Below are 117,617 nucleotides of genomic sequence, written 5' to 3' on the forward strand. Positions count from 1 at the left end.
GCGTATGCTCAGGCCATTGTACAAGCTGACCTTAACGGTTGCCCGAGTGAAGCCACTCCTGGGAGGACAGAGAGGTCCAGCTCTGATGGGATGTCCATTAGGTTTGTTAGGTTCTGGCCCAGCATGTCAAACCGCTTAATGTGGAGGATCAGAACTCTGTTCCAAAAGGAAAAATCATATAAGAACTGTACGAGTTCACTGCTTTTAAACTCATTGTTTCTGGCCATTTACATAAAGCGAGACTCAACGTGAAGAACTCCACCACTTCAGATGCTTTGGTGGCTTGACCACATTCACATTTGAACTCCAAAACCGTTGACTGAAAAAAGTTTTCACTGAGAGTGACAATGGTTAGGATGGCTCCCTAACTTAACAAACTGGTAAAAAAAATTGTCCTGTAGGGGTGTGTGAGGTGACAGACCTTGAAGTAACTGTGTTGGGTGTGAGTCAATGTAGAGGTGATTAAAGTCCTCCACTCTGGAGCTCTGCAGTCCACAGCTTTCAAACACACACACCAAAAATGGAGAGATTACAACCTTCACACATGAATAACCCACATTATCCCATACTAAGTGTGTGCATACTTTCTGTAAATGCAGATGTAACCCAGGTTAGGCTACTGGGGCTGACACCCCTTGGACATACTGCTCCAAGTGGTTGTTTGGAGGTTGTGGAATCCTGGTTGGTTGGTTGACATGGGATATGAAAATATTAATAAATAATAATATAATTAGTTAATTAGGAATTAAAAATGGGTATTTAATTTAATAATATTAGAGTTAAAATTATAATTTATAAATTATAATTAATAAATTAGTAGAAATAAATATTTTAAAATAATAATTATTATATTTAAGCTCAAACGGCAGCAATAGGACCGCTCCTGCGGCAAAAACTGACCAGTAAAAACCCTGAAGTAGCTGGGTAATAGAACCGCTAAACCCGACACTACTTAGCCAATGAAAACTCTTAACAGCCACTGCGCAAAAAACCAACCAATCAGCATTTGGGTTAGCTAGTCCAGCGCGTCTTGCGTGAACGACGATCGCAAATCTGAGCCGTTCGGATCGCGAATCAGGCAGAACGAGAAATTGAATGAGTACTTTGTGACTGGATTATCGACGCGGTGAGCTGAGTTTCGGCGCCCAATTACTGAACTCCGGATCCGATTTGGTGAGTTAAGTTATGCTCTCCTAAAGGCTGACGCGTTGGGTTGGTTTTGTGTGCATTGGTAATACGTTTTATAGATACATATATAATCCGTGTATCATTCGTTCATTTGATATTCAACTGAAAATCAAAATCGGAAAATAAAAAAAACAATTCAATATTTTGTTTTTCGTTTTGAAAATGAAAACAAAAAAACAAACCAGGCTTGTATTTTTCAGTTTTTTATTTGATTATCCAAACAAAAATAGCTAAATTAAAAATCGGATTCGGAGCCGAACTTCATTTAGATTTTTTAACTTGACCCATTTGTGTGCCCCGGAAGTTACTGATATGTTTGTTCTTCGTGGTCTTCGTTTGCACGGGGGTGCACTGCAGTACTGGTTCTACTCTGATTGTAGCCTAGACATTGGAACATGGTCTATATTGGTATAGACAACCTATTTGAAGGTGGTCAGACGCATGCAGAGATTTCGTGCACGTTGCAGCAAATGGGTATCCAGTGATGATAGTGGTCCGGTGTTAATATTTGTCGTGTTTTGTAGTGCTCGTTTACTTTAGTCTCTGCCGTGTTTTCTGTGCCTTGTATTACTTCAGCATTCATACTTATAATATAAACGCGTTTTCCTTTCATAATCGCTGTGGTCCTTTATATTCCTTCGTGAGTGTTTCTGTGAAGTGTGTTCTCGGTATGCCTCGTAAGTCGCGCACTCTCCGTGTGGGCGCGGTTCACTTAGAGGTAGGGTGACCAGATGTCCTCTTTTTCCCGGACATGTCCTACTTTTGAGACCTAAAAAATGTCCGGGGGGAATTTCAAAATCGTCCGGGATTTTGTTTGACTGCCTCAAACAGAATACATGTACAGTGCAAAAGTGTTTACAAGCGAAAGCACGTGTGCCTGCACGAAAGTGTACGTTTACGGAGGAGTTAAGAGAAAAAACGTTCGACACACACACCATCCACCTAAATCATTCACCGATACACCGATGACCCCCACCCAGCACAAAAGGTGTCCTCCTTTTCAGAAACCCAACTCTGGTCACCCTACTTAGAGGAGACTAGCTCCGTTAATGTGCCAGCCCTTCATCTCGATTGTGTCCAACCCACCACGTTACACAGATATTGGTATATTATTTATTTCAGTAATTCCATTCAAAAGGTGAAACTTGTATATTATACTAATTTGTTGCACGCAGACTGATATATTTAAGAAAATTTGAATATTGTGAAAAGGTTCAATATTGAAGACAATATTAAATAGCTAAATAATGAACTAAAAGTGGTCTCTCAGTCTAGTTCTGTATGCTACACAGTCATGGGGAAGAAAAACAAGTAGTTTTATATTAAGTGCATCCTAAACAACAACCTACAACTCTTACATGGGTATTTACATGTGCTGTTCATAAAATAAGAATATTATGAAAAGCTATTGAAATAATTAGATAAAAACTCACCATAACTATTAGGTAAGAGTTAGAAATACCCATATCTGAGTTGTAGGTTGCTGGTCATCATGGGCTTAATGTAATACAACTTGTTTGGTGCTGTTCTGATGGACCGTTTAAAAGCTATTGAAATTAAAAGATAAAAACTCACCACCACTATTAAGTAAGAGGTAGAAATACCCATATCTGACTTATAGGTTGTTGCTTAGGATTGCACTTAATATATAAGAGCTTGTTTTATGATCTTATGATGCACCATTTAAAAGCTATCGACATAATTAGACAAAAACTGACCACCACAAATTGGTGCATAAATATAAATTTGCCATATTTTGACAATTGTGATTTTTTTTCACCGCGATCGAAATTTGTCCTCCACTTTTTACCCATCTGTGCAGTTAGAACACACACACACACACACACAAACACACACACACACACACACTAGTGATTACTAGGGGGCTGTGGTGCACACGTGCCCAGAGCAGTGGGCAGCCCGGTGCCCGGGGAGCAGTTGGGGTTAGGTGCCTTGCTCAAGGGCACCTCAGTCATGGCCTCAAGCCTGGGAATCAAACCCAGGACCCTCCGGTCACAAGACCAGTTCCCTACAATCAGATCATGACTGCCCGTTGTATTACAAGTTGTATTACACAAAGTGCATCCTAAATAACAACTATATAAAAGTTGTAGATTGGTATTTAGGATGCACTTTGTGTAATACAACTTGTTTGGTGGTCTTATGATGGATCATTGAAAATATATTAAAATTATTGAAAAAAAAAAACAGAGCGCGCAGTGCTCTGGGGCCTTTACTACCGCCACTTGCGTCCGTGTTAACCGTGTTAATGTAAATTGTAGACGGTGCCTTATAATTATACCTACCTCAGCTAGTGAGATAAACATTGATATAAAACCTAGAAATTAAATGAAACCTCTGATTAATAATCTAAATAGAACTTAAGATATCAACTTTGTTACCCCTGAGGACTGAGTACTAAATATTTAATTCTGGAAACACCATAAACTCTACCATTGGGTATTGATTAATATTTTGTGTATAACAATAGAGAAACTAAACCTTGAATATACTGTGTGTGAACATTGTTAATGTGTTTTTATTTTTCTCACCTGATTTTCCCCATTGCACATTGATACCCCTGTTTTAAGGTATTTAATATATTTATTGCAATTTATCTCATCGTATTTTGTGTCTTTATTATCCTTGCCTCCAGAGCGAACCTAACTGGTCCATCATTTATCATTGTATTTTAATATTGAAAAATTCTAGTAGCCACCCCCAGGGGGCGCTACACACACTTTGAAGAAAATCATGTTAAGACCAGCTGATTTACAAGAAGGAGATGTGGGGATATAGCACAGAATTACCTGCTGCAGGTGCGCATGGATTTGAGGTGAAACTCAAAATTTGCCACAGGGCAGATGTAAGAGAAGGAGGAAACCCTGAGTGTCTCTCCCTCCTCCTTCAGCTGAAGCAAACACATCATCAGGAACTCATGAGCAGAGGCGGACGAAGTACTCAATTTCATTACTTGAGTCAAAGTACAGATACCACTGGTCAAATGCTACTCCGATACAAGTGAAAGTTGCATGTTCAAAATTTTACTTAAGTGAAAGTACTGAAGTACTTGCTTTTAAAAATACTTAAGTATTAAAGTACACCTTCCGTCACATTTGTAAAAAAGTTATAGTTTAAAAGTATTATACATCCTACCAAATCCTCTTTGGGCATAATAATCATACAGTCTTTGATAATAATCCATAAGGCATATTCCAATGATGTACATCATTCAGGTAGTGGTAGCAGAAAAGTTTAACCTACACTTTAGTTTAAGGAACAAAAACATTTTCTAAAACCACAATTCACTGATTAGCCTAGCCTAACCTGTTTAAGCAAATTATGTTACCATATTAAAAGTCAATAATAAAATGACGGTTTTCTCTCTTTGCTAGTTAGGCATTCAGTCATCCAATACAACATTATGCTACAGTCAATATAAACAAAGACAAAGTAAAATTAGCAGTGTGGCATCTTGGTAGTCTAACCTTGCTACAACCTTTTGCAGTAGCTATGGCTAAAGCCCACCAACTCCATGCCACCCAACATGCTAACAAACTCTTTTCAAACTAGAAATCACAGCCACATTAGAATTATTGACATTAATTCTACACTGACATTCGAATGGAAACATTATTTGACAAGATTCGATTAACCCACACGGTTTCCCTTATTGATGTTTCCGTAGTTTGAATTACTTGGCAATATAATGTTAACATTATTTATAGTGATCCTAGCAGACCTAGCAGTGGAGTGAGCAGGCAAAGTCATTTCACTAGCCTTACAGCAAAGCTCCTCTGACTACATAGTTACTTAACAAAACATTTAGGCTGCATACCGTAATATACTTCCTAGGTGGGACGGTGAATTTTTGTATGCAGTGATATAGTTTGTTTTTGGCAAACAAAGCATGCATTTAAAACGATAGGAATGATTCATCCGTTCAGAAAACTGGAACATTTTGTCGAGATACAGCCATGGGTGCAAAAGAGCATGCCAGGGTTGCCAGCTCTCACGCATTGAGCGCGAGACACACGCATTTGACCGTTTTCACACGCTCTCACGCCACAGTTCCGATATCTCACGCCGAAAAAAAATCTAGTTTATTTACCTCTGATCTATATCTATCAACCACCGGCGATCGCGATATAATACTTAATTTGTGTCCATTTTTCACCGCCCCGGTAACGTTCGCCACCCCCCGTTCAACAATTTACACTCGCCACCAAGTCCAGGTTCAAATCTCCCTCCAAGCGATCTTGAAAAGTTGGCAACCCTGGCATGCTCCATCACCGCCGTCTCGTTCATGTTGCTGTTATTTAGGAAAATAACGACTAGCGACACCGAACTTGATTTTACACCTCACAGACACATCCTTGATTGCTGATAGGCTGTCACCTGTGAAAATACTATCGGGGGAGGAGAGGAGAGTTGTGTGTGGAAGTAACGAGTAACGAGAGCTGGACAGAAATGTAGTGGAGTGATAAGTACTGTATTTGTTATTCAACTGTAGTGAAGTGAAAGTCATAAGTATTTTTTAAAAAATCAACTTAAGTAAAGTACAAATACTCAAGAACTGTACTTAAGTACAGTACTTAAGTAAATGTACTTCGTTACTGCCCACCTCTGCTCATGAGCATCCTGTGGAAGACAGTACATCAGAAGGGCATTGCTCCTGGACTTCAGCAGCAGCAGACTGAGATAACAAAGAAGGTTGTGTGCAGTTCCTGCAGGCTACTGCATGTGGTTCTGATGTGTTCTGAATGGCTCAGAGGGTTGTTTAGCTGAACCTGTTGGTAGTCCTCTCCAAACACAGGTCATCTGACTGAAATACAGGCATTCAGGGCTCTCAGGAGCTTCTTCTTCTGTGAAGAGCTACGACTAGTGAGCTTGCCTTGCTGCAAATCTGCAAAACACACAGTAACAGGGAGACCAAAGTGGTTTATTTCTCTCAGCATCACAACACCTCCCTAAGCACTCATATTTGAACAGTTCATTTAGACATGTGAATCCTCTGTTCCTGATCTGGTACCTGAGCATCTGGCAGCTGGATGGATCCGTCCAGCTGGAGCACTGAGCTCTGATGGGGCTCCAGAAGCAGGAGAGACTCAGTAGACACTGCAGAGTGGAGTTCTGGAGGCGTGAAGGGGAACTGCAGGTGTTCACAATACACACCTTGACTAGCTAGCCAGGTATTTTAAAATGAAATGACATGTGAAATGTGCACACATTTCATTTCATTTTAAAATACCTGGCTAGCTAGTCAAGGTGTGTATTGTGAACACCTGCAGTCCCCCTTCCCCTAATAGTTTTAGTAAACTATTCAGTAATGTGTTGTCTATAATTTGTAATTTGCCCAGCTATATTTGATGTATTATGCATTGATGCATTTAAAGCAAACTTGAAATATAGTAATATAATTTACCCAGCTACATAAAAAACGTATATGTTATGTTGTGCATTTGTAGCACACTTGTACTTATTTAAAACCTAGTTATTTTTAAATAATTTTTTTTAATGAGAATTTCCACCAGGGAAATTTTAGTAAGCACCAAAGCAAACTGTCTATAAGAAACTATTTCTACTTTCTTTTATTTCCCCTCTCTTGAAGCTACATTTTATTTATTTGTAATAATTTAGGCTATGTGTTTCCAGTGTAATATTCCTCCCTCTATAGTTTGTGTAACGCTTTGCGCGCTGCGGAACTAGGAGGCGGACACAAACGCTGAGGAGAGCGAGATTTATTGAAGGGAATTCTTAATACTCACTACGCAGACACAACAACAGAGATCGCAACGGGAATAAGACAACCTGAACAGACTGAGCTAAAGAACATGCATGAATGAACAGTGAACTGATCACTGACCAAAAAAAAAAATTATAGATTTTTTAAATTTACTTTTCAGATGTTCTCTTTAAATAATGACTGCATGCGTGAATGAAGGAAATAAAAAGTTGCAAAGCTGGCTTGTAAGAAAATATAAAAATAACAATAAAAACGTCTGAGCAAATTAGCCTTAAATAAAATGACAATTTTATGTCATTTATGTATTATGGATCATTTTAGTCCAATACTCTGCAACAGGTCATTATTTTGCTAGCATTTGCTTTTCCTTACGTTGCTAAGTGTTTCTGCATGTCATGGAGAAAAACATGTTTTGATATGAAGGTAGATCGCCAAGGTGAAACTCCAAACAAAATATCTAAAATCCCTCAGTCGTTTACCGACCCCCAAAGAGACAAGAGACTTTTGCATTTGCTCTGGAAAGAAATCAACAAACGAATATATCTTCTACAAATTAATATTAATTAATATCTTCTCCAAATTAATATTTTCAAAAAATATATATCTCCATATTTTCAACGTATTATTATCTCGAATTAATATATTTAACGAATTAATTAACGAGTTAATATCTGGAATTAACATATTTAATCTGTTTAAAATGAGGTTTTCCCTGCCTTTCACTGGGCTGCGACCAGTGGTCCTTTGTGCCACTGGAGTTTCGGCCGTTGCCTTACGCGGTGAAGTTAGTTTCAAGTTGGATATTGGATATTCAAGCTCCGCGGAGATTGCGGCATCTACTTCACGGTTGTTCCGAATCTATGGGGTCAAAAAAGGGTCATAAAGATTTTGCATTTGTAAAACAATAGTCACAAATGTACTGAAACTTGCAACTGCGTTTAAACAACTACATGCACGTAAAATCTAACTACATGCATGTAAAATCTATCTCCACAAATGAACTGGGATGTGCTAATGTGGAAAAACATTTCAAATATATAAAAAAATATATATTTTTTAATTTGTAGAATAAAATGCATTTGTAAATCCAATGTTGTGAATGTGTGAATCATATGGAATTTGTGAGGTTATAAATGTGACAGTGAGCATTTTTCAGTGTGGAGGTAAAAATTCTCGCATTCACCTTCTCTGCTGCAGTTGCGAATCTCTTGCTGCAGTTGTGAATTTTGACCCTGTTTTGACGTCTAATTATTGGACCAATAGGAAAGCTTTAGTTGGACCAATCAGATTGCGAGGTTGTTTAACAATCATTGTTTAACTGATTTGGTTCTGTCACTCAACTTCGGCGCGCTGTTGGAACACGCCTCCCAATCTCTGTCATGGCGCTTCCAGGCACAAGCACAGACACAATGGAGAGTCAGGTAAGGAGCAATGCTAGATCATGTTTCTTTAGCAAAAAGTTCGTTTTAAAGAAGATAACAGCCAGGCTCTATGCAGTGGTTTTATTTATACTACTGACTGTTGTGCTAGCTTTGGATAACTGTAGCCAATTAATTAACCGTCGTTAGCTAGCTAGATAAACAGCCTGCAGCAGCAGGGAACATAGCAAGAAAGGTGCATCCCGTTTGTTTTGCTCTATAATTTCCCCCCCGTTTTTATATCAATGCAGCACAATTATCTTGTGTAATGGCAGACAGACTGTATCTTTTGATTCCTTTTGGTTCTGCAGCCTAGCTAACTAGCTAGTTAACTAACACAGGCATTTGCTGAGCTTCGGTCAGTTAATGCAGTAGAAAAAAACACCATAGGACACTAGTTAGCCAGTATATCAGAACACACAAAAATGGTACAGTACCTCTTGCTTTACTAGTAGTTTTTAATTGTGTCAGTCTTCAACATTCAACATTGCCCTAATTAGCTGTCATTTATTTTTTATTTTTTGTAATACTATCTAGTGAGTTTTTTGCTTAAAACTGTTCATATGATTCCATTTCATAAGTGCAGGCAGTGATCCTTTTCACATTTGTTTTAAAAGTCATCACAGCACAAGTGCAGTAATGCAGTACTCAGTAAGTTACCACTAGGAATGGTTGTACTAAAGTGCTCATATTTGCCAGGTAGAGGGATCAGCAGCCTGTTTGGGGCTGATGGAGTTGTGCCTTCACAATGTGCTGTGTACCCTATGACTTTGATACCAGTTACCACTGTTATTTACAAATAGTTTTGTTTTTTATGTGTCTGATTAATTTGAGTTAAAAAACAGTACACTACATTGGATTTAGCCATGGATGTTTAAGCTGAAGGATGTTTTAATAGACAAATATCATGATCTCGTTCCCAGGTGATGATCGGAAGAGAAGTCTTGCTAAGACTACAGGCGAGGTTGGAGCAGGCCCTTCAGAGGCAACCTCTGGATCTAGACTATTTAGAATTTGTGTGTGTCAGTGAGATGACACTCATAAGATCACTGGCTCCTCATGTCACATTCCCCCAAGAGGTACGTAAAATGTAATAAAGTTGCACTAGGTTGAAGATCTTTGGACTGACCACCTGCCCATAGGAATTAGAGATGGTTTTCTTTTTGGAATCAACCTCATTAAAATGGTGTGGAACTCAGAGCTCCTGCTGAGAGTCTGTGAATTCCTATAGCTACAGAACTGCACTGTGGAAGCAGTGTTCAGACTGCAGGGAAATTGAAATTGTAAAACACATCTGTACAAATCCAATTCTAATCTGGATTCAATTCAGATATGCCCAGAATCGGATTTTGGCTAGCAGTCTGAACATGGTGTAAGCACAACCTAAAAGTGCTTATACATAGCTGATTGATCTGTACATCTCTGATAAGAAATACATGCCTTTGTACTTTGTACTTTTATAGTTAATTTTAATGTTGTATTGATGTTTCATGAGGGTTCTACAATAAGTGTGTTCATTACAGATATTGTGAATATTTCCAAAAGGTACTTGAAGGGCTTCAGAATCTGATTACACTCATCAGCACTGAGCTGGATCAAAGAAGAACCACCATTTTGGTTGATGCAGTTGGTGGTGCAAGAGGACGTCCAAAGCTCTGTGTTTCCAAAGACCACCTTGAGCACCTTTTAGAAATGGGTTTGGCTGTCCCAAATATATGTAAATTAATTGGGGTGTCGCAGAAGACGATTCGTCGTCGTATGACTGAATGGAACCTTTCTGTGAGAGACTCCTACAGCCAAGTATCTGATGAGGAGCTGGACAGCTTGGTACTTGCTGTCAAAAAAGATTCACCAAATTTAGGTACATTTAAACTCCTGTCACTTTGTTTTATTAATTATTCAGCTTTATCAGGGTTTTCCAAAGGGCTGCGGTTCAAAATGGCAGTGTTACAATGTTACACTTTCTCTTACAATATTGTTTGGTGATTGTCACTTTATCTTAGGTCACAGGATGGTTAAAGGCCACTTGAAGGCCTTGGGTTACAAAGTCCAGTGGACAAGAGTCTGGGACTCGATGCATCGCGTAGATTCAGTTGGGATACTTGAAAGACTGGCAAGTGTTGGATGCGTTGTAAGAAGAACCTACAGCGTCCCCAGTCCTCTTTGTCTTGTGCATGTGGACACCAATCACAAGTTAATTAGGTAAGGAAATGGTCCCCCTTTTCAAAATTCAGCTGTATTTCAGTTAATTATGTGTAAGTCATTATAAAGAAACTTAAAAACATCAACTTCTTTGTGTTGGTGATTGAAGCAAGTCTGCAACACACACAGTAAACTGCACTGAATGATGTTTAAGATGGTTGTCATGCTGCCATGTTTGTATGACGTACGTTACTCAATACTGTACTCAGAGTGTTATGACTCCAGAAACCTGACCATTTCCACAGAAATTACCCATACACATTCTTTTTTTTATGAAATTGTACAACCAGTCACTGTGGTTCACATAATAATTGGTCATACATAGTTCATGCTGTACTTCCATATATAAAAGTGTGTTGATGTTTAACGTGAGCAGTGTCATTAACACTGCCACTTTTATTGTGCAGATATGGCATTGTTTTGTTTGGAGGGATTGACGGGTTTTCAAGAAAGGTAACGTACCACATACTTGTTTTAAATATGTACAGATAATTGTTCAGTGTACTTCACTAGCACTGTGTACTGTATTTTGATAATCCTTAGTTCACCTTGGTCTTCAGTCTACAACTGTGTGTCTAGATTGTCTACTTGCAGGCAGCAAACAACAATAAGGCAACCACAGCCTTCAACTTTTTTCTTGGTTCTGTGAGGGAGCATGGTTTGCCATCAAGGTAGTAGCTATTTTTGTTTTATTTTTATTTTTGTATATACACGTGATTGATTAATCAATCAATCAATCAAAGTTTATTTGTATAGTGCTTTTAACACTAGAAGCGCCAAAGCTCCGGTCATTTGACCGCTGTGACGTCTACTAGAAGCGCCGCCTCTGGTCGACCTAATTATACCTAGAAGCGCCGAGCACCGGTCACTTGACCGCAGCAGCACAAAAAATAATAATATCTTTGCACTGGATCCAATTTCAGAACCCTCCTTTCATGACTTTTCCCAGAATTGTCCTTTTAATAAACTAGTATTTTTACATTGTTAAAAGAAACCCTGCACATGCTAGTTTCAATCGATTTCGCTCGTATCTCTGTAATATTGTCGTCGTCGCCTACACTTCAAGACTGTGATTCTCTTTTCTGCCAGCGGGTGTCGCAAAGATTCGTATGTCATTTAATATTTAGTATAACTAAATAAAGATCAATAGTTTTCAAAACTAAATTATTCAAAGTTCAAACTGATTATTGTGTAAAGACAAAACGGAATTCGTCCGTTGAACGAAAGTGAAAGTGTTTCACTTTCCAAAGTCTTAAAATATATACTTTATTTATTAATATTATTTAATATATACTATATATAAGTTTACATCAATGGTTTTCAAACCGTGAGAGCGTCTTGCTTTGCCTAATAAATGCTTTAGTAGTTTGCAGGAATTCTGCGAATGGTAATTAGCCTACTTATCAAGTCAATATCTCAAATAAATGATCTCTCGGGTATAATCCCTCTTCGCCAGGGCTAGCTGTTAGATACATACATTATGTATGGCTGCTTTTGACACACTGGCATTACAAAAGAATTAAGCAGAATGCAAGTTACGTATGTAAATGCATACCTTTGCGAGCGAAACTGAGATGATGGCATGGGCGGTGCTGTTATGAACACTTTATTCACAATAGCATTCATGAGGCAACGTGAGCTATAAATTCGTCGGGACGCGGCTACACAGTTTGAGTGAAAACTCTGCTTGGGCGATCGAACAGCAACACAGTTTGCTTGAAAGCTCGGTTTTGGCGTTTGAACAGCAACATAGTTTGCGTGACTCCTCGGTTTGGGCGTTTGAACAGCAACACAGTTTGCTTGAAAGCTCGGTTTGGGCGATCGAACAGCAACACAAATGTGCAAAGACTGCACCTAAGCTGTGTTTTGAATGTTGAGTTGTGTGAAGCTGACACACAAATCAAAACAAAGGGAACTTAATTTGAGGTGGTGAACGAAACTTATGCAATATACGCTAAAGAGAGACGGGATGCACCCGTTGTTGGCCTGTAGCTGTGTTCTACAACCTCCAAAACCTGGCTGTAATTAATAAATATTGTTCAAACAGTGCATGAACATTAACCACAGCGGTGGAGGTTTATTCTCAAGTTCACAATTCACTACATAAATGGAACTTAATTTGAGGTGGTGAACGAAACTTATGCAATATACGCTAAAGAGAGACGGGATGCACCCGTTGTTGGCCTGTAGCTGTGTTCTACAACCTCCAAAACCTGGCTGTAATTAATAAATATTGTTCAAACAGTGCATGAACATTAACCACAGCGGCGGAGGTTTATTCTCAAGTTCACAATTCACTACATAAATGGAACTTAATTTGAGGTGGGGAACGAAACTTATGCAATATACGATACATGTAAATCACCGAATGGTGATAACGCTCGGTGATAACACGGTCGTTAGGACGTGGGATCACACATCGGCTATTCACCGATCAAACACCTCATTTGAAACGGCAACACAATACGGCAAGATAAAAAAGTGAACATTAGAGAGGACAGAGGCAACTATATTCGTGAAGCCATCCGTATCATTTTAATAATTTTGCGTTTTGTTACGCAAAGGTACATAGCCTACCTTTTATAATGATATTTTTGTAATTATTTTGCCTATTTATGCTTTTTGTTCTTTGTCTAACACAAAACATTATAGACATTTATTTGTAGATTTGTTATGTTCACCATAGCCTACAATTCACTAACATACACAACTTTTAGACATTAAAACTTGAAATGGCGTAACATTGAGTATACAAACAAACTTGCTTTAGCTCGGTCTACGGGCTTCACTTTGCTACTCTGAGTATCGAACAAGCTTTTTGTGGATGTGGGGGTGGAAGGCTGCAGCGCAGTCTGTTTCATTAGCAAGACAAAAGACGTGAACGCTTCACAGTGGGGGTGCGGGCCAGTGGGTTAGTGGTGTGGCGAACGAACATGATAATATAGTGACATATATGCCAACAGAATAACACACAGACAAATAAGCAAACTATTACACTAACCAAGCAAACTATTACACTAACCAAGAAACAAAACTGAAACTATATTTTGCATTTACGTTTTCGCACAAACCAGGAAATGCTATATGAAACTAAACAAAACTGACAATGGGAAAGCTACTGAGAACAAGGTCACAAGGCACTGATTCTAAAAGGTTTAGTCACATTAATTTGTTAACATATTGACGTTACTTGCAAATGTCACCATTACGAATATTTTGTTTGGGCGGCTCATTCTTCCTTTTGTGCAAAACGCCATCTAGCGTTAATTATGTGTCAGTACCAGCTCCCCTGTGTAAAGACTCAGCGGTCTTTTGACCGCCCGAGGCGCGCTTTAAGTAGGTGAAAACAACACGGCGCTAGTAGGAGGTGGTGAAATCGGTCAGATGACCGGCCCTCCGCGCTTCTAGGTATAAGTATGTAAATGAGGCGCGGCGCTTCTAGTGTTAACAACTCAAGTTGTCGCAAAGCAGCTTTACAGGGTTTACAAGGTTAATACTATGGGTCCAGAACCCTAATGAGCAAGCCATGTGTTAATTTGCATGTGTGTAAGAAAAATGTGAATCTTTAATTCATAATTATAGTACTTAATTATGTGTGTTGTGTCTGAGAAAGGGTGAGAGGAGACCAAGGTTCTGAGAATGTAGATATCGCACGCTACATGTTTGAGACTCGTGGCTGTGGCAGAGGCAGTTTCATTGCTGGAAAAAGCGTTCATAATCAAAGGTAACTTGCAGTTTGCTGTCAATCAGCTGTCAGTCACTTTCAGATATTTCTTCACAATAATTCTGTTCATGAGAATACAGTGCCTTTGTTGATGCTGGTGTTACAATTACCCCTGCACTCTCTCCTGGCAGAATAGAACGGCTTTGGCGGGACGTGTGGAACAGTGTGACCAGTATCTACTATGATTTACTCCATTTTCTCGAAGAGGAAGGTGTCCTGGACTTGGCCAACAGTGTACATCTCTTCTGTGTCCAGTATGTTTTCATACCACGAATCCAGGATGACCTTGATGCATTTAGAGCGGGATGGAATGACCACTCACTACGCACTGAACACAATCTTACCCCAAACCAACTGTGGGAAATTGGTCTAATCCAAAGTCCTGATGACCATCCTGACTCTGTTGAGGTTTGTGGATTTTCTCCATTGTTGGTGATTTTATCATAGTAAAATTATTTTAAGTAAACACTTTTTTAAACATGTCTATAGTTAAATCCAAATGTTTTAATTTCAGGATTTCAACTACTTGCCTTTCGAAGACACAGATGTGGATCAAATAGGAATTCAGGTTCCTGAACTGGTGTGTCCTTTGCCCATTGAACACTTAGAAATGCTCAGAGAGCTATTTGATCCTGTTGCCCATTCAGCATGCTTTGGGGAGGATATTTACAGGGCAGTGGTACAGTATGTTGAAGGTGTGATTGAATCAAGTCGTTAGATATTTACAGGGCAGTGGTACAGTATGTTGAAGGTGTGACTGAATCAAGTTGTTAGTCCCTTGCATTAACAGACTTGCAGCCCATTTTATGATGTGTTTAAATTTATTTTTAACATTTCTTTACACACTTAATCGCACTTGATGGATCTTTGATCTTTAACTGAAGCAGCTGTTTTGAAGAGAAAAATGAATAGAAAATAAAATGTGCATTTGAAACAACGCATAATGTCTATTTATTCAATAAAAGTATAAAAAATATATATTATTTTACTGCAACAATGTTCCTTTGAACAGCTATGTTATTATCGTAACAGCCGAAAGATTGTAGGGCAGGAGAATACACTGCTCACCTATGTGTAACTAGCTCTGTGAACAAACATATAACTGGCAAAATGAACACAAGGCTGTGGATAATCTTCAAAACAGTTTAAACCAAGCCAAAGCCTGTGTCACAGGTTGCTACACATGAATTTAGATCTCGACTGAAATCTTTAAAGTTAGTGTAGTGGCCTGGTAGGCGGAGGGACTTGAAACATGTAGATGCCTTTGGGAGACTGCCCTGAACTATCTCCAATTGCATGTCAGAAGATGGGACCTCCCATCCGGTCCAAAACTGGACAAGGCCCTTCAGAGATGATTGAGAAGCTGCAAAAAACGAGAAAAGAAACAGTGCAGTGTTCCTTTAATAATGTATAATGCTGCCATCAAGTCGTGCTGGAAATATTGTATTTGCGAGATGTGCGCACATGAACGCCTCCACAAACTTTACAAGTGGGCACTCAGATTTTAAGATAAGCCCTGAGTTTCCCAATTGGGGGCGTGTCAGTAACTAGGTAAACACTGAGATTAGTAGCAATAGTTCTAAGCTGTACATGTTGTTCTTGAGTTTATTTTTGAGGGAAACATGCACTAATCTTATTAAGGAATAGTAATGAAGCTAATTAGAAGGACCCAAAAAGTGTTGCATCATGCACATATATTGATTTTACACACGGATATTTTTAAACAGTTTTTTAAACAACTTGCTTCACATATATATTGGTGGCTTTTTTGTTTTATCACCTGTTGCGATAAACTCGCGAAGATATCCAGCTATGCGGCACCTGGTTTCAACTGGGTAATCTTCATCCTCCTCATCCGTCTTTTCCAGAGGCCACAATATCTGGTCAAGGACCATCTATTAGAGACACAACACAAATATTTAATGTGGGGTGGGAATAGAGGATTTCACATCATATAAATAATAAATAAATATGAAACACTCGACACAAACCCTATGATTTAATCTTTCAGTAAAAAAAAAAAAAACTTTGAATTTATGATCATAGGATTTGTGTCAAGTGTTTCATATTGTTACCATAGGTACAATTTAAGGTACTGTTATTTGTCACTTATACAGAAAAAAATATTTCTCACATGAGGCTTGATTTCAACGTCTCTCTCACGGGGGAACATAAGAGGAATTACATCCTTCCTTTCTGTAAGTAACTGCCAAACACAGGTCTCCTTCAGGCCCCGTCTGAACTGCTTGATCTGTTTTTCTGTTCTTCCCAGGACCTGAGAGGGGAGGAGGGGAGGGGACAGAATTCAGCTTAGCGAGGTGTTTGCCAAATATTGCTGACCTGTCATATGAATATTCAAACATCACAGATACAACTATAAATGTTCATTACAGCATGGTGAAGAAGACGGTTGAAGAGCCATTTGCGGTTGTCAGAGGTCACCCCTGGGAGATCCCACATGTCTGCTAGAATCCAGACTGCATCTTTTTCTTCCTCACTTAGGTCTTTGTTACCATCTAACTTTAGAAAGAATACACAACTCAATTATTTTTAGTCATTACTAACAATCATTCCATGTGATATAATAAACAAAAGATTAATGTCCTTCAACATACCAGCTGAATAATTTGACGACGCTCAAGGTCAGGACAGTCCTCAACTGTGATGGTGGTCATATCTGGAGAGGCCCCAAACAGCACATCAACAACTGCTTCACTTATTCCAGCCAGAGCGGGACCACCATGCAGGAATGAGTGTCCCACCATTCGGCCAGCAATAAGGAAAAGATCACTATCTAGAAGAATTTGTGATGTGCAAGGCACAAGGTGATCTGGCTGCCCCTCAAAGAGAAGCATGACATCCGTGTTTCCTGTATGGACCGGATCACATCATAATGTTTACACATAATCCTCACATATTACAGTATGGCCACCAGAATAAAAATGGAAACAAGCATCACATACCATAATTCAATCGAAAGCCATGCTGTAGGGTATTCATGGTCAAGCTTATAAAATGTCGGTTCACACCATCTCCAACGGCAGCGTCCCCTGCAAATCAAATTGTAAGTATATATTAATGCTTTTATACACACATTCCTTACATGGGTGTGTGGGGTGCTACAGAGAACCCTAAAAGGTTCTTACAGCTGTCCTCACTAGAACTTAAACCAGTCCACAGGGCCAGACATTTTTTAGCTTAAAACATGAGCTGTTTAGGACCTGTTTACACCTGGGACATTTGAAACAACATTATTGAAACAATGTTATTTGTCATAACAGCAATTACACACAACAGAAACAGAGTTTACCTCTCAATGTGCAGTGGAGAGGGCTTACCCAGTTCACTTTTAGAGCCTTGTAAAATGTCAAAATTGACCTTTCTCTATCCAGCACACTGTCACCAAGATCAAGGATAGCAGTAAGTGGACTGGATCTTTCATACTGTTGGAGAATTTGTCTTCGAAAGAGTAGGGCTGCACCCTGTGGGTCTTCTCCCTTTTTCCAGGCTGGTGTAGTGGTAAAGGCAGTGAAAGAAAGACAAAGAAAACATTACATAGTATATATAATTTAAGTAACATTTAAAGTTTATAGCTGATATTCTACTGTGGCATTACAACTAGCAAGATTTTAGTTATACTCAACATAACTAAGCATGTTTACGTTGTGAAGGAGTAAAAGTTCTAAAAAAGAAAAGATGTAGCAAGAATGCCAATACTTGCCAGTTCTTGCAATTTCACACAACTTCTAATAAATTACATTTATGATATGAGCTCCTACCATTATTGTCTGTAACAATACTTGTAACTGTGGAGTTACTGCTCGTCTCTTGATTCTGATGGGGTACTGCTGTTGCTTCGTCCACGTCATGGTCAGCTGAAGAAGATGGCCTCTCATTGTCAAAGCTTGAAGGGAATTAGCATTTTGACAATATAGAAGACATGTTTGACATTACTAATGTAAAGAGTATTTATGTTTTAAAGCATATGTAAAACAAATACCTTTCCCCACATGAACTGGCATGAGCAAACAATATATCTGGTGGAAACTGAACTCCACAAACAGGACAGGTATCCTAAGAAAAACAATTACTTGTTCATACGCAACAATAAAATGAACTGCCAGCTGCAAAAGACTTAACTTATTATGTATTTGTATATAAAAGTTATAAAAGTACTGTGGTCAAAGTATTGTAAGTAACATTATCTACCAACCATGGGTTTACATTCAGTCAGGTAAACATCTGGACACTCTGTTGAGCGATCTTCCGGTTCTTGACACTCTTGGATTTCTTCATTTTCAGACTCAGACCCCTGATTCAATTTAAGTAATAGAACAATATAAAATTTCACATGTATTCTCAGTGCTTTTCCTTGGCTATGAGATTTTTAAATATTGTTCTCTTTAATATACTTACACCACAATTTTGAATATGTGTAACTAGCAACTGCAATGGCATAGTGGTCCCACATCTTTTGCATTCAGACTTTGGCATTTTAGAAAACTCCCAAGCATCGTGTGGCAGAGGAGCTGTGTCAAGGCGCTCCTGAAGAGGCATTATGTAAAGCACATGTTTTCCGTTGTTGGAACTTGTTTTCAGCATTTTTGCTGTGTAGCCTTGAGATCCCTGTGTCAGTACTGACAGAGTCCTTTGTCCATTACCACCTTCAATATAAGAAAAGAATACTTGGTTAATCCATTATTTTGGTATTATTACTTATTTTGTGTACATACTAGTTAGGGAAACGTTATCTGAATATGTTCTGCTTGTGTAACACCAATATTTCCATCAATCTACAGAACAGATAAAAAAGTTTCATTAAGCAGCTTAAACACCTGTCTAATGCACAAACTATTGCAGTGCATTGTTTTAGTTCTACTGCAGTGTTATTAAAACTACTGCATGCAATTGTGGAGAGATAAGATGGCAAGATATAGCTAAAGCTTTCCATTTAAAGTCTCTCTCTTCTAAACTTATAAAATACATTGTTATAGAACTTTCTGCAGCAATTTCAAGTGAATTCAATAAATTGTAACTTATTAAAATACCTGCAATTTCATACCTGTGGCCTTATAAAGGAGCCAGCCTCCTGTAAGGTTCATCATTTTAGGGTATTCGTTGTGCAGTGTTCTGGTAATCTGCAATTGTCAAACAAAAACTGTTTTTTTTATGTTTTTTTTTTATTTTTTTATGTAAAAATTATGTTTTATGAAAAATAAGACTACTTAACACAAAAGTAGTCAGGTATTAGTTACATGGCCATATTCAAAATACCTGCAAATACATATTGTACCAGAATGAACTCTATACTGCAACCTATTCTGCACAGCACTACATAGTAGCACTACACAAAATGCACAGTTTGGTTCACACGTTGGTATGAACATAAAAAAAGAAAAGCTTCCTTTTGTTCATTTATTTTAAACAGGGTTGTGCAACTTACAAAATGTTCCATGCACTGTTATATATGCCCCCTGGTAATTAATACAGCCTGTACTGCATTAAGCACTGAAATGTATATGAAACTGAAATGTTTTTGACATTTTTATTTAGTCTGGAATGCAGCTCTTATGTTTACTCTTGTAAAATACAATACAAAAAGTTGTGTCTAATAAGAAAAGTGCATTTGCTGAGGAAAATTCAACTGTAGGTGTGTTACTAATAGACATCTATAATAATACAAGTCAAGAGCACAAACATTTGCTCTCTATTCCTTTCTATGGGAAACAATATCATTTAATCACAATTGTTAGAAAAACTGATCAAAAAGCTGTATACATTGCCTACTGCAATCACACCAACCAAAAATAAAATAAATTGATAGATGCTTTGTAATCATAAATTAATCATTCTGTAACCAACCTCATCATGATCAGCACTGTCAGGTATCGTTATTGTCCGTCTTCCCAGTCCTGCTTGTAATAATTTCAGTTCGTTTTTAGGAGTTTTGGTGGAATTTTCAGCCAAAAGGCAGAAATGAAATTCCAGATGTTTGACCGCTGGAAGCACAACACTTTGGACTGGCCTCTTTCCTCTGTTTCTTCTCCCATTAAACATAACTGGGAAAGATCTGTTACGAACAAACAAAATGAATTTAATCAATCATTATTAGACATGATTAATTTAACAAAGCAAGGTGCTACATATACTCTGAATAGCAACACTAAAGTGCAAATACCAAGTCCATGAAATTATATGTAACATGCTGAAAAAAGAAAAAGCACTGATTAAGTAAATTCTGTTTCTTTCTTGTTATACATTCATTTTTCTAAACTGCCTGCAGCACATAATAAAAATGTTGGGCCAGGACCATGTTAACAACATTGTTAAATCATGTTTTACATCGCATTTATTTGTTTGCAGATTTCACAAATTAACATTTCCACAGATGTGCAACTTGTCCATATTGTATGAAGGTATGGATGGTCATGTTGTTATTTTACCCATTTTGAATAGATATTCTCCAGTGGAAGATTAATATAGTCAAAGACGATGCATAATCTTTGTCCGGAAACCTGCTCTATGACGCAGTATTAACTTGACCTGCATTTGCGGTTGCAGTGACAAATATTGTTTGAAAGAAATGAAATTCCAGAAATGAAATTCCAGATGTTTGACCGCTGGAAGCACAACACTTTGGACTGGCCTCTTTCCTCTGTTTCTTCTCCCATTAAACATAACTGGGAAAGATCTGTTACGAACAAACAAAATGAATTTAATCAATCATTATTAGACATGATTAATTTAACAAAGCAAGGTGCTACATATACTCTGAATAGCAACACTAAAGTGCAAATACCAAGTCCATGAAATTATATGTAACATGCTGAAAAAAGAAAAAGCACTGATTAAGTAAATTCTGTTTCTTTCTTGTTATACATTCATTTTTCTAAACTGCCTGCAGCACATAATAAAAATGTTGGGCCAGGACCATGTTAACAACATTGTTAAATCATGTTTTACATCGCATTTATTTGTTTGCAGATTTCACAAATTAACATTTCCACAGATGTGCAACTTGTCCATATTGTATGAAGGTATGGATGGTCATGTTGTTATTTTACCCATTTTGAATAGATATTCTCCAGTGGAAGATTAATATAGTCAAAGACGATGCATAATCTTTGTCCGGAAACCTGCTCTATGACGCAGTATTAACTTGACCTGCATTTGCGGTTGCAGTGACAAATATTGTTTAGAGACAACAGTTATTCCTAACAGTATTCCCAGGCCCACAGAAATGCATTGCCACCCAATGATGCAAGCTTAACAATATTCAGTAATGATTTTCCGCCTTACCCCTACAGGCACACAAATTTCCTTAACCATTCAATTAGGGGTGTGCCATATCGTATCATACACAATAATATTGCCAACATTTTTGAATATCGTGAATGAAATTATAACCTGAAATATCGTGCCATATCGCCCATCCCTAATTATCACATCAGGGTATTACTTTTTTTTTACTGTTTTTAGCAAAAGAAAAATTCCAACTTTTCTCATTTCTCATTATATATCTACTAGAGACAGATTTTATCTGTCCAGTATCATTCATTCTGAATCATTGACTTCTGTTACAATCTGATGAAAATTCTTGTATTTTTAAATATCTCAGTTAGGGTGTGCCATATCATACTGTATGCAATAATAAAATGTAATTTTCATTTTGTTGCAGTAGTGTATTCTCAAAATATTTTTTTATCAATGTTTTGTCATATCGCCAAGAGTATCACGAAAATACCATGAAATATCATGAAATTATTGTATTGAATATAGAGATTTAATTACCGTTCCATATCACGCTGAACACTGGATGTGGACGCAGGACGTGGAGTAGTACTTGGACCCTGCACTCCTGAGTGGGCATTTGACACCAGGCTGACAAAACTCCGGACTGCTCTTTCAATCATGGAGTTCTGTTCATGTGTACCAAAAACACAATATTAAACTAACTAGCAATGCCAATATTACAACACTTAAGTAAAAGCACATTTCAAATAATTGCAGGGGATCATCCTATAAATGAGTAATTTCATACATTTTCTGAATTTCCTGAAGTCAGTTAATTAAAAGATATGTTGATCATGCTAACTACTAGTAAAGCAAGAGGTGCTGTACAATTATTGTGTGTTCTGATATACTGGCTAACTAGTGTCCTATGGAGTTTTTTTCTACTGCATTAACTGACCGAAGCTCAGCAAATGCCTGTGTTAGTTAACTAGCTAGTTAGCTAGGCTGCAGAACCAAAAGGAATCAAAAGATACAGTCTGTCTGCCATTACACAAGATAATTGTGCTGCATTGATATAAAAACGGGGGGAAACTATGGAGCAAAACAAACGGGATGCACTTTTCTTGCTATGTTCCCTGCTGCTGCAGGCTGTTTATCTAGCTAGCTAACGACGGTTAATTAATTGGCTACAGTTATCCAAAGCTAGCACAACAGTCAGTAGTATAAATAAAACCACTGCACAGAGCCTGGCTGTTATCTTCTTTAAAACGAACTTTTTGCTAAAGAAACATGATCTAGCATTGCTCCTTACCTGACTCTCCATTGTGTCCGTGCTTGTGCCTGGAAGCGCCATGACAGAGATTGGGAGGCGTGTTCCAACAGCGCGCCGAAGTTGAGTGACAGAACCAAATCAGTGTTATGATTGGTTAAACAACCTCGCAATCTGATTGGTCCAACTAAAGCTTTCCTATTGGTCCAATAATTAGACTCAAAACAGGGTCAAAATTCGCAACTGCAGCAAGAGATTCGCAACTGCAGCAGAGAAGGTGAATGCGAGAATTTTTACCTCCACACTGAAAAATGCTCACTGTCACATTTATAACCTCACAAATTCCATATGATTCACACATTCACAACATTGGATTTACAAATGCATTTTATTCTACAAATTAAAAATATATATATTTTTTTATATATTTGAAATGTTTTTCCACATTAGCACATCCCAGTTCATTTGTGGAGATAGATTTTACATGCATGTAGTTAGATTTTACGTGCATGTAGTTGTTTAAACGCAGTTGCAAGTTTCAGTACATTTGTGACTATTGTTTTACAAATGCAAAATCTTTATGACCCTTTTTTGACCCCATACGAATCAGGCACTATGAACTCGGCCAGACACTCTCTGTCGCTCCCTCCTCTCACGCGCGGAGGTTCACTTAGGGACCATCAATAAATTTCCCAACTAGAAACTCTTGAGAAACCAAAATAATTATAAATCATTGTCTTATGACCACCTGAGTGGAAAATGATATCAAATCATGCCAAAAAGATTACATCAGTGAGGCACACTTATTTAAATGCCATTTTAGGCTTTTTTCTATTTTTAGCAATTTTTTATTTGAAAATATCGCAATTTATCTTCAATAACTTCAAGGTCATGTGACCCACTGACTCAAAATTGGACTGAAAATATTCTGCTACACTGGACAGATGAGGCACACTCATTTATATTGCCATTTTAGGCTTTTTTCAATTTTTAGCAATTTTTTATATGGAAATATCACGATTTTTCTTCAATAGCTTTCAGGTCATGTGACCCACTGACTCAAAATTGGACTGAAAATATTCTGCTACACTGGACAGATGAGGCACACTCATTTATATTGCTATTTTAGGCTTTTTTTCCATTTTTAGCTATTTTTTATATGGAAATATCACGATTTGGCTTCAATAGCTTTCAGGTCATGTGACCCACTGACTCAAAATTGGATTGAAGCTATTCTGCTACACTGGACAGATGAGGCACACTCACTTATATTCCATTTTAGGCTTTTTTTCATTTTTAGTAATTTTTTATATGGAAAAATAGTGATTTTCCTTCAATAGCTTCCAGGTCATTTGACCCACCGACTCAAAATTAGACTGAAAATATTCTGCTACACTGGACAGATGAGGCACACTAATTTATATTGCCATTTTAGGCTTTTTTTCCATTTTTAGATATTTTTATATGGAAATATCATGATTTTTCTTCAATAGCTTCAAGGTCATGTGAACCACTGACTCAAAATTGGACTGAAAATATTCTGCTACACTGGACAGATGAGGCACACTCAATTATATGGCATTTTAGGCTTTTTTCCATTTTTACCAATTTTTATATATGGAAATATCGCGATTTTTCTTCAGAATATTTTTCTGGTCAGTGCTTCCTCCTTTCTGATGTTCTGCCCGTGATTTTCTGATGTTGCCATTTTTGTTCCTTTTCTGTTTTTGGATCTCTGGATTTTTTTTTTTTTTTTACCTTTTTTGCCTGTTTTTTTTTTTACTCCATCTTTGCTCTGCCCCATTATAATCTGCACATGGATCCCAATATGTCTTGTGATTCTGACTCGAGATTGCCACGTTCAGTGGGTGTAAGCAGGAAAATGCAGAGTACGAAAACTCTTGGTAAAAAGAAAGTAACCTCAACTGACATAGCACAAAAACACACTTGCCTATACCCTTTATTCGTTATGTTAAAGATGCTTCGTTCAAACTCCCTCTGCTTATGGTGTCTGCATTTGAGTCGCCACTTTGAAAACCTGACGTGTGTGACAAAATGACAAATATGTTGAAAATACTAAATAAATGTTTGGCTCCACTCACTACTAAAGTAACTACTTAAAGCTAGTTATTATAGTATTATGTTACTTTATACTTTATAACACACTTGGATGAAGGGGTCTTTTTGACCTATGTGTGTATTTTCCATGTACTAATATAAAAATGTACTAATATAAAAACTTTGTTTTTCATAAAGTATTAAAGTAAAAATAAATATAATGATGAGCAGATGGGCAGCATGGTGGTGTGGTGGTTAGCACTTTCGCCTCACAGCAGAGCAGTCTAGGTTTGATTCTCAGTCTGGGCCGCTCTGTGTGGAGTTTGCATGTTCTCCCTGTGCCTGTGTGGGTTTACTTGGGGTACTCCGCCTGTTGCCCCCAACTAGTGTGGTATTAAGTGGTTTGGATAATAGATGGATGGATACTGGTCAGCAGTAATCAAAAACAAGATATCTAATGAATGCTTTGAATATTCAGTGATAAAATGGATAGATTTCAAAAGACAGAAAAAAGCCCTGCCAGCATTAAATAACTGGAAATGAAGATGTGTCATTTTAGATACATTAGGGTCATGTTGTGCATTAGTTGGGGTGCACATATGTTGTGCATTGAGTGGATGTTCTGGCGAACAGAGTTCGGTAACCTAGTTACCTGTATAACTAACGTTAGTATCTTGCTCACATTAGATATCTGGCTGTGTGCATTAAGTCAAAGTGAAATTTATTTGTACAGCGCTTTTTACAACAATCAGTGACACACACCAGCTGTCACATACATCTAATTTTAAGTGGTCGCTTTGGAGAACTGAGAAGATAAGATTGCTTTACAATTGCAAAGTTTAGACCAGGGTATAGTAGGCCTATAGTATAGTATAGTATAGTATACATTGCCATCTTCCGGTGAAATATAAAATGCTGCTAAGCTCACGTTCTGCACGTTGTGAAATCCTGCACTTTTTCCGGGCATATTAATTCTGTGAGTTTCATGAAGCACTGTTTTATCAAATCACCGTCTAAGAACGGTTTGCCGTGCTGGGCTATAAGTTTAGTGACTTCATAACTTCACAAACGTGGCGTTTTCCTGTATTTTGTTAGTACGTAAAAAACTGTTGTTGATCTTGCAGGCTAGCTGCCATTTGCTAGACATTCTGTGTTCGTTCGGTACTGGTGTAGACATGTAGAACTGATATTTGGTCTCATAATGCCGACGGACATTTATACTCTTTCATCACAGCGACAGCTTCATTGCAACTTTCCGTTTATTTCTTTTCCACCGTGTTTGAAAACTTCTACATTCATATTTAGATATTTTTCAGATTTCTGAGGACGCGCGAAATATTTTTTTTCTTTGCTTAATTTTGTTTAGTGGAGAAGCACCTTTTCCATGACTGGCTCCATCTAGTGTTGAAACTGAGAAGAGACGGATGCTGAACCTGACTGAGTACAACTTTGGTTTGGAGTACATCTTGATGAATTGTGATAGCTGTAATTATCCCAGAGGCGCACAGCTTCACCCTTAACTGTGTTCTGAAAATCTGTACTACCTATCGAATGTCCTACCTAGGACTACTACGCATGCGCACGATTCTTTCACGTCAGTGTTTAGCGTAGCCCATAATCTTCCGCAGCCAGCTGTTTTTTCTCTTGTATTAACGGTGAGATTTGCCCATTTATCGTATTTAATCATATTGCAACGTAAATCAGATTTTCAGAACACCGTTATGTGACCTAAACATTTAATCCAGAATGACTTCATAGATTTGCAGGATTTTCTTGCAGTTCTGTCCAGGGGCGAGGCTAGGGTATTTTTAGTGGTGCTAGAGCACCACCGTGAAGTTGCTCAGCACCCCCTGGCTCAACACATTTTTTAAATATTATATTATGCAAAAAACTTGCTCTGCACCTGCGCAATACTTTGGTATTGTGCCTCTGTGAGCACTGGGGGCTGGGCACCCCTAAAGACTAGGGCTGCACGATTAATCGTATTTTTATCGTTATCGCGATGTGAAGTTTCACGATAAACACATCGAAAGAGCCACGATAACTCCTTGAATAACAGCAAACTCAAATTGCATTATCCTCGTCCAGCAATAGAGGGAGCTATTCGCGCTGCAGACTATGATCACGTGACGTAAGTAGGCAAGAGGCAGAGTGAGGCAGAGTTGCCAGGTTCGCGGTTTTCACGCCAAATTGGGCTTGTTTGAAAATCCAGCTGCGGGTAAAAATTCTGGGGCCGCGGGGTGCGGTTTTTTGGGCTACTTTTGAGTTGGGCTACTGCGGAAGTTACAAGTCAACACTAAGAATCGATCGCGATATAATACTTTATTTGTATCCAGTTCACACTCGCAACACCCCCCCCCTCCGCCGACAACTTACACTCGCAGATTTTGTGCGGAAAACTTTTGTAGGACCTGGCAACCCTGGAGTGAGGTGAACACGCTCATCAGACACGCGATTTGGTTTAAGCCTGGTTGGCGAAAATAACGTAATCGCGGTGGCTTCGCCCGTGTGCAATTGCCTCGCACGCTGTCGATTCACGAGGTCGTGCACCTCTCGAATTTTGTAAGTTCGCGCGCGCCGCGTCTCGGTGCAATGAGAACAGTCATGTTTGCAGGGTTCATTCACCTATACAAGGTGGAATTCAAGCACTTGTACGTCACTTTCAAGGTCCATTTCAATAATTCCCAGCACGTTATTGAATTAAATATTTATACATATACTGAAATAATTCGCTTTTTTATCACATTATTTAATGTTATTATTTATTTAAAGTTCGCGCGCGCCGCGTCTCGGCACAATGAGAACAGTCATGTTTGCAGGGTTCATACACCTATACAAGGTGGAATTCAAGCACTTGTACGTCACTTTCAAGGTCCATTTCAATAATTCCCAGCACGTTATTGAATTAAATATTTATACATATACTCTAAATGATTCGAAATAATTCGCTTTTTTATCACATTATTTAATGGATATTTATTTTCAAAACGCCCAAACTTAAAGTCTTCACGTTCTCTCATGTTTCGTCCTGGAATTACAAGAGGCTCATATTTGTTAACGTAATACAAGAGAATTGTTCAGTCAGACAGATATTTGTTGTGAAACGAAGTAGTTACAATTTCAAGCCTTTTCAAATACTTTAGCCTAAATTCCAGCACTTTTCAAACATGAAACACAAAGCAACATTAATATTGGTCAGGTAAAAGTTCATTCCCCTGTATTTGAGGGGTGTTTTTTTTTTATACTACTAGGCCTACATATCGTTTCGGACAACACTGCAAAGAATGTGACACGGCAAGATTAAACGCTTCCGCCGTTCGCGGAGGTTAACGAGGTGTGCGGAGTCGCTCACTCCTGAAAGTATAAACCTAGATTGAATCTATTGTTGAATAAACCTGCAAAATATTTGGAATTATTCTGGATTCATTACACAGTAAAAAACAAAACAAATTAACGTGCTGCTGTTCAGAGAGACACTACATTTCTGTATTTTAATCTTAATTTATCGTGGTTCACATCGATATCGGGATATCCAACAATGTTATCGCACATCGCAATTCTAGTCCATATTGTGCACCCCTACTAAAGACCAGATCCTAAAATCGCCCCTGGTTCTGTCTTTGGAATTATCTGTTTTTAACAATACCTGCCTTCACCACCAGATTCCACATAGAAGATGGCTTTGACCTTTTAGTGGTTTACTGCAAGATTTTATCCTAATGCCTACATATCAAAGATCTTTTAACTTTACCTTCAATGTGCAACTGTCATTACGGTCTGATCCTCTGATTTCTGCAAAACTGCCGACAATGTCTAATGTAGAAAGATTCTAGATACAAACAAAATGAATAATGAAGCAAAATTAAACCTTCACTCTATCACACACCTGTTCTAAATCAAATGGAATCTAAGAGTACCAATTCACCAATGGCCAAAGACTCTACCAATCCTCAAATATCAAGGTTAAGACTACTGTAATTGACCCCAAAACGAAAGTAACCACATGGACTGTGTCACTCTACAGCCCTTGACACCCCCCCCCCCCCCTTTGGGCCAAGGACGGATTAAGGATAGTCTTAATCCTACACCCCCCCCCGCACCACCCCTCCCCAAAAACATACATAAATTAATACATTAAACAACCTGTCACTAACTAACCCTAACTCAAGAGTCTATTTTATATAAGTTTCTTTCTACTCTTCTTTCTTGCAAAGTCATCCACTAATTCATCAAAATTAAGCTGTCTGACCAAATCTGATTCAATGGTCAGAAGTGACAGTGAGTTCAGGCGGTTTTGGTGCGTCCTAATCCTGAGTTCATTCTTAATACGAGCCAGTTAGGAGAATGAACGCTCTCCTTCACAATTTATGATAGGCACAGTCAAAAAAAGTCTAAGTGCTATGTAGACATTTGGAAAGGTTGACTGTAAATTCAAATTTATCATGGTTTTGAGCATTTTACTAGGATGTTTTTCTTTTTCTGTTATGAATGATTTGTATTGTATCAATTCATCAGCCAAGCTCATGTTCAGATCTGAAGGATATGCTGCAGCAAGTGAGTTAGCCTTTAAAGTGAGCTCACTGTTGGACATATTGTCAGGCATGAAAAGAACATCAAATAGCTCAGTTAAGTGTGTGTATGCATTCAAACGGTGAATCAGACATAATTTTGCGCTTCTTTGTACGCTGGAGGTCATGCCTGTACTCTTGGGAGACAGCAGTAATGACATTTAAAGCTGCTCCTTCAAACACCTCAAAGTTATCTCACTGTGCTGCCACAAAGTCTTGTAAAGACAAGAGAAGTTGTGTAGCTGTACATATGTCAATATCATGCTTCTGCAGCTGCAGGTTTGTGGCTTGGAACCTCTGTAGTATTGTGTGCCAGGAGTATGCCATGAAGGCCATCTCCAACTTGTCCAATTTGTCACAGAGTGCAGAGGCTTCACATCGAGTTACACATTTCTCCTCCATATCTTTAGACATATCATTCAATGCCTCTCTCAGTTGTGCATATTTCCAAAGAGCCAGTGCCGGCCCTGACCAATGTGGTGCCCTAGGCGAGATTTTGGTTGGTGCCCCCTGCATCATCAATCATTTTGTTGATTGTGTCACTATTAAAGAAACAAATAAAAAGCAAATTACTTAAATATTACCATATAACAAGCAATAAATATAAAGGTGTTGCACAAAAAATATTTTAAAACTATTTTACATAACGTAGTGCAGAGAACAACTTTTAAATATAAATAAATAAAAAACAACAACTACCACCAGTGCAAATCAGGGCAATTTGCCTCCTGCAACATTATTATTTCAAAAGTGCATCTGCAATGAACAGAGGAGCATATGTGTGTTTTAATACATATTTATTTTAAAATTTGCTGATCTAAGCTATCATAGCACCTACTAGGATTGGGAAATATGATGACAGTGGCGGTTTTCACTAAGATCATACAGAGGGGGAAAAAGCCACAATGACGAATGAGTGTTAGTTGTGAGTCAAGCAAGCTGGTTTCAAAGAAAAACTCAACAGCTACAGATTGGCAACATTTTGGATTTGTTTCAAATAAAAATGAGAGACCATTGGCGCACGCCCCCGTGATTCTAATTCGATAATATGATTGGTTGATAAAACTGCCAATCTATAATAAAAGCTCTCAATGTAAAAGGTCCTTTCTATCTTTTACCTAGAAACAACTGTGTGAAATATTCTGATTGGTTGATTTTTTATTTCACCGCTGAGGTTTTTTTCCAGCACGAAAGTACGAAAAGTGGATTTAAAAGCCGATTTATAGGAAAAATACAAATTATTGGTGAAGCGTTATTAATATATATTACATATAATAGATAAAGCATCCTTTTTAAGATCAATTAACCTTCAGAGAATGCGTTGAAGTCCCTGACGGTTCGCCAATGGTATAGTGTTAATTCACCACATATTACCATTATATTACCTGTTTTTTGCCACCTTTCTTCCTCCACTTTTCTCTTTTTACTACCCTGGGCACCAGAGGACTTCTGCCTTTTTGACATCTTTACGGGGAGATGTCACTCACTCTGTGGTGTTGTCTTTTTCCCCCACAGAGAAACAGTAACGAGGTGCGCAGAGCGCGGGTTGGCGCGTGGGTGATAGGTGTCGTGTGTTGTTATTATAAGAATTATTAATTTGACTAATATTATTAAACAATGAAATTATGATTATGTGGACTTTGCTTGTTTTCACATTTATTAATTATTCATTTGTAAAAAAAAAAAAAACGCATGCACGCGAGCGCCCCGGACAGACGGCGCCCCTAGCATTTGCCTATGTCGCCTAATGGAAGGGCCGGCCCTGCAAAGAGCCTTAGTTGACTCAGCTCCTGCGCTCCATCGAGTACCTGACAGTGATTTCAGTGTGAGTTTGATATCAGTATCACGGAAAACCTTTCCCCACCTGTGTGTAGATGATGCACAAAATGTGTACATTGCCTGTACAAAGTCAAAAAAAATGTCCAGCTTCTGGGCTACTCTCAACAGCATTGACACCAACTAAATTCAGTGAATGTGCTGCACAGGGGACATAACAAATCAAAGGGTTTCTTTGTTTAAGATGAGTTTGGACTCCATTGTACTTTCCCGACATGTTACTTGCATTATCATATGACTGGCCCCTACAGTTGGATAAGTCTAGGCCAGGGGTCGGGAACCTATGGCTCGCGAGCCAGATGTGGCTCTTTTGATGGCTGCATATGGCTCGGAGACAATTTTTCACTAAAACTAATAATGCTAAAATATAAACGTATTTCAATCCATTAATTTCTTGCCGCTCACATTTGCGGGTGGCAATCACTTCTGCAGTCATTTAAAGTGCGCGTTGGAGATTTTCGTGTGTGTACTTGTCTTTTTAAATTTATCACCCATCCATACGAGTGTGCAGTGGACAACGCTGATCTAAGTTACATCCCCGGTGTCTCAGAGATTTTTCTGGATCGCGGACCAGTTGATTGTCCAAACCTGGAACGCGCTTCCCATCATACACACACTGCAGCGTGTGAGTGTTGCTGTACTGACAATGTTTGGCTCTACGTATGCATGTGAGCAGCGGATGGAAGTCTCAACGCCTGCATGAAGCTTAACCTCGCCACGTATCAACCAGACTACCAACCATCAGCAAAACCATTAGTTGCATTAGTCATTGTTAACAGCTTAACAACGTTATTAAAAAAAGAATTCCGAGACCTATTATACTTTAAAAGGGTTGGTCTTTTATTTTTTTAAACATATTGCAGGGTTGCATTGAGCGTGCGACACACGCATTTGACCGTCTTCACACGCCACACATCCGATTTCTCACACCGAAACAAAATCTAGTTGATTTACCTCTGATCCATATCTATGACTCAATGGGTTACTAGTTCGCTCTGGCGCCACCCACTGACGAACTGACGATCGATCGATTGCGATATGCGATATAATACTTAATTCGTGTTGTGTCCCCCCCCCCCGTCTACAACATACGTTCGCAAGTTGGCAACCCTGATATTGTATGGCTCTCATGGAATTACATTTTTAAATATGTAGCGTTCATGGCTCTCTCGGTCAAAAAGGTTCCCGACCCCTGGTCTAGGCCCAGATTCTCCAACATAGCAACGACACACTCTGCCAAACTGTCCCCACTATGGTTTTCAATAGGCTCAAAAGCTAGAAAACGCTCAACTACATGTCCGTCATTATTAACAAACCTGAAAATAAAGTAAGTTGGTCCACATGAGCAAGGTCTGGAGTGGAGTCAACTATAACAGAGAAGTATTTTGATTCTTTGATCTCATTAACAATTGCCTGCTTTGTTCTCTGTCCCATCAAATGGATAAATTCTTCACACACTGTTTATGATAAGTAGGACACAGAACCTTTTCCCTTACCTCCAAACCTTTGGAGGTGCTCAGCTAGGAATGGGTCAAATTTGGCTAAGAGTTCTATGATGCCCAAAAAATTACCATTGTGGGCTGATCCTAATAGCTCATCATCTCCCCTGAAAGCAAGTCCTCTCTCTCCCAAAAATTGGATGACTGCAACAACTCTTTTGTAAACTTCCCGCCAGTATTGTCTTTCTGTGTCAATTTGTTTGACAATATCAGAATCAATTGTTGCTGTGCCTCTGGAGTGATTATATAATGCTAGCATGCAAGCCCTAGGCTCCACACTCCCCTCATGCTCACCAATCCGCTCTGAATGTTTCCAGTCAGAAAATCCATGAACAAAAGTTTTGTGCTTACTGGAAAACAGTTTGCAAGCAAAACAATACACACAGCCAGTTGAAGGAGAGTAAAGTAGCCACTGCCTAGTCACAGTTTGCCCGTTGGGTAGAGAGCAACTGAGTAGAGCATTTGTAAAGCTCCTACTGGTACCCCCAATGCCTCTATCCCTGACTGAGGCTGGGTACTCTACTAACAAGAATCGACTTGGCTTGGTCGGTAATGGTACAGGGCCATAAAGCAGGGTCGTTGACCGTTTCACACCAGGAGTTGGGGTGTCAGGGCTGGCTCGGATGCCACACCATCTACCTCCACAAGGGGCACCCGAGTCAGTCCTAGACTTCAACGACGCAATCAGCAATGATCCGTCTCACCTGTTGCCATGACTTCTTAAGGAAGCTTGTGGAGACGGATCATTGCTGATTTGTTTTGGTTATGCCTTTGCGGTCTCAGCCTCTCTCTGCTTTCTCTATTGCAGCGTTTGCGTCTATAGGTGTCTCGTCACCTACCTCTCCTTTCTATTTTCCCTGTCCTTTTTCAAGTATCTATCTCCTGCGTCGCTCCCTGACCTCCCTCAAGTTTTCCCCAACCTGTTTCCCTTCCTATCCCGTTGCTGTTTGTTTGGGAAGGGTTTTTTGTTTGAGCAGTGTTTATTGCTTACAGCCAGCTACTTCCCTTGGCGTCTTTAGTTTCCTTTGTTTCTTTTTGCGCGCTGAGATTTCCGCGTCTCCTTAGGTTCTGAGGTTAGGATTATCCTTTAGGTTCTGTCGTATTGTGGCACTTGGTTCCACCTCTCCCTTGCTCTCTAACGCGGTGTGTAGTCCCTACCCACCGACGTTACATGGGGTCCTTGCCCTCCTCATTTTGAAAAACATTAAGTAAGGGCCTGAAATTGTAGGTCCCTAGAAAGTCAAGGAGCCATGGTAAACGACTTCTATGGAAGTCAAGGGCCTCATAGCAGGGGCCCTCGTGATCAAGGGCCCTCTAATGGTATGCCCTGCTCTTCTCTAGGGCCCCCTGGTAGGGGCTCTCATAACCAGGGTCCTCTAAAAATATGCCCTCCTCTTTCCTAGGACCCCTAATAGCCAGAAGTTGAAGTCAGAGCAGTGCCACAACGCCTCAGCCATTTTCCTAAGGGGCCCAAAAGCATGGCTAAGGCCCCCAAGAGGCCCTGGGGTCAAAGTCCCTAATAGTCAGAGGATCCTTAAAATGGAGGGCCCTCGGAAATAAAAATATATTGTACCATAAATGTTGATAGGCATTGCAAAAAGTTTTCGGCCAGGGGCCCCCCGGGGCCCCCTGACTTCAAGGGCCCCTGGGCGCCGGCCCCACTGGCCCGGTCAGTAATCCAGCCATGCTTTGGGCGTGTGTTTATGTCGTCTAGTCTAGTCGTCTGCGCCTGTGGATCTTCGTGGGTGTGGGTGTGTCCGAGCGTGTTCATTGGTCTCACCTGTGGTTCGGCCCGTGATCACGTGGGGTTTATGTGATTTGTCTATTTAATGTGCGTTCGCGCAGTGTCCCGTGCTTGTCTTTGTTAGAGTTCTACACGTGCTGTTATGTGTTACTGTTCTACGTGCGCTGTCTGCGCTTATTTGTATAAAATAAAAGTAACGTTATTGTGTTTGAGACTGGACTCGTGCCTCGTCCTTCTCCCAGTGCCTCAGCGTTAGACTGGTTATAGCAATAGAAGTTTGATAAGATTCTGCAAATCTCTTCTTAATGTTTATTTGCAACTCAAACATTGTTATTATTGCTGTACAGAGGTACAGTAAGACAACAGGCAATCCACCACATATAGTACATTATGGGTGAAGAGGGAATATGGACATTATGGGTATTATTAGGATTAATGTACTTTGGAAAGCAAGTACACACAATGCCAGATTCAACAGTAAATAAATGCAGTGTGACCAATATCCAAGGCTATACATTACAAGGTTTAAGGTCTAAGTAAATGTACTCTGTACAATCCCAAGCCACTGCACAAGTTAACACCTTGTTCATTTTGCCAGCAAAACATAATCATATAATAGATTTTGTATAGGATATATGAATAAGGCAGCTGATATTTATTTATACAGTAAATATATACTGATGGCCCTTACATAGTTTGTATTATTATTTGATTTAAAACACAATGACAGAAAGGCAAAATCTTCAAATGATGTACAGATGTACAAAATAATGGAAAGAACACATGACAAAATATTTAAAAGTAAATAAAATAGTTACAAATGCAAGCATATGGGTGATAGTTTTGAAAATGAAGCCATTATGTTTCAGCTATGAAACAGAATCAGTACTTTTATATGAGAATTTTCAAAACAATTTAAGGTTACACGACAACATCTGAGTTGAAAAATGACCAAATAGTTTGTGCTCACATTGTTGATGCAATAATGGCCAAATTAATTAGTGAAGTAAGAGGATAAATTTTCAGAAATCATGGCATCAGATGGAAAGTGTAGACAAACCACAAAAGTTGAAGCTAGCTGGGATAGACGACGACTTAAGGGGATGAAAGTACATTGTAGAAGTATAGACTTGGATAGTACAGATCTGGTGCAGCACCCCTTTGATCCAATTAGATCCTATCCAATTCAAATTAATGCATAAATAAATAAAAATATTTTTGAGCTTTGAAACATCATGACGACCAACCTGTTCTTGTCCTTATGTCAGATGATTGCTGTATGTGGCTGTGTAATGGCCAAGGAATATAAGGCTATTTTGTAAGATCAGATCAAACACCACACCTTCAAAATGTATAGATATTATTCCAGAAACACAGCAGGAAGAAATTCAAAAGTGATTTTTTTGAATCACTGTGATCTTCTGTGATCAGAAGCAAAGCACTTTGTAAGTCGCTCTGGATAAGAGCGTCTGCTAAATGCCGTAAATGTAAATTTCATGATCATCAGAATGAAATAAAGTGCCTTCCATTGCCTTGCTAATCATGAGTTCTAAACATTAATGTAAACCAACTGATCAACATGACTAAATGGTCCTCATTGGTCCAATCTCAGCACAACTGGGCACAGAGGAGAATTCTAAGAAGGACTGAAGCTATTCTGAAGGCAGAGGCTAGGGTTAGCATGCATGGAACAAACAGAAATATGACACAGCACACTGTCACTTGTTAAAGGCCTCACAAATAATTTTTAATGAATTCCAGTGCTGAAGCTTGTGATATTGAACTGTTCAAATCCCAACAAAAAAAATACACCATCACATTGTCACAACCTGTCAGTGGCATTTCTCAGTGGTGGAGGCGGTTTATTCTGTTGGAATGGCAAACTTACTTCTTACATCTAATTTATTGAAAGATACAATGAGAACCACAAGCTAAAGTGCATTTGACAAAATGCAAAGGATGGGAGAAGGACTACTTTAACATAATTGCATTATGTAAGTACAAAGATAAATGGTGCTCGTCATTCTGCAGTTAACATCAGGAAAAAACAAATACTACTAAGATCTATAACTCCTCACTCTCATACAGAGGGGCGGTGTGATGAGGGATACTCTCAGAGCCCAGGGAGGAGAGCTGGCTAATGGTGGAGAGCATCTTCAGCGGCTTGGCTGGAGGTGCTGTCTTGTTCAACCGAGCTGAAATAGAAAAACATTGCCAGATAGGGTGGTTGGGAAGAAATTTGCCAGTGGGTATATAACATGTGGCTACAACATGTGAGTTTATCATTAATGAAACATGTAAATGTAATTGTGCCATATTTTGTCAATTGTGATTTTTTATACCCCAATCGAAATTTGTCCTCCGCTTTTAACCCATCTGTGCAGTTCACACACACACACACACACACACACACACACACACACACCCACACCAGTGATTACTAGGGGGCTGTGGAGCACACGTGCCCAGAGCGGTGGGCAGCCCTAGCCCGGCGTCCGGGGAGCAGTTGGGGTTAGGTGCCTTGCTCAAGGGCACCTCAGTCATGGCCTCAGGTCTGGGAATCGAACCCATGACCCTCTGGTCACAAGACCAGTTCCCTACCTCCAGTCCATGACTGCCCCACAAAACATAACATTTATTATGTACATATGTAATGCAATAAATTGAGCTTCAACGAAATTTGTTTTTCCAAAATTATGTACCTTTGTAATATCAAATCACAAATCACACCGCCACCACTCCAGACCCAATCAGGGAGGGGTTCAGCTCATATATGGGTTTAGCTCATTCAACACATAGATGTTAACATGGCAACACTCTGACAACAATAATTAGAGAGGTACATAAAATAAGTGATGTGAATGATAAATAATTCTAATCTGTGCATGTTGTTGCGCTTAGATCCTTTTTCACCTTAGTGCAGCACGTCCGTTTGATGCAAAAAAGATAACCAGTCTTGTCTTTAACCTTTTATTAAAAGCAAATAAAAATACAGAGCGCTCTGGAGAGAATACACAAAAGCCTTACTACTCTACTCTGTAGCTTTGTGTGCAGGTCTCTCAAACACATACTTTTCCACCTGTACTTTATAGTATGATCTGGGTATAAGCCCCCACCTTTGCTACTCTGCGAGTCTGAAAACTTGTCTGCCTAATTCTCAAAATTGACTACCTGTCAGCCACTCTTCACACCTCGGGGTCACAGACGTCGGATACATACATTTCTTGTCTAGAACTAAATGCGATGATTCCAGCCTTCCATTTCCAAATGTCAACTCTGTTTGTAAATGCAATAAAGCATCCTGTTATTGCAACTTAGAATATGCTTTGTTGGCTCTTTTAGAGTGTCTGTAAGACACTTTTGATACTAAGCAGACAAACAGTTTGATTGATACTGTAAATATAAAGATATTAAAATAAGCTTAATAAGTTTAAATTAATTTTAATTATTTAATAAAATAAGTTTAATTAATACTGTAATGCTAATAAATTTTAAATATAATTTCCAACAGTGTACTTATATACATGTGTTCTCTATGTAATTCTTATTACACAGCTGGCACACGACCGACCTTCAACGTTAAAATGTGGTTGAAATATGGTTTAAATACGGTCTGTTGTTGTTTCAACGTTGAAACAACGGTTAATGTTAAATGACTGCGCAAACGTTGAACTATTAATGGTGAATCAACGTAATATCTTCAACCTGCCTTTGTATTTCAAGTTCAAAAAACACAATACAATAAAAAAGTACAAACAACTCTTTGGCACTGGATGAGGGTTTTGAAAGAAGTATTTATTATTATTATTATTATTATTATTATTATTAATATTTTTATTTATTGATAGATTTATTCACATGCACACACACACACACTCACACTGTTACAGCCATTTTGCATACATTTATTATTTATTATTAGTTCATTTAATTTTGTGTCAAATGCAGAAATGTGTTATGCTTTGTGATATTGAATTTTGTCCTTTTATTTTTCTTTTGGATAATGAAGCACTTGAGTTTTTGGTCAAGAGGGGAAATGTTATTGGATGGTTTGGGGAAAGGGGAAAAGAGGGGAGCTTGGTAAAACACACTTTTTGACCACGCTTTAATTTTCTCAATTTCATTATATGCAGTTGTTAAGAATTATGGATCATGGATTAAATCAACTAAACATTTCACTTTTACAATAAATAAGTTTTAAATGTAACGGAATCAGAGAGTGTGCGTTGATCATGCCGGGCTTCTCAGCTTTGAACAAATGGACAGAACACGCACTTTTGTCATGCGCAAGATCACACACACACTCACACGCACTTTTTTTCACACACGAGCACGCTCACACACACGCACTCTTTTTTTCACACACACGTGCACGCTCACACACGCACAATCACACATGCACTTTTTTTTTCTTTTTTCACACAAGCACGATCACACACACTCTCACACGCACTTTTTTTTTCACACACACGCACGCTCACACATGCACACTTTTTTTCACACACGCACTTTTTTTCCCTTTTTTCCCCACACACGTGCACGCTCACACACGCAACTGGTACAAACAAATTACCCTCAGGTGAGATGGATCGCGGGCTCCGCCCACCTGAGGGACGAACATAACAACAGGACAACTGCCACTGTAGGCTGTAGCACTTTTTTTTTACACACGCGCACTCTTTTTTTTCCCCACACACGTGCACGCTCACACACGCGCAACTGGGACAAACAAATGACCCTCAGGTGAGATGGATCGCAGGCTCCGCCCACCTGAGGGACGAACACAACACAACAACAGGACAACTGCCGCTGTAGGCTGTAGCAATTATTTTTCCCACACACATGCACTCTTTTTTTCACACACATGCACACTCACACTTGCACTCTCACACGCGTACTTTATTTATTTCACACACGCGCATGCTCACACACGCACAATCACACATGCACTTTTTTTTCTTTTTTCACACAAGCACGATCACACACTCTCACACGCACTTTTTTTTCACACACACGCACGCTCACACACGCACACTCACACATGCACACTTTTTTTCACACACGCACGATCACGCACTTTTTTTCCCTTTTTTCCCCACACACATGCAAGCTCACACACGCGCAACTGGTACAAACAAATGACCCTCAGGTGAGATGGATCGCGGGCTCCGCCCACCTGAGGGACGAACACAACACAACAGGACAACTGCCGCTGTAGGCTGTAGCGCTTTTTTTTTTTTTACACACGCGCTCTTTTTTTTCCCCACACACATGCAAGCTCACACACGCGCAACTGGGACAAACAAATGACCCTCAGGTGAGATGGATCGCGGGCTCCGCCCACCTGAGGGACAAACACAACATGACAGGACAACTACCGCTGTAGGCTGTAGCAATTTTTTTTCCCACACACATGCACTCTTTTTTTCACACACATACACGCTCACACTTGCACTCTCACACGCGTACTTTATTTATTTCACACACGCGCATGCTCACACACGCACAATCACACATGCACTTTTTTCACACAAGCACGATCACACACACTCTCACACGCACTTTTTTTTTTCACACACACGCACGCTCACACGCACACTCACACATGCACACTTTTTTTCACACACGCACGATCACACGCACTTTTTTTCCCTTTTTCCCCACACACGTGCACGCTCACACACGCGCAACTGGTACAAACAAATGACCCTCAGGTGAGATGGATCGCGGGCTCCGCCCACCTGAGGGACGAACACAACACAACAGGACAACTGCCGCTGTAGGCTGTAGCACTTTTTTTTTTTACACACGCGCTCTTTTTTTTTCCCCACACACATGCAAGCTCACACACGCGCAACTGGTACAAACAAATGACACTCAGGTGAGATGGATTGCGGGCTCCGCCCACCTGAGGGACGAACATAACAGGACAACTGCCGCTGTAGGCTGTAGCACTTTTTTTTTTACACACGCGAATAATACAAAACAAAGCAGCAAGAATTACATTAAAATGTCCATATAGAACAAGCACTAATAAAATGCATGAAAAACTTGAATGGTTAAAGGTTGAAGACAGGTGCAAGATGACCCTTGTAAGATTAGTTAAAAACATATATGAACAAAAACATCCAGTGGAGCTCTATGGTCAAATGGAGCGTGTAAAAGAAAGAGAAATCAATTCCACAAGATATACAACAAAAAACTATTTCAAATTACCTAGAGCAAAAACTAATTATATGTGCCGAACTGTAATTTATAGAGCTATGAAGGAGTGGAACTCATTGCCAGTTTCATTACTTAAAATAGAGGGCAAATTTATGTTTAAAAAACAAATTAAGAAACATTATTTAACAAATAATATAAATTAATGGAATTAAGTTAAATTGTCTTTTTTAGTTTAAACTTCTTTTTTATGTTACTGCTGTATTTATTTATAAGCGGATTTATTTTTTATTTTTTTTACTTATTCAGTTGTTGATATTGTTGATAATGTCATTATGGTGATGGTGAGAATGATAATGGCAATAATGGTAACGATTATTATTATTGTTCTTATTATTATGGTTATTATTATTATTGTTAGTATTAATTTTTAATTTTAATTTTATGATTGTTGTTATTGTTATTAAGTTGGCTTGTATTGTTAGTGTGGTTTGTCTTTTTGGACCCCAGGAAGAATAGCAGCTCTGAGATAGCAGCTAATGGGGATCCTAATAATAAAACTAAAACACGCGCACTCTTTTTTTTTCCCCACACACGTGCACGCTCACACACGCGCAACTGGTACAAACAAATGACCCTCAGGTGAGATGGATCACGGGCTCCGCCCACCTGAGGGACGAACATAACAGGACAACTGCCGCTGTAGGCTGTAGCGCTTTTTTTTACACACGCGCACTCTTTTTTTTTTTTCCACACACGTGCACCCTCACACACGCGCAACTGGTACAAACAAATGACCCTCAGGTGAGATGGATCGCGGGCTCCGCCCACCTGAGGGACGAACACAACACAACAACAGGACAACTGCCAATGTCGGCTGTAGCACTTTTTTTTTACACACGCGCACTCTTTTTTTTCCCCACACACGTGCACGCTCACACACGCGCAACTGGGACAAACAAATGACCCTCAGGTGAGATGGATCGCAGGCTCCGCCCACCTGAGGGATGAACATAACAGGACAACTGCCGCTGTAGGCTGTAGCACTTTTTTTTACACATGCGCACTCTTTTTTTTTTTCCACACACGTGCACGCTCACACACGCGCAACTGGTACAAACAAATGACCCTCAGGTGAGATGGATCGCAGGCTCCACCCACCTGAGGGACGAACACAACACAACAACAGGACAACTGCCGCTGTAGTCTGTAGCAATTTTTTTTACACACGCGCACTCTTTTTTTCCCCCACACACGTGCACGCTCACACACGCGCAACTGGTACAAACAAATGATCCTCAGGTGAGATGGATCGCGGGCTCCGCCCACCTGAGGGACGAACACAACACAACAACAGGACAACTGCCGCTGTAGGCTGTAGCAATTTTTTTTTCCCCCACACACGTGCACACTCACACACGCACAACTGGTACAAACAAATGACCCTCAGGTGAGATGGATCGCGGGCTCCGCCCACCTGAGGGACGAACACAACACAACAGGACAACTGCCGCTGTAGGCTGTAGCGCTTTTTTTTTTACACACGCGCACTCTTTTTTTTTCCACACACGTGCACGCTCACACACGCGCAACTGGTACAAACAAATGACCCTCAGGTGAGATGGATCGCGGGCTCCACCCACCTGAGGGACGAACACAACACAACAACAGGACAACTGCCGCTGTAGTCTGTAGCAATTTTTTTTACACACGCGCACTCTTTTTTTCCCCCACACACGTGCACGCTCACACGCGCAACTGGTACAAACAAATGACCCTCAGGTGAGATGGATCGCGGGCTCCGCCCACCTGAGGCACGAACACAACACAACAACAGGACAACTGCCGCTATAGGCTGTAGCACTTTTTTTTCACACACGCGCACTCCTTTGTTCACACACGTGCACTCTTTTTTCCCCACACACGATCGCACGCACACTCACTATTTTTTTCACACGCGCACGCTCACACACGCGCACTTTTTTTCACACACATGCACGCTCACACGCGCACTCTTTTTTGACACATGTGCACGCTCACCTCACACGCGCACTCTCATACGCTCACTCTTTTTTCACACACGCGCACAAGACAAATATAGACAAACAAATGACCCTCAGGTGAGATGGATCGCGGGCTCCACCCACCTGAGGGACGAACACAACACAACAACAGGACAATTGCCACTGTAGATGGAGGCGACCAGTAGGGGGCCCGCCATACCGTGACAGTCCCCCCCACCAAGGCGCACTCCCCTCCACCGGGTGTGCGGAACACAGTGGCAGCACACAAAACAAAGGGGGAGGGCGGGGACAAGGCAGGGACCTGCTCCCTGCAGTCCAGTAGCTGTAACACAAACACACAGAGTAGCTCCTCCTCACTGGGCAGGGACAAGGCAGAGACCTGCTTCCTGCAGTCCTGGAGCTGTAACACAAACACACAGAGTAGCTCCTCCTCACTGGGCGGGGACAAGGCAGAGACCTGCTTCCTGCAGTCCTGGAGCTGTAACACAAACACACAAATAGGTTAGCTCCCCCTCATTGGGCGTGGCCCTGGACCGACTGGGCCATCAATGAGATGACAACCACGCCCCAGTTGGTCACAGGGCCATCACACCCTAGCGGGCCTCTGACCGCTGAGCCCCCCATGGTGTGTGGATGGAGTGCAACCTGCTCCCCACTCGTCCGTGGTGCCTGAGTGCGCAGGGTGCCTCCCTGGGGCGAGGCTACTCCACCCAGTAACCGCTCCCGGCTACCTTACCTCTCGGAGCTGACCCCTGCCTTTTGCTAGGGGTCACCCCAGTCTCCTGGGTGAAAGATACTAGCCGACATCCATCTAGACAGCTCTAAATGACTAGTTCAGAATACTGCTTAACAATAATGTCGAATTAAGATTATAGGAGGGTACACAAATCTACAGTGGTAGACCGTTACCGACAGCACTGTAAATTTAAAGGATTTATAATTATAGATGTATGGTTATCAGTGAATGTTCCTCCACGCCATCAGCATAATTTAAACCTCTGCGAGCGAGTGGTATCGCATTTGTAGTATTTGTGCAAATGTAGATAGTTTAGCTTTGTAATGTTTGAAAAACAGTAGGCCTGTCCTTAATATCAGAAATGTCTTTAGCTGATATTTTTATCTGGTGTTTTTTTGCCGGATGCTTTGGGTTTTGTCTTTGTATCCCACTGCTATAATGAATCAACAACTTATTTCCATGTCATAAATATATATGGAGTGCTTCCACGCAACACTACACATATAACAGCCCATAATCACAGGTAAAGTCATGCAGGCATTCCTCTCAAACACCCCAAGCTTTGTGATGTAGTCATATGCAAATCATATGCAAATTTAACAATGCACTATTCTATAACGTTCTAGTTTTTAAATTAAGAATTACAAAATAAAATAGCAACCAATGACATGTTAGTCAAGGATTATTAGGAATGGAAAAACAGTCTTACCTTACACAGTGCCCTCACTGATCTGGGTCTTTAACAATATCAGCCTCTTCAGGTCCTGTATGAAAGCAGAAGGGAATGAGGCTCGGTGAATCAGGCCAGGTGTCTCCTGGGAGAATCGCCCCAGGAGCATCAAAGTCACACAGGGCTGCTGGCAGTACACTTAAGTTTCTCTCAGGATGATGAGGAGTTGATAAGAAATGTACTTAAGTTGTTATTCAACCTTTCAGCAGCATTTCAGTGTTCTCAGTAATTAAAGGGTATTCATTTAAAACACAAACCTCAGAAGCAGTGAGCGATTGGCAGTTGAGCAGCTGTCTAATGAGGTTGTCAAGCTCTATGTACTTTATCAGCTTTTCATCTCTCTGCCAAAGCTCTTTCTTAAGAAGATCCAGCCTGGATGAGAAAAAGTGCATGTTTATCAGTAAAAAAAACTCACAAGATGGGAAGAAGATAACCGTCACCATCTTCAGTATTAAGAAAAGAGGAAACTGTTTCAGTGTTGTAACCTTCGGTGCATGGACGTTGTTGTGGCAACAGCACTTGCTCTGGCACCCTCCTCTTCATTCAACCGACAGAGCAGCTCTTTCTTGTTAAGGAGCAGAGCCTCGTTCTCAGTCTGCACCATCTTCACCATGTCACTCTCCTGGAGAGAAACACCTACAACCTCAGTATTTCAGTATCTTCACCATGTCACTCTCCTGGAGAGAAACACCCACAACCTCAGTATCTCAGTATCTTCACCATGTCACTCTCCTGGAGAGAAACACCCTCAACCTCAGTATTTCAGTATCTTCACCATGTCACTCTCCTGGAGAGAAACACCCTCAACCTCAGTATCTTCACCATGTCACTCTCCTGGAGAGAAACACCCACAACCTCAGTATTTCAGTATCTTCACCATGTCACTCTCCTGGAGAGAAACACCCTCAACCTCAGTATCTCAGTATCTTCACCATGTCACTCTCCTGGAGAGAAACACCCTCAACCTCAGTATCTCAGTATCTTCGCCATGTCACTCTCTTGGAGAGAAACAACCTGAACCTCAATATCTCAGTATCTGACTATCCTCAGATGCGCTTTACCCTCTGAAGACGCATGCTGAGGATCTCCAGCTCCCTCTGCTGCTCCACGATCTTCTCGTCTCGCCAGGCCGTCTCCCTGAGATACACCTCTTTGGCCTTGCAAAGTCTCTCTCTGTGCCGTAGCTTCCTGTCATGCTGCTTGCTGGAGACACATTGAATCAGTTTAGAAATGGAGAAGGAATAAGTACTTTTCTAAGCATGTTTAAAATGGCAGCGTGAAACCAGCATGCGTAGTGCTTTCAAATGGAGAATTTCGTACGTATGATGGTTAGGCGTCTGTCTACCTGATCTGAAAGGACAAGTTAACATCGGCTTCCTGGAGCTGCGTGTGGACTTTCTCATAGTCCTGCTGGCTGAGGGTCAGTTTCTCCTTATTTATTGAAAATAAAACACAGAGTGCTTTCTTAGAACAGCCTTCATGCTTAGCTATACGACAGCTATAAAACAGCTATATTGTGTATGATACAGCTATATGTATGAGGGAGCTCTGTCTGACACTGACTGTTTTATGTGGTGGGTTAGTGGTCATGTATGGAGACTGCAGGGTTAGGGTTAGATTAACCTAACCCTGGCCCTAACCATGCAGAGACCTGTGTGAAAGAATCACCTTAGTTATCTCCAGGTCTTGGACCTGCCGAGCAAGCTCCGCCTTGGCCTGACTCAGCTGAGCGTTATTGGCCAGCAGTGACTCCACCTCCAGCCGCAGCTCCTCCTCCCTCACTGCTAAGCGCTTCCTGTATGACATTAAGAAGCAAAAAAAAGGTTTCAGAGAGGGCGGAGCCTATCACACATCACCTTGCTAATATTGTAGAGCCTAGCCACTTTGATCTGAACCGCATAACAAATTCCTTATGTTTCTTACAACTATGTCATAAATCATATCTTTTTACTGTAATTGTCTGTGGAGTTCACTAGTCTGTGGAGTGCACTAGTCTAGTGGATGGCAGCTCTCAGTACCACTGCTGTTGGGAGTTCTCCACTTGATTCTTCAAGGTGGACATCTCAGCCACCATGTCCCTAAGCTCCAGCTCCAGGTTGTTGGTGTGTTTGCTGTGAGTCTTCTCTGCATTTAGCTGCTGGGTGTCGTAAAGGACAGGTGTAAGGGTCAGGTGTAAAGACCAGGTGTAAGGGACAGGTGTAAAGAAGGGACAGGTGTAAGGGTCCAGTGTAAAGGACATGTGTAAAGGACATGTGTAAAGGCCAGGTGTAAAGGCCAGGTGTAAAGGCCAGGTGTAAAGGCCAGGTGTAAGGCACTCTGTCATCTACATTCCATGTTCACATTCCACACTGTGAACATTAAGACACTTGGCAAACAGGCTTTACCTCTCTCACCACAGGTTCCACCTGCTCGTGCTGGAACAGGTACTGGTCCTGCTCCTGAGGCTGGCACGTCTCCAGGTCTTGCTCTAGGACGTTGATGCTGCTGTGATGTTGGCTGTTCCTCTCACTCTGAGCAAGCAGCTGTTCGTCACTGTTCATGAGGAGATCACGAGTCCTCTTGAGCTCCTCATTTAGCCTCTTGCACCATGTCCAGGAGTCCTGCAGCTGAGTCAAAGTGAACATGTTACACGTGCTTCCAACAACCCTGTTTAAGATAACCATGCATTTCCACTCTGTGCATTTGTGGTCTGTTACTACATGTTAGCCTGAAGCCCGTGCTCACCTTGGCCTGCTCAGCCAAGTGTTGTTGTTTGGCCTGCTCTTTCTCTTCATGAAGTGTGGTCCTGACCCAGTCCAGTTCAGTGGTCAGAGACTCCAGCTAAGAATGTCACAAGGCCAGAGGATTAGTCAAAAAGCGTAGCTAAGAGTCAAAGAGTTCCACAAACATCAGAGCGACTCGTCTCCCCTCCATACCAGCTGCAGGTGCTGCGCACACTTCCTGTCCTGTCTCTGAGATTTCTCAACATTGACTTCATCAATTTCTTCCAGGAGATCTATCTGTGAATGCACAGCAGACAGCATTTTGCTTTGATCATCTGGTAGACCTATACTACCCTCACCAGGATTACAACCATCTAACCCTCACCATCTAACCTTCACCCTAACCCTCTGGTGACTCTCACCTGCTTCTGAAGGTGCTGGATTTCAGCCTCATGGTCGCAATTTTTTTGCTCCTGCAGTTCCTGCAGCTGCAGGGTAAGGTCTTCCGCCACTTGCCTCCTCTTCCTCTGATCTTCACATTCCTCCACTGCTTTCTTCCTCTGCAGGGTCTCCTGCTCAAGCCGAGCCTCCATCTCCTCCATCTCCTCGCGGCACCTACAGAATCAGTCACACACATCACCATTTAACCAACTGACTCGTCAGTTATTACAACCACTGACAATACTGAAAGCGAGTAAAAATCAAGTGCCCACCTCTTATGGATGTCCTGTAGTGCTTTCTTCCTCTTAACTTTAGATGAAGAAGTCGTGCTGAGGATCTGACTCTAAAGGAAGCAGACAGCTGTTATTTTCGAATTTGTGCTGAGGATCTAGAGATTCCACGAATGTGAGGGTGCTTTGTTTAACCTTTGACAGTTTCTGAGTAAACGCCTCGTCACTGTCACCTTCATCCCTGTCAGTGTCTTTAACCTAATGATTCAAAGAGGATTGAAAAACTTTGTATTATGATGTTATGAATAATATTAATAATTATTATATTGCATGAAAACATAATTCCATTATTTTTTCTTCCACAGGATCCTTCAATGCCCATTTAATAAACTTTTATGAAATGACTTCCTCAAAGTTCCATACATTTCTATAACACTAGATGTTTAACTCATCTCTTCGTACCAGCTCAAGCAACTGCAAGCAGTCAGTGTTCATTTTGTGAACAGTGGTCTTCAGCTGAAGGACCTCTGCCACCAGGAACTCCTTCACCTCCTCTACCTTGATGTGTTCAGCCACATCTGTAGGAAGAACAGTTTCTCTCTTTGTTTGAAATCTTGAGCAACTGTTTCTAATTACAAACCAATTAATCATGTACATTTAATTTGGCTGAGGATAGAAAAAAATGTGAAAGAGTGTGTTACCATGGCGTTTCCAGTCCTCTATTTCCTGTCTAAGTTGCTCAATTTCTAGCTGAGCAGCCTGGAGCTCTGACTCTGAAAGAAACACAGAAACAAGGACGTTATGAAGGGACACGCTTATGTTAGACATGTACGCATGGATGCTTGCTTACACACACACACACACACACACAGACACACACACACACTACATCAGGCCAGTATAACTTAAATTTCCCCTCATCCCTCCTCCTTATTTGCACAGGAGGAAGTGGACAGCACATCCGACCATTTGTGGATGAGATCAGGCCGTCCCTGCTCAGACACCCACCGTAGGCTCTGAGGGCCGAGCGGGCTGACTCCAGCTCCTCAGTGAGGCGGTGGATCTCCCCGTGGGCCATGTGCAGCCTGGAGGTCGCCTCAGCCACATCCTTCTCCAGACACTTCCGCTCTTCCAGGAGATTCTCCTGACCAGAACGCCTGCTCGCCTTAAACAGGGCAGAAAAATGCGTGTTCAGCGCACGACTGACTCGTGAACCTGACAGAAACACGCACGCTGTAGACGTTTTCCATCCCAGGTGAGCATGCATGCTGCATCATCCGTCGGGCTGCTGTGCTCAGAGGGTTAGAAGGTTAGTTAGTCAGAAGGAAGAGCAGGCCAGGTTAATTTGCTGGTGAAATACAGAAAGGTTGCTGGTTTTCTCAGCCAGGAAGGGGGAGACAGGCACACATCGGCGTTTCTTCCTATCAAACTATAATAAAGCATTAGCAGTGTAGAGTACGGGGTGAACCCTCTCCATGGTCTGCGGCACTGGTCTGAGCTCCAGGAGTCTTCTTCCACAGACTCTGCCCTTGCAGGCACTCAGCCTTGTGGGGAAAGAACGTTTGTAGGTTTCTCTGGGCCAAACTGCATTTTAACAAAAAAATTATTAACCATAACAAAACCAAACCACACTGTGTGGCCTTACTTGGTCTGGGTTCTCTTCAGGACTCTGCAGTATGGTCTTCTGAAAACCATTTGGCTGCAGTGTCTTCGTGGTGCCAAACACACGAGAAACACATACAACGTGCATTGGATACAGAAATCTGTTCCTACGTGATCCTAAAAAATTACCATAGCCTCATTTACTCATCTCGCCAATTCAGGATCGCTCGAAAACACACTCACGATTTTGAGCTCCGCCGCGTGCTCCAAGCGCAGCTCCAGTATGTTCCGAGTGAGCTCTCTCGCGCGTTTGTCCTTCTCCACGTAGAGCCGCCACAGCAAAGCCAGACGCTCAGAGCTGGAGGCGTCCACAGACAGTCCTTCCTGCACCAAGCGCTGCTCCATCTCACTCAACGACTCCATCACCTGAAGAAATACAGGCGCAGCTAAACACCTTCATCCCTGATTATGTAACTACACATCAATAGAACTAACGTGTTAGGTTCCGTTTAAATGGGGTAAAAATGAGTGTAAGGTATAAATAACTCATTTAAAATAAGTTACCAAAGCTGCTAACGTACAGTTTTAAACAGGTACCAAAGTTCAGAGACGCTCTTACGAAGACAGCAAGTTAAACAAACGGAACACGAGCGAAAGGGACGGACGGCATGCCACGAGGATAACGCGGACAGCTGTTTTCAGCTTTAAACGATCTAACCTGCCAAATACGATTTTATAATCAATCCACTCTCACTTCAGAAGTGGACAAAGCCGCTAAACCGCATAGCGATCGTCAGTCAAACAAAAACAAGCTAGCATACAGGACTACAGATTAGCTTTGAAGTAAATAATTTAAATCCATCGCATCATATCGTTTATCGTCTTCATTAAGAAGTGACTAATGTGTAAAGAAATGTTTACCTCTGTAGTCTGTACCGTTTACCTCTGTAGACAGACAGCCGTACAACAGAATGTAACCGATGTTTCTGTATTGAACGCTTTTTAAACGCAAAACTTTCCGTCAGTTCAACCAACTCTGGTCTCGTTTCGAACACAAACTTTGGGATTCTGTTTAGATTCTAAAATGCCGCGTAGTGACGTCAGCGTGTTGACGAGAACCGCATCAAAATGCAGCTTCCATATAAAAACATAGTAACGGCGTGCGGTGCGTAGCGGACATGCTTCCGTTTCAGCTAAAGCGCAGTTGTGATGGGACGGCTCACTCTCGCGAAGGAAAAACAGTCCCGTTACAGCTGTCTGTGGAAGACCTGGGGTGGGCTAGTAATCATCACTGGAGCTTAATGCTATCCCACATGCAAATTCAACAAAAATATTACAGTGCTTATTCCTCATACTTCTTCTTATTATTATAGTGCTTGAAAAGCACTATATTGCAGTGGTGTGCAGTCAGGCCCTTCTAACCCTTCAGAGAAGGGGTAATAAAGGTGTATGTAAAATTATATAAATATATATATTTCATTAATAAAGTAAAATTATAAACCAGTTCAGGATGCTATATTAACATGTTATATCAGTGTTTTCTTTGCTGCTGTAGGACATATATCTGACTTAGAGTCAGAGCCGGCCCTGACCAATGTGGTGCCCTAGGCGAGATTTTGGTTGGTCTAAGTAAATGTACTCTGTACAATCCCAAGCCATTGCACAAGTTAACACCTTGTTCATTTTGCCAGCAAAACATAATCATATAATAATTAGATTTTGTATAGGATGTATGAATAAGGCAGCTGGTATTTATTTATACAGTAAATATATGGCCCTTACATAGTTTGTATTATTATTTGATTTAAAACACAATGACAGAAAGGCAAAATCTTCAAATGATGTACAGATGTACAAAATAATGGAAAGAACACATGACAAAGTATTTAAAAGTAAATAAAATATAATTACAAATGCAAGCATATGGGTGATAGTTTTGAACATGAAGCCATTATGTTTCAGCTACGAAACAGAATCAGTACTTTTATATGAGAATTTTCAAAACAATTTAAGGTTACACGACAACATCTGAGTTGAAAAATGACCAAATAGTTTTTGTGCTCACATTGTTGATGCAATAATGGCCAAATTAATTAGTGAAGTAAGAGGATAAGTGTCAGAAATCATGGCATCAGATGGAAAGTGTAGACAAACCACAAAAGTTGAAGCTAGCTGGGATAGACGACGACTTAAGGGGATGAAAGTACATTGTACAAGTATAGACTTGGATAGTACAGATCTGGTGCAGCACCCCTTTGATCCAATTAGATCCTATCCAATTCAAATTAATGCATAAATAAATAAAAATATTTTTGAGCTTTGAAACATCATGACGACCAACCTGTTCTTGTCCTTATGTCAGATGATTGCTGTATGTGGCTGTGTAATGGACAAGGAATATAAGGCTATTTTGTAAGATCAGATCAAACACCACACCTTCAAAATGTATAGATATTTAATCCAGAAACACAGCAGGAAGAAATTCAAAAGTGATTTAATGATCATCAGAATGAAGTAAAGTGCCTTCCATTGCCTTGCTAATCATGAGTTCTAAACATTAATGTAAACCAACTGATCAACATGACTAAATGGTCCTCATTGGTCCAATCTCAGCACAACTGGGCACAGAGGAGAATTCTAAGAAGGACTGAAGCTATTCTGAAGGCAGAGGCTAGGGTTAGCATGCATGGAACAAACAGAAATATGACACAGCACACTGTCACTTGTTAAAGGCCTCACAAATAATTTTTAATGAATTCCAGTGCTGAAGCTTGTGATATTGAACTGTTCAAATCCCAACAAAAAAAATACACCATCACATTGTCACAACCTGTCAGTGGCATTTCTCAGTGGTGGAGGCGGTTTATTCTGTTGGAATGGCAAACTTACTTCTTACATCTAATTTATTGAAAGATACAATGAGAACCACAAGCTAAAGTGCATTTGACAAAATGCAAAGGATGGGAGAAGGACTACTTTAACATAATTGCATTATGTAAGTACAAAGATAAATGGTGCTCGTCATTCTGCAGTTAACATCAGGAAAAAACAAATACTACTAAGATCTATAACTCCTCACTCTCATACAGAGGGGCGGTGTGATGAGGGATACTCTCAGAGCCCAGGGAGGAGAGCTGGCTAATGGTGGAGAGCATCTTCAGCGGCTTGGCTGGAGGTGCTGTCTTGTTCAACCGAGCTGAAATAGAAAAACATTGCCAGATAGGGTGGTTGGGAAGAAATGTGCCAGTGGGTATATAACATGTGGCTACAACATGTGAGTTTATCATTAATGAAACATGTAAATGTAATTGTGCCATATTTTGTCAATTGTGATTTTTTACACCCCAATCGAAATTTGTCCTCCGCTTTTAACCCATCTGTGCAGTTCACACACACACACACACACCAGTGATTACTAGGGGGCTGTGGAGCACACGTGCCCAGAGCGGTGGGCAGCCCTAGCCCGGCGTCCGGGGAGCAGTTGGGGTTAGGTGCCTTGCTCAAGGGCACCTCAGTCATGGCCTCAGGTCTGGGAATCGAACCCATGACCCTCTGGTCACAAGACCAGTTCCCTACCTCCAGTCCATGACTGCCCCACAAAACATAACATTTATTATGTACATATGTAATGCAATAAATTGAGCTTCAACGAAATTTGTTTTTCCAAAATTATGTACCTTTGTAATATCAAATCACAAATCACACCGCCACCACTCCAGACCCAATCAGGGAGGGGTTCAGCTCATATATGGGTTTAGCTCATTCAACACATAGATGTTAACATGACAACACTCTGACAACAATAATTAGAGAGGTACATAAAAGAAGTGATGTGAATGATAAATAATTCTAATCTGTGCGTGTTGTTGCGCTTAGATCCTTTTTCACCTTAGCGCAGCACGTCCGTTTGATGCAAAAAAGATAACCAGTCTTGTCTTTAACCTTTTATTAAAAGCAAATAAAAATACAGAGCGCTCTGGAGAGAATACACAAAAGCCTTACTACTCTACTCTGTAGCTTTGTGTGCAGGTCTCTCAAACACATACTTTTCCACCTGTACTTTATAGTATGATCTGGGTATAAGCCCCCACCTTTGCTACTCTGCGAGTCTGAAAACTTGTCTGCCTAATTCTCAAAATTGACTACCTGTCAGCCACTCTTCACACCTCGGGGTCACAGACGTCGGATACATACATTTCTTGTCTAGAACTAAATGCGATGATTCCAGCCTTCCATTTCCAAATGTCAACTCTGTTTGTAAATGCAATAAAGCATCCTGTTATTGCAACTTAGAATATGCTTTGTTGGCTCTTTTAGAGTGTCTGTAAGACACTTTTGATACTAAGCAGACAAACAGTTTGATTTATACTGTAAATATAAAGATATTAAAATAAGCAGTTTAATTAATACTGTAATGCTAATAAATTTTAAATATAATTTCCAACAGTGTACTTATATACATGTGTTCTCTATGTAATTCTTATTACACAGCTGGCACACGACCGACCTTCAACGTTAAAATGTGGTTGAAATATGGTTTAAATACGGTCTGTTGTTGTTTCAACGTTGAAACAACGGTTAATGTTAAATGACTGCGCAAACGTTGAACTATTAATGGTGAATCAACGTAATATCTTCAACCTGCCTTTGTATTTCAAGTTCAAAAAACACAATACAATAAAAAAGTACAAACAACTCTTTGGCACTGGATGAGGGTTTTGAAAGAAGTATTTATTATTATTATTATTAATATTTTTATTTATTGATTGATTTATTCACATGCACACACACACATCCACACTGTTACAGCCATTTTGCATACATTTATTATTTATTATTAGTTCATTTAATTTTGTGTCAAATGCAGAAATGTGTTATGCTTTGTGATATTGAATTTTGTCCTTTTATTTTTCTTTTGGATAATGAAGCACCTGAGTTTTTGGTCAAGAGGGGAAATGTTATTGGATGGTTTGGGGAAAGAGGAAAAGAGGGGAGCTTGGTAAAACACACTTTTTGACCACGCTTTAATTTTCTCAATTTCATTATATGCAGTTGTTAAGAATTATGGATCATGGATTAAATCAACTAAACATTTCACTTTTACAATAAATAAGTTTTAAATGTAACGGAATCAGAGAGTGTGCGTTGATCATGCCGGGCTTCTCAGCTTTGAACAAATGGACAGAACACGCACTTTTGTCACGCGCAAGATCACACACACACTCACACACACTTTTTTTCACACACGAGCACGCTCACACACACGCACTTTTTTTCACACACACGTGCACGCTCACACACGCACAATCACACATGCACTTTTTTTTCTTTTTTCACACAAGCACGATCACACACACTCTCACACGCACTTTTTTTTCACACACACACGCACGCTCACACATGCACACTTTTTTTCACACACGCACTTTTTTTCCCTTTTTTCCCCACACACGTGCACGCTCACACACGCAACTGGTACAAACAAATTACCCTCAGGTGAGATGGATCGCGGCCTCCGCCCACCTGAGGGACGAACACAACACAACAGGACAACTGCCGCTGTAGGCTATAGAACTTTTTTTTACACACGCGCACTCTTTTTATTCCCCACACACGTGCAAGCTCACACACGGGCAACTGGTACAAACAAATGACCCTCAGGTGAGATGGATCGCGGGCTCCGCCCACCTGAGGGACAAACACAACATAACAGGACAACTGCCGCTGTAGGCTGTAGCGCTTTTTTTTTACACACGCGCACTCTTTTTTTTTCCACACACGTGCACGCTCACACACGCGCAACTGGTACAAACAAATGACCCTCAGGTGAGATGGATCGCGGGCTCCGCCCACCTGAGGGACGAACATAACAACAGGACAACTGCCGCTGTAGGCTGTAGCACTTTTTTTTACACACGCGCACTCTTTTTTTCCCCCACACACGTGCAACTGGTACAAACAAATGACCCTCAGGTGAGATGGATCGCGGGCTCCACCCACCTGAGGGACGAACACAACACAACAACAGGACAACTGCCGCTGTAGGCTGTAGCAATTATTTTTCCCACACACATGCACTCTTTTTTTCACACACATGCACGCTCACACTTGCACTCTCACACGCGTACTTTATTTATTTCACACACACGCATGCTCACACACGCACAATCACACATGCACTTTTTTTTTCTTTTTTCACACAAGCACGATCACACACTCTCACACGCACTTTTTTTTTCACACACACGCACGCTCACACACGCACACTCACACATGCACACTTTTTTTCACACACGCACGATCACGCACTTTTTTCCCTTTTTTTCCCACACACATGCAAGCTCACACACGCGCAACTGGTACAAACAAATGACCCTCAGGTGAGATGGATCGCGGGCTCCGCCCACCTGAGGGACAAACACAACATAACAGGACAACTGCCGCTGTAGGCTGTAGCGCTTTTTTTTTTTACACACGCGCTCTTTTTTTTTCCCCCACACACATGCAAGCTCACACACGCGCAACTGGGACAAACAAATGACCCTCAGGTGAGATGGATCGCGGGCTCCGCCCACCTGAGGGACAAACACAACATGACAGGACAACTGCCGCTGTAGGCTGTAGCAATTTTTTTTCCCACACACATGCACTCTTTTTTTCACACACATACACGCTCACACTTGCACTCTCACACGCGTACTTTATTTATTTCACACACGCGCATGCTCACACACGCACAATCACACATGCACTTTTTTCACACAAGCACGATCACACACACTCTCACACGCACTTTTTTTTTTCACACACACGCACGCTCACACGCACACTCACACATGCACACTTTTTTTCACACACGCACGATCACACGCACTTTTTTTCCCTTTTTCCCCACACACGTGCACGCTCACACACGCGCAACTGGTACAAACAAATGACCCTCAGGTGAGATGGATCGCGGGCTCCGCCCACCTGAGGGACGAACACAACACAACAACAGGACAACTGCCGCTGTAGGCTGTAGCACTTTTTTTTTTTACACACGCGCTCTTTTTTTTTCCCCACACACATGCAAGCTCACACACGCGCAACTGGTACAAACAAATGACACTCAGGTGAGATGGATTGCGGGCTCCGCCCACCTGAGGGACGAACATAACAGGACAACTGCCGCTGTAGGCTGTAGCACTTTTTTTTTTACACACGCGAATAATACAAAACAAAGCAGCAAGAATTACATTAAAATGTCCATATAGAACAAGCACTAATAAAATGCATGAAAAACTTGAATGGTTAAAGGTTGAAGACAGGTGCAAGATGACCCTTGTAAGATTAGTTAAAAACATATATGAACAAAAACATCCAGTGGAGCTCTATGGTCAAATGGAGCGTGTAAAAGAAAGAGAAATCAATTCCACAAGATATACAACAAAAAACTATTTCAAATTACCTAGAGCAAAAACTAATTATATGTGCCGAACTGTAATTTATAGAGCTATGAAGGAGTGGAACTCATTGCCAGTTTCATTACTTAAAATAGAGGGCAAATTTATGTTTAAAAAACAAATTAAGAAACATTATTTAACAAATAATATAAATTAATGGAATTAAGTTAAATTGTCTTTTTTAGTTTAAACTTCTTTTTTATGTTACTGCTGTATTTATTTATAAGCGGATTTATTTTTTATTTTTTTTACTTATTCAGTTGTTGATATTGTTGATAATGTCATTATGGTGATGGTGAGAATGATAATGGCAATAATGGTAACGATTATTATTATTGTTCTTATTATTATGGTTATTATTATTATTGTTAGTATTAATTTTTAATTTTAATTTTATGATTGTTGTTATTGTTATTAAGTTGGCTTGTATTGTTAGTGTGGTTTGTCTTTTTGGACCCCAGGAAGAATAGCAGCTCTGAGATAGCAGCTAATGGGGATCCTAATAATAAAACTAAAACACGCGCACTCTTTTTTTTTCCCCACACACGTGCACGCTCACACACGCGCAACTGGTACAAACAAATGACCCTCAGGTGAGATGGATCACGGGCTCCGCCCACCTGAGGGACGAACATAACAGGACAACTGCCGCTGTAGGCTGTAGCGCTTTTTTTTACACACGCGCACTCTTTTTTTTTTTTCCACACACGTGCACCCTCACACACGCGCAACTGGTACAAACAAATGACCCTCAGGTGAGATGGATCGCGGGCTCCGCCCACCTGAGGGACGAACACAACACAACAACAGGACAACTGCCAATGTCGGCTGTAGCACTTTTTTTTTACACACGCGCACTCTTTTTTTTCCCCACACACGTGCACGCTCACACACGCGCAACTGGGACAAACAAATGACCCTCAGGTGAGATGGATCGCAGGCTCCGCCCACCTGAGGGATGAACATAACAGGACAACTGCCGCTGTAGGCTGTAGCACTTTTTTTTACACATGCGCACTCTTTTTTTTTTTCCACACACGTGCACGCTCACACACGCGCAACTGGTACAAACAAATGACCCTCAGGTGAGATGGATCGCAGGCTCCACCCACCTGAGGGACGAACACAACACAACAACAGGACAACTGCCGCTGTAGTCTGTAGCAATTTTTTTTACACACGCGCACTCTTTTTTTCCCCCACACACGTGCACGCTCACACACGCGCAACTGGTACAAACAAATGATCCTCAGGTGAGATGGATCGCGGGCTCCGCCCACCTGAGGGACGAACACAACACAACAACAGGACAACTGCCGCTGTAGGCTGTAGCAATTTTTTTTTCCCCCACACACGTGCACACTCACACACGCACAACTGGTACAAACAAATGACCCTCAGGTGAGATGGATCGCGGGCTCCGCCCACCTGAGGGACGAACACAACACAACAGGACAACTGCCGCTGTAGGCTGTAGCGCTTTTTTTTTTACACACGCGCACTCTTTTTTTTTCCACACACGTGCACGCTCACACACGCGCAACTGGTACAAACAAATGACCCTCAGGTGAGATGGATCGCGGGCTCCACCCACCTGAGGGACGAACACAACACAACAACAGGACAACTGCCGCTGTAGTCTGTAGCAATTTTTTTTACACACGCGCACTCTTTTTTTCCCCCACACACGTGCACGCTCACACGCGCAACTGGTACAAACAAATGACCCTCAGGTGAGATGGATCGCGGGCTCCGCCCACCTGAGGCACGAACACAACACAACAACAGGACAACTGCCGCTATAGGCTGTAGCACTTTTTTTTCACACACGCGCACTCCTTTGTTCACACACGTGCACTCTTTTTTCCCCACACACGATCGCACGCACACTCACTATTTTTTTCACACGCGCACGCTCACACACGCGCACTTTTTTTCACACACATGCACGCTCACACGCGCACTCTTTTTTGACACATGTGCACGCTCACCTCACACGCGCACTCTCATACGCTCACTCTTTTTTCACACACGCGCACAAGACAAATATAGACAAACAAATGACCCTCAGGTGAGATGGATCGCGGGCTCCACCCACCTGAGGGACGAACACAACACAACAACAGGACAATTGCCACTGTAGATGGAGGCGACCAGTAGGGGGCCCGCCATACCGTGACAGTCCCCCCCACCAAGGCGCACTCCCCTCCACCGGGTGTGCGGAACACAGCGGCAGCACACAAAACAAAGGGGGAGGGCGGGGACAAGGCAGGGACCTGCTCCCTGCAGTCCAGTAGCTGTAACACAAACACACAGAGTAGCTCCTCCTCACTGGGCGGGGACAAGGCAGAGACCTGCTTCCTGCAGTCCAGTAGCTGTAACACAAACACACAGAGTAGCTCCTCCTCACTGGGCAGGGACAAGGCAGAGACCTGCTTCCTGCAGTCCTGGAGCTGTAACACAAACACACAGAGTAGCTCCTCCTCACTGGGCGGGGACAAGGCAGGGACCTGCTTCCTGCAGTCCTGGAGCTGTAACACAAACACACAGAGTAGCTCCTCCTCACTGGGCGGGGACAAGGCAGAGACCTGCTTCCTGCAGTCCTGGAGCTGTAACACAAACACACAAATAGGTTAGCTCCCCCTCATTGGGCGTGGCCCTGGACCGACTGGGCCATCAATGAGATGACAACCACGCCCCAGTTGGTCACAGGGCCATCACACCCTAGCGGGCCTCTGACCGCTGAGCCCCCCATGGTGTGTGGATGGAGTGCAACCTGCTCCCCACTCGTCCGTGGTGCCTGAGTGCGCAGGGTGCCTCCCTGGGGCGAGGCTACTCCACCCAGTAACCGCTCCCGGCTACCTTACCTCTCGGAGCTGACCCCTGCCTTTTGCTAGGGGTCACCCCAGTCTCCTGGGTGAAAGATACTAGCCGACATCCATCTAGACAGCTCTAAATGACTAGTTCAGAATACTGCTTAACAATAATGTCGAATTAAGATTATAGGAGGGTACACAAATCTACAGTGGTAGACCGTTACCGACAGCACTGTAAATTTAAAGGATTTATAATTATAGATGTATGGTTATCAGTGAATGTTCCTCCACGCCATCAGCATAATTTAAACCTCTGCGAGCGAGTGGTATCGCATTTGTAGTATTTGTGCAAATGTAGATAGTTTAGCTTTGTAATGTTTGAAAAACAGTAGGCCTGTCCTTAATATCAGAAATGTCTTTAGCTGATATTTTTATCTGGTGTTTTTTTGCCGGATGCTTTGGGTTTTGTCTTTGTATCCCACTGCTATAATGAATCAACAACTTATTTCCATGTCATAAATATATATGGAGTGCTTCCACGCAACACTACACATATAACAGCCCATAATCACAGGTAAAGTCATGCAGGCATTCCTCTCAAACACCCCAAGCTTTGTGATGTAGTCATATGCAAATCATATGCAAATTTAACAATGCACTATTCTATAACGTTCTAGTTTTTAAATTAAGAATTACAAAATAAAATAGCAACCAATGACATGTTAGTCAAGGATTATTAGGAATGGAAAAACAGTCTTACCTTACACAGTGCCCTCACTGATCTGGGTCTTTAACAATATCAGCCTCTTCAGGTCCTGTATGAAAGCAGAAGGGAATGAGGCTCGGTGAATCAGGCCAGGTGTCTCCTGGGAGAATCGCCCCAGGAGCATCAAAGTCACACAGGGCTGCTGGCAGTACACTTAAGTTTCTCTCAGGATGATGAGGAGTTGATAAGAAATGTACTTAAGTTGTTATTCAACCTTTCAGCAGCATTTCAGTGTTCTCAGTAATTAAAGGGTATTCATTTAAAACACAAACCTCAGAAGCAGTGAGCGATTGGCAGTTGAGCAGCTGTCTAATGAGGTTGTCAAGCTCTATGTACTTTATCAGCTTTTCATCTCTCTGCCAAAGCTCTTTCTTAAGAAGATCCAGCCTGGATGAGAAAAAGTGCATGTTTATCAGTAAAAAAAACTCACAAGATGGGAAGAAGATAACCGTCACCATCTTCAGTATTAAGAAAAGAGGAAACTGTTTCAGTGTTGTAACCTTCGGTGCATGGACGTTGTTGTGGCAACAGCACTTGCTCTGGCACCCTCCTCTTCATTCAACCGACAGAGCAGCTCTTTCTTGTTAAGGAGCAGAGCCTCGTTCTCAGTCTGCACCATCTTCACCATGTCACTCTCCTGGAGAGAAACACCCACAACCTCAGTATTTCAGTATCTTCACCATGTCACTCTCCTGGAGAGAAACACCCTCAACCTCAGTATCTCAGTATCTTCACCATGTCACTCTCCTGGAGAGAAACACCCTCAACCTCAGTATTTCAGTATCTTCACCATGTCACTCTCCTGAAGAGAAACACCCTCAACCTCAGTATCTCAGTATCTTCACCATGTCACTCTCCTGGAGAGAAACACCCTCAACCTCAGTATCTCAGTATCTTCACCATGTCACTCTCTTGGAGAGAAACACCCTCAACCTCAGTATCTCAGTATCTTCACCATGTCACTCTCTTGGAGAGAAACAACCTGAACCTCAATATTTCAGTATCTGACTATCCTCAGATGCGCTTTACCCTCTGAAGACGCATGCTGAGGATCTCCAGCTCCCTCTGCTGCTCCACGATCTTCTCGTCTCGCCAGGCCGTCTCCCTGAGATACACCTCTTTGGCCTTGCAAAGTCTCTCTCTGTGCCGTAGCTTCCTGTCATGCTGCTTGCTGGAGACACATTGAATCAGTTTAGAAATGGAGAAGGAATAAGTACTTTTCTAAGCATGTTTAAAATGGCAGCGTGAAACCAGCATGCGTAGTGCTTTCAAATGGAGAATTTCGTACGTATGATGGTTAGGCGTCTGTCTACCTGATCTGAAAGGACAAGTTAACATCGGCTTCCTGGAGCTGCGTGTGGACTTTCTCATAGTCCTGCTGGCTGAGGGTCAGTTTCTCCTTATTTATTGAAAATAAAACACAGAGTGCTTTCTTAGAACAGCCTTCATGCTTAGCTATACGACAGCTATAAAACAGCTATATTGTGTATGATACAGCTATATGTATGAGGGAGCTCTGTCTGACACTGACTGTTTTATGTGGTGGGTTAGTGGTCATGTATGGAGACTGCAGGGTTAGGGTTAGATTAACCTAACCCTGGCCCTAACCATGCAGAGACCTGTGTGAAAGAATCACCTTAGTTATCTCCAGGTCTTGGACCTGCCGAGCAAGCTCCGCCTTGGCCTGACTCAGCTGAGCGTTATTGGCCAGCAGTGACTCCACCTCCAGCCGCAGCTCCTCCTCCCTCACTGCTAAGCGCTTCCTGTATGACATTAAGAAGCAAAAAAAAGGTTTCAGAGAGGGCGGAGCCTATCACACATCACCTTGCTAATATTGTAGAGCCTAGCCACTTTGATCTGAACCGCATAACAAATTCCTTATGTTTCTTACAACTATGTCATAAATCATATCTTTTTACTGTAATTGTCTGTGGAGTTCACTAGTCTGTGGAGTGCACTAGTCTAGTGGATGGCAGCTCTCAGTACCACTGCTGTTGGGAGTTCTCCACTTGATTCTTCAAGGTGGACATCTCAGCCACCATGTCCCTAAGCTCCAGCTCCAGGTTGTTGGTGTGTTTGCTGTGAGTCTTCTCTGCATTTAGCTGCTGGGTGTCGTAAAGGACAGGTGTAAGGGTCAGGTGTAAAGACCAGGTGTAAGGGACAGGTGTAAAGAAGGGACAGGTGTAAGGGTCCAGTGTAAAGGACATGTGTAAAGGCCAGGTGTAAGGGCCAGGTGTAAGGGCCAGGTGTAAGGCACTCTGTCATCTACATTCCATGTTCACATTCCACACTGTGAACATTAAGACACTTGGCAAACAGGCTTTACCTCTCTCACCACAGAGTCCACCTGCTCGTGCTGGAACAGGTACTGGTCCTGCTCCTGAGGCTGGCACGTCTCCAGGTCTTGCTCTAGGACGTTGATGCTGCTGTGATGTTGGCTGTTCCTCTCACTCTGAGCAAGCAGCTGTTCGTCACTGTTCATGAGGAGATCACGAATCCTCTTGAGCTCCTCATTTAGCCTCTTGCACCATGTCCAGGAGTCCTGCAGCTGAGTCAAAGTGAACATGTTACACGTGCTTCCAACAACCCTGTTTAAGATAACCATGCATTTCCACTCTGTGCATTTGTGGTCTGTTACTACATGTTAGCCTGAAGCCCGTGCTCACCTTGGCCTGCTCAGCCAAGTGTTGTTGTTTGGCCTGCTCTTTCTCTTCATGAAGTGTGGTCCTGACCCAGTCCAGTTCAGTGGTCAGAGACTCCAGCTAAGAATGTCACAAGGCCAGAGGATTAGTCAAAAAGCGTAGCTAAGAGTCAAAGAGTTCCACAAACATCAGAGCGACTCGTCTCCCCTCCATACCAGCTGCAGGTGCTGCGCACACTTCCTGTCCTGTCTCTGAGATTTCTCAACATTGACTTCATCAATTTCTTCCAGGAGATCTATCTGTGAATGCACAGCAGACAGCATTTTGCTTTGATCATCTGGTAGACCTATACTACCCTCACCAGGATTACAACCATCTAACCCTCACCATCTAACCTTCACCCTAACCCTCTGGTGACTCTCACCTGCTTCTGAAGGTGCTGGATTTCAGCCTCATGGTCGCAATTTTTTTGCTCCTGCAGTTCCTGCAGCTGCAGGGTAAGGTCTTCCGCCACTTGCCTCCTCTTCCTCTGATCTTCACATTCCTCCACTGCTTTCTTCCTCTGCAGGGTCTCCTGCTCAAGCCGAGCCTCCATCTCCTCCATCTCCTCGCGGCACCTACAGAATCAGTCACACACATCACCATTTAACCAACTGACTCGTCAGTTATTACAACCACTGACAATACTGAAAGCGAGTAAAAATCAAGTGCCCACCTCTTATGGATGTCCTGTAGTGCTTTCTTCCTCTTAACTTTAGATGAAGAAGTCGTGCTGAGGATCTGACTCTAAAGGAAGCAGACAGCTGTTATTTTCGAATTTGTGCTGAGGATCTAGAGATTCCACGAATGTGAGGGTGCTTTGTTTAACCTTTGACAGTTTCTGAGTAAACGCCTCGTCACTGTCACCTTCATCCCTGTCAGTGTCTTTAACCTAATGATTCAAAGAGGATTGAAAAACTTTGTATTATGATGTTATGAATAATATTAATAATTATTATATTGCATGAAAACATAATTCCATTATTTTTTCTTCCACAGGATCCTTCAATGCCCATTTAATAAACTTTTATGAAATGACTTCCTCAAAGTTCCATACATTTCTATAACACTAGATGTTTAACTCATCTCTTCGTACCAGCTCAAGCAACTGCAAGCAGTCAGTGTTCATTTTGTGAACAGTGGTCTTCAGCTGAAGGACCTCTGCCACCAGGAACTCCTTCACCTCCTCTACCTTGATGTGTTCAGCCACATCTGTAGGAAGAACAGTTTCTCTCTTTGTTTGAAATCTTGAGCAACTGTTTCTAATTACAAACCAATTAATCATGTACATTTAATTTGGCTGAGGATAGAAAAAAATGTGAAAGAGTGTGTTACCATGGCGTTTCCAGTCCTCTATTTCCTGTCTAAGTTGCTCAATTTCTAGCTGAGCAGCCTGGAGCTCTGACTCTGAAAGAAACACAGAAACAAGGACGTTATGAAGGGACACGCTTATGTTAGACATGTACGCATGGATGCTTGCTTACACACACACACACACACACACACACACACACACACACACACACACACTACATCAGGCCAGTATAACTTAAATTTCCCCTCATCCCTCCTCCTTATTTGCACAGGAGGAAGTGGACAGCACATCCGACCATTTGTGGATGAGATCAGGCCGTCCCTGCTCAGACACCCACCGTAGGCTCTGAGGGCCGAGCGGGCTGACTCCAGCTCCTCAGTGAGGCGGTGGATCTCCCCGTGGGCCATGTGCAGCCTGGAGGTCGCCTCAGCCACATCCTTCTCCAGACACTTCCGCTCTTCCAGGAGATTCTCCTGACCAGAACGCCTGCTCGCCTTAAACAGGGCAGAAAAATGCGTGTTCAGCGCACGACTGACTCGTGAACCTGACAGAAACACGCACGCTGTAGACGTTTTCCATCCCAGGTGAGCATGCATGCTGCATCATCCGTCGGGCTGCTGTGCTCAGAGGGTTAGAAGGTTAGTTAGTCAGAAGGAAGAGCAGGCCAGGTTAATTTGCTGGTGAAATACAGAAAGGTTGCTGGTTTTCTCAGCCAGGAAGGGGGAGACAGGCACACATCGGCGTTTCTTCCTATCAAACTATAATAAAGCATTAGCAGTGTAGACGTACGGGGTGAACCCTCTCCATGGTCTGCGGCACTGGTCTGAGCTCCAGGAGTCTTCTTCCACAGACTCTGCCCTTGCAGGCACTCAGCCTTGTGGGGAAAGAACGTTTGTAGGTTTCTCTGGGCCAAACTGCATTTTAACAAAAAAATTATTAACCATAACAAAACCAAACCACACTGTGTGGCCTTACTTGGTCTGGGTTCTCTTCAGGACTCTGCAGTATGGTCTTCTGAAAACCATTTGGCTGCAGTGTCTTCGTGGTGCCAAACACACGAGAAACACATACAACGTGCATTGGATACAGAAATCTGTTCCTACGTGATCCTAAAAAATTACCATAGCCTCATTTACTCATCTCGCCAATTCAGGATCGCTCGAAAACACACTCACGATTTTGAGCTCCGCCGCGTGCTCCAAGCGCAGCTCCAGTATGTTCCGAGTGAGCTCTCTCGCGCGTTTGTCCTTCTCCACGTAGAGCCGCCACAGCAAAGCCAGACGCTCAGAGCTGGAGGCGTCCACAGACAGTCCTTCCTGCACCAAGCGCTGCTCCATCTCACTCAACGACTCCATCACCTGAAGAAATACAGGCGCAGCTAAACACCTTCATCCCTGATTATGTAACTACACATCAATAGAACTAACGTGTTAGGTTCCGTTTAAATGGGGTAAAAATGAGTGTAAGGTATAAATAACTCATTTAAAATAAGTTACCAAAGCTGCTAACGTACAGTTTTAAACAGGTACCAAAGTTCAGAGACGCTCTTACGAAGACAGCAAGTTAAACAAACGGAACACGAGCGAAAGGGACGGACGGCATGCCACGAGGATAACGCGGACAGCTGTTTTCAGCTTTAAACGATCTAACCTGCCAAATACGATTTTATAATCAATCCACTCTCACTTCAGAAGTGGACAAAGCCGCTAAACCGCATAGCGATCGTCAGTCAAACAAAAACAAGCTAGCATACAGGACTACAGATTAGCTTTGAAGTAAATAATTTAAATCCATCGCATCATATCGTTTATCGTCTTCATTAAGAAGTGACTAATGTGTAAAGAAATGTTTACCTCTGTAGTCTGTACCGTTTACCTCTGTAGACAGACAGCCGTACAACAGAATGTAACCGATGTTTCTGTATTGAACGCTTTTTAAACGCAAAACTTTCCGTCAGTTCAACCAACTCTGGTCTCGTTTCGAACACAAACTTTGGGATTCTGTTTAGATTCTAAAATGCCGCGTAGTGACGTCAGCGTGTTGACGAGAACCGCATCAAAATGCAGCTTCCATATAAAAACATAGTAACGGCGTGCGGTGCGTAGCGGACATGCTTCCGTTTCAGCTAAAGCGCAGTTGTGATGGGACGGCTCACTCTCGCGAAGGAAAAACAGTCCCGTTACAGCTGTCTGTGGAAGACCTGGGGTGGGCTAGTAATCATCACTGGAGCTTAATGCTATCCCACATGCAAATTCAACAAAAATATTACAGTGCTTATTCCTCATACTTCTTCTTATTATTATAGTGCTTGAAAAGCACTATATTGCAGTGGTGTGCAGTCAGGCCCTTCTAACCCTTCAGAGAAGGGGTAATAAAGGTGTATGTAAAATTATATAAATATATATATTTCATTAATAAAGTAAAATTATAAACCAGTTCAGGATGCTATATTAACATGTTATATCAGTGTTTTCTTTGCTGCTGTAGGACATATATCTGACTTAGAGTCAGAGCCGGCCCTGACCAATGTGGTGCCCTAGGCGAGATTTTGGTTGGTCTAAGTAAATGTACTCTGTACAATCCCAAGCCATTGCACAAGTTAACACCTTGTTCATTTTGCCAGCAAAACATAATCATATAATAATTAGATTTTGTATAGGATGTATGAATAAGGCAGCTGGTATTTATTTATACAGTAAATATATGGCCCTTACATAGTTTGTATTATTATTTGATTTAAAACACAATGACAGAAAGGCAAAATCTTCAAATGATGTACAGATGTACAAAATAATGGAAAGAACACATGACAAAGTATTTAAAAGTAAATAAAATATAATTACAAATGCAAGCATATGGGTGATAGTTTTGAACATGAAGCCATTATGTTTCAGCTACGAAACAGAATCAGTACTTTTATATGAGAATTTTCAAAACAATTTAAGGTTACACGACAACATCTGAGTTGAAAAATGACCAAATAGTTTTTGTGCTCACATTGTTGATGCAATAATGGCCAAATTAATTAGTGAAGTAAGAGGATAAGTGTCAGAAATCATGGCATCAGATGGAAAGTGTAGACAAACCACAAAAGTTGAAGCTAGCTGGGATAGACGACGACTTAAGGGGATGAAAGTACATTGTACAAGTATAGACTTGGATAGTACAGATCTGGTGCAGCACCCCTTTGATCCAATTAGATCCTATCCAATTCAAATTAATGCATAAATAAATAAAAATATTTTTGAGCTTTGAAACATCATGACGACCAACCTGTTCTTGTCCTTATGTCAGATGATTGCTGTATGTGGCTGTGTAATGGACAAGGAATATAAGGCTATTTTGTAAGATCAGATCAAACACCACACCTTCAAAATGTATAGATATTTAATCCAGAAACACAGCAGGAAGAAATTCAAAAGTGATTTAATGATCATCAGAATGAAGTAAAGTGCCTTCCATTGCCTTGCTAATCATGAGTTCTAAACATTAATGTAAACCAACTGATCAACATGACTAAATGGTCCTCATTGGTCCAATCTCAGCACAACTGGGCACAGAGGAGAATTCTAAGAAGGACTGAAGCTATTCTGAAGGCAGAGGCTAGGGTTAGCATGCATGGAACAAACAGAAATATGACACAGCACACTGTCACTTGTTAAAGGCCTCACAAATAATTTTTAATGAATTCCAGTGCTGAAGCTTGTGATATTGAACTGTTCAAATCCCAACAAAAAAATACACCATCACATTGTCACAACCTGTCAGTGGCATTTCTCAGTGGTGGAGGCGGTTTATTCTGTTGGAATGGCAAACTTACTTCTTACATCTAATTTATTGAAAGATACAATGAGAACCACAAGCTAAAGTGCATTTGACAAAATGCAAAGGATGGGAGAAGGACTACTTTAACATAATTGCATTATGTAAGTACAAAGATAAATGGTGCTCGTCATTCTGCAGTTAACATCAGGAAAAAACAAATACTACTAAGATCTATAACTCCTCACTCTCATACAGAGGGGCGGTGTGATGAGGGATACTCTCAGAGCCCAGGGAGGAGAGCTGGCTAATGGTGGAGAGCATCTTCAGCGGCTTGGCTGGAGGTGCTGTCTTGTTCAACCGAGCTGAAATAGAAAAACATTGCCAGATAGGGTGGTTGGGAAGAAATGTGCCAGTGGGTATATAACATGTGGCTACAACATGTGAGTTTATCATTAATGAAACATGTAAATGTAATTGTGCCATATTTTGTCAATTGTGATTTTTTACACCCCAATCGAAATTTGTCCTCCGCTTTTAACCCATCTGTGCAGTTCACACACACACACCAGTGATTACTAGGGGGCTGTGGAGCACACGTGCCCAGAGCGGTGGGCAGCCCTAGCCTGGCGCCCGGGGAGCAGTTGGGGTTAGGTGCCTTGCTCAAGGGCACCTCAGTCATGGCCTCAGGTCTGGGAATCGAACCCATGACCCTCTGGTCACAAGACCAGTTCCCTACCTCCAGTCCATGACTGCCCCACAAAACATAACATTTATTATGTACATATGTAATGCAATAAATTGAGCTTCAACAAAATTTGTTTTTCCAAAATTATGTACCTTTGTAATATCAAATCACAAATCACACCGCCACCACTCCAGACCCAATCAGGGAGGGGTTCAGCTCATATATGGGTTTAGCTCATTCAACACATAGATGTTAACATGACAACACTCTGACAACAATAATTAGAGAGGTACATAAAAGAAGTGATGTGAATGATAAATAATTCTAATCTGTGCGTGTTGTTGCGCTTAGATCCTTTTTCACCTTAGCGCAGCACGTCCGTTTGATGCAAAAAAGATAACCAGTCTTGTCTTTAACCTTTTATTAAAAGCAAATAAAAATACAGAGCGCTCTGGAGAGAATACACAAAAGCCTTACTACTCTACTCTGTAGCTTTGTGTGCAGGTCTCTCAAACACATACTTTTCCACCTGTACTTTATAGTATGATCTGGGTATAAGCCCCCACCTTTGCTACTCTGCGAGTCTGAAAATTTGTCTGCCTAATTCTCAAAATTGACTACCTGTCAGCCACTCTTCACACCTCGGGGTCACAGACGTCGGATACATACATTTATTGTCTAGAACTAAATGCGATGATTCCAGCCTTCCATTTCCAAATGTCAACTGTTTGTAAATGCAATAAAGCATCCTGTTATTGCAACTTAGAATATGCTTTGTTGGCTCTTTTAGAGTGTCTGTAAGACACTTTTGATACTATGCAGACAAACAGTTTGATTTATACTGTAAATATAAAGACATTAAAATAAGCAGTTTAATTAATACTGTAATGCTAATAAATTTTAAATATAATTTCCAACAGTATACTTATATACATGTGTTCTCTATGTAATTCTTATTACACAGCTGGCACACGACCGACCTTCAACGTTAAAATGTGGTTGAAATATGGTTTAAATACGGTCTGTTGTTGTTTCAACGTTGAAACAACGGTTAATGTTAAATGACGTTGAACTATTAATGGTGAATCAACGTAATATCTTCAACCTGCCTTTGTATTTCAAGTTAAAAAAACACAATACAATAAAAAAGTACAAACAACTCTTTGGCACTGGATGAGGGTTTTGAAAGAAGTATTTATTATTATTATTATTATTATTAATAATATTTTTATTTATTGATTGATTTATTCACATGCACACACACACACTCACACTGTTACAGCCATTTTGCATACATTTATTATTTATTATTAGTTCATTTAATTTTGTGTCAAATGCAGAAATGTGTTATGCTTTGTGATATTGAATTTTGTCCTTTTATTTTTCTTTTGGATAATGAAGCACCTGAGTTTTTGGTCAAGAGGGGAAATGTTATTGGATGGTTTGGGGAAAGGGGAAAAGAGGGGAGCTTGGTAAAACACACTTTTTGACCACGCTTTAATTTTCTCAATTTCATTATATGCAGTTGTTAAGAATTATGGATCATGGATTAAATCAACTAAACATTTCACTTTTACAATAAATAAGTTTTAAATGTAACGGAATCAGAGAGTGTGCGTTGATCATGCCGGGCTTCTCAGCTTTGAACAAATGGACAGAACACGCACTTTTGTCACGCGCAAGATCACACACACACTCACACGCACTTTTTTTCACACACGAGCATGCTCACACACACACACGCACTTTTTTTTACACACACGTGCACGCTCACACACGCACAATCACACATGCACTTTTTTTTCTTTTTTCACACAAGCACGATCACACACACTCACACGCACTTTTTTTTCACACACACGCACGCTCACACATGCACACTTTTTTTCACACGCACTTTTCCCTTTTTTCCCCACACACGTGCACGCTCACACACGCAACTGGTACAAACAAATTACCTTCAGGTGAGATGGATCGCGGGCTCCGCCCACCTGAGGGACAAACACAACATAACAGGACAACTGCCGCTGTAGGCTGTAGCGCTTTTTTTTTTACACACGCGCACTCTTTTTTTTTCCACACACGTGCACGCTCACACACGCACAACTGGTACAAACAAATGACCCTCAGGTGAGATGGATCGCGGGCTCCGCCCACCTGAGGGACGAACACAACAGGACAACTGCCGCTGTAGGCTGTAGCACTTTTTTTTTACACACGCGCACTCTTTTTTTTCCCCACACACGTGCACGCTCACACACGCGCAACTGGTACAAACAAATGACCCTCAGGTGAGATGGATCGCGGGCTCCACCCACCTGAGGGACGAACACAACACAACAACAGGACAACTGCCGCTGTAGGCTGTAGCAATTATTTTTCCCACATACATGCACTCTTTTTTTCACACACATGCACGCTCACACTTGCACTCTCACACGCGTACTTTATTTATTTCACACACGCACAATCACACACACTCTCACACGCACTTTTTTTTTCACACACACGCACACTCACACATGCACACTTTTTTTCACACACGCACGATCACGCACTTTTTTTCGCTTTTTTCCCCACACACATGCAAGCTCACACACGCGCAACTGGTACAAACAAATGACCCTCAGGTGAGATGGATCGCGGGCTCCGCCCACCTGAGGGACAAACACAACATAACAGGACAACTGCCGCTGTAGGCTGTAGCGCTTTTTTTTTTTTTTACACACGCGCACTCTTTTTTTTCCCCACACACATGCAAGCTCACACACGCACAACTGGGACAAACAAATGACCCTCAGGTGAGATGGATCGCGGGCTCCGCCCACCTGAGGGACAAACACAACATGACAGGACAACTGCCGCTGTAGGCTGTAGCAATTTTTTTTCCCACACACATGCACTCTTTTTTTCACACACATGCACGCTCACACTTGCACTCTCACACGCGTACTTTATTTATTTCACACACGCGCATGCTCACACAAGCACGATCACACACACTCTCACACGCACTTTTTTTTTCACACACACGCACGCTCACACTCACACATGCACACTTTTTTTCACACACGCACGATCACACGCACTTTTTTTCCCTTTTTCCCCACACACGTGCACGCTCACACACGCGCAACTGGTACAAACAAATGACCCTCAGGTGAGATGGATCGCGGGCTCCGCCCACCTGAGGGACGAACACAACACAACAGGACAACTGCCGCTGTAGGCCGTAGCACTTTTTTTTTTTACACACGCACACTCTTTTTTTTCCCCACACACATGCAAGCTCACACACGCGCAACTGGTACAAACAAATGACCCTCAGGTGAGATGGATTGCGGGCTCCGCCCACCTGAGGGACGAACATAACAGGACAACTGCCGCTGTAGGCTGTAGCACTTTTTTTTTTACACACGCGAATAATACAAAACAAAGCAGCAAGAATTACATTAAAATGTCCATATAGAACAAGCACTAATAAAATGCATGAAAAACTTGAATGGTTAAAGGTTGAAGACAGTTGCAAGATGACCCTTGTAAGATTAGTTAAAAACATATATGAACAAAAACATCCAGTGGAGCTCTATGGTCAAATGGAGCGTGTAAAAGAAAGAGAAACCAATTCCACAAGATATACAACAAAAAACTATTTCAAATTACCTAGAGCAAAAACTAATTATATGTGCCGAACTGTAATTTATAGAGCTATGAAGGAGTGGAACTCATTGCCAGTTTCATTACTTAAAATAGAGGGCAAATTTATGTTTAAAAAACAAATTAAGAAACATTATTTAACAAATAATATAAATTAATGGAATTAAGTTAAATTGTGTTTTTTAGTTTAAACTTCTTTTTTATGTTACTGCTGTATTTATTTATAAGCGGATTTATTTTTTATTTTTTTTACTTATTCAGTTGTTGATATTGTTGATAATGTCATTATGGTGATGGTGAGAATGATAATGGCAATAATGGTAACGATTATTATTATTGTTCTTATTATTATGGTTATTATTATTATTGTTAGTATTAATTTTTAATTTTATGATTGTTGTTATTGTTATTAAGTTGGCTTGTATTGTTAGTGTGGTTTGTCTTTTTGGACCCCAGGAAGAATAGCAGCTCTGAGATAGCAGCTAATGGGGATCCTAATAATAAAACTAAAACACGCACACTCTTTTTTTTCCCACACACGTGCACGCTCACACACGCGCAACTGGTACAAACAAATGACCCTCAGGTGAGATGGATCGCGGGCTCCGCCCACCTGAGGGACAAACACAACATAACAGGACAACTGCCGCTGTAGGCTGTAGCGCTTTTTTTTACACACGCGCACTCTTTTTTTTTCCACACACGTGCACGCTCACACACGCGCAACTGGTACAAACAAATGACCCTCAGGTGAGATGGATCGCGGGCTCCGCCCACCTGAGGGACAAACACAACATAACAGGACAACTGCCGCTGTAGGCTGTAGCGCTTTTTTTTACACACGCGCACTCTTTTTTTTTCCACACACGTGCACGCTCACACACGCGCAACTGGTACAAACAAATGACCCTCAGGTGAGATGGATTGCAGGCTCCGCCCACCTGAGGGACGAACATAACAGGACAACTGCCGCTGTAGGCTGTAGCACTTTTTTTTTTTACACACGCGAATAATACAAAACAAAGCAGCAAGAATTACATTAAAATGTCCATATAGAACAAGCACTAATAAAATGCATGAAAAACTTGAATGGTTAAAGGTTGAAGACAGGTGCAAGATGACCCTTGTAAGATTAGTTAAAAACATATATGAACAAAAACATCCAGTGGAGCTCTATGGTCAAATGGAGCGTGTAAAAGAAAGAGAAACCAATTCCACAAGATATACAACAAAAAACTATTTCAAATTACCTAGAGCAAAAACTAATTATATGTGCCGAACTGTAATTTATAGAGCTATGAAGGAGTGGAACTCATTGCCAGTTTCATTACTTAAAATAGAGGGCAAATTTATGTTTAAAAAACAAATTAAGAAACATTATTTAACAAATAATATAAATTAATGGAATTAAGTTAAATTGTGTTTTTTAGTTTAAACTTCTTTTTTATGTTACTGCTGTATTTATTTATAAGCGGATTTATTTTTTATTTTTTTTACTTATTCAGTTGTTGATATTGTTGATAATGTCATTATGGTGATGGTGAGAATGATAATGGCAATAATGGTAACGATTATTATTATTGTTCTTATTATTATGGTTATTATTATTATTGTTAGTATTAATTTTTAATTTTAATTTTATGATTGTTGTTATTGTTATTAAGTTGGCTTGTATTGTTAGTGTGGTTTGTCTTTTTGGACCCCAGGAAGAATAGCAGCTCTGAGATAGCAGCTAATGGGGATCCTAATAATAAAACTAAAACTAAAACACGCGCACTCTTTTTTTTCCCACACACGTGCACGCTCACACACGCGCAACTGGTACAAACATATGACCCTCAGGTGAGATGGATCGCGGGCTCCGCCCACCTGAGGGACAAACACGACATAACAGGACAACTGCCGCTGTAGGCTGTAGCGCTTTTTTTTACACACGCGCACTCTTTTTTTTTCCACACACGTGCACGCTCACACACGCGCAACTGGTACAAACAAATGACCCTCAGGTGAGATGGATCGCGGGCTCCGCCCACCTGAGGGACGAACACAACACAACAACAGGACAACTGCCGATGTCGGCTGTAGCACTTTTTTTTTACACACGCGCACTCTTTTTTTCCCCCACACACATGCAAGCTCACACACGCGCAACTGGGACAAACAAATGACCCTCAGGTGAGATGGATCGCAGGCTCCGCCCACCTGAGGGACGAACATAACAGGACAACTGCCGCTGTAGGCTGTAGCGCTTTTTTTTTTTTACACACGCGCACTCTTTTTTTTTTACACACACGTGCACGCTCACACACGCGCAACTGGGACAAACAAATGACCCTCAGGTGAGATGGATCGCGGGCTACGCCCACCTGAGGGACAAACACAACATGACAGGACAACTGCCGCTGTAGGCTGTAGCAATTTTTTTTCCCACACACATGCACTCTTTTTTTCACACACATGCACGCTCACACTTGCACTCTCACACCGTACTTTATTTATTTCACACACGCGCATGCTCACACACGCACAATCACACATGCACTTTTTTCACACAAGCACGATCACACACACTCACACGCACTTTTTTTTTCACACACACGCACGCTCACACGCACACTCACACATGCACACTTTTTTTCACACACGCACGATCACACGCACTTTTTTTCCCTTTTTCCCCACACACGTGCACGGTCACACACGCGCAACTGGTACAAACAAATGACCCTCAGGTGAGATGGATCGCGGGCTCCGCCCACCTGAGGGACGAACACAACAGGACAACTGCCGCTGTAGGCCGTAGCACTTTTTTTTTTACACACGCGCACTCTTTTTTTTCCCCACACACATGCAAGCTCACACACGCGCAACTGGGACAAACAAATGACCCTCGGTGAGATGGATCGCAGGCTCCGCCCACCTGAGGGACGAACATAACAGGACAACTGCCGCTGTAGGCTGTAGCGCTTTTTTTTTTTTTACACACGCGCACTCTTTTTTTTTTCCACACACGTGCACGCTCACACACGCGCAACTGGGACAAACAAATGACCCTCAGGTGAGATGGATCGCGGGCTCCGCCCACCTGAGGGACAAACACAACATGACAGGACAACTGCCGCTGTAGGCTGTGGCAATTTTTTTTCCCACACACATGCACTCTTTTTTTCACACACATGCACGCTCACACTTGCACTCTCACACGCGTACTTTATTTATTTCACACACGCGCATGCTCACACACGCACAATCACACATGCACTTTTTTCACACAAGCACGATCACACACACTCTCACACGCACTTTTTTTTTCACACACACGCACACTCACACATGCACACTTTTTTTCACACACGCACGATCACACGCACTTTTTTTCCCTTTTTCCCCCACACACGTGCACGCTCACACACGCGCAACTGGTACAAACAAATGACCCTCAGGTGAGATGGATCGCGGGCTCCGCCCACCTGAGGGACGAACACAACACAACAGGACAACTGCCGCTGTAGGCCGTAGCACTTTTTTTTTTACACACGCGCACTCTTTTTTTTCCCCACACACATGCAAGCTCACACACGCGCAACTGGTACAAACAAATGACCCTCAGGTGAGATGGATTGCGGGCTCCGCCCACCTGAGGGACGAACATAACAGGACAACTGCCGCTGTAGGCTGTAGCACTTTTTTTTTTACACACGCGAATAATACAAAACAAAGCAGCAAGAATTACATTAAAATGTCCATATAGAACAAGCACTAATAAAATGCATGAAAAACTTGAATGGTTAAAGGTTGAAGACAGGTGCAAGATGACCCTTGTAAGATTAGTTAAAAACATATATGAACAAAAACATCCAGTGGAGCTCTATGGTCAAATGGAGCGTGTAAAAGAAAGAGAAACCAATTCCACAAGATATACAACAAAAAACTATTTCAAATTACCTAGAGCAAAAACTAATTATATGTGCCGAACTGTAATTTATAGAGCTATGAAGGAGTGGAACTCATTGCCAGTTTCATTACTTAAAATAGAGGGCAAATTTATGTTTAAAAAACAAATTAAGAAACATTATTTAACAAATAATATAAATTAATGGAATTAAGTTAAATTGTCTTTTTTAGTTTAAACTTCTTTTTTATGTTACTGCTGTATTTATTTATAAGCGGATTTATTTTTTATTTTTTTTACTTATTCAGTTGTTGATATTGTTGATAATGTCATTATGGTGATGGTGAGAATGATAATGGCAATAATGGTAACGATTATTATTATTGTTCTTATTATTATGGTTATTATTATTATTGTTAGTATTAATTTTTAATTTTAATTTTATGATTGTTGTTATTGTTATTAAGTTGGCTTGTATTGTTAGTGTGGTTTGTCTTTTTGGACCCCAGGAAGAATAGCAGCTCTGAGATAGCAGCTAATGGGGATCCTAATAATAAAACTAAAACTAAAACACGCGCACTCTTTTTTTTCCCACACACGTGCACGCTCACACACGCGCAACTGGTACAAACATATGACCCTCAGGTGAGATGGATCGCGGGCTCCGCCCACCTGAGGGACAAACACGACATAACAGGACAACTGCCGCTGTAGGCTGTAGCGCTTTTTTTTACACACGCGCACTCTTTTTTTTTTTTCCACACACGTGCACACTCACACACGCGCAACTGGTACAAACAAATGACCCTCAGGTGAGATGGATCGCGGGCTCCGCCCACCTGAGGGACGAACATAACAGGACAACTGCCGCTGTAGGCTGTAGCGCTTTTTTTTTTACACACGCGCACTCTTTTTTTCTACACACGTGCACGCTCACACACGCGCAACTGGTACAAACAAATGACCCTCAGGTGAGATGGATCGCGGGCTCCGCCCACCTGAGGGACGAACACAACACAACAACAGGACAACTGCCGCTGTAGTCTGTAGCAATTTTTTTTACACACGCGCACGCTCACACACGCGCAACTGGTACAAACAAATGATCCTCAGGTGAGATGGGTCGCGGGCTCCGCCCACCTGAGGGACGAACACAACACAACAACAGGACAACTGCCGATGTCGGCTGTAGCACTTTTTTTTTACACACGCGCACTCTTTTTTTCCCCCACACACGTGCACGCTCACACACGCGCAACTGGTACAAACAAATGATCCTCAGGTGAGATGGGTCGCGGGCTCCGCCCACCTGAGGGATGAACATAACAGGACAACTGCCGCTGTAGGCTGTAGCGCTTTTTTTTACACACGCGCACTCTTTTTTTTTCCACACACGTGCACGCTCACACACGCGCAACTGGTACAAACAAATGACCCTCAGGTGAGATGGATTGCAGGCTCCGCCCACCTGAGGGACGAACATAACAGGACAACTGCCGCTGTAGGCTGTAGCACTTTTTTTTTTTACACACGCGAATAATACAAAACAAAGCAGCAAGAATTACATTAAAATGTCCATATAGAACAAGCACTAATAAAATGCATGAAAAACTTGAATGGTTAAAGGTTGAAGACAGGTGCAAGATGACCCTTGTAAGATTAGTTAAAAACATATATGAACAAAAACATCCAGTGGAGCTCTATGGTCAAATGGAGCGTGTAAAAGAAAGAGAAACCAATTCCACAAGATATACAACAAAAAACTATTTCAAATTACCTAGAGCAAAAACTAATTATATGTGCCGAACTGTAATTTATAGAGCTATGAAGGAGTGGAACTCATTGCCAGTTTCATTACTTAAAATAGAGGGCAAATTTATGTTTAAAAAACAAATTAAGAAACATTATTTAACAAATAATATAAATTAATGGAATTAAGTTAAATTGTGTTTTTTAGTTTAAACTTCTTTTTTATGTTACTGCTGTATTTATTTATAAGCGGATTTATTTTTTATTTTTTTTACTTATTCAGTTGTTGATATTGTTGATAATGTCATTATGGTGATGGTGAGAATGATAATGGCAATAATGGTAACGATTATTATTATTGTTCTTATTATTATGGTTATTATTATTATTGTTAGTATTAATTTTTAATTTTAATTTTATGATTGTTGTTATTGTTATTAAGTTGGCTTGTATTGTTAGTGTGGTTTGTCTTTTTGGACCCCAGGAAGAATAGCAGCTCTGAGATAGCAGCTAATGGGGATCCTAATAATAAAACTAAAACTAAAACACGCGCACTCTTTTTTTTCCCACACACGTGCACGCTCACACACGCGCAACTGGTACAAACATATGACCCTCAGGTGAGATGGATCGCGGGCTCCGCCCACCTGAGGGACAAACACGACATAACAGGACAACTGCCGCTGTAGGCTGTAGCGCTTTTTTTTACACACGCGCACTCTTTTTTTTTCCACACACGTGCACGCTCACACACGCGCAACTGGTACAAACAAATGACCCTCAGGTGAGATGGATCGCGGGCTCCGCCCACCTGAGGGACGAACACAACACAACAACAGGACAACTGCCGATGTCGGCTGTAGCACTTTTTTTTTACACACGCGCACTCTTTTTTTCCCCCACACACATGCAAGCTCACACACGCGCAACTGGGACAAACAAATGACCCTCAGGTGAGATGGATCGCAGGCTCCGCCCACCTGAGGGACGAACATAACAGGACAACTGCCGCTGTAGGCTGTAGCGCTTTTTTTTTTTTACACACGCGCACTCTTTTTTTTTTACACACACGTGCACGCTCACACACGCGCAACTGGGACAAACAAATGACCCTCAGGTGAGATGGATCGCGGGCTACGCCCACCTGAGGGACAAACACAACATGACAGGACAACTGCCGCTGTAGGCTGTAGCAATTTTTTTTCCCACACACATGCACTCTTTTTTTCACACACATGCACGCTCACACTTGCACTCTCACACCGTACTTTATTTATTTCACACACGCGCATGCTCACACACGCACAATCACACATGCACTTTTTTCACACAAGCACGATCACACACACTCACACGCACTTTTTTTTTCACACACACGCACGCTCACACGCACACTCACACATGCACACTTTTTTTCACACACGCACGATCACACGCACTTTTTTTCCCTTTTTCCCCACACACGTGCACGGTCACACACGCGCAACTGGTACAAACAAATGACCCTCAGGTGAGATGGATCGCGGGCTCCGCCCACCTGAGGGACGAACACAACAGGACAACTGCCGCTGTAGGCCGTAGCACTTTTTTTTTTACACACGCGCACTCTTTTTTTTCCCCACACACATGCAAGCTCACACACGCGCAACTGGGACAAACAAATGACCCTCGGTGAGATGGATCGCAGGCTCCGCCCACCTGAGGGACGAACATAACAGGACAACTGCCGCTGTAGGCTGTAGCGCTTTTTTTTTTTTTACACACGCGCACTCTTTTTTTTTTCCACACACGTGCACGCTCACACACGCGCAACTGGGACAAACAAATGACCCTCAGGTGAGATGGATCGCGGGCTCCGCCCACCTGAGGGACAAACACAACATGACAGGACAACTGCCGCTGTAGGCTGTGGCAATTTTTTTTCCCACACACATGCACTCTTTTTTTCACACACATGCACGCTCACACTTGCACTCTCACACGCGTACTTTATTTATTTCACACACGCGCATGCTCACACACGCACAATCACACATGCACTTTTTTCACACAAGCACGATCACACACACTCTCACACGCACTTTTTTTTTCACACACACGCACACTCACACATGCACACTTTTTTTCACACACGCACGATCACACGCACTTTTTTTCCCTTTTTCCCCCACACACGTGCACGCTCACACACGCGCAACTGGTACAAACAAATGACCCTCAGGTGAGATGGATCGCGGGCTCCGCCCACCTGAGGGACGAACACAACACAACAGGACAACTGCCGCTGTAGGCCGTAGCACTTTTTTTTTTACACACGCGCACTCTTTTTTTTCCCCACACACATGCAAGCTCACACACGCGCAACTGGTACAAACAAATGACCCTCAGGTGAGATGGATTGCGGGCTCCGCCCACCTGAGGGACGAACATAACAGGACAACTGCCGCTGTAGGCTGTAGCACTTTTTTTTTTACACACGCGAATAATACAAAACAAAGCAGCAAGAATTACATTAAAATGTCCATATAGAACAAGCACTAATAAAATGCATGAAAAACTTGAATGGTTAAAGGTTGAAGACAGGTGCAAGATGACCCTTGTAAGATTAGTTAAAAACATATATGAACAAAAACATCCAGTGGAGCTCTATGGTCAAATGGAGCGTGTAAAAGAAAGAGAAACCAATTCCACAAGATATACAACAAAAAACTATTTCAAATTACCTAGAGCAAAAACTAATTATATGTGCCGAACTGTAATTTATAGAGCTATGAAGGAGTGGAACTCATTGCCAGTTTCATTACTTAAAATAGAGGGCAAATTTATGTTTAAAAAACAAATTAAGAAACATTATTTAACAAATAATATAAATTAATGGAATTAAGTTAAATTGTCTTTTTTAGTTTAAACTTCTTTTTTATGTTACTGCTGTATTTATTTATAAGCGGATTTATTTTTTATTTTTTTTACTTATTCAGTTGTTGATATTGTTGATAATGTCATTATGGTGATGGTGAGAATGATAATGGCAATAATGGTAACGATTATTATTATTGTTCTTATTATTATGGTTATTATTATTATTGTTAGTATTAATTTTTAATTTTAATTTTATGATTGTTGTTATTGTTATTAAGTTGGCTTGTATTGTTAGTGTGGTTTGTCTTTTTGGACCCCAGGAAGAATAGCAGCTCTGAGATAGCAGCTAATGGGGATCCTAATAATAAAACTAAAACTAAAACACGCGCACTCTTTTTTTTCCCACACACGTGCACGCTCACACACGCGCAACTGGTACAAACATATGACCCTCAGGTGAGATGGATCGCGGGCTCCGCCCACCTGAGGGACAAACACGACATAACAGGACAACTGCCGCTGTAGGCTGTAGCGCTTTTTTTTACACACGCGCACTCTTTTTTTTTTTTCCACACACGTGCACACTCACACACGCGCAACTGGTACAAACAAATGACCCTCAGGTGAGATGGATCGCGGGCTCCGCCCACCTGAGGGACGAACATAACAGGACAACTGCCGCTGTAGGCTGTAGCGCTTTTTTTTTTACACACGCGCACTCTTTTTTTCTACACACGTGCACGCTCACACACGCGCAACTGGTACAAACAAATGACCCTCAGGTGAGATGGATCGCGGGCTCCGCCCACCTGAGGGACGAACACAACACAACAACAGGACAACTGCCGCTGTAGTCTGTAGCAATTTTTTTTACACACGCGCACGCTCACACACGCGCAACTGGTACAAACAAATGATCCTCAGGTGAGATGGGTCGCGGGCTCCGCCCACCTGAGGGACGAACACAACACAACAACAGGACAACTGCCGATGTCGGCTGTAGCACTTTTTTTTTACACACGCGCACTCTTTTTTTCCCCCACACACGTGCACGCTCACACACGCGCAACTGGTACAAACAAATGATCCTCAGGTGAGATGGGTCGCGGGCTCCGCCCACCTGAGGGACGAACACAACACAACAACAGGACAACTGCCGATGTCGGCTGTAGCACTTTTTTTTTTACACACGCGCACTCTTTTTTTCCCCCACACACGTGCACGCTCACACACACGCGCAACTGGTACAAACATATGACCCTCAGGTGAGATGGATCGCAGGCTCCGCCCACCTGAGGGATGAACATAACAGGACAACTGCCGCTGTAGGCTGTAGCACTTTTTTTTACACACGCGCACTCTTTTTTTTTCCACACACGTGCACGCTCACACACGCGCAACTGGTACAAACAAATGACCCTCAGGTGAGATGGATCGCGGGCTCTGCCCACCTGAGGGACGAACACAACACAACAACAGGACAACTGCCGATGTAGGCTGTAGCACTTTTTTTTTTACACACGCGCACTCTTTTTTTCCCCCACACACGTGCACGCTCACACACGCGCAACTGGTACAAACAAATGACCCTCAGGTGAGATGGATCGCGGGCTCCGCCCACCTGAGGGACGAACACAACACAACAACAGGACAACTGCCGCTGTAGGCTGTAGCAATTTTTTTTTCCCCACACACGTGCACACACACACGCGCAACTGGTACAAACAAATGACCCTCAGGTGAGTTGGATCGCGGGCTCCGCCCACCTGAGGGACGAACACAACAGGACAACTGCCGCTGTAGGCTGTAGCGCTTTTTTTTTACACACGCGCACTCTTTTTTTTTCTACACACGTGCACGCTCACACACGCGCAACTGGTACAAACAAATGACCCTCAGGTGAGATGGATCGCGGGCTCCACCCACCTGAGGGACGAACACAACACAACAACAGGACAACTGCCGCTGTAGTCTGTAGCAATTTTTTTTACACACGCGCACTCTTTTTTTCCCCCACACACGTGCACGCTCACACACGCGCAACTGGTACAAACAAATGATCCTCAGGTGAGATGGATTGCGGGCTCCGCCCACCTGAGGGACGAACACAACACAACAGGATAACTGCCGCTGTAGGCTGTAGCGCTTTTTTTTTTACACACGCGCACTCTTTTTTTTTCCACACACGTGCATGCTCACACACGCGCAACTGGTACAAACAAATGACCCTCAGGTGAGATGGATCGCGGGCTCCGCCCACCTGAGGGACGAAAACAACACAACAACAGGACAACTGCCGCTGTAGGCTGTAGCAATTTTTTTTACACACGCGCACTCTTTTTTTTCCCCACACACGTGCACGCTCACACGCGCAACTGGTACAAACAAATGACCCTCAGTTGAGATGGATCATGGGCTCCAACCACCTGAGGCACGAACACAACACAACAACAGGACAACTGCCGCTATAGGCTGTAGCACTTTTTTTTCACACACGCGCACTCCTTTGTTCACACACGTGCACTCTTTTTTCCCCACACACGATCGCACGCACACTCACTATTTTTTTCACACGCGCACGCTCACACACGCGCACTTTTTTTCACACACATGCACGCTCACACGCGCACTCTTTTTTGACACATGTGCACGCTCACCTCACACGCGCACTCTCATACGCTCACTCTTTTTTCACACACGCGCACAAGACAAATATAGACAAACAAATGACCCTCAGGTGAGATGGATCGCGGGCTCCACCCACCTGAGGGACGAACACAACACAACAACAGGACAATTGCCACTGTAGATGGAGGCGACCAGTAGGGGGCCCGCCATACCGTGACAGTCCCCCCCACCAAGGCGCACTCCCCTCCACCGGGTGTGCGGAACACAGTGGCAGCACACAAAACAAAGGGGGAGGGCGGGGACAAGGCAGGGACCTGCTCCCTGCAGTCCAGTAGCTGTAACACAAACACACAGAGTAGCTCCTCCTCACTGGGCAGGGACAAGGCAGAGACCTGCTTCCTGCAGTCCTGGAGCTGTAACACAAACACACAGAGTAGCTCCTCCTCACTGGGCGGGGACAAGGCAGAGACCTGCTTCCTGCAGTCCTGGAGCTGTAACACAAACACACAAATAGGTTAGCTCCCCCTCATTGGGCGTGGCCCTGGACCGACTGGGCCATCAATGAGATGACAACCACGCCCCAGTTGGTCACAGGGCCATCACACCCTAGCGGGCCTCTGACCGCTGAGCCCCCCATGGTGTGTGGATGGAGTGCAACCTGCTCCCCACTCGTCCGTGGTGCCTGAGTGCGCAGGGTGCCTCCCTGGGGCGAGGCTACTCCACCCAGTAACCGCTCCCGGCTACCTTACCTCTCGGAGCTGACCCCTGCCTTTTGCTAGGGGTCACCCCAGTCTCCTGGGTGAAAGATACTAGCCGACATCCATCTAGACAGCTCTAAATGACTAGTTCAGAATACTGCTTAACAATAATGTCGAATTAAGATTATAGGAGGGTACACAAATCTACAGTGGTAGACCGTTACCGACAGCACTGTAAATTTAAAGGATTTATAATTATAGATGTATGGTTATCAGTGAATGTTCCTCCACGCCATCAGCATAATTTAAACCTCTGCGAGCGAGTGGTATCGCATTTGTAGTATTTGTGCAAATGTAGATAGTTTAGCTTTGTAATGTTTGAAAAACAGTAGGCCTGTCCTTAATATCAGAAATGTCTTTAGCTGATATTTTTATCTGGTGTTTTTTTGCCGGATGCTTTGGGTTTTGTCTTTGTATCCCACTGCTATAATGAATCAACAACTTATTTCCATGTCATAAATATATATGGAGTGCTTCCACGCAACACTACACATATAACAGCCCATAATCACAGGTAAAGTCATGCAGGCATTCCTCTCAAACACCCCAAGCTTTGTGATGTAGTCATATGCAAATCATATGCAAATTTAACAATGCACTATTCTATAACGTTCTAGTTTTTAAATTAAGAATTACAAAATAAAATAGCAACCAATGACATGTTAGTCAAGGATTATTAGGAATGGAAAAACAGTCTTACCTTACACAGTGCCCTCACTGATCTGGGTCTTTAACAATATCAGCCTCTTCAGGTCCTGTATGAAAGCAGAAGGGAATGAGGCTCGGTGAATCAGGCCAGGTGTCTCCTGGGAGAATCGCCCCAGGAGCATCAAAGTCACACAGGGCTGCTGGCAGTACACTTAAGTTTCTCTCAGGATGATGAGGAGTTGATAAGAAATGTACTTAAGTTGTTATTCAACCTTTCAGCAGCATTTCAGTGTTCTCAGTAATTAAAGGGTATTCATTTAAAACACAAACCTCAGAAGCAGTGAGCGATTGGCAGTTGAGCAGCTGTCTAATGAGGTTGTCAAGCTCTATGTACTTTATCAGCTTTTCATCTCTCTGCCAAAGCTCTTTCTTAAGAAGATCCAGCCTGGATGAGAAAAAGTGCATGTTTATCAGTAAAAAAAACTCACAAGATGGGAAGAAGATAACCGTCACCATCTTCAGTATTAAGAAAAGAGGAAACTGTTTCAGTGTTGTAACCTTCGGTGCATGGACGTTGTTGTGGCAACAGCACTTGCTCTGGCACCCTCCTCTTCATTCAACCGACAGAGCAGCTCTTTCTTGTTAAGGAGCAGAGCCTCGTTCTCAGTCTGCACCATCTTCACCATGTCACTCTCCTGGAGAGAAACACCCACAACCTCAGTATTTCAGTATCTTCACCATGTCACTCTCCTGGAGAGAAACACCCTCAACCTCAGTATCTCAGTATCTTCACCATGTCACTCTCCTGGAGAAACACTCTCAACCTCAGTATCTCAGTATCTTCACCATGTCACTCTCCTGGAGAGAAACACCCTCAACCTCAGTATCTTCACCATGTCACTCTCCTGGAGAGAAACACTCTCAACCTCAGTATCTCAGTATCTTCGCCATGTCACTCTCTTGGAGAGAAACAACCTGAACCTCAATATCTCAGTATCTGACTATCCTCAGATGCGCTTTACCCTCTGAAGACGCATGCTGAGGATCTCCAGCTCCCTCTGCTGCTCCACGATCTTCTCGTCTCGCCAGGCCGTCTCCCTGAGATACACCTCTTTGGCCTTGCAAAGTCTCTCTCTGTGCCGTAGCTTCCTGTCATGCTGCTTGCTGGAGACACATTGAATCAGTTTAGAAATGGAGAAGGAATAAGTACTTTTCTAAGCATGTTTAAAATGGCAGCGTGAAACCAGCATGCGTAGTGCTTTCAAATGGAGAATTTCGTACGTATGATGGTTAGGCGTCTGTCTACCTGATCTGAAAGGACAAGTTAACATCGGCTTCCTGGAGCTGCGTGTGGACTTTCTCATAGTCCTGCTGGCTGAGGGTCAGTTTCTCCTTATTTATTGAAAATAAAACACAGAGTGCTTTCTTAGAACAGCCTTCATGCTTAGCTATACGACAGCTATAAAACAGCTATATTGTGTATGATACAGCTATATGTATGAGGGAGCTCTGTCTGACACTGACTGTTTTATGTGGTGGGTTAGTGGTCATGTATGGAGACTGCAGGGTTAGGGTTAGATTAACCTAACCCTGGCCCTAACCATGCAGAGACCTGTGTGAAAGAATCACCTTAGTTATCTCCAGGTCTTGGACCTGCCGAGCAAGCTCCGCCTTGGCCTGACTCAGCTGAGCGTTATTGGCCAGCAGTGACTCCACCTCCAGCCGCAGCTCCTCCTCCCTCACTGCTAAGCGCTTCCTGTATGACATTAAGAAGCAAAAAAAAGGTTTCAGAGAGGGCGGAGCCTATCACACATCACCTTGCTAATATTGTAGAGCCTAGCCACTTTGATCTGAACCGCATAACAAATTCCTTATGTTTCTTACAACTATGTCATAAATCATATCTTTTTACTGTAATTGTCTGTGGAGTTCACTAGTCTGTGGAGTGCACTAGTCTAGTGGATGGCAGCTCTCAGTACCACTGCTGTTGGGAGTTCTCCACTTGATTCTTCAAGGTGGACATCTCAGCCACCATGTCCCTAAGCTCCAGCTCCAGGTTGTTGGTGTGTTTGCTGTGAGTCTTCTCTGCATTTAGCTGCTGGGTGTCGTAAAGGACAGGTGTAAGGGTCAGGTGTAAAGACCAGGTGTAAGGGACAGGTGTAAAGAAGGGACAGGTGTAAGGGTCCAGTGTAAAGGACATGTGTAAAGGACATGTGTAAAGGCCAGGTGTAAAGGCCAGGTGTAAAGGCCAGGTGTAAAGGCCAGGTGTAAGGCACTCTGTCATCTACATTCCATGTTCACATTCCACACTGTGAACATTAAGACACTTGGCAAACAGGCTTTACCTCTCTCACCACAGGTTCCACCTGCTCGTGCTGGAACAGGTACTGGTCCTGCTCCTGAGGCTGGCACGTCTCCAGGTCTTGCTCTAGGACGTTGATGCTGCTGTGATGTTGGCTGTTCCTCTCACTCTGAGCAAGCAGCTGTTCGTCACTGTTCATGAGGAGATCACGAGTCCTCTTGAGCTCCTCATTTAGCCTCTTGCACCATGTCCAGGAGTCCTGCAGCTGAGTCAAAGTGAACATGTTACACGTGCTTCCAACAACCCTGTTTAAGATAACCATGCATTTCCACTCTGTGCATTTGTGGTCTGTTACTACATGTTAGCCTGAAGCCCGTGCTCACCTTGGCCTGCTCAGCCAAGTGTTGTTGTTTGGCCTGCTCTTTCTCTTCATGAAGTGTGGTCCTGACCCAGTCCAGTTCAGTGGTCAGAGACTCCAGCTAAGAATGTCACAAGGCCAGAGGATTAGTCAAAAAGCGTAGCTAAGAGTCAAAGAGTTCCACAAACATCAGAGCGACTCGTCTCCCCTCCATACCAGCTGCAGGTGCTGCGCACACTTCCTGTCCTGTCTCTGAGATTTCTCAACATTGACTTCATCAATTTCTTCCAGGAGATCTATCTGTGAATGCACAGCAGACAGCATTTTGCTTTGATCATCTGGTAGACCTATACTACCCTCACCAGGATTACAACCATCTAACCCTCACCATCTAACCTTCACCCTAACCCTCTGGTGACTCTCACCTGCTTCTGAAGGTGCTGGATTTCAGCCTCATGGTCGCAATTTTTTTGCTCCTGCAGTTCCTGCAGCTGCAGGGTAAGGTCTTCCGCCACTTGCCTCCTCTTCCTCTGATCTTCACATTCCTCCACTGCTTTCTTCCTCTGCAGGGTCTCCTGCTCAAGCCGAGCCTCCATCTCCTCCATCTCCTCGCGGCACCTACAGAATCAGTCACACACATCACCATTTAACCAACTGACTCGTCAGTTATTACAACCACTGACAATACTGAAAGCGAGTAAAAATCAAGTGCCCACCTCTTATGGATGTCCTGTAGTGCTTTCTTCCTCTTAACTTTAGATGAAGAAGTCGTGCTGAGGATCTGACTCTAAAGGAAGCAGACAGCTGTTATTTTCGAATTTGTGCTGAGGATCTAGAGATTCCACGAATGTGAGGGTGCTTTGTTTAACCTTTGACAGTTTCTGAGTAAACGCCTCGTCACTGTCACCTTCATCCCTGTCAGTGTCTTTAACCTAATGATTCAAAGAGGATTGAAAAACTTTGTATTATGATGTTATGAATAATATTAATAATTATTATATTGCATGAAAACATAATTCCATTATTTTTTCTTCCACAGGATCCTTCAATGCCCATTTAATAAACTTTTATGAAATGACTTCCTCAAAGTTCCATACATTTCTATAACACTAGATGTTTAACTCATCTCTTCGTACCAGCTCAAGCAACTGCAAGCAGTCAGTGTTCATTTTGTGAACAGTGGTCTTCAGCTGAAGGACCTCTGCCACCAGGAACTCCTTCACCTCCTCTACCTTGATGTGTTCAGCCACATCTGTAGGAAGAACAGTTTCTCTCTTTGTTTGAAATCTTGAGCAACTGTTTCTAATTACAAACCAATTAATCATGTACATTTAATTTGGCTGAGGATAGAAAAAAATGTGAAAGAGTGTGTTACCATGGCGTTTCCAGTCCTCTATTTCCTGTCTAAGTTGCTCAATTTCTAGCTGAGCAGCCTGGAGCTCTGACTCTGAAAGAAACACAGAAACAAGGACGTTATGAAGGGACACGCTTATGTTAGACATGTACGCATGGATGCTTGCTTACACACACACACACACACACACAGACACACACACACACTACATCAGGCCAGTATAACTTAAATTTCCCCTCATCCCTCCTCCTTATTTGCACAGGAGGAAGTGGACAGCACATCCGACCATTTGTGGATGAGATCAGGCCGTCCCTGCTCAGACACCCACCGTAGGCTCTGAGGGCCGAGCGGGCTGACTCCAGCTCCTCAGTGAGGCGGTGGATCTCCCCGTGGGCCATGTGCAGCCTGGAGGTCGCCTCAGCCACATCCTTCTCCAGACACTTCCGCTCTTCCAGGAGATTCTCCTGACCAGAACGCCTGCTCGCCTTAAACAGGGCAGAAAAATGCGTGTTCAGCGCACGACTGACTCGTGAACCTGACAGAAACACGCACGCTGTAGACGTTTTCCATCCCAGGTGAGCATGCATGCTGCATCATCCGTCGGGCTGCTGTGCTCAGAGGGTTAGAAGGTTAGTTAGTCAGAAGGAAGAGCAGGCCAGGTTAATTTGCTGGTGAAATACAGAAAGGTTGCTGGTTTTCTCAGCCAGGAAGGGGGAGACAGGCACACATCGGCGTTTCTTCCTATCAAACTATAATAAAGCATTAGCAGTGTAGACGTACGGGGTGAACCCTCTCCATGGTCTGCGGCACTGGTCTGAGCTCCAGGAGTCTTCTTCCACAGACTCTGCCCTTGCAGGCACTCAGCCTTGTGGGGAAAGAACGTTTGTAGGTTTCTCTGGGCCAAACTGCATTTTAACAAAAAAATTATTAACCATAACAAAACCAAACCACACTGTGTGGCCTTACTTGGTCTGGGTTCTCTTCAGGACTCTGCAGTATGGTCTTCTGAAAACCATTTGGCTGCAGTGTCTTCGTGGTGCCAAACACACGAGAAACACATAAAACGTGCATTGGATACAGAAATCTGTTCCTACGTGATCCTAAAAAATTACCATAGCCTCATTTACTCATCTCGCCAATTCAGGATCGCTCGAAAACACACTCACGATTTTGAGCTCCGCCGCGTGCTCCAAGCGCAGCTCCAGTATGTTCCGAGTGAGCTCTCTCGCGCGTTTGTCCTTCTCCACGTAGAGCCGCCACAGCAAAGCCAGACGCTCAGAGCTGGAGGCGTCCACAGACAGTCCTTCCTGCACCAAGCGCTGCTCCATCTCACTCAACGACTCCATCACCTGAAGAAATACAGGCGCAGCTAAACACCTTCATCCCTGATTATGTAACTACACATCAATAGAACTAACGTGTTAGGTTCCGTTTAAATGGGGTAAAAATGAGTGTAAGGTATAAATAACTCATTTAAAATAAGTTACCAAAGCTGCTAACGTACAGTTTTAAACAGGTACCAAAGTTCAGAGACGCTCTTACGAAGACAGCAAGTTAAACAAACGGAACACGAGCGAAAGGGACGGACGGCATGCCACGAGGATAACGCGGACAGCTGTTTTCAGCTTTAAACGATCTAACCTGCCAAATACGATTTTATAATCAATCCACTCTCACTTCAGAAGTGGACAAAGCCGCTAAACCGCATAGCGATCGTCAGTCAAACAAAAACAAGCTAGCATACAGGACTACAGATTAGCTTTGAAGTAAATAATTTAAATCCATCGCATCATATCGTTTATCGTCTTCATTAAGAAGTGACTAATGTGTAAAGAAATGTTTACCTCTGTAGTCTGTACCGTTTACCTCTGTAGACAGACAGCCGTACAACAGAATGTAACCGATGTTTCTGTATTGAACGCTTTTTAAACGCAAAACTTTCCGTCAGTTCAACCAACTCTGGTCTCGTTTCGAACACAAACTTTGGGATTCTGTTTAGATTCTAAAATGCCGCGTAGTGACGTCAGCGTGTTGACGAGAACCGCATCAAAATGCAGCTTCCATATAAAAACATAGTAACGGCGTGCGGTGCGTAGCGGACATGCTTCCGTTTCAGCTAAAGCGCAGTTGTGATGGGACGGCTCACTCTCGCGAAGGAAAAACAGTCCCGTTACAGCTGTCTGTGGAAGACCTGGGGTGGGCTAGTAATCATCACTGGAGCTTAATGCTATCCCACATGCAAATTCAACAAAAATATTACAGTGCTTATTCCTCATACTTCTTCTTATTATTATAGTGCTTGAAAAGCACTATATTGCAGTGGTGTGCAGTCAGGCCCTTCTAACCCTTCAGAGAAGGGGTAATAAAGGTGTATGTAAAATTATATAAATATATATATTTCATTAATAAAGTAAAATTATAAACCAGTTCAGGATGCTATATTAACATGTTATATCAGTGTTTTCTTTGCTGCTGTAGGACATATATCTGACTTAGAGTCAGAGCCGGCCCTGACCAATGTGGTGCCCTAGGCGAGATTTTGGTTGGTCTAAGTAAATGTACTCTGTACAATCCCAAGCCATTGCACAAGTTAACACCTTGTTCATTTTGCCAGCAAAACATAATCATATAATAATTAGATTTTGTATAGGATGTATGAATAAGGCAGCTGGTATTTATTTATACAGTAAATATATGGCCCTTACATAGTTTGTATTATTATTTGATTTAAAACACAATGACAGAAAGGCAAAATCTTCAAATGATGTACAGATGTACAAAATAATGGAAAGAACACATGACAAAGTATTTAAAAGTAAATAAAATATAATTACAAATGCAAGCATATGGGTGATAGTTTTGAACATGAAGCCATTATGTTTCAGCTACGAAACAGAATCAGTACTTTTATATGAGAATTTTCAAAACAATTTAAGGTTACACGACAACATCTGAGTTGAAAAATGACCAAATAGTTTTTGTGCTCACATTGTTGATGCAATAATGGCCAAATTAATTAGTGAAGTAAGAGGATAAGTGTCAGAAATCATGGCATCAGATGGAAAGTGTAGACAAACCACAAAAGTTGAAGCTAGCTGGGATAGACGACGACTTAAGGGGATGAAAGTACATTGTACAAGTATAGACTTGGATAGTACAGATCTGGTGCAGCACCCCTTTGATCCAATTAGATCCTATCCAATTCAAATTAATGCATAAATAAATAAAAATATTTTTGAGCTTTGAAACATCATGACGACCAACCTGTTCTTGTCCTTATGTCAGATGATTGCTGTATGTGGCTGTGTAATGGACAAGGAATATAAGGCTATTTTGTAAGATCAGATCAAACACCACACCTTCAAAATGTATAGATATTTAATCCAGAAACACAGCAGGAAGAAATTCAAAAGTGATTTAATGATCATCAGAATGAAGTAAAGTGCCTTCCATTGCCTTGCTAATCATGAGTTCTAAACATTAATGTAAACCAACTGATCAACATGACTAAATGGTCCTCATTGGTCCAATCTCAGCACAACTGGGCACAGAGGAGAATTCTAAGAAGGACTGAAGCTATTCTGAAGGCAGAGGCTAGGGTTAGCATGCATGGAACAAACAGAAATATGACACAGCACACTGTCACTTGTTAAAGGCCTCACAAATAATTTTTAATGAATTCCAGTGCTGAAGCTTGTGATATTGAACTGTTCAAATCCCAACAAAAAAAATACACCATCACATTGTCACAACCTGTCAGTGGCATTTCTCAGTGGTGGAGGCGGTTTATTCTGTTGGAATGGCAAACTTACTTCTTACATCTAATTTATTGAAAGATACAATGAGAACCACAAGCTAAAGTGCATTTGACAAAATGCAAAGGATGGGAGAAGGACTACTTTAACATAATTGCATTATGTAAGTACAAAGATAAATGGTGCTCGTCATTCTGCAGTTAACATCAGGAAAAAACAAATACTACTAAGATCTATAACTCCTCACTCTCATACAGAGGGGCGGTGTGATGAGGGATACTCTCAGAGCCCAGGGAGGAGAGCTGGCTAATGGTGGAGAGCATCTTCAGCGGCTTGGCTGGAGGTGCTGTCTTGTTCAACCGAGCTGAAATAGAAAAACATTGCCAGATAGGGTGGTTGGGAAGAAATGTGCCAGTGGGTATATAACATGTGGCTACAACATGTGAGTTTATCATTAATGAAACATGTAAATGTAATTGTGCCATATTTTGTCAATTGTGATTTTTTACACCCCAATCGAAATTTGTCCTCCGCTTTTAACCCATCTGTGCAGTTCACACACACACACACACACCAGTGATTACTAGGGGGCTGTGGAGCACACGTGCCCAGAGCGGTGGGCAGCCCTAGCCCGGCGTCCGGGGAGCAGTTGGGGTTAGGTGCCTTGCTCAAGGGCACCTCAGTCATGGCCTCAGGTCTGGGAATCGAACCCATGACCCTCTGGTCACAAGACCAGTTCCCTACCTCCAGTCCATGACTGCCCCACAAAACATAACATTTATTATGTACATATGTAATGCAATAAATTGAGCTTCAACGAAATTTGTTTTTCCAAAATTATGTACCTTTGTAATATCAAATCACAAATCACACCGCCACCACTCCAGACCCAATCAGGGAGGGGTTCAGCTCATATATGGGTTTAGCTCATTCAACACATAGATGTTAACATGACAACACTCTGACAACAATAATTAGAGAGGTACATAAAAGAAGTGATGTGAATGATAAATAATTCTAATCTGTGCGTGTTGTTGCGCTTAGATCCTTTTTCACCTTAGCGCAGCACGTCCGTTTGATGCAAAAAAGATAACCAGTCTTGTCTTTAACCTTTTATTAAAAGCAAATAAAAATACAGAGCGCTCTGGAGAGAATACACAAAAGCCTTACTACTCTACTCTGTAGCTTTGTGTGCAGGTCTCTCAAACACATACTTTTCCACCTGTACTTTATAGTATGATCTGGGTATAAGCCCCCACCTTTGCTACTCTGCGAGTCTGAAAACTTGTCTGCCTAATTCTCAAAATTGACTACCTGTCAGCCACTCTTCACACCTCGGGGTCACAGACGTCGGATACATACATTTCTTGTCTAGAACTAAATGCGATGATTCCAGCCTTCCATTTCCAAATGTCAACTCTGTTTGTAAATGCAATAAAGCATCCTGTTATTGCAACTTAGAATATGCTTTGTTGGCTCTTTTAGAGTGTCTGTAAGACACTTTTGATACTAAGCAGACAAACAGTTTGATTTATACTGTAAATATAAAGATATTAAAATAAGCAGTTTAATTAATACTGTAATGCTAATAAATTTTAAATATAATTTCCAACAGTGTACTTATATACATGTGTTCTCTATGTAATTCTTATTACACAGCTGGCACACGACCGACCTTCAACGTTAAAATGTGGTTGAAATATGGTTTAAATACGGTCTGTTGTTGTTTCAACGTTGAAACAACGGTTAATGTTAAATGACTGCGCAAACGTTGAACTATTAATGGTGAATCAACGTAATATCTTCAACCTGCCTTTGTATTTCAAGTTCAAAAAACACAATACAATAAAAAAGTACAAACAACTCTTTGGCACTGGATGAGGGTTTTGAAAGAAGTATTTATTATTATTATTATTAATATTTTTATTTATTGATTGATTTATTCACATGCACACACACACATCCACACTGTTACAGCCATTTTGCATACATTTATTATTTATTATTAGTTCATTTAATTTTGTGTCAAATGCAGAAATGTGTTATGCTTTGTGATATTGAATTTTGTCCTTTTATTTTTCTTTTGGATAATGAAGCACCTGAGTTTTTGGTCAAGAGGGGAAATGTTATTGGATGGTTTGGGGAAAGAGGAAAAGAGGGGAGCTTGGTAAAACACACTTTTTGACCACGCTTTAATTTTCTCAATTTCATTATATGCAGTTGTTAAGAATTATGGATCATGGATTAAATCAACTAAACATTTCACTTTTACAATAAATAAGTTTTAAATGTAACGGAATCAGAGAGTGTGCGTTGATCATGCCGGGCTTCTCAGCTTTGAACAAATGGACAGAACACGCACTTTTGTCACGCGCAAGATCACACACACACTCACACACACTTTTTTTCACACACGAGCACGCTCACACACACGCACTTTTTTTCACACACACGTGCACGCTCACACACGCACAATCACACATGCACTTTTTTTTCTTTTTTCACACAAGCACGATCACACACACTCTCACACGCACTTTTTTTTCACACACACACGCACGCTCACACATGCACACTTTTTTTCACACACGCACTTTTTTTCCCTTTTTTCCCCACACACGTGCACGCTCACACACGCAACTGGTACAAACAAATTACCCTCAGGTGAGATGGATCGCGGCCTCCGCCCACCTGAGGGACGAACACAACACAACAGGACAACTGCCGCTGTAGGCTATAGAACTTTTTTTTACACACGCGCACTCTTTTTATTCCCCACACACGTGCAAGCTCACACACGGGCAACTGGTACAAACAAATGACCCTCAGGTGAGATGGATCGCGGGCTCCGCCCACCTGAGGGACAAACACAACATAACAGGACAACTGCCGCTGTAGGCTGTAGCGCTTTTTTTTTACACACGCGCACTCTTTTTTTTTCCACACACGTGCACGCTCACACACGCGCAACTGGTACAAACAAATGACCCTCAGGTGAGATGGATCGCGGGCTCCGCCCACCTGAGGGACGAACATAACAACAGGACAACTGCCGCTGTAGGCTGTAGCACTTTTTTTTACACACGCGCACTCTTTTTTTCCCCCACACACGTGCAACTGGTACAAACAAATGACCCTCAGGTGAGATGGATCGCGGGCTCCACCCACCTGAGGGACGAACACAACACAACAACAGGACAACTGCCGCTGTAGGCTGTAGCAATTATTTTTCCCACACACATGCACTCTTTTTTTCACACACATGCACGCTCACACTTGCACTCTCACACGCGTACTTTATTTATTTCACACACACGCACAATCACACATGCACTTTTTTTTTCTTTTTTCACACAAGCACGATCACACACTCTCACACGCACTTTTTTTTTCACACACACGCACGCTCACACACGCACACTCACACATGCACACTTTTTTTCACACACGCACGATCACGCACTTTTTTCCCTTTTTTTCCCACACACATGCAAGCTCACACACGCGCAACTGGTACAAACAAATGACCCTCAGGTGAGATGGATCGCGGGCTCCGCCCACCTGAGGGACAAACACAACATAACAGGACAACTGCCGCTGTAGGCTGTAGCGCTTTTTTTTTTTACACACGCGCTCTTTTTTTTTCCCCCACACACATGCAAGCTCACACACGCGCAACTGGGACAAACAAATGACCCTCAGGTGAGATGGATCGCGGGCTCCGCCCACCTGAGGGACAAACACAACATGACAGGACAACTGCCGCTGTAGGCTGTAGCAATTTTTTTTCCCACACACATGCACTCTTTTTTTCACACACATACACGCTCACACTTGCACTCTCACACGCGTACTTTATTTATTTCACACACGCGCATGCTCACACACGCACAATCACACATGCACTTTTTTCACACAAGCACGATCACACACACTCTCACACGCACTTTTTTTTTTCACACACACGCACGCTCACACGCACACTCACACATGCACACTTTTTTTCACACACGCACGATCACACGCACTTTTTTTCCCTTTTTCCCCACACACGTGCACGCTCACACACGCGCAACTGGTACAAACAAATGACCCTCAGGTGAGATGGATCGCGGGCTCCGCCCACCTGAGGGACGAACACAACACAACAACAGGACAACTGCCGCTGTAGGCTGTAGCACTTTTTTTTTTTACACACGCGCTCTTTTTTTTCCCCCACACACATGCAAGCTCACACACGCGCAACTGGTACAAACAAATGACACTCAGGTGAGATGGATTGCGGGCTCCGCCCACCTGAGGGACGAACATAACAGGACAACTGCCGCTGTAGGCTGTAGCACTTTTTTTTTTACACACGCGAATAATACAAAACAAAGCAGCAAGAATTACATTAAAATGTCCATATAGAACAAGCACTAATAAAATGCATGAAAAACTTGAATGGTTAAAGGTTGAAGACAGGTGCAAGATGACCCTTGTAAGATTAGTTAAAAACATATATGAACAAAAACATCCAGTGGAGCTCTATGGTCAAATGGAGCGTGTAAAAGAAAGAGAAATCAATTCCACAAGATATACAACAAAAAACTATTTCAAATTACCTAGAGCAAAAACTAATTATATGTGCCGAACTGTAATTTATAGAGCTATGAAGGAGTGGAACTCATTGCCAGTTTCATTACTTAAAATAGAGGGCAAATTTATGTTTAAAAAACAAATTAAGAAACATTATTTAACAAATAATATAAATTAATGGAATTAAGTTAAATTGTCTTTTTTAGTTTAAACTTCTTTTTTATGTTACTGCTGTATTTATTTATAAGCGGATTTATTTTTTATTTTTTTTACTTATTCAGTTGTTGATATTGTTGATAATGTCATTATGGTGATGGTGAGAATGATAATGGCAATAATGGTAACGATTATTATTATTGTTCTTATTATTATGGTTATTATTATTATTGTTAGTATTAATTTTTAATTTTAATTTTATGATTGTTGTTATTGTTATTAAGTTGGCTTGTATTGTTAGTGTGGTTTGTCTTTTTGGACCCCAGGAAGAATAGCAGCTCTGAGATAGCAGCTAATGGGGATCCTAATAATAAAACTAAAACACGCGCACTCTTTTTTTTTCCCCACACACGTGCACGCTCACACACGCGCAACTGGTACAAACAAATGACCCTCAGGTGAGATGGATCACGGGCTCCGCCCACCTGAGGGACGAACATAACAGGACAACTGCCGCTGTAGGCTGTAGCGCTTTTTTTTACACACGCGCACTCTTTTTTTTTTTTCCACACACGTGCACCCTCACACACGCGCAACTGGTACAAACAAATGACCCTCAGGTGAGATGGATCGCGGGCTCCGCCCACCTGAGGGACGAACACAACACAACAACAGGACAACTGCCAATGTCGGCTGTAGCACTTTTTTTTTACACACGCGCACTCTTTTTTTTCCCCACACACGTGCACGCTCACACACGCGCAACTGGGACAAACAAATGACCCTCAGGTGAGATGGATCGCAGGCTCCGCCCACCTGAGGGATGAACATAACAGGACAACTGCCGCTGTAGGCTGTAGCACTTTTTTTTACACATGCGCACTCTTTTTTTTTTTCCACACACGTGCACGCTCACACACGCGCAACTGGTACAAACAAATGACCCTCAGGTGAGATGGATCGCAGGCTCCACCCACCTGAGGGACGAACACAACACAACAACAGGACAACTGCCGCTGTAGTCTGTAGCAATTTTTTTTACACACGCGCACTCTTTTTTTCCCCCACACACGTGCACGCTCACACACGCGCAACTGGTACAAACAAATGATCCTCAGGTGAGATGGATCGCGGGCTCCGCCCACCTGAGGGACGAACACAACACAACAACAGGACAACTGCCGCTGTAGGCTGTAGCAAATTTTTTTTCCCCCACACACGTGCACACTCACACACGCACAACTGGTACAAACAAATGACCCTCAGGTGAGATGGATCGCGGGCTCCGCCCACCTGAGGGACGAACACAACACAACAGGACAACTGCCGCTGTAGGCTGTAGCGCTTTTTTTTTTACACACGCGCACTCTTTTTTTTTCCACACACGTGCACGCTCACACACGCGCAACTGGTACAAACAAATGACCCTCAGGTGAGATGGATCGCGGGCTCCACCCACCTGAGGGACGAACACAACACAACAACAGGACAACTGCCGCTGTAGGCTGTAGCAATTATTTTTCCCACACACATGCACTCTTTTTTTCACACACATGCACGCTCACACTTGCACTCTCACACGCGTACTTTATTTATTTCACACACACGCATGCTCACACACGCACAATCACACATGCACTTTTTTTTTCTTTTTTCACACAAGCACGATCACACACTCTCACACGCACTTTTTTTTTCACACACACGCACGCTCACACACGCACACTCACACATGCACACTTTTTTTCACACACGCACGATCACGCACTTTTTTCCCTTTTTTTCCCACACACATGCAAGCTCACACACGCGCAACTGGTACAAACAAATGACCCTCAGGTGAGATGGATCGCGGGCTCCGCCCACCTGAGGGACAAACACAACATAACAGGACAACTGCCGCTGTAGGCTGTAGCGCTTTTTTTTTTTACACACGCGCTCTTTTTTTTTCCCCCACACACATGCAAGCTCACACACGCGCAACTGGGACAAACAAATGACCCTCAGGTGAGATGGATCGCGGGCTCCGCCCACCTGAGGGACAAACACAACATGACAGGACAACTGCCGCTGTAGGCTGTAGCAATTTTTTTTCCCACACACATGCACTCTTTTTTTCACACACATACACGCTCACACTTGCACTCTCACACGCGTACTTTATTTATTTCACACACGCGCATGCTCACACACGCACAATCACACATGCACTTTTTTCACACAAGCACGATCACACACACTCTCACACGCACTTTTTTTTTTCACACACACGCACGCTCACACGCACACTCACACATGCACACTTTTTTTCACACACGCACGATCACACGCACTTTTTTTCCCTTTTTCCCCACACACGTGCACGCTCACACACGCGCAACTGGTACAAACAAATGACCCTCAGGTGAGATGGATCGCGGGCTCCGCCCACCTGAGGGACGAACACAACACAACAGGACAACTGCCGCTGTAGGCTGTAGCACTTTTTTTTTTTACACACGCGCTCTTTTTTTTTCCCCACACACATGCAAGCTCACACACGCGCAACTGGTACAAACAAATGACACTCAGGTGAGATGGATTGCGGGCTCCGCCCACCTGAGGGACGAACATAACAGGACAACTGCCGCTGTAGGCTGTAGCACTTTTTTTTTTACACACGCGAATAATACAAAACAAAGCAGCAAGAATTACATTAAAATGTCCATATAGAACAAGCACTAATAAAATGCATGAAAAACTTGAATGGTTAAAGGTTGAAGACAGGTGCAAGATGACCCTTGTAAGATTAGTTAAAAACATATATGAACAAAAACATCCAGTGGAGCTCTATGGTCAAATGGAGCGTGTAAAAGAAAGAGAAATCAATTCCACAAGATATACAACAAAAAACTATTTCAAATTACCTAGAGCAAAAACTAATTATATGTGCCGAACTGTAATTTATAGAGCTATGAAGGAGTGGAACTCATTGCCAGTTTCATTACTTAAAATAGAGGGCAAATTTATGTTTAAAAAACAAATTAAGAAACATTATTTAACAAATAATATAAATTAATGGAATTAAGTTAAATTGTCTTTTTTAGTTTAAACTTCTTTTTTATGTTACTGCTGTATTTATTTATAAGCGGATTTATTTTTTATTTTTTTTACTTATTCAGTTGTTGATATTGTTGATAATGTCATTATGGTGATGGTGAGAATGATAATGGCAATAATGGTAACGATTATTATTATTGTTCTTATTATTATGGTTATTATTATTATTGTTAGTATTAATTTTTAATTTTAATTTTATGATTGTTGTTATTGTTATTAAGTTGGCTTGTATTGTTAGTGTGGTTTGTCTTTTTGGACCCCAGGAAGAATAGCAGCTCTGAGATAGCAGCTAATGGGGATCCTAATAATAAAACTAAAACACGCGCACTCTTTTTTTTTCCCCACACACGTGCACGCTCACACACGCGCAACTGGTACAAACAAATGACCCTCAGGTGAGATGGATCACGGGCTCCGCCCACCTGAGGGACGAACATAACAGGACAACTGCCGCTGTAGGCTGTAGCGCTTTTTTTTACACACGCGCACTCTTTTTTTTTTTTCCACACACGTGCACCCTCACACACGCGCAACTGGTACAAACAAATGACCCTCAGGTGAGATGGATCGCGGGCTCCGCCCACCTGAGGGACGAACACAACACAACAACAGGACAACTGCCAATGTCGGCTGTAGCACTTTTTTTTTACACACGCGCACTCTTTTTTTTCCCCACACACGTGCACGCTCACACACGCGCAACTGGGACAAACAAATGACCCTCAGGTGAGATGGATCGCAGGCTCCGCCCACCTGAGGGATGAACATAACAGGACAACTGCCGCTGTAGGCTGTAGCACTTTTTTTTACACATGCGCACTCTTTTTTTTTTTCCACACACGTGCACGCTCACACACGCGCAACTGGTACAAACAAATGACCCTCAGGTGAGATGGATCGCAGGCTCCACCCACCTGAGGGACGAACACAACACAACAACAGGACAACTGCCGCTGTAGTCTGTAGCAATTTTTTTTACACACGCGCACTCTTTTTTTCCCCCACACACGTGCACGCTCACACACGCGCAACTGGTACAAACAAATGATCCTCAGGTGAGATGGATCGCGGGCTCCGCCCACCTGAGGGACGAACACAACACAACAACAGGACAACTGCCGCTGTAGGCTGTAGCAATTTTTTTTTCCCCCACACACGTGCACACTCACACACGCACAACTGGTACAAACAAATGACCCTCAGGTGAGATGGATCGCGGGCTCCGCCCACCTGAGGGACGAACACAACACAACAGGACAACTGCCGCTGTAGGCTGTAGCGCTTTTTTTTTTACACACGCGCACTCTTTTTTTTTCCACACACGTGCACGCTCACACACGCGCAACTGGTACAAACAAATGACCCTCAGGTGAGATGGATCGCGGGCTCCACCCACCTGAGGGACGAACACAACACAACAACAGGACAACTGCCGCTGTAGTCTGTAGCAATTTTTTTTACACACGCGCACTCTTTTTTTCCCCCACACACGTGCACGCTCACACGCGCAACTGGTACAAACAAATGACCCTCAGGTGAGATGGATCGCGGGCTCCGCCCACCTGAGGCACGAACACAACACAACAACAGGACAACTGCCGCTATAGGCTGTAGCACTTTTTTTTCACACACGCGCACTCCTTTGTTCACACACGTGCACTCTTTTTTCCCCACACACGATCGCACGCACACTCACTATTTTTTTCACACGCGCACGCTCACACACGCGCACTTTTTTTCACACACATGCACGCTCACACGCGCACTCTTTTTTGACACATGTGCACGCTCACCTCACACGCGCACTCTCATACGCTCACTCTTTTTTCACACACGCGCACAAGACAAATATAGACAAACAAATGACCCTCAGGTGAGATGGATCGCGGGCTCCACCCACCTGAGGGACGAACACAACACAACAACAGGACAATTGCCACTGTAGATGGAGGCGACCAGTAGGGGGCCCGCCATACCGTGACAGTCCCCCCCACCAAGGCGCACTCCCCTCCACCGGGTGTGCGGAACACAGCGGCAGCACACAAAACAAAGGGGGAGGGCGGGGACAAGGCAGGGACCTGCTCCCTGCAGTCCAGTAGCTGTAACACAAACACACAGAGTAGCTCCTCCTCACTGGGCGGGGACAAGGCAGAGACCTGCTTCCTGCAGTCCAGTAGCTGTAACACAAACACACAGAGTAGCTCCTCCTCACTGGGCAGGGACAAGGCAGAGACCTGCTTCCTGCAGTCCTGGAGCTGTAACACAAACACACAGAGTAGCTCCTCCTCACTGGGCGGGGACAAGGCAGGGACCTGCTTCCTGCAGTCCTGGAGCTGTAACACAAACACACAGAGTAGCTCCTCCTCACTGGGCGGGGACAAGGCAGAGACCTGCTTCCTGCAGTCCTGGAGCTGTAACACAAACACACAAATAGGTTAGCTCCCCCTCATTGGGCGTGGCCCTGGACCGACTGGGCCATCAATGAGATGACAACCACGCCCCAGTTGGTCACAGGGCCATCACACCCTAGCGGGCCTCTGACCGCTGAGCCCCCCATGGTGTGTGGATGGAGTGCAACCTGCTCCCCACTCGTCCGTGGTGCCTGAGTGCGCAGGGTGCCTCCCTGGGGCGAGGCTACTCCACCCAGTAACCGCTCCCGGCTACCTTACCTCTCGGAGCTGACCCCTGCCTTTTGCTAGGGGTCACCCCAGTCTCCTGGGTGAAAGATACTAGCCGACATCCATCTAGACAGCTCTAAATGACTAGTTCAGAATACTGCTTAACAATAATGTCGAATTAAGATTATAGGAGGGTACACAAATCTACAGTGGTAGACCGTTACCGACAGCACTGTAAATTTAAAGGATTTATAATTATAGATGTATGGTTATCAGTGAATGTTCCTCCACGCCATCAGCATAATTTAAACCTCTGCGAGCGAGTGGTATCGCATTTGTAGTATTTGTGCAAATGTAGATAGTTTAGCTTTGTAATGTTTGAAAAACAGTAGGCCTGTCCTTAATATCAGAAATGTCTTTAGCTGATATTTTTATCTGGTGTTTTTTTGCCGGATGCTTTGGGTTTTGTCTTTGTATCCCACTGCTATAATGAATCAACAACTTATTTCCATGTCATAAATATATATGGAGTGCTTCCACGCAACACTACACATATAACAGCCCATAATCACAGGTAAAGTCATGCAGGCATTCCTCTCAAACACCCCAAGCTTTGTGATGTAGTCATATGCAAATCATATGCAAATTTAACAATGCACTATTCTATAACGTTCTAGTTTTTAAATTAAGAATTACAAAATAAAATAGCAACCAATGACATGTTAGTCAAGGATTATTAGGAATGGAAAAACAGTCTTACCTTACACAGTGCCCTCACTGATCTGGGTCTTTAACAATATCAGCCTCTTCAGGTCCTGTATGAAAGCAGAAGGGAATGAGGCTCGGTGAATCAGGCCAGGTGTCTCCTGGGAGAATCGCCCCAGGAGCATCAAAGTCACACAGGGCTGCTGGCAGTACACTTAAGTTTCTCTCAGGATGATGAGGAGTTGATAAGAAATGTACTTAAGTTGTTATTCAACCTTTCAGCAGCATTTCAGTGTTCTCAGTAATTAAAGGGTATTCATTTAAAACACAAACCTCAGAAGCAGTGAGCGATTGGCAGTTGAGCAGCTGTCTAATGAGGTTGTCAAGCTCTATGTACTTTATCAGCTTTTCATCTCTCTGCCAAAGCTCTTTCTTAAGAAGATCCAGCCTGGATGAGAAAAAGTGCATGTTTATCAGTAAAAAAAACTCACAAGATGGGAAGAAGATAACCGTCACCATCTTCAGTATTAAGAAAAGAGGAAACTGTTTCAGTGTTGTAACCTTCGGTGCATGGACGTTGTTGTGGCAACAGCACTTGCTCTGGCACCCTCCTCTTCATTCAACCGACAGAGCAGCTCTTTCTTGTTAAGGAGCAGAGCCTCGTTCTCAGTCTGCACCATCTTCACCATGTCACTCTCCTGGAGAGAAACACCCACAACCTCAGTATTTCAGTATCTTCACCATGTCACTCTCCTGAAGAGAAACACCCTCAACCTCAGTATCTCAGTATCTTCACCATGTCACTCTCCTGGAGAGAAACACCCTCAACCTCAGTATCTCAGTATCTTCACCATGTCACTCTCTTGGAGAGAAACACCCTCAACCTCAGTATCTCAGTATCTTCACCATGTCACTCTCTTGGAGAGAAACAACCTGAACCTCAATATTTCAGTATCTGACTATCCTCAGATGCGCTTTACCCTCTGAAGACGCATGCTGAGGATCTCCAGCTCCCTCTGCTGCTCCACGATCTTCTCGTCTCGCCAGGCCGTCTCCCTGAGATACACCTCTTTGGCCTTGCAAAGTCTCTCTCTGTGCCGTAGCTTCCTGTCATGCTGCTTGCTGGAGACACATTGAATCAGTTTAGAAATGGAGAAGGAATAAGTACTTTTCTAAGCATGTTTAAAATGGCAGCGTGAAACCAGCATGCGTAGTGCTTTCAAATGGAGAATTTCGTACGTATGATGGTTAGGCGTCTGTCTACCTGATCTGAAAGGACAAGTTAACATCGGCTTCCTGGAGCTGCGTGTGGACTTTCTCATAGTCCTGCTGGCTGAGGGTCAGTTTCTCCTTATTTATTGAAAATAAAACACAGAGTGCTTTCTTAGAACAGCCTTCATGCTTAGCTATACGACAGCTATAAAACAGCTATATTGTGTATGATACAGCTATATGTATGAGGGAGCTCTGTCTGACACTGACTGTTTTATGTGGTGGGTTAGTGGTCATGTATGGAGACTGCAGGGTTAGGGTTAGATTAACCTAACCCTGGCCCTAACCATGCAGAGACCTGTGTGAAAGAATCACCTTAGTTATCTCCAGGTCTTGGACCTGCCGAGCAAGCTCCGCCTTGGCCTGACTCAGCTGAGCGTTATTGGCCAGCAGTGACTCCACCTCCAGCCGCAGCTCCTCCTCCCTCACTGCTAAGCGCTTCCTGTATGACATTAAGAAGCAAAAAAAAGGTTTCAGAGAGGGCGGAGCCTATCACACATCACCTTGCTAATATTGTAGAGCCTAGCCACTTTGATCTGAACCGCATAACAAATTCCTTATGTTTCTTACAACTATGTCATAAATCATATCTTTTTACTGTAATTGTCTGTGGAGTTCACTAGTCTGTGGAGTGCACTAGTCTAGTGGATGGCAGCTCTCAGTACCACTGCTGTTGGGAGTTCTCCACTTGATTCTTCAAGGTGGACATCTCAGCCACCATGTCCCTAAGCTCCAGCTCCAGGTTGTTGGTGTGTTTGCTGTGAGTCTTCTCTGCATTTAGCTGCTGGGTGTCGTAAAGGACAGGTGTAAGGGTCAGGTGTAAAGACCAGGTGTAAGGGACAGGTGTAAAGAAGGGACAGGTGTAAGGGTCCAGTGTAAAGGACATGTGTAAAGGCCAGGTGTAAGGGCCAGGTGTAAGGGCCAGGTGTAAGGCACTCTGTCATCTACATTCCATGTTCACATTCCACACTGTGAACATTAAGACACTTGGCAAACAGGCTTTACCTCTCTCACCACAGAGTCCACCTGCTCGTGCTGGAACAGGTACTGGTCCTGCTCCTGAGGCTGGCACGTCTCCAGGTCTTGCTCTAGGACGTTGATGCTGCTGTGATGTTGGCTGTTCCTCTCACTCTGAGCAAGCAGCTGTTCGTCACTGTTCATGAGGAGATCACGAATCCTCTTGAGCTCCTCATTTAGCCTCTTGCACCATGTCCAGGAGTCCTGCAGCTGAGTCAAAGTGAACATGTTACACGTGCTTCCAACAACCCTGTTTAAGATAACCATGCATTTCCACTCTGTGCATTTGTGGTCTGTTACTACATGTTAGCCTGAAGCCCGTGCTCACCTTGGCCTGCTCAGCCAAGTGTTGTTGTTTGGCCTGCTCTTTCTCTTCATGAAGTGTGGTCCTGACCCAGTCCAGTTCAGTGGTCAGAGACTCCAGCTAAGAATGTCACAAGGCCAGAGGATTAGTCAAAAAGCGTAGCTAAGAGTCAAAGAGTTCCACAAACATCAGAGCGACTCGTCTCCCCTCCATACCAGCTGCAGGTGCTGCGCACACTTCCTGTCCTGTCTCTGAGATTTCTCAACATTGACTTCATCAATTTCTTCCAGGAGATCTATCTGTGAATGCACAGCAGACAGCATTTTGCTTTGATCATCTGGTAGACCTATACTACCCTCACCAGGATTACAACCATCTAACCCTCACCATCTAACCTTCACCCTAACCCTCTGGTGACTCTCACCTGCTTCTGAAGGTGCTGGATTTCAGCCTCATGGTCGCAATTTTTTTGCTCCTGCAGTTCCTGCAGCTGCAGGGTAAGGTCTTCCGCCACTTGCCTCCTCTTCCTCTGATCTTCACATTCCTCCACTGCTTTCTTCCTCTGCAGGGTCTCCTGCTCAAGCCGAGCCTCCATCTCCTCCATCTCCTCGCGGCACCTACAGAATCAGTCACACACATCACCATTTAACCAACTGACTCGTCAGTTATTACAACCACTGACAATACTGAAAGCGAGTAAAAATCAAGTGCCCACCTCTTATGGATGTCCTGTAGTGCTTTCTTCCTCTTAACTTTAGATGAAGAAGTCGTGCTGAGGATCTGACTCTAAAGGAAGCAGACAGCTGTTATTTTCGAATTTGTGCTGAGGATCTAGAGATTCCACGAATGTGAGGGTGCTTTGTTTAACCTTTGACAGTTTCTGAGTAAACGCCTCGTCACTGTCACCTTCATCCCTGTCAGTGTCTTTAACCTAATGATTCAAAGAGGATTGAAAAACTTTGTATTATGATGTTATGAATAATATTAATAATTATTATATTGCATGAAAACATAATTCCATTATTTTTTCTTCCACAGGATCCTTCAATGCCCATTTAATAAACTTTTATGAAATGACTTCCTCAAAGTTCCATACATTTCTATAACACTAGATGTTTAACTCATCTCTTCGTACCAGCTCAAGCAACTGCAAGCAGTCAGTGTTCATTTTGTGAACAGTGGTCTTCAGCTGAAGGACCTCTGCCACCAGGAACTCCTTCACCTCCTCTACCTTGATGTGTTCAGCCACATCTGTAGGAAGAACAGTTTCTCTCTTTGTTTGAAATCTTGAGCAACTGTTTCTAATTACAAACCAATTAATCATGTACATTTAATTTGGCTGAGGATAGAAAAAAATGTGAAAGAGTGTGTTACCATGGCGTTTCCAGTCCTCTATTTCCTGTCTAAGTTGCTCAATTTCTAGCTGAGCAGCCTGGAGCTCTGACTCTGAAAGAAACACAGAAACAAGGACGTTATGAAGGGACACGCTTATGTTAGACATGTACGCATGGATGCTTGCTTACACACACACACACACACACACACACACACACACACACACACTACATCAGGCCAGTATAACTTAAATTTCCCCTCATCCCTCCTCCTTATTTGCACAGGAGGAAGTGGACAGCACATCCGACCATTTGTGGATGAGATCAGGCCGTCCCTGCTCAGACACCCACCGTAGGCTCTGAGGGCCGAGCGGGCTGACTCCAGCTCCTCAGTGAGGCGGTGGATCTCCCCGTGGGCCATGTGCAGCCTGGAGGTCGCCTCAGCCACATCCTTCTCCAGACACTTCCGCTCTTCCAGGAGATTCTCCTGACCAGAACGCCTGCTCGCCTTAAACAGGGCAGAAAAATGCGTGTTCAGCGCACGACTGACTCGTGAACCTGACAGAAACACGCACGCTGTAGACGTTTTCCATCCCAGGTGAGCATGCATGCTGCATCATCCGTCGGGCTGCTGTGCTCAGAGGGTTAGAAGGTTAGTTAGTCAGAAGGAAGAGCAGGCCAGGTTAATTTGCTGGTGAAATACAGAAAGGTTGCTGGTTTTCTCAGCCAGGAAGGGGGAGACAGGCACACATCGGCGTTTCTTCCTATCAAACTATAATAAAGCATTAGCAGTGTAGACGTACGGGGTGAACCCTCTCCATGGTCTGCGGCACTGGTCTGAGCTCCAGGAGTCTTCTTCCACAGACTCTGCCCTTGCAGGCACTCAGCCTTGTGGGGAAAGAACGTTTGTAGGTTTCTCTGGGCCAAACTGCATTTTAACAAAAAAATTATTAACCATAACAAAACCAAACCACACTGTGTGGCCTTACTTGGTCTGGGTTCTCTTCAGGACTCTGCAGTATGGTCTTCTGAAAACCATTTGGCTGCAGTGTCTTCGTGGTGCCAAACACACGAGAAACACATACAACGTGCATTGGATACAGAAATCTGTTCCTACGTGATCCTAAAAAATTACCATAGCCTCATTTACTCATCTCGCCAATTCAGGATCGCTCGAAAACACACTCACGATTTTGAGCTCCGCCGCGTGCTCCAAGCGCAGCTCCAGTATGTTCCGAGTGAGCTCTCTCGCGCGTTTGTCCTTCTCCACGTAGAGCCGCCACAGCAAAGCCAGACGCTCAGAGCTGGAGGCGTCCACAGACAGTCCTTCCTGCACCAAGCGCTGCTCCATCTCACTCAACGACTCCATCACCTGAAGAAATACAGGCGCAGCTAAACACCTTCATCCCTGATTATGTAACTACACATCAATAGAACTAACGTGTTAGGTTCCGTTTAAATGGGGTAAAAATGAGTGTAAGGTATAAATAACTCATTTAAAATAAGTTACCAAAGCTGCTAACGTACAGTTTTAAACAGGTACCAAAGTTCAGAGACGCTCTTACGAAGACAGCAAGTTAAACAAACGGAACACGAGCGAAAGGGACGGACGGCATGCCACGAGGATAACGCGGACAGCTGTTTTCAGCTTTAAACGATCTAACCTGCCAAATACGATTTTATAATCAATCCACTCTCACTTCAGAAGTGGACAAAGCCGCTAAACCGCATAGCGATCGTCAGTCAAACAAAAACAAGCTAGCATACAGGACTACAGATTAGCTTTGAAGTAAATAATTTAAATCCATCGCATCATATCGTTTATCGTCTTCATTAAGAAGTGACTAATGTGTAAAGAAATGTTTACCTCTGTAGTCTGTACCGTTTACCTCTGTAGACAGACAGCCGTACAACAGAATGTAACCGATGTTTCTGTATTGAACGCTTTTTAAACGCAAAACTTTCCGTCAGTTCAACCAACTCTGGTCTCGTTTCGAACACAAACTTTGGGATTCTGTTTAGATTCTAAAATGCCGCGTAGTGACGTCAGCGTGTTGACGAGAACCGCATCAAAATGCAGCTTCCATATAAAAACATAGTAACGGCGTGCGGTGCGTAGCGGACATGCTTCCGTTTCAGCTAAAGCGCAGTTGTGATGGGACGGCTCACTCTCGCGAAGGAAAAACAGTCCCGTTACAGCTGTCTGTGGAAGACCTGGGGTGGGCTAGTAATCATCACTGGAGCTTAATGCTATCCCACATGCAAATTCAACAAAAATATTACAGTGCTTATTCCTCATACTTCTTCTTATTATTATAGTGCTTGAAAAGCACTATATTGCAGTGGTGTGCAGTCAGGCCCTTCTAACCCTTCAGAGAAGGGGTAATAAAGGTGTATGTAAAATTATATAAATATATATATTTCATTAATAAAGTAAAATTATAAACCAGTTCAGGATGCTATATTAACATGTTATATCAGTGTTTTCTTTGCTGCTGTAGGACATATATCTGACTTAGAGTCAGAGCCGGCCCTGACCAATGTGGTGCCCTAGGCGAGATTTTGGTTGGTCTATGTAAATGTACTCTGTACAATCCCAAGCCATTGCACAAGTTAACACCTTGTTCATTTTGCCAGCAAAACATAATCATATAATAATTAGATTTTGTATAGGATGTATGAATAAGGCAGCTGGTATTTATTTATACAGTAAATATATGGCCCTTACATAGTTTGTATTATTATTTGATTTAAAACACAATGACAGAAAGGCAAAATCTTCAAATGATGTACAGATGTACAAAATAATGGAAAGAACACATGACAAAGTATTTAAAAGTAAATAAAATATAATTACAAATGCAAGCATATGGGTGATAGTTTTGAACATGAAGCCATTATGTTTCAGCTACGAAACAGAATCAGTACTTTTATATGAGAATTTTCAAAACAATTTAAGGTTACACGACAACATCTGAGTTGAAAAATGACCAAATAGTTTTTGTGCTCACATTGTTGATGCAATAATGGCCAAATTAATTAGTGAAGTAAGAGGATAAGTGTCAGAAATCATGGCATCAGATGGAAAGTGTAGACAAACCACAAAAGTTGAAGCTAGCTGGGATAGACGACGACTTAAGGGGATGAAAGTACATTGTACAAGTATAGACTTGGATAGTACAGATCTGGTGCAGCACCCCTTTGATCCAATTAGATCCTATCCAATTCAAATTAATGCATAAATAAATAAAAATATTTTTGAGCTTTGAAACATCATGACGACCAACCTGTTCTTGTCCTTATGTCAGATGATTGCTGTATGTGGCTGTGTAATGGACAAGGAATATAAGGCTATTTTGTAAGATCAGATCAAACACCACACCTTCAAAATGTATAGATATTTAATCCAGAAACACAGCAGGAAGAAATTCAAAAGTGATTTAATGATCATCAGAATGAAGTAAAGTGCCTTCCATTGCCTTGCTAATCATGAGTTCTAAACATTAATGTAAACCAACTGATCAACATGACTAAATGGTCCTCATTGGTCCAATCTCAGCACAACTGGGCACAGAGGAGAATTCTAAGAAGGACTGAAGCTATTCTGAAGGCAGAGGCTAGGGTTAGCATGCATGGAACAAACAGAAATATGACACAGCACACTGTCACTTGTTAAAGGCCTCACAAATAATTTTTAATGAATTCCAGTGCTGAAGCTTGTGATATTGAACTGTTCAAATCCCAACAAAAAAATACACCATCACATTGTCACAACCTGTCAGTGGCATTTCTCAGTGGTGGAGGCGGTTTATTCTGTTGGAATGGCAAACTTACTTCTTACATCTAATTTATTGAAAGATACAATGAGAACCACAAGCTAAAGTGCATTTGACAAAATGCAAAGGATGGGAGAAGGACTACTTTAACATAATTGCATTATGTAAGTACAAAGATAAATGGTGCTCGTCATTCTGCAGTTAACATCAGGAAAAAACAAATACTACTAAGATCTATAACTCCTCACTCTCATACAGAGGGGCGGTGTGATGAGGGATACTCTCAGAGCCCAGGGAGGAGAGCTGGCTAATGGTGGAGAGCATCTTCAGCGGCTTGGCTGGAGGTGCTGTCTTGTTCAACCGAGCTGAAATAGAAAAACATTGCCAGATAGGGTGGTTGGGAAGAAATGTGCCAGTGGGTATATAACATGTGGCTACAACATGTGAGTTTATCATTAATGAAACATGTAAATGTAATTGTGCCATATTTTGTCAATTGTGATTTTTTACACCCCAATCGAAATTTGTCCTCCGCTTTTAACCCATCTGTGCAGTTCACACACACACACCAGTGATTACTAGGGGGCTGTGGAGCACACGTGCCCAGAGCGGTGGGCAGCCCTAGCCTGGCGCCCGGGGAGCAGTTGGGGTTAGGTGCCTTGCTCAAGGGCACCTCAGTCATGGCCTCAGGTCTGGGAATCGAACCCATGACCCTCTGGTCACAAGACCAGTTCCCTACCTCCAGTCCATGACTGCCCCACAAAACATAACATTTATTATGTACATATGTAATGCAATAAATTGAGCTTCAACGAAATTTGTTTTTCCAAAATTATGTACCTTTGTAATATCAAATCACAAATCACACCGCCACCACTCCAGACCCAATCAGGGAGGGGTTCAGCTCATATATGGGTTTAGCTCATTCAACACATAGATGTTAACATGACAACACTCTGACAACAATAATTAGAGAGGTACATAAAAGAAGTGATGTGAATGATAAATAATTCTAATCTGTGCATGTTGTTGCGCTTAGATCCTTTTTCACCTTAGCGCAGCACGTCCGTTTGATGCAAAAAAGATAACCAGTCTTGTCTTTAACCTTTTATTAAAAGCAAATAAAAATACAGAGCGCTCTGGAGAGAATACACAAAAGCCTTACTACTCTACTCTGTAGCTTTGTGTGCAGGTCTCTCAAACACATACTTTTCCACCTGTACTTTATAGTATGATCTGGGTATAAGCCCCCACCTTTGCTACTCTGCGAGTCTGAAAATTTGTCTGCCTAATTCTCAAAATTGACTACCTGTCAGCCACTCTTCACACCTCGGGGTCACAGACGTCGGATACATACATTTATTGTCTAGAACTAAATGCGATGATTCCAGCCTTCCATTTCCAAATGTCAACTGTTTGTAAATGCAATAAAGCATCCTGTTATTGCAACTTAGAATATGCTTTGTTGGCTCTTTTAGAGTGTCTGTAAGACACTTTTGATACTATGCAGACAAACAGTTTGATTTATACTGTAAATATAAAGACATTAAAATAAGCAGTTTAATTAATACTGTAATGCTAATAAATTTTAAATATAATTTCCAACAGTATACTTATATACATGTGTTCTCTATGTAATTCTTATTACACAGCTGGCACACGACCGACCTTCAACGTTAAAATGTGGTTGAAATATGGTTTAAATACGGTCTGTTGTTGTTTCAACGTTGAAACAACGGTTAATGTTAAATGACGTTGAACTATTAATGGTGAATCAACGTAATATCTTCAACCTGCCTTTGTATTTCAAGTTAAAAAAACACAATACAATAAAAAAGTACAAACAACTCTTTGGCACTGGATGAGGGTTTTGAAAGAAGTATTTATTATTATTATTATTATTATTAATAATATTTTTATTTATTGATTGATTTATTCACATGCACACACACACACTCACACTGTTACAGCCATTTTGCATACATTTATTATTTATTATTAGTTCATTTAATTTTGTGTCAAATGCAGAAATGTGTTATGCTTTGTGATATTGAATTTTGTCCTTTTATTTTTCTTTTGGATAATGAAGCACCTGAGTTTTTGGTCAAGAGGGGAAATGTTATTGGATGGTTTGGGGAAAGGGGAAAAGAGGGGAGCTTGGTAAAACACACTTTTTGACCACGCTTTAATTTTCTCAATTTCATTATATGCAGTTGTTAAGAATTATGGATCATGGATTAAATCAACTAAACATTTCACTTTTACAATAAATAAGTTTTAAATGTAACGGAATCAGAGAGTGTGCGTTGATCATGCCGGGCTTCTCAGCTTTGAACAAATGGACAGAACACGCACTTTTGTCACGCGCAAGATCACACACACACTCACACGCACTTTTTTTCACACACGAGCATGCTCACACACACACACGCACTTTTTTTTACACACACGTGCACGCTCACACACGCACAATCACACATGCACTTTTTTTTCTTTTTTCACACAAGCACGATCACACACACTCACACGCACTTTTTTTTCACACACACGCACGCTCACACATGCACACTTTTTTTCACACGCACTTTTTTTCCCTTTTTTCCCCACACACGTGCACGCTCACACACGCAACTGGTACAAACAAATTACCTTCAGGTGAGATGGATCGCGGGCTCCGCCCACCTGAGGGACAAACACAACATAACAGGACAACTGCCGCTGTAGGCTGTAGCGCTTTTTTTTTTACACACGCGCACTCTTTTTTTTTCCACACACGTGCACGCTCACACACGCACAACTGGTACAAACAAATGACCCTCAGGTGAGATGGATCGCGGGCTCCGCCCACCTGAGGGACGAACACAACAGGACAACTGCCGCTGTAGGCTGTAGCACTTTTTTTTTACACACGCGCACTCTTTTTTTTCCCCACACACGTGCACGCTCACACACGCGCAACTGGTACAAACAAATGACCCTCAGGTGAGATGGATCGCGGGCTCCACCCACCTGAGGGACAAACACAACACAACAACAGGACAACTGCCGCTGTAGGCTGTAGCAATTATTTTTCCCACATACATGCACTCTTTTTTTCACACACATGCACGCTCACACTTGCACTCTCACACGCGTACTTTATTTATTTCACACACGCGCATGCTCACACACGCACAATCACACATGCACTTTTTTTTTCTTTTTTCACACAAGCACGATCACACACACTCTCACACGCACTTTTTTTTTCACACACACGCACACTCACACATGCACACTTTTTTTCACACACGCACGATCACGCACTTTTTTTCGCTTTTTTCCCCACACACATGCAAGCTCACACACGCGCAACTGGTACAAACAAATGACCCTCAGGTGAGATGGATCGCGGGCTCCGCCCACCTGAGGGACAAACACAACATAACAGGACAACTGCCGCTGTAGGCTGTAGCGCTTTTTTTTTTTTTACACACGCGCACTCTTTTTTTTCCCCACACACATGCAAGCTCACACACGCACAACTGGGACAAACAAATGACCCTCAGGTGAGATGGATCGCGGGCTCCGCCCACCTGAGGGACAAACACAACATGACAGGACAACTGCCGCTGTAGGCTGTAGCAATTTTTTTTCCCACACACATGCACTCTTTTTTTCACACACATGCACGCTCACACTTGCACTCTCACACGCGTACTTTATTTATTTCACACACGCGCATGCTCACACAAGCACGATCACACACACTCTCACACGCACTTTTTTTTTCACACACACGCACGCTCACACTCACACATGCACACTTTTTTTCACACACGCACGATCACACGCACTTTTTTTCCCTTTTTCCCCACACACGTGCACGCTCACACACGCGCAACTGGTACAAACAAATGACCCTCAGGTGAGATGGATCGCGGGCTCCGCCCACCTGAGGGACGAACACAACACAACAGGACAACTGCCGCTGTAGGCCGTAGCACTTTTTTTTTTTACACACGCACACTCTTTTTTTTCCCCACACACATGCAAGCTCACACACGCGCAACTGGTACAAACAAATGACCCTCAGGTGAGATGGATTGCGGGCTCCGCCCACCTGAGGGACGAACATAACAGGACAACTGCCGCTGTAGGCTGTAGCACTTTTTTTTTTACACACGCGAATAATACAAAACAAAGCAGCAAGAATTACATTAAAATGTCCATATAGAACAAGCACTAATAAAATGCATGAAAAACTTGAATGGTTAAAGGTTGAAGACAGTTGCAAGATGACCCTTGTAAGATTAGTTAAAAACATATATGAACAAAAACATCCAGTGGAGCTCTATGGTCAAATGGAGCGTGTAAAAGAAAGAGAAACCAATTCCACAAGATATACAACAAAAAACTATTTCAAATTACCTAGAGCAAAAACTAATTATATGTGCCGAACTGTAATTTATAGAGCTATGAAGGAGTGGAACTCATTGCCAGTTTCATTACTTAAAATAGAGGGCAAATTTATGTTTAAAAAACAAATTAAGAAACATTATTTAACAAATAATATAAATTAATGGAATTAAGTTAAATTGTGTTTTTTAGTTTAAACTTCTTTTTTATGTTACTGCTGTATTTATTTATAAGCGGATTTATTTTTTATTTTTTTTACTTATTCAGTTGTTGATATTGTTGATAATGTCATTATGGTGATGGTGAGAATGATAATGGCAATAATGGTAACGATTATTATTATTGTTCTTATTATTATGGTTATTATTATTATTGTTAGTATTAATTTTTAATTTTATGATTGTTGTTATTGTTATTAAGTTGGCTTGTATTGTTAGTGTGGTTTGTCTTTTTGGACCCCAGGAAGAATAGCAGCTCTGAGATAGCAGCTAATGGGGATCCTAATAATAAAACTAAAACACGCACACTCTTTTTTTTCCCACACACGTGCACGCTCACACACGCGCAACTGGTACAAACAAATGACCCTCAGGTGAGATGGATCGCGGGCTCCGCCCACCTGAGGGACAAACACAACATAACAGGACAACTGCCGCTGTAGGCTGTAGCGCTTTTTTTTACACACGCGCACTCTTTTTTTTTCCACACACGTGCACGCTCACACACGCGCAACTGGTACAAACAAATGACCCTCAGGTGAGATGGATCGCGGGCTCCGCCCACCTGAGGGACAAACACAACATAACAGGACAACTGCCGCTGTAGGCTGTAGCGCTTTTTTTTACACACGCGCACTCTTTTTTTTTCCACACACGTGCACGCTCACACACGCGCAACTGGTACAAACAAATGACCCTCAGGTGAGATGGATTGCAGGCTCCGCCCACCTGAGGGACGAACATAACAGGACAACTGCCGCTGTAGGCTGTAGCACTTTTTTTTTTTACACACGCGAATAATACAAAACAAAGCAGCAAGAATTACATTAAAATGTCCATATAGAACAAGCACTAATAAAATGCATGAAAAACTTGAATGGTTAAAGGTTGAAGACAGGTGCAAGATGACCCTTGTAAGATTAGTTAAAAACATATATGAACAAAAACATCCAGTGGAGCTCTATGGTCAAATGGAGCGTGTAAAAGAAAGAGAAACCAATTCCACAAGATATACAACAAAAAACTATTTCAAATTACCTAGAGCAAAAACTAATTATATGTGCCGAACTGTAATTTATAGAGCTATGAAGGAGTGGAACTCATTGCCAGTTTCATTACTTAAAATAGAGGGCAAATTTATGTTTAAAAAACAAATTAAGAAACATTATTTAACAAATAATATAAATTAATGGAATTAAGTTAAATTGTGTTTTTTAGTTTAAACTTCTTTTTTATGTTACTGCTGTATTTATTTATAAGCGGATTTATTTTTTATTTTTTTTACTTATTCAGTTGTTGATATTGTTGATAATGTCATTATGGTGATGGTGAGAATGATAATGGCAATAATGGTAACGATTATTATTATTGTTCTTATTATTATGGTTATTATTATTATTGTTAGTATTAATTTTTAATTTTAATTTTATGATTGTTGTTATTGTTATTAAGTTGGCTTGTATTGTTAGTGTGGTTTGTCTTTTTGGACCCCAGGAAGAATAGCAGCTCTGAGATAGCAGCTAATGGGGATCCTAATAATAAAACTAAAACTAAAACACGCGCACTCTTTTTTTTCCCACACACGTGCACGCTCAC

At 42.2% G+C, this 117,617-nt stretch overlaps 6 protein-coding genes and 1 long non-coding RNA gene across 30 annotated transcripts; 2 read left to right on the plus strand and 5 right to left on the minus strand.

The window, feature by feature from the left end:
• Positions 1-1,046: 1,046 nt before the first annotated feature.
• LOC143527558 (uncharacterized) lies at positions 1,047-66,202 on the plus strand. Its single transcript, XR_013134168.1, has 3 exons — positions 1,047-1,173; positions 48,454-48,766; positions 64,408-66,202. It is a non-coding gene; the product is annotated as an uncharacterized LOC143527558 (long non-coding RNA).
• Positions 6,881-15,174, plus strand: LOC143527553 (uncharacterized). Its single transcript, XM_077022848.1, has 9 exons — positions 6,881-8,355; positions 9,276-9,431; positions 9,898-10,213; positions 10,356-10,554; positions 10,962-11,007; positions 11,134-11,225; positions 14,168-14,278; positions 14,410-14,686; positions 14,793-15,174. Exons 1-9 carry the CDS (start codon positions 8,314-8,316, stop codon positions 14,994-14,996), a joined length of 1,443 nt encoding a protein of 480 aa, XP_076878963.1. The 5' UTR covers positions 6,881-8,313; the 3' UTR covers positions 14,997-15,174.
• LOC143527552 (uncharacterized) lies at positions 15,210-22,956 on the minus strand. 2 transcript variants are annotated; one of them, XM_077022846.1, is made up of 15 exons: positions 22,824-22,956; positions 22,070-22,197; positions 20,141-20,969; positions 19,341-19,416; positions 18,695-18,942; positions 18,492-18,590; positions 18,279-18,352; positions 18,058-18,182; positions 17,589-17,786; positions 17,242-17,328; positions 16,894-17,147; positions 16,670-16,798; positions 16,413-16,553; positions 16,059-16,173; positions 15,210-15,641 (listed from the first exon to the last, which is right to left on the minus strand). In XM_077022846.1, exons 3-15 carry the CDS (start codon positions 20,333-20,335, stop codon positions 15,424-15,426), a joined length of 1,959 nt encoding a protein of 652 aa, XP_076878961.1. In that variant the 5' UTR covers positions 20,336-20,969; positions 22,070-22,197; positions 22,824-22,956; the 3' UTR covers positions 15,210-15,423. The 2 variants fall into 2 exon arrangements, with proteins under 2 accessions (XP_076878961.1, XP_076878962.1); XM_077022847.1 differs by lacking the exon at positions 20,141-20,969.
• On the minus strand, positions 41,524-50,330 carry LOC143527556 (uncharacterized). 5 transcript variants are annotated; one of them, XM_077022860.1, is made up of 19 exons: positions 50,035-50,330; positions 49,357-49,539; positions 48,520-48,676; positions 48,213-48,284; positions 47,974-48,089; positions 47,707-47,769; positions 47,554-47,624; positions 47,263-47,455; positions 47,054-47,137; positions 46,863-46,958; positions 46,523-46,738; positions 46,157-46,275; positions 45,807-45,933; positions 45,484-45,569; positions 45,200-45,341; positions 44,624-44,760; positions 44,396-44,510; positions 44,118-44,172; positions 41,524-43,150 (listed from the first exon to the last, which is right to left on the minus strand). In XM_077022860.1, the coding sequence occupies exons 2-18, from the start codon at positions 49,534-49,536 to the stop codon at positions 44,119-44,121; spliced, it is 2,028 nt and encodes a 675-aa protein (XP_076878975.1). In that variant the 5' UTR covers positions 49,537-49,539; positions 50,035-50,330; the 3' UTR covers positions 41,524-43,150; position 44,118. The 5 variants fall into 5 exon arrangements, with proteins under 5 accessions (XP_076878975.1, XP_076878974.1, XP_076878972.1 ...); XM_077022859.1 differs by having other exon boundaries at positions 46,157-46,272; positions 46,523-46,744; positions 50,035-50,328; XM_077022857.1 differs by having other exon boundaries at positions 41,524-43,072; positions 46,523-46,744; positions 50,035-50,328.
• On the minus strand, positions 54,372-66,284 carry LOC143527554 (uncharacterized). 8 transcript variants are annotated; one of them, XR_013134166.1, is made up of 20 exons: positions 65,990-66,282; positions 65,312-65,494; positions 64,474-64,630; positions 64,157-64,228; positions 63,918-64,033; positions 63,651-63,713; positions 63,498-63,568; positions 63,207-63,399; positions 62,998-63,081; positions 62,807-62,902; positions 62,467-62,688; positions 62,127-62,245; positions 61,777-61,903; positions 61,454-61,539; positions 61,170-61,311; positions 60,641-60,777; positions 60,413-60,527; positions 60,135-60,189; positions 59,069-59,167; positions 54,372-58,990 (listed from the first exon to the last, which is right to left on the minus strand). XR_013134166.1 is itself a non-coding variant. In XM_077022853.1 (19 exons), the coding sequence occupies exons 2-18, from the start codon at positions 65,489-65,491 to the stop codon at positions 60,136-60,138; spliced, it is 2,028 nt and encodes a 675-aa protein (XP_076878968.1). In that variant the 5' UTR covers positions 65,492-65,494; positions 65,990-66,284; the 3' UTR covers positions 54,372-59,167; position 60,135. The 8 variants fall into 8 exon arrangements, 7 of the variants coding, with proteins under 7 accessions (XP_076878968.1, XP_076878970.1, XP_076878969.1 ...); XM_077022853.1 differs by having other exon boundaries at positions 54,372-59,167; positions 62,467-62,682; positions 65,990-66,284; XM_077022855.1 differs by having other exon boundaries at positions 54,372-59,167; positions 62,127-62,242; positions 62,476-62,688; positions 65,990-66,283.
• A 13,957-nt stretch (positions 66,285-80,241) lies between these two features.
• On the minus strand, positions 80,242-90,931 carry LOC143527559 (uncharacterized). Of its 5 annotated transcripts, none has more exons than XM_077022865.1 (19): positions 90,636-90,931; positions 89,958-90,140; positions 89,120-89,276; positions 88,813-88,884; positions 88,574-88,689; positions 88,307-88,369; positions 88,154-88,224; positions 87,863-88,055; positions 87,654-87,737; positions 87,463-87,558; positions 87,123-87,338; positions 86,757-86,875; positions 86,407-86,533; positions 86,084-86,169; positions 85,800-85,941; positions 85,336-85,472; positions 85,108-85,222; positions 84,830-84,884; positions 80,242-83,862 (listed from the first exon to the last, which is right to left on the minus strand). In XM_077022865.1, the coding sequence occupies exons 2-18, from the start codon at positions 90,135-90,137 to the stop codon at positions 84,831-84,833; spliced, it is 2,028 nt and encodes a 675-aa protein (XP_076878980.1). In that variant the 5' UTR covers positions 90,138-90,140; positions 90,636-90,931; the 3' UTR covers positions 80,242-83,862; position 84,830. The 5 variants fall into 5 exon arrangements, with proteins under 5 accessions (XP_076878980.1, XP_076878979.1, XP_076878977.1 ...); XM_077022864.1 differs by having other exon boundaries at positions 86,757-86,872; positions 87,123-87,344; positions 90,636-90,929; XM_077022862.1 differs by having other exon boundaries at positions 80,242-83,784; positions 87,123-87,344; positions 90,636-90,929.
• Positions 90,932-97,971: 7,040 nt separating this feature from the next.
• On the minus strand, positions 97,972-109,791 carry LOC143527560 (uncharacterized). 8 transcript variants are annotated; one of them, XR_013134170.1, is made up of 20 exons: positions 109,497-109,789; positions 108,819-109,001; positions 107,981-108,137; positions 107,670-107,741; positions 107,431-107,546; positions 107,164-107,226; positions 107,011-107,081; positions 106,720-106,912; positions 106,511-106,594; positions 106,320-106,415; positions 105,980-106,201; positions 105,640-105,758; positions 105,290-105,416; positions 104,967-105,052; positions 104,683-104,824; positions 104,264-104,400; positions 104,036-104,150; positions 103,758-103,812; positions 102,692-102,790; positions 97,972-102,613 (listed from the first exon to the last, which is right to left on the minus strand). XR_013134170.1 is itself a non-coding variant. In XM_077022870.1 (19 exons), exons 2-18 carry the CDS (start codon positions 108,996-108,998, stop codon positions 103,759-103,761), a joined length of 2,028 nt encoding a protein of 675 aa, XP_076878985.1. In that variant the 5' UTR covers positions 108,999-109,001; positions 109,497-109,791; the 3' UTR covers positions 97,972-102,790; position 103,758. The 8 variants fall into 8 exon arrangements, 7 of the variants coding, with proteins under 7 accessions (XP_076878985.1, XP_076878987.1, XP_076878986.1 ...); XM_077022870.1 differs by having other exon boundaries at positions 97,972-102,790; positions 105,980-106,195; positions 109,497-109,791; XM_077022872.1 differs by having other exon boundaries at positions 97,972-102,790; positions 105,640-105,755; positions 105,989-106,201; positions 109,497-109,790.
• Positions 109,792-117,617: the final 7,826 nt, after the last annotated feature.

The sequence above is a fragment of the Brachyhypopomus gauderio genome, chromosome 11 (assembly GCF_052324685.1).
Source record: "Brachyhypopomus gauderio isolate BG-103 chromosome 11, BGAUD_0.2, whole genome shotgun sequence".
Taxonomy (NCBI): Eukaryota; Metazoa; Chordata; class Actinopteri; order Gymnotiformes; family Hypopomidae; genus Brachyhypopomus; species Brachyhypopomus gauderio.

Excerpts from the sequence above, each read along its gene's own strand:
- LOC143527553 (XM_077022848.1), top strand. The coding sequence starts at position 8,314 with ATGGCGCTTCCAGGCACAAGCACAGACACAATGGAGAGTCAG. Across the intron at positions 11,008-11,133 it reads TTGACGGGTTTTCAAGAAAG|ATTGTCTACTTGCAGGCAGC; the intron begins GTAACGTACCAC and ends CTGTGTGTCTAG. Across the intron at positions 11,226-14,167 it reads GAGCATGGTTTGCCATCAAG|GGTGAGAGGAGACCAAGGTT; the intron begins GTAGTAGCTATT and ends TGTCTGAGAAAG.
- LOC143527552 (XM_077022846.1), bottom strand. The coding sequence starts at position 20,335 with ATGTTTAATGGGAGAAGAAACAGAGGAAAGAGGCCAGTCCAAAGTGTT. Across the intron at positions 18,183-18,278 it reads GCCAGTTCATGTGGGGAAAG|CTTTGACAATGAGAGGCCAT; the intron begins GTATTTGTTTTA and ends ATTCCCTTCAAG. Across the intron at positions 17,787-18,057 it reads TATTGTTACAGACAATAATG|CCTGGAAAAAGGGAGAAGAC; the intron begins GTAGGAGCTCAT and ends CCACTACACCAG.
- LOC143527556 (XM_077022857.1), bottom strand. The coding sequence starts at position 49,536 with ATGGAGTCGTTGAGTGAGATGGAGCAGCGCTTGGTGCAGGAAGGACTG. Across the intron at positions 48,677-49,356 it reads ACGCGGCGGAGCTCAAAATC|GCGAGCAGGCGTTCTGGTCA; the intron begins GTGAGTGTGTTT and ends GCCCTGTTTAAG. Across the intron at positions 46,959-47,053 it reads GTGCGCAGCACCTGCAGCTG|CTGGAGTCTCTGACCACTGA; the intron begins GTATGGAGGGGA and ends TGACATTCTTAG.
- LOC143527554 (XM_077022850.1), bottom strand. The coding sequence starts at position 65,491 with ATGGAGTCGTTGAGTGAGATGGAGCAGCGCTTGGTGCAGGAAGGACTG. Across the intron at positions 64,229-64,473 it reads CTCGGCCCTCAGAGCCTACG|AGTCAGAGCTCCAGGCTGCT; the intron begins GTGGGTGTCTGA and ends TGTTTCTTTCAG. Across the intron at positions 61,904-62,126 it reads GAGAACTCCCAACAGCAGTG|GAAGCGCTTAGCAGTGAGGG; the intron begins GTACTGAGAGCT and ends AATGTCATACAG.
- LOC143527559 (XM_077022862.1), bottom strand. The coding sequence starts at position 90,137 with ATGGAGTCGTTGAGTGAGATGGAGCAGCGCTTGGTGCAGGAAGGACTG. Across the intron at positions 88,370-88,573 it reads GCTTGCAGTTGCTTGAGCTG|GTTAAAGACACTGACAGGGA; the intron begins GTACGAAGAGAT and ends TTGAATCATTAG. Across the intron at positions 85,942-86,083 it reads AACTTGTCCTTTCAGATCAG|CAAGCAGCATGACAGGAAGC; the intron begins GTAGACAGACGC and ends ATGTGTCTCCAG.
- LOC143527560 (XM_077022867.1), bottom strand. The coding sequence starts at position 108,998 with ATGGAGTCGTTGAGTGAGATGGAGCAGCGCTTGGTGCAGGAAGGACTG. Across the intron at positions 106,416-106,510 it reads GTGCGCAGCACCTGCAGCTG|CTGGAGTCTCTGACCACTGA; the intron begins GTATGGAGGGGA and ends TGACATTCTTAG. Across the intron at positions 104,401-104,682 it reads TCAGCATGCGTCTTCAGAGG|GAGAGTGACATGGTGAAGAT; the intron begins GTAAAGCGCATC and ends GTTTCTCTCCAG.